At 38.7% G+C, this 137,156-nt stretch overlaps 6 protein-coding genes across 9 annotated transcripts; 3 read left to right on the top strand and 3 right to left on the bottom strand.

Annotated features, from left to right (window-relative positions):
• Positions 1-4,783: 4,783 nt before the first annotated feature.
• Positions 4,784-12,922, top strand: znf207b (zinc finger protein 207, b). Of its 2 annotated transcripts, XM_036571422.1 has the most exons (11): positions 4,784-4,936; positions 7,003-7,129; positions 7,252-7,390; positions 7,482-7,658; positions 9,712-9,787; positions 9,926-9,996; positions 10,119-10,261; positions 10,992-11,207; positions 11,649-11,790; positions 12,246-12,414; positions 12,596-12,922. In XM_036571422.1, exons 1-10 carry the CDS (start codon positions 4,896-4,898, stop codon positions 12,383-12,385), a joined length of 1,272 nt encoding a protein of 423 aa, XP_036427315.1. In that variant the 5' UTR covers positions 4,784-4,895; the 3' UTR covers positions 12,386-12,414; positions 12,596-12,922. The 2 variants fall into 2 exon arrangements, with proteins under 2 accessions (XP_036427315.1, XP_036427313.1); XM_036571420.1 differs by having other exon boundaries at positions 12,246-12,922.
• Positions 12,923-57,423: 44,501 nt separating this feature from the next.
• cd7al (cd7 antigen-like) lies at positions 57,424-67,819 on the top strand. 2 transcript variants are annotated; one of them, XM_036571419.1, is made up of 4 exons: positions 57,424-57,612; positions 58,306-58,656; positions 64,899-65,005; positions 66,675-67,819. In XM_036571419.1, the coding sequence occupies exons 1-4, from the start codon at positions 57,561-57,563 to the stop codon at positions 66,876-66,878; spliced, it is 714 nt and encodes a 237-aa protein (XP_036427312.1). In that variant the 5' UTR covers positions 57,424-57,560; the 3' UTR covers positions 66,879-67,819. The 2 variants fall into 2 exon arrangements, with proteins under 2 accessions (XP_036427312.1, XP_036427311.1); XM_036571418.1 differs by having other exon boundaries at positions 66,672-67,819.
• A 2,079-nt stretch (positions 67,820-69,898) lies between these two features.
• On the bottom strand, positions 69,899-105,458 carry rhot1b (ras homolog family member T1). 2 transcript variants are annotated; one of them, XM_036571416.1, is made up of 20 exons: positions 105,172-105,458; positions 99,469-99,527; positions 98,565-98,646; positions 98,399-98,442; positions 98,224-98,277; positions 96,960-97,012; positions 96,581-96,689; positions 88,298-88,399; positions 87,848-87,946; positions 87,634-87,742; positions 85,888-86,008; positions 82,602-82,686; positions 81,804-81,949; positions 81,029-81,129; positions 80,162-80,292; positions 79,648-79,731; positions 78,616-78,738; positions 77,601-77,803; positions 73,861-73,983; positions 69,899-71,272 (listed from the first exon to the last, which is right to left on the bottom strand). In XM_036571416.1, exons 1-20 carry the CDS (start codon positions 105,206-105,208, stop codon positions 71,155-71,157), a joined length of 1,983 nt encoding a protein of 660 aa, XP_036427309.1. In that variant the 5' UTR covers positions 105,209-105,458; the 3' UTR covers positions 69,899-71,154. The 2 variants fall into 2 exon arrangements, with proteins under 2 accessions (XP_036427309.1, XP_036427310.1); XM_036571417.1 differs by lacking the exon at positions 73,861-73,983.
• A 2,348-nt stretch (positions 105,459-107,806) lies between these two features.
• On the bottom strand, positions 107,807-112,708 carry LOC118808608 (E3 ubiquitin-protein ligase RNF135). Its single transcript, XM_036571414.1, has 5 exons — positions 112,315-112,708; positions 110,804-110,884; positions 110,570-110,719; positions 109,192-109,339; positions 107,807-108,427 (listed from the first exon to the last, which is right to left on the bottom strand). The coding sequence occupies exons 1-5, from the start codon at positions 112,633-112,635 to the stop codon at positions 108,051-108,053; spliced, it is 1,077 nt and encodes a 358-aa protein (XP_036427307.1). The 5' UTR covers positions 112,636-112,708; the 3' UTR covers positions 107,807-108,050.
• A 15-nt stretch (positions 112,709-112,723) lies between these two features.
• On the top strand, positions 112,724-117,702 carry tefm (transcription elongation factor, mitochondrial). Its single transcript, XM_036571415.1, has 5 exons — positions 112,724-112,878; positions 113,765-114,210; positions 115,026-115,175; positions 116,128-116,568; positions 117,233-117,702. The coding sequence occupies exons 1-4, from the start codon at positions 112,833-112,835 to the stop codon at positions 116,551-116,553; spliced, it is 1,068 nt and encodes a 355-aa protein (XP_036427308.1). The 5' UTR covers positions 112,724-112,832; the 3' UTR covers positions 116,554-116,568; positions 117,233-117,702.
• Positions 117,703-117,759: 57 nt separating this feature from the next.
• On the bottom strand, positions 117,760-133,550 carry atad5b (ATPase family AAA domain containing 5b). Its single transcript, XM_036569692.1, has 15 exons — positions 133,090-133,550; positions 131,645-131,807; positions 129,769-130,132; positions 128,424-128,512; positions 128,074-128,219; positions 127,453-127,615; positions 126,848-127,018; positions 125,828-125,961; positions 125,057-125,150; positions 124,902-124,966; positions 123,088-123,273; positions 121,133-121,618; positions 120,235-120,530; positions 119,036-119,188; positions 117,760-117,838 (listed from the first exon to the last, which is right to left on the bottom strand). Exons 1-15 carry the CDS (start codon positions 133,150-133,152, stop codon positions 117,760-117,762), a joined length of 2,652 nt encoding a protein of 883 aa, XP_036425585.1. The 5' UTR covers positions 133,153-133,550.
• Between the last annotated feature and the right edge of the window lie 3,606 nt (positions 133,551-137,156).

Here is a 137,156-nt window from a genome sequence, read left to right as displayed (position 1 = left end):
AAGAAAAAAAAATGCCAAGTTCAACAAATAATAATCGCACAAAGAAAAAACCCAGCTATTCCGAACTTTTTCCAGTATTAGGAAAGAGTCGAAGCCTTGTTCTAACCAAGATGTGAGAATTTAAGTTGCATCTTTGATTGAAAAAGAGATCTGGTCCAGCAATCAGCTATACTGATGCCACTTAAAGGGGCACTCCGGCCAAAATGAAAAATGTAACTAGCGCAAAATTTTCCAGTTTAAAAACTAGTAAAACACACTTCTGATGCATTTTGAAGGTGGGAGCATTTTTGAAATACATCAAGCGATTTTGGGGCAGATATTTGCAGGCTGTTTGACATTTTTACCCCTGCTAGCTAGCTAATGCAGAAGCCATATAGCTAACATGACTGCCAGGAAGCCAAACATCACGTATATTAATTTACATCGGTATAACATATTTGCTCAGTGCATGAAGGAAAGAATATTGATGGACAAAAATGCAAAAAAGGACACAAAAACATGATTTCTGTTCCACCAACAAGGCTGAGGGATGCAAGACCCTGATAGTGAGCATAAATCGGTCCGCTGGCATGATAAGGTCGGCACCCCACTGACTGTTTGCCACTGCTGGTCCACCCTCGGACCACCCAGATTACTGTCATGCATACAAGTTTTAACTAGTTTTTAATCTCCCCAAACAGATTTTAAATGTACACAGACTTTTATTTTGGAAAATAAACTTTTCAAGTATTACAAACAAATGAGAGAGAAAAAAAATCATGACTAGCCCTGATACAAAATGATTTTATAGAAAATGTTATTGCTGACACTGTGGTAGATTAAAATGATTTACTAAACTAATTTACAAAGTATAACTAAAGAAAGGAAGGAAAGAAAAATCAGTAAATTGGACTGAGAGTGGAAAATGAGCAATGATTAGTGGAATTTTGTCTAATACTCTGCTTAACCACCAGTGGACCACCCAGAAAACACTGAGCAAAATGCCATTGGACCACCAGATTTGCCATCAGTGGGCCGACAGTGGTTCACTATCCTCTTGCTATCAGGGAAATGCTACTTAGCACAACAAACATCATATTAAATTTTTAGTTTTAGGCCGGAATGCCCCTTTAACAACAGTGAATGTAACCCACTGGCTTTCATGCACAATTATACCACACTGCTCAGCAGATACATACAGCAAAAGCCAGTATAAATGTAAAATGGCATGTGATATATATCTGTTTATAGCTGTAGTCGTCAGGCAGACCGTGACTGTGTCAGAGGTAACTCGAATAATCAGTGATGTGTGAAGTCCCTTGCTAATGAAGTGTGTGTATGTGTATGTATACGTGTGTCTGTGTTCTATATAGATGGTGCTAGTGTAAAGTCGGACCGGTTGTTGAGTCTCCATGCCTTTTAGTGACTGATTTAAGATCAGCTCCTTTTAGGTCTATGCACAACCATTTTAGCACAGCAGAGAAACAAAAACATGGTAACGCTGTCTTTTACAGTCCGCTAAGTTGCAAGTATTAACCTGGTAACGATGAGGCACAAACTCCAAAGTACTTGATAATTATTTGGAGCAATATAATTGTAAGTTCCAAGACAGTTTAACTAAATTACAATGAAGTGCCCAACAGGTTCTAGGTAATAACTAGGTGTGGTGCAAGCTCTCAAGTGCAGTGTAATTATTTTGAGTGAAGTGATGGCACGTACCAAGACTGACTAACTAAATTACAATTGACTGCAAAATCCAAAGAAAGTCCTGCCTACCGTACTGTTACTACATCCGTCAAAATTCCAGCTCAGGCTGCCTGGTAGCATCCTAACACTTTTGCTAGCGGAGAACATCTGAAACTTATATATTCAGTAGTAAATTAACTTTACAAGATGTTCAGTGCTAACACACATGTTTAAGAACTGACAATATGTGAATGTAGGCCAGTTTAAGGCAAACAAAAGAGGAGGTTTTAGCAAAGCAAGCTGCCACTTCAGATGAGCTAATGCTAAAGCTAACCCTGGAGCTAGTCAGAGCAGTGTTAGACGCTGAGGAAGAAACATCAAGATCTTTCAGACAACTTCAAGGAAACAATACAAAGAATGGTTTTAATATTAGTCTGTACACAAATTGCATTAATCACTAACATGAATGTTGTGCAGTCTGGTTTAATCTGACAGAACTGTCAGCAGCTAAGCTAAGAAAAGCTAACTAGCTAGCTAACTGATCTTATCATTTTTCATATTTTAGAATGATTTTAGTCCATACTGTAAACCAGATAATTGAAGCCAAAACTTTTCCAGCTTCGGGAATGAAATAAAAAACAGCTCCATCCTCCAGATGTTCAGGATAGTGTGACTTTTAGCCATTGTACCTTACGGTCAGCTTTCTGTCATTTCTTATGCTGCTTTCAAGTAAACATTATGAGATGAGTGCGCATGAACGGCACCACGATGTTGTATAGTACTAGTGGGAAACTCTGATTTTTTGATGAGCCTCAATTCTGTTGTACATTGAACGATGTATGTACAGTAGGGAGTTAAGTTGAGTATTTTGGTGTAATTTAGCTGAACTGCCTTGAAACGTAATATCATGTTACCCCAAATAATTACCTAGTGCCACTTATCTGGTTAATACTTAGAACTCAAGCAACTGTAAAAGGAAACGTTACCAAAAACGGATTACAGAGAAAGGCCTGACACATACAGCCTCATCAAACTATAGCATATGACCACAGTTTTTCTGCTAGCTACAAGCTAACAGTGAACAAAGACTGCGAAACCCCAGATAACCTCAACCATTAAACGCTCAAGTATCGAGTGCTTTTTCGACCTCATGTTACATTGCTGTCTGTGCTCAAAAGAGACGTGGAATATTTTAACCTTAAGTGTTTAAGCTACTTTTAAAATGCCAACCTACTGCGTTAGCGTGCAGCGCTGTGTTAACCTGGCTACTGTACCCAGTGACGATCCAAGGCTATGCACTAAGGGCTGTTACAGCGCTGACTGAAAGGATGCTCACTGAATATATTTTAACATGTGCATATTTTGTAGATTTGATATGTAAATATGAAGTACATTAAACAGTTTTATGATGGAAAAAGAAAATGCTTCCTCTGTCTTTCATTGCAGACCTTATCAGCAATAATTTTGTGTAGGTTTTTCTCCTTTGGGATCTCTGACACGACAAAAATATAGGTTTAGGTTTCTGTTGGTTTATTTTTAGAAGTGAATTTATGCAAAAAATGAAAAATGAGAAGTACGCACAAATGGCACTTCTGCCTAGGCCTCTGTACATCTACGCTGCACTATATAAACTGACCTTAAAGAAACCGTTTGGTGCATTTATTTATATATTTCGTTATTTTAGAAGAAGAAGAATGCTCATTTTGAAAACAGCTACTTTTTAAAGAACATTTAGGAAAAGACTTAAGTTTAATTATGAAACTTATTAAACCAACAAGTCTAAGAGAAGTCACTGGGTGTGATCATTTATGATGTGGATAATAACATGCTGTAATGTGAAGGTATATCAGGTTACTGCCAAAAGAGCCAGTACGAAGTGCCTATGAACAATGATGTAGGACTATTTCTGTGTAATATTGGCTGCTGTTTCTAAGTGCAACCTTTTCACCTTGCATTAATTAAAGCAAGAGCGCCCTCTGCTGTTACAGAACCAGCATGAGTGCAGCCTACTTAGTGCACTTCGAAGGGAGCATGCTCACCCTAACAATTTTGTAGGCTACTGATAGGCTACTCATTTTCCATAATAAACTATAAAAAATAACAGATCAATAAATAATAAAAAGAAAAACCTTTTGTGTCCTCGTTTTTACATAATTTGAAAAACACTGTCATTCCTATATACTTTGTCCAAATTTCATGACAAATGGGCCAAAAGAAACGTTCCAATAGTCTTACAATACTTACAATAGTCTTATTTCATTAATTTGCATTTAAAGTTAAGAATGTTTTTTTCTTCTCCTGTAAAGTGCATTTTTGGGGGAGATACAAAGTTTTGTACAACGATTTGTAGTGTCCACAAATATTTTGTGTACTTTATTGTGCCTTAGTGTACGGAGTACATTTTGAGATTAAACGATGCATTTGCATCAGTGGCATGATTATGAAGTTCTAGCTGATGATTAATTGTCTGGTAAATAAAAAACGTTATAGTTTTGTGGTCTTATCTGAACTGGTTTATGGTTAACGTTAGAGACCAGTTGTTTCCTGTAGGACACCTTTAGATCCCATTAGGAAACCATCACATCTGGAATCAGTCCAAGAACACTTGATAAAAAAATTGGATTTGCATAGTTTTTACTTCTTTTTTCCATGATACTGATTATTTTCATTTGTTTTCTTGCGATCTTGTGACATTTATGCCATTATCACAGCAAATGAATATTGTTTTCTCGAGATCTCAAGTTTTTTTATATCCTTGTGGTGACATAACAGAAATTGTTTTGTCGTGGTAACGTCCGTTATATCATCATAATGGCATAAATATCTCGAGATCCCGAGAAAACAGCATTCGTTGTAAGTGATAATGATATAAGTACTCATGGAAAAACGGTGTTTAAAAAACCATGTAAATCCATGGCCTTTTAGGGCGTCTGTATACATATGTACATCTATGGGAATCACGCTTTTTTCTGCTCAAAACCTTCCCTTAGCCTCCCTACGTAGGGAATAAGGCACCCTACGTAGACCCTTGAGACGCACCCTTTAAGACAGCACTAACAAGAGGGCGAGCAGCGGCCTCCGTATTGAGACGCACCCATTACCGGCTGCACGGCGGGGCATTGTGGGTAAGAGACGGAGGTTAGCCCGCGCCATTTTTGTCGGAGTGGAGATCTCGGCGGTGAGTTTGGAGTGAATTTACCCGCTCAGAGGGCTTTATTATCACAGACAGAATGGGGAGGAAGAAGAAGAAGCAGCTGAAGCCCTGGTGCTGGTATCCTTTCTGCGGTTTGTTGGCTTTAAAGAAGCTGTTTAGAAAGACGGAAGTTGGATTTGCGCGCACGGCGGCTGAACAACAACATGCCCGGGACTTATTAGCGTTAGCTACATTTATCCACTTAATGTTGATGTAAACTGACTGAAGTGGACCAGGAACCCCTGGTCAGGAATTTAGGGGTCAGTTTTCAACACTAAAAACTGTTAGAAACATCCAGAGGTGTATTTAGACACCGCCTAATGCTGATCTGTTCATTAAGCTAAAGCTAAAAAGCTAGCTAGCGGTCTTACATCATTGGTCACGTTTTAAGTCGTCTGTGTCTGAATGCTGCAGTTATATTGTTAATGTTAAAAGTCTTAAAAATAGTGTTTTAATTATGTTTCTGGAATTGTCTACTCAAACCACAAAATACAGAGTTTTGGTCGGCCAATAATACCGTCTGGTAGTTAATATATTTTATAGTTCTTTTTCATTTTGGGGAGGGAAGCTAGTGTTAGTGGCGAAATTAACTTTAGCCATTAACATTCATGCAACTTACAGTCCTACATATAAATAAAACCAGTGTACACGTTTAGAGATGCTTCTTTATTGGTACTTTAATAAAGGAAATAGTTCTGTGTAGAACCATGAATTCTATATATCATCTTTTTGAAAACGGTTCTAGCACCAGAAAGGGTTATTCTGTTGTTACCTTTAAAAAATGTTGGTTCTTCGAGGGTGCTTTAGTATATAGTACTATGAACACCCAAATAACCATTTGCATGATTAAAGGGTTCTTTGCATCATGAAAGAGTTCTTCAGGGTGATGGAGAAAATGCTGTAGATGTTTTTATATCGAACTTTTTTTTTAAGAAAGTTCTATGTAGTACCAAAAAAGGATCTTTTAATAATAGAAGAACCCTTTTTGCTGCTTTGTGCTTTATGTTCAATGTAGTACCATCTAAAGCACATTCTCCATCAATCTGAAGAACTCTTTCACAGTGCATAGAACACTTTAATCATGCAAAGGGTTCTTTGAGTTTTAAGTGCTCTATATAGAATCATTTTCTTTACTATAAATCCTCGAAGAACTATTATTTTTAAATGTGTACAAGCGTGACATCGTCATAATAGCAGAACCCTTTTTGGTGCTCTATAGAACCATTTTCAAAAGCACACTGTCCATCAGTCTGAAGAACTATTTCACCGGGCAGAGAACCATTTAAGCATTAAATGGGCCCATCTAGAGCTTGTGATTCGAAATAGTTCTATTCCTTTTATGTCAACCATTGGAGAACCATCGTTTTTTACGTGCGTAGTTAAACACTTTTTGCTTCTTCTCTTCAGTAAAAGGAATCCGCACGTCTCTCTGGTGGGACACGATAGAGACCCCATTGTGCAGAAGAAACAGATCTGTTATTTAGAATTGAAACTGAATATTTTCAGGAAAGTGCTGGAAAACGGATACAGCTTTTCTATCCACTCAGTGCCGATGTGACTGTAAGCCTAAATAATATTAATCATCCCTACCTACCCCACCCAACTAATGTTCCATGATCAGTATTGATTGTGGTTGGATTGCAGAGGGATGATGTTTCAGCCTGTTTTTATTGATGAATCAGTACACAGTGATGTACAACAGAGCTTAAAGGGGAATGCCACCCATTTTTCAGTGTTTCTGAACAGAGAACCGATCATTTCACATCAAGTCGCTCTTATAATGACTGTTTGCACCTTCAGAATTTAATGATGGAAAAGTATTGAAAAATGGGTGGTGTTCCCCTTTAAGCTCTGTTGTACATTACTGTGTGCTGACTCATAAAGGACAACCTGTAACATCACCCCACTGATGCGATTTGACCAGAATCTTAGTTCAGTCTATGACTAGTAAGCCAGTCTTGTTAGTATTGAGTTTTAACATAGGTTATAAATACTGTGGTTATAAGTTGGTTATAAGGACTATAAATACTGGATAGATAACTTTAGTTCTTGTTCAAACAGTTAATTTTGTCAACGTGAAATTAAAAGTAAAGTTTCACTTTCTATGAATGTGTGATTACATGCCTTAATCAGTTTTATCCGAGGTACTGCAACAGAGACTTCGATGACGAGAAGATCCTGATTCAGCATCAGAAAGCAAAACACTTCAAATGTCACATATGTCACAAAAAACTGTACACAGGACCTGGACTAGCAATACACTGTATGCAGGTATGTTATGTATTTTTAAAAAAAACATTATTATTAATTAATTCATTTATTTAATAGACTTGTTACTGATTATTTTGTTGGGGGAAAAATTGAGGTGTAAAAGTAAATAAACATCCTTGCAGGTGCACAAAGAAACAATAGACGGGGTTCCAAATGCAATACCAGGCAGAACAGACATAGAGCTGGAAATCTATGGCATGGAAGGCATTCCAGAGAAAGATATGCAAGAACGAAGACGGGTACTTGAACAAAAATCTCAAGGTATGAAAAACTTTGTTTATGATGAGTGTTTTGTTGTAATACTGTCAGCAGTCTGTTTACTATGAATTTATTTTTATTTTTACTTGAGCAGAAAGCCAGAAGAGAAAACAGAACCAAGATGATTCAGATGAGGATGAGGACGAAGACGAAGCTGGGCCTTCATCGTTTCAGCAGGCGGCTGCTCAGCCGCAGGCAGCCTACATGCCCCCGATGGCACAGCCTGGCGTGCCTCCTGTAGCGCCTGGCATGCCCCCCACTAACTACTCAGGTGAGTTTAAAATGAAAGTGATAAAAGGTAAAGACCAGAAATCTTTTAGCATATGAATTAGGGCTGAAAGAGGAGTCAGGTTGAAGGAGTGCGATTTTCAAATCACAAGAGCTGCAGTTCTACATGCAATGTGTCAAACACAAGCCCCCTGTGGGCCAAATCAGGCTCATGACACAGTCCTATTCGGCCCATCAAATTTTTTAATTTTCTGTTCTTATTAACCCGTCTCGCCCGGAGATGCACTACAGTTCCCAGCATGCGCTGCAACGTAGTGTGCGTTCTGACCCCCTTCCTACAACAATCTGTGGGCCAGAGGTTACACGAAAAGATGCCTGGTATCTAGTATAAGCAAACAGTAGTTTTAAAAAAAAAAATACCTAAAACAATTAATTTTTATTTATAAATATTTTTGAATAAGTATTCAGTGCCTATTTTGCTGTTGCAGTTTTGGCATATTTTGAATAAACAATGGCCCATTCAGGTCATGTAGAAGTCGAGGTCATGGTTGAGTAGAAATGAAATAAAAACACAGCTGGCCCACGGATTTGCTGCAGATTTTTTTTAACATGGCCCTCTTAGTGGTTGAGTTTGACACCCTTGGTCTACAATATGAAGAAGCTTTAAGTGGGGAGGTTTAACCTCATAACACATAGCTTGTGAACTGCTTGTAGACTTCAGAAGCAACCAAATGCCCATGTGCTGTGACATCACAGCCATAACAAGCCAAAAGAAGTGGACTTGGTGGTCTTGGTTTGGAGCATAGACATCAGTTCATAGAAAACAGTCACAATTTAAATTGCAAACCTGGTCAGGAGCATTGAAATTAGATATTTTACGCAAAGCGTGCAGCCATACAGTGTGTCCCAATTCAGGGGCTGGATCCTTTGAAGGACACGGTCTACGAAGGCGTGTCCTTCGAAGGCTGCTTAAATCCACCAAGGCTGAACAGAAATGAGACGGTCTGCCCTACGGCAGATTTTCTGTTTGCGTCACAGCACCACTGTTCCCGCCATTACCATTGCACCACAAAACACTGTTCTTGTCAAGTTATTTCAAAGTTCTTTAAAGATAGAACCAGAATTTTTTGCGCTGCTGTGACGCAGTCAGCCTTCAAATGCAGCCTCAGAAGGACGCAGCCCCTGAAATGAGACAAACGGCTAGTTTAATTACAGCACTGTTTTCCAATTAAGGTGTCGGTGGGAATTGTATGAGCAGAGAGTGCAGATCTGCAGGTTGCTTTCTAAACATGTCGAATTGCTGTTCATTTTGTCATTACAAAACCTTTAATAATAGATGAAGTCATTTAAAGCTGGAACTTTTATACAAGGCATTATGTGACAATACAAATACAGCAGCTATGAGTGCAGTATAATATGAAATAGGGATGTAATGGTACTAAATATCTCATTGTATTGAATTGTCAATTGTATTGTTGTGGCTGGTATGTTAGCTTGTGTTTAGAGCATTAGATCAGGACACTATAAAGCACTTTTATTTCAAATATACTCAAACTGTTAACATGCTAACATGAGGCATGTTTGCAGCCACACTAACTGTATTGAACAATGCATTGAATCAAGACGCCACTGTATCGAATCAAATAATACATTTGTTGAATTGTTAGATATTTAATATCAGGATATTTTTCCGATTCCTGTAACTGCAGATTAAACAACAAAACCCACGACCACACTACAGACTTGGTAAACTGTTTTGTATTTTACTGTTAAAGGGGACTCACACCAGTTTACATCTCAAACAGTGAATTATGCAGAAATTCTGAAAAATTGGTGGAATTTCCCTTTAATCATTTGAAACATGGACGCAGTGTCAAATATGACTGAATATGGGGTGACAGTGCATGTTGTAATGCGCATCTCCTGAGTATCAGCCTATGTTTCGAAGGCAGCCAGTAAGGGGCGCTGTGGTTTTAGTTTTTGCTGTACAGTTGTGATTTTATTTGAACTAAAATGTTAATTACAGGTTTTGTGTTTCAACTTAACTAAAGTGTCATACTAAATTAGTGGCTGTGTGTGTGTCTGTGTGAGAGCAGGTATGCCCCCTATGATGCCCGGTGTGCCACCAATGATGCCTGGAATGCCCCCAGCTATGCCAGGCTTGCCACCAGGGTAGGTTTCTTGTTGTAAGACTATTTTTGTATTTTAACTGTTGATGGTAAAGGTTTAAAATTTTGCATATTCCTGTTTTGTTTTGGAATCTTAATGTCTTTTGACTTTATTGGGTATGTGGTGTCTTCATTTTTCCAGAATGATGCCAATTGCAGGAATGATGCCCCCAGGGCCTGGAATGCCCCCCATGATGCCAGGCATGCCTCCTGGTAAAATACCTGGGCTTTGACATCGCTGTTTTTCTGAGCTGTGAAATCTGAGATAAATGGAGAGCCATTGGTAGGTCTGTTGGTGTGGTATTACAGTCAGACGTATGTTTTATCTTCTGCAGGTATGCCCCCTCAAGTAGCCCGGCCTGGGATGCCCCTGATGGCACCGGCAGCCCCCGTCGTGGCTCCAGGAGTACCAGCCAGACCCGCAGGACCTGTAGCCCAGTCCGCTGCTGCCAAACCTCTCTTTCCTAGCGCTGTTCAGGTAAACACCAGCGATCTGTCTAACTTTAAGCCTAGTTCTGTCTAATCCTTTTCTTTCTCACAGTGTCGAATCACTTTTTACCGGGATAAATTGCCATGGCAACTCATGCTGCATGCCTAACTTGTTTAGGATCCTGGTTTATAAAGAGCTCTCAGACCAGTCAGGGACTAACAGTGGTGGACCCCAACCCAACCCCCTCACTTTTGTGACATTTGTGGCGTCAATCGCATGAAGAATATTGCTTTGTAGCAGAGGAAACAGATCAATATAAACCAGTTATTACTTCAATAAGCACTAACAAAAAGCAGCAGCGTTTGTGTTGATGTACATGCTTTACATCTTACGTATAAACATAGATTTCTTTCTTTGAAAAATAAGCCGCTGGACTCCATGTCTTCAATTAATTTTATTTTATTTATTTATTTATTTTTTGATATTTTAAGCTTCATAGTTCACTGAGAGTGTGTGAATTTTTCTTGTTTATTTGCATCCTCAATAATGACTGCAGTGCGCTGTTCTAAATGAGTCAATTAGTTCAGTGTTCCCTCCTTATTTTTTTTTAAACAAATAAGCTGCTAAACAACTACTCATGATTGCAAAGACTTGGAGGCAAATTTAGTCATTTTCTGCAATAGAGAAATATTATTTAATTATTATACTTAACCTAATGCTCTACTCAGCACGCCATTATCTTTTTATCCTATTTGACTGTGTCTCTTGTCCCCCCCAGGCTCAGCAGACGGTATCTGGCCCCCCCTCCACCAGTGCTGAGCCCCCTAAACCGACATTCCCGGCCTACACCCAGCCCTCTGCTACCTCCTCACCCGCTGGCCCTGCCAGCAGCACTGTGGCCAAGCCCCCCGCCACAGTGTCCAGCAAACCCGCCACGCTGTCCACCGGCAGTGCTACCAGTAAGTTGATGCACCCTGATGAGGATATCTCGCTGGTAAGTGCTCAAGTGGCTTTTGTGATTATCCCCTTTTTTGACAGTAAGTAATAAGTACTAAGTCGTGTTTTCTGGAGGTTAAATTAAAGAAATATGAGGTTTTAGTGTTTAGGAATACTAAAAGAATACTTCTTTAAATTTCACAACAGCATGTGAGTCAAGTTTTTAATAAAATGCTCACAATATACAAGTGAAACTGAAGAAAGTGGATAAAAAGTATTTAGACAGGCTTTATGTTCTCAGCACACTAATTTTCATAAAACTTGAAGTATAGCTGCAATCTTATTTTAGCCAAAAGAGACATTTATTGAATGCTATTATCACTTATAACTGTCCATATTCAGTGCATTTGAATCAATGTACTTTGACACCCCTGTTTGAGTAGAAGGGCATGCTCCTGTCTGCGGTTGGCTGATTGCTGTATATGTTTTGCTCCTGTAGGAAGAGAGGCGAGCACAGCTGCCTAGGTATCAGAGATTAATCCCTAGGCCTGGACCACCTGCTGCTGCTGCAGCGGTCAACTCTAACAAAGCGGGTGGTCCGATGCCCCCTCAGCAGCCTCCTGTTAGGCACCCCATGCATGGTGAGTTACACTGCATCAGAATGGAGGGGTTTTGTTCTTAGGTTATAAGTCTTTGCAAGCCTCAGTTTACATTGTTGAGACATCTTTCTCAATTAATCTGACTTTGCTGCCTTCTTTGGTTCCTCTCTCGTTTTCAAATTATTCTTTTAATTTTTACGTGCAATAAAAAAGTAGAAGACGTATCCTAGCCTTCATATGGCCCCAATAATTAGTGCACATATTTATTTAGGTTTGTATTCAGAAGCTTCAAGTTTTGTTTTTTTTTGTCCCCGAATTAAAATAAAAGTACTCTTTTGGAATTACCAATGAGAATTTGAAGCCTGTAAGTGCTGTCAGGGACAGCCCTAGACATTTTTCGTGAGTCATTCCTTAAATCAGTGATACCTAATTGATACCTAAGTTTAAAGAATTACGGGAAAACTAACAGTGTTAACCATTTTCTCATCATTGTCTAGGTCAGTATGGGGCACCTCCTCAGGGCATGCCGGGTTATATGGCAGGTGGGATGCCTCCATATGGCCAAGTGCCGCCATACCAGGGCGGCCCCCCCATGGGCATGAGACCTCCCGTCATGTCTCCAGGCAGCCGATACTGATGCAGCTCTGCAGGCTGATCGGTTTGGAGGTGACCCACCTTTTCTCATGTAGAGTGCTGTTTATATAGCCAAACAAACCAAAATATCCATCCACAGACGAAGACAACACCACATGGGACATTTTGACACACTAAGAATTAAAAGGAATGGTACGGTATCGATGTTGCGGTTGATACATGTGGCTTTTTTTTCTTATTGTGTTTTATTCAGGTTGTACAAGTACAGTGTTTTAAACAGTGCTTCATAATGTTTTGAGGCCGCTGCCGTAACCGTATCGACATTACTTCAAGGCAAGTCCCCTGTAATAACGATACTTACTTTGCTTTGGTTCTTATTCTATGAAGCCTTCACAGCACTTTAGCGTGCTGTTGGACTTCATGTCCCCATCGTTTGATCGGTGAGGGCTTCAGAATGTCCTGTGTTTGTGTATCATTCCTTAATTCAGGGTTTAAAACTTCAGTAAAGGTAAAAATGGGTGTATGTTTGGAAAATATTTGTTTTTTGGAACACAGACTGTAATAAAACTTCTTAATTTCATTTCTCTTCTTGATTTTTGTTTGTGTGGGTGTGTGTTTGTGTCCCCTGAGCGGTGGATTCATCAGGCAGGTTGGTCCTTTGTTAAAACCATAACAGTATTCTAAAATTAAGATACAATATTTAATAGAAATAATTCAGTTGCCAGTTTGTTGCAGTGTGCCTGTGCTCATGTGAGCGTACTCTCAGTGCTCAAAGGCAAAGCAAGTAAGTCGTATTACTGTCTTTAAAGGTGAATAAGATCATCTGCATGAAACCCCTATCAGATATGCCGGTAAGGCTGGGTGGCATCAAAAGCATGTTTGGGCTTTTGGGGCTGAACAACATTGTCTGTTAATCATGATTGTGATATTGGCTTTTGAAATACTAATATCACAGAAGGCTGCAAGCCTTTTCTCAGTTTCCCTGAGCTTAGAAAAGAGCAGAACCAGCAAAAGCTAACTGCTAACTCACTTCCCAAAGCTAACACACCACTGGACCGTCTCAGAACATGCTTGATATCGGCTGTTACTCCAGCACCAGTCCCTTAACGCTCTTTGAGGCGTCGTTAACCACTAAACGTGTCTAATTTGAACATTGGTAAGCAAAAACTGAGCATGTGCTGTGGTCTGTGGCACTTTTGGTCTGCTAACTGAGTTAGCCTCAGCTTGCAGCCTACAGCTCCAAACACCGCAGAGCACTTTTTGTCTTCTACACACTTTAAAAAAAGATGGTTCTACAAGGATTCTTTAGTAAAGGAAATAGTTCCATACAGGCCCCTGAACTCGGAGAACACTTTGCATGATTTAAGGGTTCTTTGCATCAAGAAAAGTTCTTCAGATTGATGGTAGATGGTTCTATATAGAACTTATAACTTCTCAGTAATGTTAGCTTAGCGAGCAGGCTACAGATCCAAAATTAAAAAAGTTAAATTTCAGCATTTTGCCCATTTTGATGTTTTGGGTCATCTACTCTTGTCCTGATCTGTGGTCAGCAGAGCTGTTGGCTAAGTTAACGCTAACCAGCTGCTCTCTCCTGTTTAATGTTTAGCAAGTTACTGATGCAGCGCTGCAGGCTGATCGATTTGGAGGTAAGTTGGGGGTGTTAAAATTTTAGGGCATTTAATGTGATTCTTTTTTTTTTTTTTTTTGGGCTAATTTACATGTAGCTGTGTATGTCATACAGTGTGTAATATAAAAACATATGCAGTGAGATTTAACAAACACACTGAGTGGAAGAGTAACTGTTGATAAAAGCTTTATTACGTTACATAACTTCTTAACATTTTAAGAACAACATTAGGCCGTCTTTGGGTTCCAAACTGGCCTCCATCTCTGCCATCTTTTTCATTTCATAGCTAAGCTCAGTGTGTGTTTCAGCAACGTCATTAAACCACACCCCCCCCTTGCCCCTGCCCCAAAAGGGGCCAGCGGGCTCACTGTAATGAAAAAAAATTGGTCAGCAGACTTTGAAAATATAAAAATACAAACTCCGCTATAAAACAAGCACACGTGGCTCTATGCTAAACTCAGATAATAAAGTTGTGTTTTATTAATATTATAATTTAACAGTTGCAGTTGTTCCTGCATCTCCGGCTGTTTATATAGCCAAAAAACGACTGAAAAAGCATCTGCACAATCAAATCCATGCAAGTGTGAGGATGCTTTTTCACATGTAGTGTGTTTTTTCTTTTTCTTTTTTTTTTTGGGGTTCCAGCTACAGCACCTTCAGCAATGGCTTGACATTTATGCACTGAATTGATTTGCTAAGTGACTTGAGCATATTTGTTTTGATTTTGAAATAACACACTTGTTGCCTTAAGTGCCCTCCTTCTGTCCCTGTTGTGCAGTCCTGCATTATGATGTGGAGTGCATGTTTGCATAGCTACGACTCATTGTTTCTTAAATGTCTTTGTGAGGCCCAAAAACTGTGACTTATGCATGGAATCTTTCCCAGTCCTGTGTGCCTAATATTAACCTGTCTCAGTGAGTGAGTTTAAAATGGCACAGTGTATGAGACACTTCCAGCAGTCATCAGGTAAGATGCTCTGTGTGTGTCTGAGTGAAGTGAAGATGCTACAGTAAGTTGAATTTCATTCTTCTGCCATCTTATGTTAATGCATTAGGAAACAGCAGACAGTCACACCAAATAAAAAAAATACTTAATTTACCAAATCTTCAGAGGTCTACAGAATATACAAAACACTCTCAAAGAATGTTTCACAACCATTGTATGTTTATTATATATAGTGTGTGTGTGTGTGTGTGTATATATAATTTTTTCTTTTTTTTTTTCAGTCATAGGAAGTTCTCAATATTTCCTTTATCATCACTGTGTAATACAAATATTGAATAAACAGATTTTGAAGGAGTATGCTGTGTGGATTGCAGGAGAGTTGATCATTCTCCCAAACATAATTTTACATAATTGTTTTAGAGGTTGCACTGTCTACAACACAAATATAGACATTTTATATAAGTTTGTATAGGTGCATACATTTTCTTTAGGGTTCATTTGCGTCACAGCACTCTGTGTACCTCTCTGCCTTGAATGGATTTTTAAATATATGTTTTAGGCCACACTCTTCTCAGAACTGTTGTAAAACAATGTCTCAGTGATCAGGCAGTGTATTCATAACCATTTCATAACTTTCTGTGAGGGAGCTTTTAGAGGTGGACGTCTGGTTCCTATCACCACCACTGTGAACAATTCTGAGTCGGTAAGTTTCTCTAGAACGGGGCGTTTTACACCAAACCACTCTGAATGACGCTGTTTACATCTTAACCATTTAATCAGACAAATTATATAAAAGTTGGGTGGAATTCTCCTTTAAAACTCCTGACATTTTGAGAATCAACTTGTAATAATTCTACACAGTTCTCATGGTGGGTAATGTTTGTTGGTTATTTGTCATTGTATGCATTTTGTGCTCCCATTTTTTCCCACACTTACGGATTGAGTGGGTCGACGTTTGGTTTATTATAGTTATTACATTTTAATTAGTTTTTTTTATTTTTTTAATTTTGGTTTCAGTAAGGCTTCAGGGTGCGTTAATAGTTTTTGTTTTCTGAAGAATGAGTTTTAGTTTAGTTTTTATTTAGTGTCAGTTTAACTTTTCAGTATCATAATGAACGCTGTGACGGCAAGTATTTAAGAAGAGTATAGTCAAATTAACACAGCAGTAGACTGAGCCCAGCTCGGCTTCAGCTTTACTTAAAGACCAAACACAGAAGAGTCTTTTCACTGCTACTTTTTGTTATAGAGTTAGCATAGTTAAATATAATAACCCTGACAGTCCTCACTGCATATTGTGAAGTCTTTAAAATAGATAAATAATCTAATTGGGACTTTTTAGTTTCTTTATTTGTTTATTAATTGTTGACCCCATACGCTGCGCAGTCTTTATTTGCCCAGTCCTAATGCAGGTGAATTCAGTTCAAATCAACCTATGATTATTTAAAATCTGGAAAAACAAAAATAAGTTGGTCAGCAGGCTGCTTTAGGAAAGTTGAAGCTAACTCTTAGATGGTGCTGTAACACTCTTAACATTACCTGTGTCTGCACCCCAGTGTCCTATAGGGGGCACTATATAAAACCTAATGCTGCTGAGCACTGACTGGTTTTCACGTTTGCTGAAGTAAGACTGAGTAGAGCGTGGTCATCCAGTTTTCATTTATGAGAAAGTGATTCAGAGTCTTTACTGTGGTGGTGATAGGAACCAGACGTCCACCTCTAAAAGCTCCCATACACAGATACATGACATGGTTATGAATATGCTGCCTGATGTCTGAGGCAATTTTTTTTTACAAGGTTTTGGACTAAAAAATACTTTTACATCCATTCATGGTGGAGGGATGCAGGATGCTGTGAGGCAAAATAGTCCCCCAAAAAAACTTTTTTTTCAGGTTTTCCACAATTTTACCATCATCATTATTCCATATAAACCTCAGAAGACGCGTAGGTTCACTGGTGGTTTTGGATAGTAAATAAATATTTTTTGTTGTAGTCATGGCGACACCTGGTTTCTGTCACCGCCACTGTAAAGATTCTGAACCATTTCACACCAAACCCCCCCTGCATCACTCTGTTTACCTCAATCGAGACACAGAAATGTTATAAAAATTGGCTGATTTCCCTTTTAGTAATCTCAGGTACACTTGCATATGTGGTTTCCGACACTATATGACACTTATCCATAAACATCGACTAAAGTACAGATAAAGATGAGGCTTCCGGATGGCTGTTGCTGTTTTTGGCAAATGTGCCTTATGCCGGCCTTACACCAAACGACTTTTCAAGCGATTTCACTGACGCAGACAAATATCCATGTCGGAATAAAATCACGAGAGTCTTGTTAGAGTCGCGTCGCGCTCGCGTCATCTCGATCGTTTGGTATAAGGTGGTGAAGATGGCGGTCTTAAGTCAGTCTTTCTCTCGTCTTGACGCTGCGACAAAATCAACCGTGTTTACTATTATCGCAAGTTTTACGTCTTGGCTCATGCAAATAGTGACGTGCCGAGAGAGAGAGAGACTGCCTGAAATCTGTTAAAAAAAACGGCAATTCAATACAATAATCATAATAATTAAAAATGTAAACTGTTTTAATATTTCAGGTCCACTGAGCCTGTAACACGTAAGGAAATGTGCAGAGGACTTTAAGAACGCCATTATTGAAGAATCATCAATGTTTTTCTATTTTTTTCTGTTTTCTGTTACACTGGTTTCTTATTTTGTTTGTTTGTTTCTTATGGTTTAGTTCATGACACCCAGTCGACAATGCTGAATCGCTGCATGCTGTGTTGATGTGTAAATCTTTATATCAAATTTAAAAAAGTAACATTTTTCAGGCCCAGCCAACGTATCTTCCCATCTGTACCACTATAGAGTGGAAGGAAAAGTGTTTATCTGCTTGTAAATTTTCCCCTGGTGCATGATGGGGAATAATCTCAAAAATCTAGTTGCAGTCTTGTAAATAGTGACACTGCAAGATTCCTAGTCTTTGCAAAATCATAGTCTGTGACTAAAAAACATGACACTGTCTTTAGATGTGAGAAGGTGTCAGACTTTAGTCTTTCAAAAGTCTTTTCAAAGTCTTCTAGGGTATGGTTAGTATTAGTCTATGTTTATAGATAACAGTGAGTCATACACACGTACATCATCTAAACCGCTTATCCTTCCACTTATTCTCCGCGGTGGGGTGCTGGAGCCTATCCCAGCTGTCATTGGGCGGAAGGCACAGTGAGTCATAAAGGATCATAAACCACAATCAAGTCTGTTAGAGATACTGAACAACTTCATATAGCTAACAAGTAATGGAAGCTTATTAGTCTTGTAGCTAAAACTAAAGCAAACATCAGACACCAAACATGACTGAGTGAAGTACAGTTTTAAACTCAGGACTAGGGGATTAGGACTCTTCTGCTTCATTTGGGGTTTGAGGTTGAACGAGCAAAGCCAGTTCTCACTCGGACTGCACTGCCTGACTCTAAAATTACTCACAGTGGCCCAGGTTTGGAGTGAAACAGAATAACAGCTCGGTCTTGTGATAGGGTTATCAACTTACAAACAACAGATGAAGCCACTGACTTCTGTCAGTCTTAAAAAGAATGTCTCTCATTCATCAGTATCATCCTAAGGTTGTTCTTAAATGTGTTCTTGAGAAAAGTCCTAAAAAAAAGTCTGTCAGATTCATGTGTTCTTAAAGTGCAGAACTTTTGCGCTCTTGAGTGTGTACATTCTGTTCTGACTTAAGAACAAACTTTCAAATAAGAAAACATTGGTGAATGTCAGAGTCTTCATCAAAACTGCATAAGTGGGTTTTAATAACAGTTGGGGAATGAAGCCAATTGTCTGTCCACACTATCACCCAATGTCTTGTAGAATATCTGTTAACACTGTAAATAAACTTTAAAACCGAATAATTTCAGCCAGCAAAACAAGGACAAGCCGCCATCAGGTCCCTCGACATCCATCCAGTGATGGGTAAGGTGTGTTAATCTGGAGCATTCTTAATCTAGCGCATTGCTGCCTTACATTTGTTAGAATTTTTTTAGAATACATTTACCGTATAAGCACAGGACGTACAGGATACACCAATTTGCCTTTCCTTGCTGAAAAAAAATGGTACCTGATGGAAAACACTAAATAGTTAGGGAACATCCCATGCACCATCTTTACCACCTTCTGCATACGCGCTATAAAGAGCATCCAGCTGTAATACTGTCTGGTTTGGGAATTGCACTGCCTCCGACTGCAAGACCCTTGAACAAACAGTGAGGACAACTGAAAAGATCATCAGGGTCTCCTTCTCCATTAAGGACATTTACACCACACGCTGCATCCGAAAAGCCGCTATCATTGTGACTGACCCCACACACCCCTCACATGAACTGTTCTCTCTTCTGCCATCTGGAAGAAGGTAGTGCAGCATTCGGGCCCTCAGAGCCAGACTATCTGCTAATCCACTAATACGTCATAGTATGTTACATCCTCCTTTGCACAACTCCACATGTTCTCAGTACCATGTACTGCCTGTGTTCTGTTTGTATTATCTGCACTGTGTATATTCTGTTGTTTTGCACTTGTTGTGTTGTTTCGTTTCACTGGGCATTTGTTTATAGCTGAAATGACAATAAAGCCTCATGAACCTTGAACCATGATGGGTTGATATCAGAGTGTAAAGGATTTTTATGGTTTAACAGGTGTTCTGGGACTGATCCCAGATTCATAATCAGCTTTAGAAGTTAAATTATTGTGCTCTGTAAAGAACCCAACTCGCTAAATGTTAGGCAAATTTTAAAAATACAGTTGGCCCAGCTTTCTCATGATGGTTTAGCTGAACTGACTCAACAACCTGTACAGAGTTCATGACTGTCTCAAAGAACACGTGCTGCATCAACTGACAATTTCACGTTGATGTAACATTTTTTCCTTGAGTTCTAGTAACTGGGCGGGTCGCTGTTCAGCAAACTGAACCAGTAGTGTCCAACTGATTCTCTATAAACACAGAGCAACATAATAGAGTATGTTAAACCCAGTGTACAAACTACACATAGAAGTATTTTTACTGTAAAAGGTAACAAAACTACGGAGCCCGGTAGGGGTCACTAACAAGAAAAACCTGTGAAGAGGAAAATCTGTCCCCGCAGTTTAGTAATCCGTACTCTCAGGTTATAAACTCTACTCTCGATTAGCAAATCTCGATTTGTAAACTGTACTCTCAATTAGCAAATAAAGCTAATCGAGAGAGGTTTACAAATCCATGGGCATAGTTTATAACTGAGAGTACGGAATACTGAACTGCGGGGACAGATTTTCCTCCTTGCAATTTTTTTGTCGTTAGTGACCCCTACCGGGCTCCATACAAAACAGCCATTAGCAGACTGTAGTTGGTTTATATTGTTCATCTTGGACTAAGTATATCCAGAGAATTTGTAATTACTACTCTGCAATGTCTTCTGGTTTTCTCAAACGCTAGAGGGCGTCCCGAGTGAGTCCAAAATGAATGGGTTGATATGGAGCATTTCGGCAAAATCATAGTTAATAAATGCTTAAACATTTTTAATGTAAAAGAATGCAATCATTTCATGAACACTGAATATCATAAAACATTTAACACTGCTGTTATATTTTTAAGAGCTTTTAAACTCGAGTTATAGGAGTTTAAAACGGCGCCTCATGTATGTTCATGATGTCTGTGAGCGCAAACAGCCAATGAGCTGCTCCGCTCGCCAATCAGTCATCACGCTCTAGCATTAATGCCCGCCTTCTGTTGCCCAAAACCCATTTGCTGTAGAAAAAAGGAAATATATGTAAGATTTCTTTGTTCTATTTTTTAGTGAAATGCATCTTTCTACTTTCTAAAATTAAAGAAAAGTTCTGGGCAAGTCATTAGAAACTATTTTAACTTTTAGTTTTTAGCCGTTGAGCGCCATTTACTCCCATTCATTGAGGACCCGCTCGTGGGCGCCCTCTGCTGTTTAGAAGTCCTGTTTTTGGCATAACGGGGGAAAAGGAAGTGGCCAGGCTCCTCATAAACCGGCTCTGGTATATCTTCCCATAGTAGGCTGTCCGTCAGCTAGATGCTGGCCAACATGCTAACGGGCTAATAACCTAGCTAACATGAAGAGTAGGCCCGAGCTCGGCTGCTGTGCGGCGGTCTCGGCTAAGAGTTTTGGCACACCGGAATCGGGACAGGTACGGGTAAGGCTCGGCAACTGATGTTTCTACAAAAAATATAAGGGCAGATTCCACTCGTTCTGAGGCAGATTCCCACCCGTACTGAGGAAAAGTCTACCCGTATTGAGGTCCGAGCCGTCACCAACGCTCCACCGCAGAGGCGGGAAGCGCGCGCTTAAAGCTGCTTCTGGAAACTTCGGAAGGCTTCAAAACGCGTCTGGTAAGTAGGTATTTGGTATATTTGACTTATCAACAGTTTTTCAGTCAGATGTGTACTTAAACCGATTCATATGATTTGTTAGTATTGAACTTTTTATCCCTGCGATGGACTGGCGACCTGTCCAGGGTGTATCCTGCCTTCCGCCCAATGACAGCTGGGATAGGCTCCAGCACCCCACCGCGACCCAGAAGGATAAGCGGTTTAGATGATATATGTATGTATGTATGAACTTTTTATGTTAAAATGAAAATGAGCATCATTTGGCTAACAGTCAGTTAACTAACTAGTTAGCTTGCTATTATCTGCTGTGGTAGCTAGCTAGACTAGCCAGTCACCTGTTTGTTCTCTCTTCTGTCCGTTTCACTGCTTTAAGGCTTAACCAAATGTGTAACGTTACCCTTCTTGTAATGACCTTCATGTTTCCTACATCTACCACCAGCATTTCACAGGTCTGGAAGCAGCTTTCTTTACATTTCTTTCTCTAGCTTGGTTGCTAGTTCATTTTTGTCAATTTTTTTCTACCTGTGTAATTGTAATAGTCCAAAATAAATATGTCTGTCTTTGACTTTAACAAAACGTCACCACGAGTATGCCTTTGTTTCCCTCTTTCATGATTGATTATAGACTGACTGTAATAACCATTGAGAGAGAACGGTGTTGAAACTTTTTACAATGTTTTGTCAAATGGTGTGTGCCTATAGCATACATGAAAACTTGTCGACGTTAGGCGAAATTAACCGTTCTGAACGATAAAATAGGCCATTCACATGAATTGTGTGATTTCAGTGAGTTTGTGTGTGTGTGTGTGTGTGTGTGTGTGTGTGTGTGGTGGGGTGGGGGGGTTACTCAGTAGAGGGCAGAGGGCATTTGGAATCTTTAGCACAGAACGTATTTCTGTTTCTTACTATTTAAAATAAATATATTTCGTTGTTCATGAAGCTGAAGTTTGCTTTTATGCATATTTTATTGACACTTCAAATTGTGCAATGAAAACATTGAGATTTAAGATGATTTAACAGAAAAATAGAAGAATAAGAAAACTGTGGCCTCCTGCTTCATTCAGAATTACTAACTAACATTCTTCAGTATAATGTGGACCAGAGTCTGCCCACTTTTAAGAATAGAGACAACGTTGTGAGATGGTGGGCTTCTGTCTTTGAAACTGGAAAATACTCTAAGGTGGGGAGGTGCCCATAAAGATTGTGCCCATGCTTTGTTAACTGTAGTTTAATCTAATGTGCACCAAAATTTTTGTTTTTCATTTTAAAATCTCTAAAATTTGAACTCACCTACAGCAGATTGTGTTTTCTCAACTCACCTTTTTCACTCCTCTCGAGTTTTCATGGCTAATAGATCTACTTCCATGGTGGATGCCCTTCTTACACAACCAAAGTTTAAAACATTAATTTTACTAAAGTTCTGTTTCAGTGTCTCTTTTTCCTCACTTCTAGGCCCCTCCCACCACTAGATTGCAGCTACAGGAGCTTCTCGTCAGGAGTGAACAAAGTACCACTCTACTGAACTTGGGTAGTAGAAAAGTAGAAATTCCTTTTATAAAATATGGCTTAGAGTTGAATTTTACCTATAAAAGTTCTTGGTTTTAAAGTCAGTGTTAATCAGATATCATACTGAGTTGAAACCATTGTTGGTTATTTTTTATTTTATTTATATATTCATTTGGAAACGTCATTGCAGTTGAAGATGAAATATAATGGTAAAACAAGAATTTGGTGTTTCATGTGTAATGAATTTAATGTGTTCAATACGATCATGGACGTTGTAGTTACGGTTATATTATTTTGATGAATACTTTCTATTACAGAGGCCTGTGTGGCTGCAGACATCAGAGTTAACTGTTCATGTCTGTAGCAAAGTCTCCTTAACAGAAAGTATTCATCAAAAATGAACATATTTTCTTTAATAACTTCTACTTCTGATAGTTCATCAAGTACCCCAGCACAAATGTTGACTGAATACCTCTACACAAGTAGTAAATAAAATTCCTTTTACTCAAGACAACACTTGTCTTACACAACAGTTAAGTTGTGTATTTTGTCCACCCTGTTCCTCACTGACCATCTAAACCCAGAAGAGGTCAGGAACAAAAAAGTATCTGTATTTTTCAGGTATGCAAGCAACGTCTTTACTGAATTAGAGAGGCTTGAATGCTTGTACAAGTTTAGTTAGTCAACACAAATATGCCAGTATCTGTTTCAGTTGTTGAAATGAGCATTTTAAACCTTTACCTAATGTTCTGTCTTTCTATAGATATCCATCTAGTTCTCGACTAATCAGGACTTAAAGCTTGTTCCAGGTGCTTTCACTTATAGTATTGTTTATAGTTTTGCTCTTTGTAGTATTAGTACATATTTCACTGTATGTTTTATATTTTAAGATGTATTTAAAACTATGGCTCACATGCTTTGCTTTTTTCTTTACTTTGCAAAACTGTTGCATGAAAGCAAGAGCTATGTGATCCAGTGATGCTGGAGTTTTTAAACACTCACTGTCCACTCTATTAGACAATTCTACCTTGTTGCCCCATCTTGTAGATGTAAAGTTAAAGATGATAGTTCATCTGTTGCTGCACAGTTTGTGTTGGTTGTCTTCTAGTCCCTTATCAGTGGTCACAGGACACTGGCCACAGGACGTTGTTGGCTTTTTTTTTCTTTTTTTTCTTTTTTGATATTCCAGTAGTGACACTGAAGTGTTTAAAGCATTGCTGTATCTGATACACTAGTACCAGAACCACACATACTACCATGCCAGTGTCACTGCAGTGCTGAGAACAAAATGATGATAATACCTGCTCTCTGGTGGTCCTGGTTGGGGTCCTGATCATTGATGAACAAGCTGAAAAGGTTAATGAATTATGTAGAGAAACAGATCAACTACAATCTGCAATTGCAGAGCTACAAAGTGCACTTACACATTTAATGGATCTGATTAAATAAAAAATGACCACAAATACAAGGTAGCTAAGGTAAACAAAGAAATAAAAGTTAGTACACCTCACAGAGCTTTGCTCAAGGCTAGATGTACTTCTAAATATCACAATAGCTCTCATGTTAGCTCAATTAAATACAGGGACAGTGCGGCTGAGAGCTTCACAGTAGTCAATCACAGCATCAGAGGTCATGTGGACATCAGGTTTGCCCAGATCAGTTGTCCCTGGAAGTGGCATTGGTCATCCAGTAATTACCTTGAAAGGCTAGTTTTCTTGTGAGTAGCACAAATGCTACATAGGGCTTCAGGCCATGGAATGCCTTCCAGATCCTTCTTCGACAGGTGTTCCTTGATGGCCCTGTTCATCTGTTCCGTTTGGCCTGTGACTTGAGGACAGTATGGATAATGGAGCACCCAACAAATGTTCAGCATTCTGCTTACTTTATTGCACACTGCACCCGTGAAGTGTGTTCCTTGATCGGAGTCAATTTGTTCCGGCAGATCCCATCTTGGAATGATGCCTTTCACCAGCACATTTGCTGTGTGTTCTGCGTCCCATCTAGAAACATTCAGTGTATCTTGAAATATTGGCAGCAATTGCATTAATCTTGTAATCTCCCACATTTTAAGAGTGATGTTGTCAATTTGATTTGTCTGAATGGACCAGGTGGGGCAGAGTTTTTACACATGTGCCTGGATTGTTCTTCTCACAAGTCATCCAATTCTGAAAGACATAACATGCTTGCGCTCGGAACGTGGAGTTCCACCAGACTTATTTGAAACGTTGAGTCTTTTTGTCAACGCCCTCATGTCCTAACGAGTGGATTTAAGTTGCTAGGTAGAGGGGCAGACATTCAGTAGCAGCTAGACTTGTTCTGTGTTGCCGAATGACATCTTTGTGAAACTTTGCGCCATTTTCCATCCAACTCCACTTTCCATTTGCTCTTGCTATTAGCAGTTTTTAGCATCTATACTTGTGATAGCAGAGCAGTTAGTCAAATTGAATGTGCACCGTGGTGTTTGAATCTCTTTAGCTAAGTCAGCTAGGATAGAAGAGCCGGCTAGCGTTAGCTTAGCTAGGAGCCTCCAGCTTCAGACACCAGAGAAGAGGTTAATTTCAGCTTTTTGTCCCTCTAACATCAGCCACTCAACTTCGCTTCCTCAGAGTTGAGTCATTATCATCTAAATTTGTGTCAGTAAAGCTTTTGTTAGTCAGAATCGAATCTGTCCTGTGGTGAGCAGCACTGGCAGCATGCTAGCAAAGCTAACACTAACCAGCTACTCTATTCTAGCCGGTTAGGCTGCGCCGTTTAACATTTAGAAATTGGTTTTAGATTAAAGCTCTGATATTTATTGAATGATGGATTTAAAATTGTGCACTGCTTTCGTTTATTTGAGCAAACTGTATTTGTTTTAATGCTTTCGGGTTTGAAATAGCACAGCAGGATGCTGTGTCACAACTGGAAACATAGAAACAGTCAGTGAACAGCTACGTCGTTACATCATCCCACCGAATGGTTATGTGGCCCCGAGTACAGTTAGCTCACCGTGCCAAAAAAAAAAGAAAAAAACAGACTGAGCCTAGTTTTTAAGCATTCTATGATGAAACATCCATGTGGAAACGCCACTGGAACAGTTACCCTCTGTGCTCAGAACCGTGCAAAAGAGTCCAAAGTGGAAGAGTTGGACACACTGGCTCTTTCAATGATAATATGAGGTGCTTCCGGGACCACTAACCAATTTCTCCATCTGCTTACTGTTACTCTGCTCATTGTCAACGGTGCGTGGACTGCATGAGGACATTTCACTGTTAGCTTTTGCTCAAGAACAATTGCAGCCACCATTTTCTCTGCCAAATAAACTGATGCAGTGATTGGTTAATGGCAGGTTGAGTTGTTTGCAAGTTCTCAATTGATTGTTGGTAATTCAGCTCCAGTGTCTAGAAGGAACTTAATGTCATGATTATTGATGGTTGCACACACATGAAAACCTTCTGCATTTTGTTCGCTTGTTCCATCCTGTGTGTTTTGCTGTGACTTCATCCAGAGAATCTGACTTATTGTTTATACCAGCATGCTCAAGCCATACTTGCTTAAATCTTTCTTCACGTCTCTCACCATTTTATTGACATTCTGTGTACACTCTGCAATTTTGTTCCAGTCAATATCTTCCGGTTTCAGGGCAGGAAGGGTTTGTTGATTTCCCATACTTCTTCATAAATTTCCTCAGTGATCCCTACAACATGATTGACTTGATCTGACAGCTCAGTTCACTTTTTGTCTTTAAGGAGGACAGACAAGATCATTACACCATCATAAGGATGTAGCTGATAAATATGCTTCAGACATTTTTAGTCTTTTTTTAGGCTTTTGTAAATGTTTGGCAGTGACTTAGACCTCTTGTCAATCAGATCAGGAGTGGGCAGTTCATGAAAACTGCAGGAAAACATCTCCCTCCTGTGACAGTGATGACTCCCTGCCAGATGCACTGAATGACTTCTACGCATGGTTTGAAGCGCAGAATAACGTGGCAGCAAGAAAGACCACCCCTCCACCCGCACCGTTGTTCCAGCGTGCTTCAAGGCCACCACCATTGTGCCCGTGCCGAAGAAATCTGCAGTGTCTTGCCTCAAGTTTGCATATCGCTCCAACTGCTCTACAGATAACGCCATAGTCACCACTCTTCATCTGGCCCCTTACTCATCTTGAGAAAAAGGACACTTATGTTAGAATGCTGTTCATATGAAAAGCATTCTAACATTCTATCAGCATTCTAACATTCTATCTAACAGTCGATGAACAGCATTCTAACATAAGTGTCCTTTTTCTCAAGATGAGTGAGGGCCAGATGAAGAGTGGTGACTATGGCGTTATCTGTAGAGCAGTTGGAGCGATATGCGAACTTCAGTTCGGCATTCAACACCATCATCCCTCAGCATCTCGTTGGAAAGCTGAGTCTACTGGGCCTGAAAACTTTCTTCTGCAATTGGATCCTGGACTTTCTTACAGAGAGACCCCAGTCCGGATCGGGAGCAGCATCTCTAACACCATCACACTGAGCACTGGAGCCCCCAGGGCAGTGTGCTCAGTCCACTGCTGTTCACTTCGCTGATTCACGACTGTGTGGCAGCTCTCAGTTCCAACCACATCATAAAGTTTGCTGATGACACTACTGTGGTTGGTCTCATCAGCAAGAACAATGAGTCAGCATACAGAGAGGAGGTGCAGTGACTGACAGACTAGTGTAAAGTCAACAACCTACATCTGAATGTAGACAAAACAAAGGAGATGGTTGTTGACTTCAGGAGAGCACAGAGTGACCGCTCTCAGCTCACCATCAACAACTCTCCTGTGAAGTTCCTTGGTGTTCACCTAGCGGAGAACCTCACCTGGACCCTGAACACCAGCTTCATCACCAAGAAAGCCCAGCAGCGTCTCTATTTCCTGCAGAAGTTAAAGAAAGCTCATCTCCCACCCACCATCCTTACCACCTTCTGCAGAGGCACTATAAAGAGCATCCTGAGCAGCTGCATCACTGCCTGGTTTGGGAATTGCATCGCCTCCGACTGCAAGGCCCTCCAGCAAATAGTGAGGACAGCTGAAAAGATCTTCGGGGTCTTTCCCCTCCATCACGGACATTTACACCACACGCTGCATCCGAAAAGCCACTAGCATTGTGACTGACCCCACACACCTCTCACACAAACTGTTCTCAGCCATCATCACTTTGAACTGTCACTCTTTCACGCTCCATCTTAATTTGAGCTAAGCAGTTAGTCTTAGCATCACATGTGGCAGGTTTCACTTTAACTGGAACAGTGTGAACGTGAGCATCGAACTATCATTGTCAGATAATTCTGCATCACCTTGAGCTGATTCATGTGAGTTGTCTGCATCACTTTCAACATCAGCACCATAAGCCATTTCAGCTGCTAATCTCTGATGCTCAGAAATTGCTGCTACTGATTGTTTGAGCTCTTCAGTTAGATAAGGGGATATCTGACATGTCTTTTTGTCTCCGCCTTTTGAAGGTTGTTCTCTTGCAGCTGAATTGTCAGGCATTTTCGAGGTGGCAGTCACCAGGTTAGCTTTTCCCAGCTTCCTATTTAACCAAGTAATTTCTGACTTCACCTTGTTAACCTCAGACACAAGCTCATTCTTTTCAGCTGTTTCTGAACAAAACTGTTCAGCCAAAGTAGAGACCTTTGCCTGTTCTGTCTTGATTTTATTTCTCTGCTGCTCATCTTGACACCAACTCATGTAAAGGCAGATTTTGGCAGTAAGCAGAACATGCAAAGCATCTTTAGCAGCACCATTAGACTTCCCAAACACCCGTTTGATATCTTCTTACTCCCGACTTCCATCTTCTTTCTGATTGATCGTATACTTCACACTGCTCTTTCAAGCCAAACCTTGCATTGAAATGTTTGGTTAAACTTTGAAGCATCAATTTAAACATTTGGAGGTGCATGTTTTTCAGTTGTCTTATTTGACAATCTCAGAAACTTTCTTTGCAGCACTGTATCATTCAATAGTCAACACGGAAGACAGACATGCACACACACACACACACACTGAGAGCAGTGTGTCTGTGGAGGGGTAGCAGGTCCCTTCAGCACACACATTACAGCACAAATTTGAGCCCCCCGCTCTGTGTCCCTTAGAAAAACACAAATAATTTTACAAAAGATAACGACAAACATAAAGATAGGCCTGAATATGTGCAAAGAAATGTAATTTCAATTATACCCGAGTCGTTCCCAGCATCCTAAATAAGGAAGAGTACCAGATGGTACTGCTTTTACCCTTCGAATAGCAACCATAATTTTATGGAATTATAATTCTAATAATAATGCCAACCTCTGTTGTTGTTGTTAATCAATCTTTGGGATACCTGTGCTAGCTAACGTTTAAAATCTCCAAAGTGTTGATAAAGCTTAGGAAAACATTTAGATGTTTACATTTACAGGGTTGGGATAGCTGCTGAAAAATTAGTAGTTAGCTTGTCTGTAGCTACTTTCCCAAAATTTGTAGCTGCTACAATTTAGCTACTTTTCCACAAAAAGTAGTGGCTACTTTTTAGCTACTTTTTGAAAAGTAGTGCACTACCTTTTAGCTACTTTCAAAGCGCGATTGTCAGAACGTTTGTGAATCTCCACCTGACACACCAAACAAGCCCAACTGAAAGAGTGAACAGGACACTGCATTTAATCATGTGCCAGAAAGAAACATACAATTGAAAAGCTGCAAATAGTAGGTTTAAGTGTAACCAACAATCAAACTTGCACAACCAAAGGCATGATATCCAACAAAAATTTAGACTAAGTAACAACAAAGTAAAATAAAGCACGGTTGATCGTTATAACACACAGTTAACGTAGTAAAACATGGTTTTAACAATAAATAGTCTAAAACGCTGGAGTTAATGTATAACTGCTAATTCACCCTTTAACTCTGAAGATTAGCGCACAGACTGCTGATCACACAGCGATGCAGACAGTGTCGTCTAGCCCGCAGCTAATGAAATTGCAAAGAGAAAGATTTAAGATGAACATCGATAATTCGGAGACGAATGGACTTATTTGCATTTATAATCACTCCAGCTGGTTTCCTGATATGTTTAATCTGCAATGAGAAACTGTCAAACACTAAGTCGTGAAGTCCACCTTAAATGGTGCAACAGTACATTCTGGCACCTCAGACACTATCTAAGGTGGAACGGGACAATTTGAACAAGCTGGTGAATGAGAAACGACTTTAGCCTCGCCAAAAGTTGAATGATGAGAGACATTTTACAAGAAACTATTTTCACGGAAAAGTTTCCTGACTGAGGTGCGAGAAGAGCTGCTATATCTGAGCTGAAGCTTAAAGCAGAGCAAAGTAAGTCTGTGTTTGCATATTTTTAGCCTTTGCTAGCACATTAGCACATACTGAGACTTCATTACAGCCATGATGGTAAAACGAACATAAAATGTTGTGGCTCCCAATATGGTTTCATTTTTGTGGAAAGGACAAAATGGCTCTCCTTAACATTTGGTTTGCCGACCCCTGTGCTAAGCCTACTAGAAAGGGGTGATCAGCGCGTGACCATTTACTTGAACTGTCTGTGGCTCAGTCAGGATTGCAGTATCGCCACCAGTCCAGTCAACGACCGCGTTCTGTGGTTCAGATTTTGCACGAATCACCTGAAGTCTGTAGCAAAATTGTAGCGAAAATTATCATTATGGCTACACAAAAAATTGTAGGCGCTACAGCTATTAGCTGCATTCCATAAAACTGTAGTGGCTACAGCTATTAGCTACAAAAATTTGTAGTTAGCTACAAAAAGTAGCATGCTATTTAGCTACTCCCTCATCCCTGTACATTTATTACTCAGATAACTTCAAGTATTCGAAATTAATTTAGCATCAATTAGTTTCTATAATTGACCAATTTATTAATTTGTTTCCTTCAGCGAGTATAATACCATTCACCTCACCTCTGTGTGGTTTCGACAGATGTTGAAGATTTGGGTCCTTCATCTCACACCACAAAGCAGGTTGAGTTCAACGTAGTTTGCGGCTCAAACTTGGCTTGACTTCTTCAGAAAATTAATCTTGATGCGTTGTAATATCTCTTCTAGGCTGGCTGGCCGGCCAGTTCTTGACTTGTAGAAGTTATTGAGAATAAAGTAGACGGAGTCGTGCACTTTTGAGGAGAAGGTTAGGTTTATTTCAAGACGTCTTCATACAGAGAAGTTAACAGATCACCATTTTGGTTCATTCTCCCAATAGAGAGCAGGAGCAAACAACAGTTATAGAGAGAGTTTGGGCCAGTTGAGGGTGACAGCGCTCTTCCCCCACTAAGTCACAAGGTTGTGTACCCATGATGGATAGGCATACAAAAGTACAGAACATTCTAAGATGACCTGGGAGGATCAGGCCCTTAAAGACAGAATGACTATTCTGATAAACAGAATAAGCATGTATGAGTTATATAATTAACCACTTTCCAACACTGCCAAAACTGTGCCATAAACAAAATGTCAAATGGTTTTGCAATGTTTTGCATGACCCAGTGAAAGAAACCTACTAGGATTTCCTGTTTCTGTTGGTGTAGGGCCCCACCTCAAACACCCCAAAGTAGGAATCGCTCTTCATATCCTCTTTTCTCTCTCTCACCACATCCAGCCACCTCTCATTTGCATCATCCTCCTGTGCTGGGTATCGCTCGGACACTGAAAAGAACTTTAATGAAAAACCAGTCATGAGGAATCTGCTGCTTACTGTGTGGCTTGTCATCATGTTTTCAGCAGTTGGTAAGTTCATTTTTGCTCATTTTTGTTCGCTGGTTGGAAGGCTTATAGTAACTGTCTGTGCATCATTGAGATTATATGGTATATTAGTTATATTCAAATGAGTTTCTCTACACACGTCAAGGCAGATCTAGCATTATAAAATCTATGCAGCTGAACTGCTGACTTCATTTTGTTGCTTTTTTAGATAGACTATATTGCCAAAAGTATTCACATCCATTCCCATCCAAATCATTGAATTCACGTATTCCAATCACTTCCATGGACTCAGGTGTATAAAACTAAGCACCTAGGCATGCAGACTGTTTCTACAAACATTTGTGAAAGAATGGGTCGCTCTCAGGAGCTCAGTGAATTCCAACGTGGTACCGAGATAGGATGCCACCTGTGGAACAAGTCCAGTCGTGAAATTTTCTTGCTACTAAATATTCCACAGTCAACTTTCAGTGGTACTATAACAAAGTGGAAGTGATTGGGAACGACAGCAACTCAGCCACGAAGTGGTAGACCACGTAAAATGACAGAGTGGGGTCAGCGGATGCTGAGGCGCATAGTGTGCAGAGTTCGCCAACTTTCTGCAGAGTCAATCACTACAGACCTCCAAACTTCATGTGGTCTTCAGATTAGCTCAAGAACAGCGTAGAGAGCTTCATGGAATGGGTTTCCATGGCCGAGCAGCTGCATCCAAGCCTTACATCACGAAGCGCAATGCAAAGCATTGAATGCAGTGGTGTAAAGCGCCGCCACTGGACTCTAGAGGAGTGGATACGTGTTCTATGGAGTGACAAATCACACTTCACCGTCTGGCAATCCGATGGAGTCTGGGTTTGGCAGTTGCCAGGAGAACGGTACTTGTCTGACTGCATTGTGCAGTCAGACAAGTCAGACAAGCAGTGTAAAGTTTGGTGGAGGGGGATTATGGTGTGGGGTAGTTTTTCAGGAGTTGGGCTCAGCCCCTTAATGCTTCAGCAGAACAAGAGATTTTGGACAATTTCATGCTCCCAACTTTGTGGGAACAGTTTGGGGATGGCCCCTTCCTGTTCCAACATGACTGCACACCAGTGCACAAAGCAAGGTCCATAAAGACATGGATGAGCGAGTTTGGTGTGGAAGAACTTGACTGGCCTGCACAGAGTTCTGACCTCAACCTGGTAGAACACCTTTGGGATGAATTAGAGCAGAGACTGCGAGCCAGGCCTTCTTGTCCAACATCAGTGTCTGACCTTACAAATGCGCTTCTGGAAGAATGGTCAAAAATTCCCATAAACACACTCCTAAACCTTGTGAAAGGCCTTCCCAGAAGAGTTGAAGCTTTTATAGCTTCAGAGGGTGGGTCGACATCATATTAAACTCTATGGATTAAGAATGGGATGTCACTCAGGTTCATATGCGTGTGAAGGCAGACGAGCGAATACTTTTGGCAATATAGTGTACTTTTAGATGCTTTTGTGATTTCAGTCACTAAGAGAGCTTATAGTAATGTATAAAAACACTCATTCTGGCCCTTTTTTCTTCAGGGCTTGGTGATGTTGTGTATCTCAGCAGGCAGAGGAATTCCTCTGTGGAGTTTTCCTGCATGTCAACGAATATGAACACAACCCCGTTTGCATTTTCTCTGATGCGTGACTTGGTGAAACCTGAAAATGTCCTGTATGTGCACTTTGGGAACAGCCTTTCCATTTTTAATGAGAAAGACAAGAACCAGATTGTTGTGCAGGTTAATGCAAGCCGTCACCAAGTCACCGTGAACATCTCGCACCTGCTGGGGCGCCACACTGACCTGTACCGCTGTGTCTTCCACTATGATTTTGAGAAGTTTGAGGATTATCCTGGCAAGACAGAGTTTTTTCTCTACGTTGAAGACTTCAGTAAGTAATCCTGACTCTTTCTCTTGACAGTGGCAAGTGTTATTTTATGGAGAGCATGATTCACTTCAGAAAGTGAGTGTTAACATAGTCTAAGGTTATTGATTTTGGACAAAAAATAAAATCTTTGAAATTCTTGTGAAAAAAGCAAAGCAGTAGGTTTAAGGAGGATTCTATACCAGGAATTAGAAATGAGTTGGGGATTTTAATGCTTAATCAGCGTATTTAAACTGGTAGTTAGCCTCACATACATGGCCGCTCGCATAAATGATCAAAAAAGTATTTACATTTTTAAATAATAAATATTAAGCTGTAAATTTACATTTTACAAATGTACATTTTTCTCAAAAATAGTATAAGTACTAAACTTAAACATAGAATCTAAAACTCAGTTTACAATTGTCTTTTTTCTCTTTCTCTCTTTCTTTTAAATGGATCTTTATCAGTCTGTTACTATTTGAATTACCGTTCAGAAGTTTGGAATCAGTGTGTTCAATAATATGAAATCAATTTGGTTGCAGATAAAAATGATGCTGATATGCCGGTTCAGGACAATTCCACAGGTATGTAAATACGTATTACGGTATATTGTTTATACCTTGTTTTTTTTTTCCACAAAATTATTTAATAGTAAAAAAACATCTGAAATACCTTTTGGTTAATAGCTTGTAATATTTCAATCCATACTTAACTCCTGTGAATTATTGTAATGTTATTATTATTATTGTATAACCATAACATAAAATAACAAAAATGGTTAATGTGACAAGTGATGCCAAATGACACTGTACATCATCTGGATTATAGCAGCTGGGCAGTGAGGGTCGGATGCATGCTGTTCTGTCTACTACTAACTACTAATAACCATATAGTTTCCTAAATAAAAAAATGTAAATATATTCTTTTTTTCTAACAATAATTCTGTTACCAGTGTTTAATGGTCAAGCTTTACCTGTGCAGCCAAATCAGTGTATTGTGTGTAAATTGAGAAAATAGAGTGAAAATACTGACTCATGGTTATTCTGCAGAAAACAAGATCATGCAAATTGCTGTATATGAGTAGTAATGTAGCCTTATGCTAGTTTTCATGCATGAGAGAGCAAAAAGTATTGATGTCAATTAGTCTGGAGAGTAACATACTATATTTGTTAATGAGTGTTTGCTTACGCTGCCAAATCCATCACCAAAATTTATAAAACATCAAGGTCACATTTCTTCTAGAGCTCAGTTTAAATAAAGCTGAGATTAACAAACCCAAGGCAGTACAATGTGTTTTATAATAATCCACAAAAATAAATACATACACATACAGTGCCGTTCTGTGGGTATAGCGTATTAAGAATGTGGTCTGTCGGTCAGTTACTTTTAGTAAACAAATAAAGGCCTGGATGAGAGGAAAAGCAAAAATTGGTTTGATGAGTTCCGCAGGAGAGACTGCAGACAGCTGCGGCTTTGGGTTTTTCTTGGTATATTTTCAGGGGTGTTTTCTGAACTGTGGTGAGACTGAAACACTCACTATAGATTTGCTTTCTGGGAAATATGTAAACCACTCTCCAGGTAGCGAAATATCACATACTAGTTGGAAGTGACACAAACTAACAGACTTTCAGAGATGGATAAGTGGAAGGTGCCACCTAGGATGAACGTTGATTTATTTAGATGTATTAGATGTATTTTATATACAGGGTGCCACAGCCATCCGTCACGGGCATTCAAAGAGAGCTGACATAACAGATTTAACAGTTAGCAGTCTCCTCCACGCGTGTTGAGTTGTCCAGTGGTGTTGCATTAGTGGCAGTTTAAAATGCTGTGATGGAGCTTCACTTGTCTCCTCACTTTGGAGAAAGTACATGGTAGCCCTCTAACTTTGTAGCATCATGTCATAGTGTGAGAAACTAGTACGTCAAATTGGACACAAATCAGGGAGAAAGAATTTAAAAAAATTACATAAAGATATTTATATGCATTACAAACCATCGTCTACCAAAAGTGGTTGGATATGTGTAACTGAGTTTAATCACTGTCAGAGCCTCAACACCAGTTTCTGATGAAATATCATGGTAATGTATATCAAATAATGACCATATTATGTGTTCATGTAACCACATTTAATAATTGTAATATATTCAGTTGCAATGTTTTATATAAAATAGTAACGCTGTTCTAATGAGTAACTTTTTCTCTGTTGCAGTTCCTGAGGAGTGCAGTTGCCACAGTAATGAGCCATTGCTCTACGCTCTATCAGCTGTAGCAGTGTTATTGTTCCTGTGTGTGCTGATCTTCGCTGTAGTCCACTGCGTGAGTATCACTGTAGTGTGTTTGTCTGTCCTGCGTATCACTATAGTGTGTCTGTAGTGCATGAGTATCACTGTAGTCTCTCTGTAGTGTGTATCACTGCATTCTATCTGTATCCAAAATTGTATACCTACATTCCACTGCAGTCAGAACAAAACCTCATTTTGGATATATATATATATATATATATATATATATATATATATGTTTAAAGTACATGCCTGATCCTTATGATATGTGCATATATGGCTGTTTATCAGATTTCAGATTTCTCTCTACTAAAACGCAAGAGGAGACTCACAGCAGATTAATTGCGGACTACATTTTAAGCCAGTATGAATCTGCAGCATGTGTAGTTTTACAGTCTGACTGTAATAATTTTGGAGTGATTTTAATCCAGTATGAATCTGCAGTGTGTGTAGTTTTTACAGTCTGACTCCACCTAAAATAAATAAAAATAAAAACTGGTAACAGATACAATGTGTGAACCCCACCCTAACATCATCTTCCTCTCTCTCGCTGTCAGAAGAGGCCGTCCAGCCAGCCGAAACCACTGTCGGTTGTCATCTATGAGGAGATGAACGGGGTGAGAACAACGAAGGAAAAAGAAAGCAGCTGTGAATTTGGCATGTATCTGAAGGAGCAGGAGGAAACCGAGATGCCTGTATACACCCTGCCGCTCAAAAAAAAACCCTATGACCCCTCGCCTGGTTCTGACCCAGATAGCCTATAATATCATTGATTTTTTTTAACAGTGTATTACAACTGTGGTATCCAAAACATGGTACCCAGAACATCTCTGAAGTCCTTCTGGAGCTGGATTTTTGTTTTACCTGGGGTGGTTCTGTAAGAGATTACCGCCAAGATCAGTGATTTTATCTAGTATGAATCTGCAGTGTGTGTAGTTTGTACAGTCTGACAGTAATAATTGTGGAGTGATTTTAATCCAATATGAATCTACAGTGTGTGTAGTTTTACAGTCTGATGGTAATAATTGTGGAGCGATTTTAATCTAGTATGAATCTGCATGGTGTGTATTTTTACAGTCTGACAGTAATAATTGTGATTTTAATCCAGTATGAATCTGCAGTGTATGTATTTGTACAATCTGGCAGTAATAATTATGGAGTGATTTTAATCCAGTATGAATCTGCATGGTGTGTATTTGTACAGTCTGACAGTAATAATTGTGATTTTAATCCAGTATGAATCTGCAGTGTGTATATTTTTACAGTCTGACAGTAATAACTGTGGAGTGATTTTAATCCAGTATGAATCTGCAGTGTGTGTGAGTTTTTACAGTCTGACAGTAATAATTGTGATTTTAATCCAGTATGAATCTGCAGTGTGTATATTTTTACAGTCTGACAGTAATAATTGTGATTTTAATCCAGTATGAATCTGCAGTGTGTATATTTTTATAGTCTGACAGTAATAATTGTGATTTTAATCTAGTATGAATCTGCAGTGTGTGTATTTGTACAATGTGGCAGTAATAATTGTGGAGTGATTTTAATCCAGTATGAATCTGCAGTGTGTGTAGTTTGTACAGTCTGACAGTAATAATTGTGGAGTGATTTTAATCCAGTATGAATCTACAGTGTGTGTAGTTTTACAGTCTGATGGTAATAATTGTGGAGCGATTTTAATCTAGTATGAATCTGCATGGTGTGTATTTTTACAGTCTGACAGTAATAATTGTGATTTTAATCCAGTAAGAATCTGCAGTGTATGTATTTGTACAATCTGGCAGTAATAATTGTGGAGTGATTTTAATCTAGTATGAATCTGCAGTGTGTGTATTTGTACAATCTGGCAGTAATAATTATGGAGTGATTTTAATCCAGTATGAATCTGCATGGTGTGTATTTGTACAGTCTGACAGTAATAATTGTGATTTTAATCCAGTATGAATCTGCAGTGTATGTACTTTTTACAGTCTGACAGTAATAATTGTGGAGTGATTTTAATCCAGTATGAATCTGCAGTGTGTATATTTTTACAGTCTGACAGTAATAACTGTGGAGTGATTTTAATCCAGTATGAATCTGCAGTGTGTGTGAGTTTTTACAGTCTGACAGTAATAATTGTGATTTTAATCCAGTATGAATCTGCAGTGTGTATATTTTTATAGTCTGACAGTAATAATTGTGATTTTAATCTAGTATGAATCTGCAGTGTGTGTATTTGTACAATCTGGCAGTAATAATTGTGGAGTGATTTTAATCCAGTATGAATCTGCAGTGTGTGTAGTTTGTACAGTCTGACAGTAATAATTGTGATTTTAATCTAGTATGAATCTGCAGTGTGTGTAGTTTTACATGGTAATAATTATGGAGTGATTTTAATCCAGTATGAATCTGCAGTGTATGTACTTTTTACAGTCTGACAGTAATAACTGTGGAGTGATTTTAATCCAGTATGAATCTGCAGTGTGTATATTTTTACAGTCTGACAGTAATAATTGTGATTTTAATCCAGTATGAATCTGCAGTGTGTATATTTTTATAGTCTGACAGTAATAATTGTGATTTTAATCTAGTATGAATCTGCAGTGTGTGTAGTTTTACATGGTAATAATTGTGGAGTGATTTTAATCCAGTATGAATCTGCAGTGTGTATATTTTTATAGTCTGACAGTAATAATCGTGGAGTGATTTTAATCCAGTATGAATCTGCAGTGTGTGTGAGCTGAGATGTAATGTTAGCTGGGTTAGTAATAGTAGTCCTGTTGTAATCCATGTCACACTAATAAATTAACAGAAACTGATAACAGACATGGCCGTGCAGGGTGTTACTGATGTTGATGCATGTGCACTGTGGCATGTAAAGTGCCCCACATTACATTATACATAGTACTTTATGCTTTTCATGTTACAGTTCTGAAGTGGACCAAATCAGAACCTTTGCCTATATATGAAACGTTGTTTTTACAGTGCTGTGTAAACACAAAAATATTCTTATATCAGATTGGAGACACTTTCACATGCTTCTGGATTATTTGCATATCTGAGATGTGTCTTTGCAACTGTAATAAGAAGAGTCAGATGAGATTTTTTTTTATCTTTTCTCTTATCTGTGCATGCTTATATCACTCTGCTCATCATCCAATGTGGTCAGCAGGTCATGAGCATTTTTAACTTGCCTTTCAGGTGCATGTATGACAGATTTGGGTCACTTTCACATGCACTTAAAGCAGAAAGTTCTCTGAATCTGAGTAATTGAGCAATACAGCTTGTGATGTAAAAGCAGCCTTGGCAACCACAGAACAGCACCAACTGTACACAGGAACTGTAATAATGCATTATTATGAATATATGCAGTAACTTGTAAGTGTAAGTCAGGGCAGATTTCTGGATCCTTAATGGGAAATGGCAAGTAAACTCACCGTAGCCTTGATGCCAAAATAGAAAGAGGGAGAGATTTTCTTTCAAATATTTGATTTTCTGATGTCTATATAAGAAAAATATTATGTAGTTTTTTTATATATCTTAACTTTTTAAATGCATCTAAACTTTCTGGAAAAGCAGCTCTCTTGGGTTTTGTAGTCAGTCATATTGTCTCTCAGGATATTCTAGTTTCTTATATTTGCTATAATCTACTTTACACTTAAAGAATAATAAAATAGAATAATATCAGTCATTGTCTACCTGTAGTACATTTTGAGTTATGAAAAATGCAATGCAAATAAAGTTATTTTTTAACGTGTTCATGTCTTCTGCACAAAATTAAACATACTAATACTGGCTCTTTTACAGGCACCTAATTACTACTAACATTAAAATGGGAAAATTTACCATGCAGCAATTCAGTCTATTGATTGGGTGTTATGAACCAAACTATAAAAAAACAAACAGAAGAAGAAACGGCTGTAACAAAAAAAAGTAAAAAAAATAGAAAAAATTTTGCTTCTTCAGTAAAGCCATTCTTAAAGTCCTGCACATTTCCTTATATCACTGTTACACTCAGTGAACTAGAAATACTAAAACAACCAATTTACATTTTACAGTTAATATGAATGTTGTTTTAAAGTGGAGCAGATTTTTTACAGAGATTTCAGGCTCTCACACATGCATTTTCTCACTTGCACTCTCTCTCTCATCTCTATTTCTATCTATCTCTCTTATCTCTATCTGTATCTCTCTCTCTCATCTCTATCTCTCTGTCGCTCTAGCTCTCACGCGCGCCCCTGGCACGTCAGTTTTTGCATGAGTCAAGACTGAAAACTTATGATAATATGAAATTCCAGCCTCACACCAAACAACTTTTCAAGCGATTTCATGAGAGTCTTGCTAGAGCTGCATAATATTATGTTTTAAGTCTTGGCTTGTGCAAACAGTGATGTGCCAGGGGTGCAGGAGAGAAATCAAATCTGCTCCACTTCAACACAATAATCATATTAATCTAAAATGTAAACTGGTTGTTTTAATATTTCAAGTTCACTGAGTGTAACAGTGATGTAAGGAAATGTGCAGGTTTTTTTTTAACATTTCTAAATAAAGAGGCAGGACTACAGTCACTGAGAAGTGTAGTAATCCTGTGTTCAGTTGTGTCATGTTATTTTCTACACTGTTAGAAATGAAGGTTCTGTGCAGGTACATTTTTCTTTCATCAAGGTACAAACAATGTTCCCTCAAAGGTACAACAGTAGACTTAAGGTCCAATTGTGCACCTTACATATGTTTTTTGCCAGTGGAAAAGTAATATATATTAGTATACTATACGTACCTGTACCTTTTTCATAACTTAATGTTTTAAAACAGAACAATAAAATAAAAAGCCTGGAGACGAGACGGGGTGTGTGGAGTCAATACAACTCAGAAAATATAATTTTGGTACAGTTATGTTGCCTGACAAAAGGTGCTGAGATATACGCTTGAGGGTTCCACTCTAGTGACAAGAGGGGCAAGTGATAGTTTAGTACCTTTATTTCTGAGAGTGTGAAGTATATAGTGCAAGCACAGCTCCTCGTGTATTGTATTATGCCATGCTTAAAAAACATTTAGGAAAAAAAAATTATTAAATTTCTCATAATTTCACATTTTGAGACCTATAATGATTGGAAGGCCATAGAAAATAAGCACAAATTCACATTTTACATGTGTCATTTTACTGTGTCAGTGTTAGATTATAAAATATAATAAATATAGACATTCTGAAATAGATTCTGCAATAAAATGCAGCCCCTGTGCATTCAGAGCATTGATAAAGTATTCTGTGTAGATAATCCATTCTCGCTGTGTTAGAATGCACCATCTACTGTTACTATGTAACTGCACTGTCATTTAGGGTGGCACAGAAAACTGGAATAAGAGGCCAACTTCAGCCTCATGCTCTGGATGAACTCAGGAACCAAACCATGTTCTCAAGTGAAAGGAACCCAAACATCTCTCTGGTGGGACATGAGAAAGACCCCCTTGTGCAGAAAAAAACAGATTTATAAAAAATGGTGAACGTTTTTAGAAAACTGAGAGCCTGAGCTTATTACTTAGTAGTAAAAACATCAACATAAGCTTAAAGTTTAGGCTCAATCTGTTTAGAATTCTAATGGAATGTTTTTGGAAAAGTAGTGGATAATATTACTGCGAGCTGTAAATAACATTATGTCATTGCCCTTGTTTTACCCCACTCAGTGCTGATATCACCGTAAGCCTAATAATACTGATCTTTAAGATGAACATGCATCCCTGCGTACCCCACCCAACTAATGTTCCATCATCAGTATTGACTGTGGTCAGATCACAGTGGGATAATGTTTCAGACTGTTCTTTATTGATGAGACAGCGCAGAGTAATGTAGTTTAAAGGGGAATTCCACCCATGTTTCCAAAAGAATCTACATAATTAAATGGTTAAGATGCAAACAAATTCATTCTGAGTGGTCTGATGTAAAATGCTCCGTTCTAGAGAAACTTGCTGAGTCAAAGCTGTTCACAACTGTGGTGATAGGAACCAAACATCTGAAGCATTTAATGCCTCTAAAAGCGACCTCTTTGAAGACATTGTTTTGGCTATATTTGTGTTGTAGTCATGGTGACCCCTGGTTCCTATCACCACCACTGTAAAGAAATCCATACCATTTCACACCAAACCACTCTGAATCACTCTGTTTACATCTCAAACACTCAATTTTGGGGGGATTTTTAAATAAACAGTGGAATTCCTGTTTAAAGGGACACTCTGAATAAGATGTACAGCAAATCAGACAAAAGGTGCTGAGGACTGATGTTATAACATGATTAAAGCAAGCATTTTGAATAAAGAGCTTCCAGGCATATATTAAACTAAGTCTTGCAATGCCAGTGGTAGTTCACCACTGAAAATCTTCGTTCAGTCTATGGCTAGTAAGCCAGGCTTATCAGTATTGAGAGATTTAATATTAGCTGAAATATAAATACTGTGTAGATACTTTTAGTTCTTGTTCAAACAGTTACTTTTGTCAACGCAAACTTAAAACTATAGTTTCACTTTCTATGAATGTGTGATTACATGCCTTAATCAGTTTTACCTGAGGTACTGCAACAGAGAAGATCCTGATTCAGCATCAGAAAGCAAAACACTTCAAATGTCACATATGTCACAAAAAAACTGTACACAGGACCTGGACTAGCAATACACTGTATGCAGGTATGTTATGTACCATTTAAAAAAAAAAACATTTATAATTCATTGTTTTTTATCATTTATGATATTATATTTATTTATGTAATAGACCTGTTTCTGAGAAAATTTAAGGTTTAAAAGTGAATTTACATCATTGCATGTGCCTAAAAAAACAATAGACAGGGTTCTAAACACAATACTGGGCAGAACGGACATAGAGCTGGAAATCTATAGAATTGAAAGCATTCCAGAGAAAGACATGCAAGAACAAAGATTTCAATGTTTGAAAAGGTTTGTTTTGTTGTGATCATGTGAGCATTCTGTAATTTTGATTTAAATGTATATTTATTTATATATTTACTTGAGCAGAAATCCAGAAAAGAACAGGACCAAGAAGATGAGGATGACCTCAAAAAAGGACAAAAGCTGGATATATATGTTTTAACTGTATTGAAAAATGTATTGAATTGAGACACTGCTATATCAAATCAAATCATTGATTTTGTCAATCGTTAGACCCCTAATATCAGGATATTTTGCTGGATCACTTCACTGTAAAGATACAGTTAAAATTACAAACCCATGACTGGCTGTAGGGCTGCTTCGTGGAATGTGTGATAGCAATGTCATCCGCACTACAGACTTTGTGGTCTATTTTGTCTTTTCTCTTCCACTGAATTGAATGTATTGAAGTACATGCAGAACAAAACTCAGAAGACACGTGTAGGTTTACTGGTGGTTTTGGATAGTAAATAAAATGGCTATATTTGTGTTGTAGTCATGGTGACCCCTGGTTCCTGTCACCACCACTGTAAAGAGATCTGAGTCAGTAAGTTTCTCTATGACAGAGCATTTTACATCAAACCACTCTGAAACATCTTAGCAATTCAATTATACAGAAATTTTACTGAAAACTTCCAATTATACTCAAAAATCAGTGGAATTCCCCTTTAATCATCTAGAATACTGACACAGTGTCAGATATTACTAAATACGGGGTGACGGTGCATGTTGTTGTAAAGTGCAGTACCTCAAGTTTATCAACTCTAAGGGCAGCTTGTCGTTTGAGTGCAGCCAGTAGGGGGCACACTGGTTTTAGTTTTTGCTGTACAGTTTTAATTTTATTTGAACGAAAATGTTAACTACAGGGTTTGTGTTTCAACTTAACTGAAGTACTGAAGTGTTATACTGAATTGTTGGATATGTATGTGTGTGTTAGAGAGCAGGTATGCTCCCTATGATGCCCGGTGTGCCACCAGTGATGCCTGAAATTATTATTATTTTTTTATTATTATTATTATTTTTTTTTAAATATTTCAACTTATCTTAATTATTTTATATTTAACTTAACTTTTAAGTTTTAAATTTTTTAATTTCTGTACTTTGTTTTGTAATTTTTGGCTATTTTGTGTCTTCCAGAATGATGCCAATTGCAGGAGTGATGCTACAGCCATCCATGGCTGGGAGTCCAAGAGAGCACAGTTGTCCTCACTCTCTCTGGGTGGGTACAATGGCCTCCCGTCTCCCCATCACTCAGTGGGATGGTGGAGTGCATTTCTGCATAGCTGCTGCCATTTGTTTCTTAAATGTCATTATAAGTCCCAAATAATGTAACTTGTGCATTGAATTTTTATCAAAACTTTTTTTTTGAAAACTTTTCTTACAGTTTATGAGTACATTTTTCACAGCTACCTTTAATTATAGTTAGCATAGTTAAATATAATAACCCTGACATTCCTCACTGCATATTTTAAAGTTTTTAAAATAGATAAATCATCTAATTCAGACTTTTTATTTCTTTATTTCTTTATTAATTGTTGACCCCTTTCACTGGACAGTGTTCTGTTTTCTCTGTCCTAAAGCAGTTGAATTCATTTAAAATCAAGTAACCAAGACCCTATGGTTACTTGATTAGTTAAAATCTGGAAAAAACACAAAAATAAGTTGGTCAGCAGGCTGCTTTAGGAAAGTTGAAGCTAACTCTTAGATGGTGCTGTTACGCTCTAACATTACATGTGTCTGCACCCCAGTGTCCTATAGGGGGCGCTATGTAAATCCTATGTTGCTTAGCGCTGACTGGTTTTCATGTTTGCTTGTAAGACTGAGTAGACGTCAAGACGTCATCTGTTTTGAAAGACCTGTGCTGGTTATCTTAAATCAGTTGTTTACAGGATATTACAGAAGGCCTGTCTATGTTCCAACACGTGATCTTAGATCTGCAGATACTGACCTTCTGCCTTCCCCTCTGTAAATTACAGAAACAGTGAAGAGTCCTCTAAACTGTTGAGCTCAGTTCAACTTTTAATAGACAGTGTACACACATTTGAGCAACATTTAAAATCATATCTCTATAATTTATCAAAGACCAGCCTTTTAAACCACTGTATATAAGGTGCTCTATAAATTAGATGTGAAGCAAGAGCGTGATGACCAGGCTAACTGATGGGGTATACGCTTCCATTACTTATTAGCTACATTCACCTTGTAGCTCCAGTACTAAAATACAAGAGACTAAAGACGCACACTTCAGACACCAAAGACGATTGGCTGAACACTTGATTTGATTTTTGCTAAACTATCACTTTAAACTCAGGAATAAAGGATAAAGACCCCTTACAGTTTCAGGCCATTCTGCTTAGGTTGGAGATTAAGGCTGAGTATACCAATTGGAATTGCGTGGCCATTCTAATGTTTGCAGTTGTTCTTAGAATGTCCAGAAAAAGTACTGTAAATCCAAATGCACCAGAACAAATGAGAAGACTTCTCCAGTGTTTTAAAAGTCAGAAACTGGTTTGGCCAGACATCCAACCAAACATCCATTTTTGTTTAGGCTTGTCTGGTTGGTGCACTCCAGCCCTCAGTGTACAACCCCATTTCCCAAAATGCTGGGATGCTGTGCAGAATGTAAATAAAAATAGAATGCAATGAAATGCAAATCATGTAAACCATATTTTTTTATTCTTTTTACAAAAATATTTACCCATTTTAAATTTGATGCCAACAACACGTTCCAAAAAAAGTTGGGACGGGGGCATGTTTACCACTGTGTTTCATCTCCTCTTCTTTTAACAACACACAGTAAGCGTTTGGGAACTGAAGAGACCAATTGCTGTAGTTTTAAAGGTGAAATATTTTCCCATTCTTGTTTGATTTCGGATTTCAGCTGCTCAACAGTTCAGGGTCTCCTTTGTTGTATTTTTCATTTCATAATGCGGCAAATGTTTTCAGTGGGTAACAGGTCTGGACTGCAGGCAGGCCATGCTGTTGTAGTATGCAGAATGTACATGCAGAATGTGGTTTGGCTTGACATCACCTTGCTGAAATAATCAAGGCCTTCCCTGAAAAGGACGTCGTCTGGATGGCAGCATATGTTGCCAAAACATGTATATATCATTCCGCATTAATGGTGCCTTCACAGATGTGTCAGTCAGCCATGCCATGTGGACTAATGCACCCTTATACCATCATGAATACTGGCTTTTGAATTCATTTAAAATCAAGTAACCAAGACCCTATGGTTACTTGATTAGTTAAAATCTGGAAAAAACACAAAAATAAGTTGGTCAGCAGGCTGCTTTAGGAAAGTTGAAGCTAACTCTTAGATGGTGCTGTTACGCTCTAACATTACATGTGTCTGCACCCCACTGTCCTATAGGGGGCGCTATGTAAATCCTAATGCTGCGTAGCACTGACTGGTTTTCATGTTTGCTTGTAAGACTGAGTAGACGTCAAGACGTCATCTGTTTTGAAAGACCTGTGTTGGTTATCTTAAATCAGATGTTTACAGGATATTACAGAAGGCCTGTCTATGTTCCAACACGTGATCTTAGATCTGCAGATACTGACCTTCTGCCTTCCCCTCTGTAAATTACAGAAACAGTGAAGGTTCCTCTAAACTGTTGAGCTCAGTTCAACTTTTAATAGACAGTGTACACACATTTGAGCAACTTTCAAAACCATATCTCTATAATTTATTAAAGACCAGCCTTTTAAACCACTGTATATAAGGTGCTCTATAAATTAGATGTGAAGCAAGAGCGTGATGACCAGGATAACTGATGGGGTATACGCTTCCATTACTTATTAGCTACATTCACCTTGTAGCTCCAGTACTAAAATACTAGAGACTAAAGACGCACACTTCAGACACCAAAGATGATTGGCTGAAAACTTGATTTGATTTTTGCTAAACTATCACTTTAAACTCAGGAATAAAGGATAAAGACCCCTTACAGTTTCAGGCCATTCTGCTTAGGTTGGAGATTAAGGCTGAGTATACCAATTGGAATTGCGTGGCCATTCTAATGTTTGCAGTTGTTCTTAGAATGTCCAGAAAAAGTACCGTAAATCCAAATGCACCAGAACAAATGAGAAGACTTCTCCAGTGTTTTAAAAGTCAGAAACTGGTTTGGCCAGACATCCAACCAAACATCCATTTTTGTTTAGGCTTGTCTGGTTGGTGTACTCCAGCCCTCAGTGTACAACCCACATTTCCCAAAATGTTGGGATAAAAATAGAATGCGATGAAATGCAAATCATGTAAACCATATTTTTTATTCTTTTTACAAAAATATTTACCCATTTTAAATTTGATGCCAACAACACGTTCCAAAAAAAGTTGGGACGGGGGCATGTTTTCCACTGTGTTTCATCTCCTCTTCTTTTAACAACACACAGTAAGCTTTTGGGAACTGAAGAGATCAATTGCTGTAGTTTTAAAGGTGAAATATTTTCCCATTCTTGTTTGATTTCGGATTTCAGCTGCTCAACAGTTCAGGGTCTCCTTTGTTGTATTTTTCATTTCATAATGCGGCAAATGTTCTCAGTGGGTAACAGGTCTGGACTGCAGGCAGGCCATGCTGTTGTAGTATGCAGAATGTACATGCAGAATGTGGTTTGGCTTGACATCACCTTGCTGAAATAATCAAGGCCTTCCCTGAAAAGGACGTCGCCTGGATGGCAGCATATGTTGCCAAAACATGTATATATCATTCCGCATTAATGGTGCCTTCACAGATGTATCAGTCAACCATGACGTGTGCACTAACGCACCCCTATACCATCATGAATACTGGCTTTTCAACTGTGCACTGATAACAAGCTGAGTGGTCTTTAGCCTGGAGGTCCATGATTTTCAAAAAGAATTTAAAATTTTGATTTATCAGACCACATGACACTTTTCCACTTCCCTTCAGTCCATTTTAAATGAGCTCAGGCCCAGAGAAGATGGCATCGCTCCTGGATCCTGTTTATATACGGTTTCTTCTTTGTGTTTTAGAGTTTTAATTAGCATTTGTGGATGTAGCGATGAACTGTTTTCACAGACAGTGGTTTTCAGAAGTTTTCCTGAGCCCATGCAGTGATTTCCACTACAGAATCAGGTCTGTTTTTAATGCAGTGCCGCCTGAGGGACTAAAGATCACGGCCAGCAAATACTGGTTTTTGACCTTGTCCCTTGCATACAGAGATTTCTCCAGATTCTCTGAGTCTTTTAATGATATTGTATACTACAGATGATGAAAAGCAAAAGTTCTTTGCTATTTTATGTTGAGAAATGTTATTCTTGAATTGTTGCACTATTTGCTCGCACAGTCTTTTCGCACAGAGTGGTGAACCCCTACCCATCTTTACTTCTGAAAGACTCAGCTTCTCTAGGATGCTTTTTTATACCCAGTCATGTTACTGTCCTGTTGCCAATTAACCCCCAGGTGTTTTTTTTAGCATTACACAACTTTACCAGCCTTTTGTTTCCCCCGTCCCAACTTTTTTGGAACGTGTTGTTGGCACTTGTGTGGGCAAATATTTTAAAAAGAACAATAACATTTCTCAGTTTCAACATTTAGTATGTTGTCTTTGTACTATTTTCAAGAAAAATGTGGGGTTTGAATGATTTGCACATCATTGCATTTTGTTTTTATTTACATTTTGCACAGCGTCCCAACTTTTTTTGCAAATGGGGTTGCATATATTTTAGTATGTTAAGAGTGTGTGCTGCAGAGTGGTGAGTCTTGTAGTCTTGTATTTTGTAAAATTGCATGGAAATGGGTTTTCTGTAATACTGAAATGTGATCTTTCCACTGCTCGTTTAGCATAAGCCTGCATCTTCAGTCCCTGTCAGATACCAACAGGACTTCTGTCTAAAACCAGCATCAACTTATTGGGTCATATTGGTGCCTCAAGGTTGACGTCCAACTCTAAAGATACACAGATACATAACATGGTAATGATTATGCTGCCTGATGTCTGAGACAGTTTTTTTTAAAAGGTTTTGGACTAAAACATACTTTTACATCTATTCATGGTGGAGGGATACATGCAGGGCGATGTGAGGCAAAATAGTCCCCAAAGAAAACTTATTATTTCAGATTTTCCACTATTCTACCATCATCAACATTCTATATAAAACTCAGAAGACACGTTTAGGTTCACTGGTGGTTTTGGATAGTAAATAAAATGTCTATATTTGTGTTGTAGTCATGGCGACCCCTGGTTCCTATCACCAGCACTGTAAGGAAATGAGTTACACCAAACCACTCTGAATGACTGTATTTACCTCAGTTGAGACACAGAAATGTTTAAAAATTGGTGGAATTCCCCTTTTAGTAATCTCAAGTAGAGTCGCTTATGTGGTTTCTGACACTGAATGACACTGTTATCTATCATCAACTCAGTACAGACAAAGATGAGGCTTCCAGATGGCTGCTTTTAGCTGTTTTTGGCTAATGAGCTTTATTCTACGTTTATAGATAACAGTGAGTCATACAGTATCAGAAACCACAATCAAGTCTGTTAGAGATACTGAACAACTTCATATAGCTAACAAGTAATGGAAGCTTATTAGTCTTGTAGCTAAAACTAAAGCAAACATCAGACACCAAACATGACTGGCTGAAGTCTGGCTTTAAACTCAGGACTAGGGGATTAGGACTCTTCTGCTTAATTTGGGGTTTGAGGTTGAACAGGCAAAGTTTCTCACTCTCTTCTCACTCTGACTGCACTGCCTGACTCGAAACATGTTCCATTCTCTGTATTACTCACAGTGGCCCTGGTTCAGGTGTGAAACAAATAACAGCTCTGTCTTGTGGTGGGATGAAGTTAAAAACAACAGATGAAGCCACAGACAGACTTTTCATAGTCTTAAAAACATTGTATTACCACAGTATCACCCAACGTCTTGAAGAATATCTGCTCACACTGTAAATAAACTTTAAAACTGAACGGCTTTATCCAGCAAGACAGGGACTAGCTGCCTTCAAGTCCCTCTATATTCACCCAGTGATGGTTAAGGTGCATTAATCTAGAGAAATCTTAATCTAGCACATTGCTGCCTTTCGTTTGTTAGAGTTTATTAGAGTACATTTACAGTATAAGCATAGGACGTACAGGAAACACCAGTTTGCCAATTTTCGATTCAAACTTTCTGGTGGTATCCAAGAGTCACTAATGGTATTTAGGCCCAATCCCATTTCACCCTTCGCCCCTACCACTTAGCCCTACCCCTTCGTTTTGCTTGTTCACGTCTAGGGGTAGGGTGTCCCGATTTTTGTTGAGATAGAGGCCCTCCAAATGGAGAGTGACTTAGTGTTTTCTTGATGGGTTCATATCACAGTGGTTTCTAAAAGTTTAACGGTTGTTCTCATTCCAGATGCATTTGACAATTTCCTAATGGGATCCCAGCTAGAAAAAACACCAAAGACCAGCATATGTTGTGTTTTGATGCTGGTATGCTGGTCAACCAGCATGATTATGCTGGGGTGACCAGCTAAACCAGCAATAGACCAGCATGAAATGCTTGATGGTCTGTGCTTTTTTTTTTTCAGCAGGGACCTAAAGGTGTTCTACAGAATGCAAAACCAGAAGGGTTTTATCTTAATGGTTCTAATGATCTTTTTTAACAGGGAAATGGTGGAAGATACAACCCAGCTGAAAAATTTAAGAAATGAACCAAGTTGTGAGCTAGCAGTTAATTTAACATTACCTTTACCTAACAGTTAGCGTGGTAGCGTTATCTTATGTCCGTTGTTGTGGAGTAACACAACAGGTCTACACTGTATCTCCAGGATGTATAAATGAGTTCTGATTGCATCTTTTAAATGTATGAAAATACCTTAATATAAAGCATTGTGGAAAATGGTAAGTGCCTGCTGCTAATCTCCTCAATCTGCCATTATAAATAGCCTAAGCTGACCAGATTTCTGAAATGAAACCTGTGGACATTTGCAGTTTGGCGGTCAATCTATCATTAAAATATCCAATGTTTTTATCTATGAAATAAAAAAGGGGGACAGTTCGAGTTTCCTGTATTTTGACCATGGTAACTGTTCTACTGTAGTAAACTATAATGAAGACTGACTGATAAAACTGGGTACTAAAAAAATAACTAAGTAACTTTGTAAATTGTGTCAGTCCATGGTGAGTGAAGCTGGTACAATATGGGAAAAAAACACCAACGGCTACAGAAGGAAAAGCTGTGGCTATAGCCCAACAGCCAGACCCTAAACACACCCCCCAGTTCAGGAGAGACAGAGACGCTGTTATCAGCATACAGCAAGTGTCATTTATGGCGACTGAAAAAGTGACGCGGTTTAAAAAATGATGCACTATTTGTAGATCAAACGGTAGCTACATTCAAGTTGACTGTATGCATGTACAAATCAGAGCCCACCGATCACCTGGTAGTGCGTTCTGCCCGTCTGCTCTGCTGCACGTCTTTATTAGGACTTTCCGCTGTGATTTTAATTCACAGGTAGAAATGGGGACTTTTCCGGAGACAGCTCCACAGGGACAGACAACCAAAAATGGGGACTGCCCCCAGAAAACATGGACGTTGGATCACCCTAACTAAGTAACTATAAGTTACCCTCTCCCCTCTGTGATATAGACTGATACAATCATATCATACAGCAGGTTACTTTGTCAAGCCAAAAAGTCTTTATTAAAGAGTCCGTGTGTTAAGGTCTAAGCAGGTGCTTCTGCAGAAATGAACACTTTGAATTGGAAAAAAGGTCTGATGACTGTACACAAGGTTTGTTCAGTATAAGTGCTGTCTAATAACAGTATAAGACAAGATATATTTGAAAAGCCCAGTTTTTACCGCACCAAAAAAGCAAGTGTAGAGCTTATAAACGGGCTGCTTTGGTGATTCTAGGAACCTAGGATGCCAGGAATGCCCCCCAGTGCTCATATTCAAATTTATGGGCTCCATAGCCGACCATCTACACAGTAAAAATATCTTGGTGACATTGAGTTAAATCTAGTCGATATATATAACCTTTCTCGTTTTGAGGTTGTTTTAAAGATATTATAAGATAACTTGTGTCTAGATGGTTTTTAATTAAGTAATTGCCAATATAGTAAGATAATTCAGTACAGAGTAATGCAGGAGTAATGAGATTACTTTCTCCATAAAGAAAGTAATAATTAATGTAATCTCATCACAGTTTGGGAGAAGTAATTAGTAACTTGTAATGGATTATGTTTTTTTATACCTTTTTTATACATCCTCTTCGTAATGCAGATTAGTGCCTCGCTGCCTTGTTTATGTAGATCATGTAACAATTTGGAATAGTTGGGGTGGGGCTACATTGGAATTACTGAAAATAATCATTATGATCACAAATCAAAAAAGTTGAGACGCTGTGCAAAATGTAAATAAAAACAAAATGCACTGATGTGCAGATCACTTATACCCTATATTTCATTGGAAATAGTACAAAGACAACATATCAAATTGCTTTTTGAAAAATATTTTGCCCATTTTGAATTTGATGCCAACAACACTTTCCAGAAAAGTTGGGACGGGGAAAACAAAACACTGATAAAGTTGTGTAATGCTAAAAAAACACCTGGTGGTTAATTGGCAACAGGTCAGTAACATGACTGGGTATAAAAGAGCATTTCAGAGAGGCTGAGTCTTTCAGAAGTAAAGATTAGGAGGAGTTCAGAAAGACTGCACAATCAAATAGTGCAACAATTCAAGAATAACGTTTCTAAGCATAAAATAGTAAAGAACTATTGCTTTTCATCATCTATAGTACATAATAGCATTAAAAGACTCAGAGAATCTGGAGGAATCTCTGTATGCAAGGGACAAGGCCCAAAACCAGTATTTTCTGTCTGTGATCTTTGGGCATTGCATTAAAAACAGACCTGATTCTGTAGTGGAAATCACTGCATAGGCTCAGGAAAACTTCTGAAAACCACTGTCTGTGAAAACAGTCACTGCATCCACAAATGCAAGTTAAAACTCTAAAACACAAAGATGAAACCGTATATAAACAGGAGGATCCAGAAACGCTGCCATCTTCTCTGGGCCTGAGCTCATTTAAAATGGACTGTGGGGAAGTGGAAAAGTGTACTTTGATCTGACGAATCGACATTTGAAATTATTTTTGGAAATCATGGACGCTGTGTGATTTGCATATCATTGCACCCTGTTTTTATTTACATTTTGCACAGCGTCTCAACTTTTTTGGAAATGGGGTTGTATATAAATAGGAATAGAATTTTAACATCAACACGTACAATATGTATAATTTGTAATTTCATGACGGTCCTCCGCTGCTGCCTGTCTTTGCTCATTGCAAAGACCACCCTGCCTATCAGCATCAGTGGCAGTCTTGAAAATGCTAATTGTGGAAGTGCACAGATTCAAGTATCAGACACGGTTTGTAAAGTTGTTCAGAAATCCTCCAATCTAGTTCTACATTTCTAGTTCTACTTTTTTGTTTTAACCACTTCTGCATTGACTCACTAAAGCAAAGTGTCTCTTTTTTCTCACCCATATGGAAAATTTCTGTACAACTAGTACACTGCAGTCAGTGCTAAAATACATTCCAAGCACTAAAATGTAATTCAGAATATTTTGTCATATTAACCAAATATTTTATAATTGATTTATTTTAAAATGTTTGGGGAAATATTACACATAGAAATGTACCATACAAAAATAAATTTATATTAATGTGTTTTTCAAATCCATTTGAAAATGTATGGAAACAGCCAAAAATCCTGTTTAATGCACTTCACTGTTTGATACCTTTTGAAATGAATTTGTATTTCAGTATCTTAATTTCAAATATGATCTAATGAACCTTTAACATGACAAAAGCGAGTGTTGTAGGTATTGATACTCTGTAAAAAAGCAGTTATGATTTGGTATCTTGTTTATTTGAACTACAAGTGAGTGTCTTAAGGCATACGTACATGGTTAATGTAAGGTACAATGCAGAACAAAGAAGTCAGTACTGTTTAGTTCCATCTGTAACCTTTATTGCAACTACACACAACTGAACACATATAATAACACAAACAAATAAATGCATTTTATAAATATATTTTTAATACATATATTTTGGCCACTTTCATACATAGCAAAATTTATTTGATAAATACATTTGCAACATATTTTTTTCCATATGGGCAGATTCAGACATACTGCACACATACTTATACACTTATATGCTAATGTGCAGTAGCTGGCAGTGTGTGGTCCAGAACAATGTATCAGTGGTGGTTTTACTAATATTAACTATGGATGGACCAACATAGGAATTACAGTCAGATGCAGATATCTGATATTTTTCAAGTACATATTTGCTGATGTTGATGAATTAGGACTAAATCTTCCTGAATTATTGTTGTTAATATTTATTTGAACACTTCATACAATTTCTATACATCTCTATACATACTGTTTGATGAAGTAAGCAGACTTTACCAACTTAACTGTTTTATTCACTAAACTGCTTTATGACACAGTGAATTTATTGTTTTGTTAGGAGTTAATCAGTCAGTAGATGTAAGAATACTGCAATATCAGCGTGTTTGCGTGAGTGTCTGTGTTTCTGTGGTCTTTTTACGTGTTTCAGTAAAGAGGATGAGAGTGGTCTGCGTGAGAAGAATCAACCTCAAACTTATGTAGCTGAACTGAAGAGTAGCACGCACACTTAGCCACACTGTTTACGTCATTTAAAGGTTAAATAAGTTTACAGCTATGTGGATTTTTTTCCTTTTCACTAATCGTTGAGGGTTAAGTAGCTAACAAGTAATAAAAGCTTAAACCTCACCAATTAGCGTCTTGCAGACTGTGTGCCTGTTACGACCCGGTCTAGGGTCAGGCCGTAACAATGAAAGTGGGCCCTCTCTCCAGACCTGCTGCCAGACCAGAAACCAGACACCATGGGAGTCAGAAAATGGCAGGTTTATTTACTTCAAGGGCTCAAACATAGGTTGGGTTGATGGCTTTATGGGTGAGCATATGTCAAAATAACAAACAGAACAACTAATGATTACAAACCTAACTAACTAACCTGAAAACAAAATGAAACAGAAGTACAATAGGCTACCCCAGCTCCCTGCTTCAAAACAAGGAGGAACAGTAGCACTCGTCCCCTACTTTCCAAATCTTTACAAAGAGCTTTACAGTATCTAATAATGTTTTCACAAATTTTACAAGCAAAGCAAAGCGAAGTGTTGTAAAGAGTGTCGGGCTGGTCTGGGCAGGTGATCTTCCAGGAAAGAAAGCCCTGAACATCTCACAAGATGGTGGCTTGGCCACCTCTCATACATCAGTGCACAACTGTGTGGCCAATCATGTGCCTGCACATAAGGGGACACACAACAGGGAAAACACACAGAATGCCAGCACAAGGCACACAAAAGGTATATTATGACCAGAAGTCATAACAGTGTCTAATACTAACCAGCAGACCAGAATACCAGACAAACACAAACCTCCTAAAGCAGTCGTTTTTAACCTGTGGGCCACAGTGGTACTGCTAGGGGACCACAGCTGTTATTCTTTTCAAGTTGCGATTTTTATGTTATTTACGATATGTAAACATTTAACCAAATGTTATTTTAAACATGACTAATTATTTGCAAAAATAGAACAATATAGGTCAGCCACAGTCATTTGTCTGCCAAAATGTCTGCTTAGTTTACATTTTCAGTGCAGGTCAAAGTAAAACGTTGCTCTTTTCGTTCGTGTGGAATTCATCCATCATGGACAAATGGTTACAAACAGGGATTTTCAAAAGGAAAGACCCCGAAGCTGGACCACTAACCAAGTGAGAAAGCCACTGTATCTCAGGCTTAAGACAAAATACAGCAGCGAGCACCGAGACTTATCACTGAAACAAAAACAAACAAATGCTCAGAGTGTCTTCAGGTGACCAAGATCTCCTTTGCTTCTCATAAAAAGAGCAAACTGACATTGAGGGGCTTCTTTCCATTTTGGAGAAGTGAAAGGAGCAGGCAGAGCTTCACCACCTCATTCAGGAGCTGAAGCTTTACAAGAGTTTCCAGTCAGATGTTTGTAACTCAGTTTGAGCTCATTTTGGAGATGCTAACAGCATCTGTGAGAAAGCAGAGGACAAACAAAAGCTGTTACTGGAGAAAGTTCACAAATACCAAACAACGTGAATAAAATAATGTCACATTTTCACCATTTGAAAAATCATATTACAGCACTTTTGTCATGTTAAAGGATCATTTGCTAATATTTAAAATTAACATACTGGAATACAATTTTATTTCAAAAGGTATCAGACAGTAAAGTGCATTAGACAGGATTTTGACTATTTTCATACATTTCTAAAAAATACATTTACAATACATTTACATACGTTAATTTTTTTATGGTACATTCTATGTGTGATATTTCCCCATACATTTTAAAATAAATGCAGTTTGAAATATATTTGGTTAATATGGCAAAATATTCTGAAATACATTTTAGTGTTTGCAATGTATTTCAAATATATAAAAGCATGTATTAGATTTGTTTGCACATTAAATGATCTGGCTCGTTAAATCCATTGGGCCGAGAAAGCTTTTGTGGTCAGTTGTGTGAGCCACCAGTCAGAAAAGGTTGGGAACTTCTGTTCTAAAGGACAGAGGGCATCGACTGGACAAACATAAACAAAAACATTGTAACATTTTTGTTCCAGAGAATGACCAGAACACAAACTGACAAATCTAATGAACTAGACTGAATTGGAGAGATTATAGAGTACGTCAGCAGTCAAACACAATATACACCCCAACCAAATATCTGCGCTGAGTGCACAGCTGTGTGGCTTACATTTCATTTTCTACCAAACGGTGTCTTTCTCAGTAGTGTTAGAACTTACTCAGCGTAGTCTTACTCTGCTCTGAGCCACTAGTCAGGTCTCAAGGTTGATAAGACACAAGACACCAGATTAACACTTAAACATAGTGGTTTTACAGGCTGTTTGTAAGATACTGGATGTGGTTCAGTATTTGTGAAGTCAGTGCTTTTAATGTAGTTTAGGTTTTATTAATTTTTTAAACATCAGAAGAATAAATAGAAGTGATCCTGTTTATTTTGCAGCTAGAAGTTTTGTAATTCAATCTAGACTTCAATGCTTTGTGCACTGAACTGTAGACGAAACTGTAAAAAGCTGTTTTTTTTTGTTTTTTTTTTTTTTTTTTTGGAGTATGAACCCACAGGAGATAACCAGCAGCACATCCGCCACCACCTCACATCACCTGTGTCTGCTGATACAGGAGCGGTTCTAGCTAACAGCTAAGCCCAGTTTTAATGCACGGAGATGAGAGACTCTCATACTGATCCCAGATCTGTTTTAAAAAAGCACTTTATCACTGAGTAAATTGTATAAGCTGCGCAATATGTAAGATTTTGAAATTGGGAAGTGAAATTGTATATTTGTTGTAATCTCCAGTGATGCAAACCACTTGTACTGAACAAAAGAACAATTAGTGTTGGGAAATATGAATTTTTAAAAGCTGCACTTTCGCTCCTCTTTCTTAGATTCACTGTTGGTAAACTTATTAACATTTTAGTAGTGCTTTCTTGGCTTTTTGCATTCAAAAACACAAACTGCCTGAAATGACACTTTATTTTTTTTAGTGAAACTGCAGTTTGCAGTGTAACGGAGGCCGTCTCAGGCGCTGCTTTGGTTTTGTGACTGTCCTTAAAACACTGTAGTATCACGTTCAACTTGTTGTTCTCTACTGAAACGGTGTCGTCAACAAAATTGTCAAACGGTTTTCGCAACGTTTTGCATGACCCAGTGAAAGAAACCTACTAGGATTTCCTGTTTCTGTTGGTGTAGGGCCCCACCTCGAACACCCCGAAGCAGGAGTCACTCTTCATATCCTCTTTTCTATCTTACCACATCCAGCAGCCTCACATTTGCATCATCCTCCTGCGCTGGGCATCGCTCGGACACATTCGGCCACCTGTAGTTGAAAAGGACTTCAATGAAAAACCAGTCATGAGGAATCCGCTGCTTACTGTGTGGCTCGTCATCACATTTTCAACAGCTGGTGAGTTTGTTTTAGCTCATTTCTGTTTAGAACTGTCTGTGCATCATTGAGATTATATGGTGTATCATTTATATTACATATAATGAGCTACTCTACACACATCAAGGCAGTTCTACACTCTTAAAAACGTGGTTCTTCAAGGGTTCTTTAGTAAAGTCAATGGTTTCCATAGAGCCATGAACATTCAAAAAAACATGATTATAGGTTCTTTGCATCATGAAACGTTCTTCGGATTGATGGAGAATGTGCTGTAGATGGTTCTATATAGAACACTTTTGAAAGGGGTCCCATATGACACCAAAAAAGGGTTCTTCTACTGTTACGATATCAAGCTTGACACTATAGAAGAACTACCATTCCTGTAACAGAAGAATAATAGAATAGAAGAACCCTTTTTGGTACTATGTGGAGCCCTTTTCAAAAAGGTTCTATTTAGAACCATCTATAGCATATCTTCCATCAATCTAAAGAACCCTTTCATGATGCAAAGAAACATTCTCTTTACCACAGAACCCTTGAAGAACCATCTTTTTAAGTGTGTAGCATTTCAAAATCAGTGCAGCTGAATTGCTGCCTTCATATTGTTGCTTTTTCAGATACTTTTTAAATACTTTTAGATACTTTTGTGACCTTAATCACTGAGAGAGCTTGTAGTAACCTATAAAACAGTGATTCTGGCCCTTTTTCCTCCAGGGCTTGGTGATGTTGTGTATCTCAGCAAGCAGAGGAATTCCTCTGTGGAGTTTTCCTGTGTGTCTACAAATGTGAACGCAAAGCCGTTTGCGTTTTCTCTGATGCGTGACTTGGTGAAACCTGAAAAAGTGCTGTATGTGCACTTTGGGAACAGCCCTTCCATTTTTAATGAGAAAGACAAGAACCGGATTGTTGTGCAGGATAATGCAAGCCGTCACCAAGTCACCGTGAACATCTCGCACCTGCTGGGGCGCCACACTGACCTGTACCGCTGTGTCTTCCACTATGATTTTGAGAAGTTTGAGGATTATCCTGGCAAGACAGAGTTTTTTCTCTACGTTGAAGACTTCAGTAAGTAATCCTGACTCTTTCTCTTGACAGTGGCACATTTGCGTTTATGGAGAGCATGATTCACTTCAGAAAGTGAGTGTTAACATAGTCTAAGGTTATTGATTTTGGACGAATAATCCACAAAAAAAAATCTTTAAAAATGCTGTGAAAAAGCGAGGTAGTAGCTTAAAAGAGAATTTTTATACCATGAACTAGAAATGTGTAATCAGAAATGTGTGTACTCTTAATCAGAGTATTTAAACTGTTAGTGTTCAAGTTTGGTCAAAGAAAAACAACAAAGGTTTTGTTCCAGCATCGATGACGTTATCGGTTATAATGTGAATTCAACAGTCCAGAACATTTCAAAAGATTTCCAACTATATCCTGTATATCTTTAAAACCAGAATTGAGTCACTAATCAGTTTAAACTCTGCTTAAAGTCAACAAAAGTAATGTTGCCATGATGTGATGTTATGTGAATGTGAATGTAATGTGACCTTCAATCATATGATGTAATGTGAATGTGAATATAATGTGACCTTCCTTGAGTGTTGACTGTAAACTGTAAAGGTAAAAAACAAAGGTATAAAGGTATCAAATTTAAGCTGTAAATTAAATTTTTTCAATGGTCAGAAATTTAAGTACTAAACTAAAACTTTGTGTCTAAACCCAATTTTTCACTTTCCGCTTAACTGAACATTTTCTGGAAGAGATTTTGAAGCTCACTGAAGGGTAAAGCAGAAAAAGGCCTTAATCCACTTCAGAGGTTTTAAACAAGCGACCACAGGCCTGTTATTTTGGTCAGCATGACCAGCACTATTTTTCCTACTTTGCTTGGTTGGTGGGTTAGTTGTGGTTGTGTTAGGTACACAGCACATGGATGTTTGTTTGCTTTTGACGGGTCTAACTTATCTACAGGCATTATGAAAACTTGCTAAGACAACATAGTTGATAATATAGGCTACAATTAATATTGCTGCTCAGATTTCAAAGTGCCATTTTGATATAAAAACGATCCATTTTTCAGTCCTAATCAACACTGTTTAGTGTTTCTGTTTATTACTTTTGGCAATAACTCTGTAGATGTAATATCACTTATTCTTTTGGAAATGATGTACATGTTTGAATCAAGTGAACTCAATGCAGCTCTTTCTTCAGTGCAGTATTACGTCGGCTCTCTGATTATTATATTTGTCCTCACATTAAGCTTCTTTATGGTCAGTCCACAGAGCATGATTCCTTCCTCTTTCTACAATGTGATGAGATATACATGAATAACTTTCTTTATTACTACAGACAGTAGTGTGGCTTGACTTCCTCCCAGATGGACGCTCTTACTGTTAGTGACAGACACTGTACAACTTTAAAGTGACCACTGTAAAAGCGCAAAAGGATTCACCAGCAGTTTTGGTTTCAGGAGTGCGAGAAGAAGTTAAATTTAAATTTCTTCTTTTTCTGACAGTTTTGCATGTTTTAAACATATTTCATGCCCTTTTACAATAACGTTTAGCCACAAATGGTGCTCGCCTTCTTATTCCTCCTAACATAACTAAAGAAATGGTCCATCAGTGTTCGTAGTGTTATTTCAAAAGGATTTTTATTAGGATAATTATTAGTTACTTACGCTCAGTTTGGTTGCAGATAAATGTGTAAAAATGATTCTGATATGCTGGTCTGGTACAATTTCACAGGTTTCTAATTTTAGTATAATAGAATAAACTTTATTATCCAAGGACTATACCTTAGATACACCTTACCTCAGATACAGCCATTTAAAACATGCAGTTTGCTAATGAGCTGTAACAAAAATTTGTTACATTCACATTAGTGAGATGCCAAAGAGTAAGAAAGCTGTGTGGCATTAATAATTCAGTTACAATAAAATTAATATCCAGAATTCATTTGGATATTACAGACTGAATCTTAAGATATGAGGTATAAGTTAACCATGAAATGAATGCAAGTAGATTATTACAGCATATTGTTTATAATTTGATAACTTTGTGTTCACTGAATTCTTCAAATAGTGAATAAAACATCTAAAAATACCTTTTGGGTTAATAGTTTGTACAACCCAGTTTCCAAAAAAGCTGGGACACCAATGTAAATAAAAACAGAATGCAATGATGCGCAAATCATTTAAACCCTATATTTCACTGGAAATAGTACAAAGACAACATATCACATGCCGCAACCGAGAAATTTTATTGTTTTTTGAAAAATTAATGCCCATTTTGAATTTGATGTCAGCAACACATTCCATAAAAGTTGGGACGGGGGCAACAAAACACTGATAAAGTTGTGTAAGGCTAAAAAAACACCTGAAGCTTAATTGGCAACAGGTCAGTAACATGATTGGGTATAAAAAGAGCATCTCAGAGAGGCTGAGTCTTTCAGAAGATGAGGAGGGGTTCACCACTCTGTGAAAGACTGCACAATCAAATAGAACAACAATTCAAGCATAACTAAATCTCTGTTCACCAGGCACAATGCCTAAAACCAATACTGGCTAGTGCTGACCTTCAGGCCCTCGGGCAGCACTGTGTTAAAAACAGACATGCTCTTTAATAAAGAAATGGAAGAGATGAAAGAAGCTTCATACACCACAAATACTTACATTAGGTGTTCCCAAAGTCAGTCCTGGGGACTCCACACTTCATCATCTTCTGAGTTAAACAACTAACTAATTAACAAACTACTCATCTGCAGGGTTTTAGGTGAGGAAAAATGTGTAGAGCAAAGGGTCCCTAAAACTGATTATGGGAACCATTAGTCAAACAAGTTCTGTGAGGCCAACAGCAACTATTATTACAATTATCTTTAACAATTATTAGACAGCAGACCTTCCTTCCTGTCGCCTTGCAGGGGGGAATAGAGCTGTCCTATATAAACACCAAGTTGTACATTTGGCACAAAGTTAACACAGGCAATATCTTAGTCTGCTGAAGCATGGTGGTGGCAGCATCACCTTTAATTCTGCTGAAACTCAAGTACAGAAGGACAAAGCAAAATACAGGCAAATATTTCAGTCTGCTTAAGACTTGGAGAAATTTGGAGAAAATTGGTTCCCAGCACTACAGCACAAGGCCAAAACTAGCCCGAGGTGGAGGCAGAAAAAGAAAGTAAAAGTTCCTGTGGCACACTGGCACAGTACCCCCACTACATAAACGGGAAGCAACACATTCCACTGTAGTTCTGTTGGAAACTCCTGAGGAGTTTTTGGACTTGCTTTTATTTTACAGCATTTTTGGTAGTCACAGAAGCAGCAACACTTACTTCACTGTGCTGTAAGTATCCTAGGTCTATTTGGGGGACCTTTAGTGACATCATACTATAAATTAGATAAATAAAACAATTATGATTGACACAAATGAACATAAATAGTATAAGGGTAGCCTTATTTTAAAGTGGTACCAAATTCCTAAAATATCAAGGATTCAGCAGATTTTTAAATCCATGTTTAAAAATAAATGGTGCAACAGAGCTCAGTTTAAATAAATCCTAGATGAACAAATCCTTGATTACCTCTACACTCAACTTAATGTGATCCTTGTTGGTGGAGCTCAGCCTGAAAGTTGTGTAGTGTTCGCTGGGCTACAGACTTTTCAATTTAGACTAATTACACTCAAAGCCAGTAAAACAGTGTTTTGTAATAATCCATAAATTAAATGCTTACACATACAGTGCCGTTCTGTGGGTATAGCGTATTCAGAATGTGGACTGTCAGTCAGTTACTTTTACATTGTGACCACTTTGTGTAGTTGTACCATTACATAAGTGAATGTACTTCTAATAAACAAATAAACAGGCCTAGATGAGAGAAAAGCAGAAGTTGGTTTGTTGAGACTGCAGACAGCTGTGGCTTTGGGTTTTTCTCTGTATCTTTTCAGGGGTGATTCTGAACTGTGGTGGACAGTTTGCCTGTATCAGTTTCTCTCTCTGTCCTTTCTCATTTATCTCCATCTCTTTATCTCTCTCAGTTCGAATGCACGGGTGCGCTGAACATTAGCTGGCATGCAACGTTATACTTTAGTATGTTGTTATAGGGAGATTTTTATGTATTTTCACTGTCCTAAGAAGGTTTTAATGAATGTTAACAGAAAAAGATTTTATTTTAAATCTTTTCTTTTTCTCTTCATGAAATCTTCACACAGTTTAAAGGGCTGCTGGCTTTTTCAGGTGGTGCTGCCGTGGTGGTGTAACAGGAAGGACAGATGGCATACACTGTTACTAAATCATTGCCCCATCATGAATTCTGAAAATTCTGAATATCAGGCAGTTGATCATACTCCACTTCGCACGTTGTGGTTATTTCTGTTCAAAACACCCACAAGCTCCATATTTCCCCAAGTATGTGTGAGAGGTATTAAGTACGTAAACTGCCCACACAGTACTGAGAATACTAACTGCACATTAAAGAACCTTTCTGGGAAATATGCAAATTAATCTCCCCATTTAAGAAGGCAGTAAGGCAAAATATGATAACAGCAGTGGAAAATGACACACTTTCAGTAACGGATAAGTGGAAGGTGTCACCTAGGATGAACATCAGTATTGACAAATACCAAGATCAGGGCCTTGCCACAGTGGAAGATGTAAAGAGTGGACTGGCCAGAGAGTCTTTCTGAATGAGGACAGCATGCTCTGAGACATTTATGCTTGACCTAGGAATGGAATAAAATATTTTATATACAGGATGCGACAGCCATCCGTCACAGGCGCTCCAAGAGAGTTAGCTGACATAACAGATTTAACAGTTAAGAGTTCTCCTCCTCCAAGCGTGTTGAGCTGTCCAATGGTGTTGTGTTATTGGCACTTTGCAAATACGTGATGGAGCTTCACGTGTTTCCTCACTTCAGAGGAAGCTAATTCTAGGCTTCACCCTCTCAGCTTGGTAGCATCATGTGATAGTGTGAGACCTAACAAGCAGGTGGAACTGGACACGACTAAATTGGGGGAAAACTGGGAAAAATAAAGCCTAAATATATTTATCTCTGCTGTTGGAATGAAACCTCATATCTCCAAAATAGTAACTTTACAGGGGGAGGAAAAAACATACTTTACCTTTAATGTAAGTCAGTGGAACCAGACTTATTTCCAAGTCATTTTGGGTCATTTCTGTCAGTCCATTCATCGTGAAATTTTATGTCACAAACTGAAAAACACCAAAAATGGAGATACAACGATTTGTTCTGACAGCAGTAATATATATGCATTACAGACTATGGCAGGGGTCATATCTCAAATTTTAAGAGCCATTTTGTCTTTCAACAAAAATCTACCACCTTAGGAGCCTCAACATTTTATGTACATTTTACCATCTTGGCTGTAAATATGTCTCAGTCTGTGCTAATGTACTACTATAGAGTAAAAAATTGAATATAAACAAAAGAGCAGACTTTGCTCTGCTTTAAGCTTTAGCTCAGCTATAGCTGCTTTTCTCGTATCTCTGGCAGGAAAATGTTCTGCAAAAGTAGAACAATTTCTTATTAAATGTCTTTCAACGTTCGTCTTTTTACAAGGCTGAAGTCGCTTCTTATTCACCAGCTTCTTGTTCGCATTTTCCCGTTCCACCTTAAATGGTGCAGCAGTTACATTTTGGCGCCTCAAGCACTATTTAAAGTGACCGGGAAAATTCATGCAAGAAGCTGCCGAACGAGAAACGAACTTCAGCCTCATGACGTTTAAGTGTTTGACAGTTTCTCGTTGCAGATTAAACATATCAGGAAACCAGCCGGAGTGCTTATAAACGCAAACAAGTCCATTCATCTCTAAATTATCAATGTTTGTCTTAAATCTTTCTCTTTGCTGTTTCATCAGCTACTAGCTAGGCAAGATTATCTTGTCTGCGTTGCTATGGTGACCAGTCTGCACGCCAGCCTTCAGGGTTAAAGGGTGAATTAGCAGTTCTACATTAACTCCAGTGTTTAAGACCATTTATTGTTAAAACTATGGTAGAACAATTAGCAGAGCTTCATTTTGCTGCAAAACAGGATTATTTTATTTTTACCTAAAAATCTAACTCTGCTGTGGAGCTGCGACAGGGCAGTAAAAGGGCCACATGTTGCCGACCCCTGGCGAATTTAATATCCTTTAATATCCTGTATGTCATCCTGTATGTCCACTCCTGGCCTGAATAGCTGAGTTAAGCCATTGTCAAAGGCTCTACACAAATATCTGATGAAATATGGTCAAATGAAATAGTGAGCATATTAACTGCATGTAAACACCTTTAGTTATTGTAACCTTTTCCTTCGTTGCAGTTCCTGAGGAGTGCACTTGCTACAGTTACGAGCCGTTGCTCTACGCTCTATCAGCTGCAGCAGTGCTGTTGTTCCTGTGTTTGCTGATCCTCGCTGGAGTCTACTGCGTGAGTATCATTGCAGTCTGTCTTAAGTGCGTATCACTGCAGTCTGTAGTGCGTATCATTGTTGTCTGTAGAGCGTATCACTGCAGTCCGTCTTTACTGCATGCAAATCACTGCAGTCTGTCTGTAGTATGTATCACTGTAGTCTGTCTGTAGTGCATATTACTGTGGTCTGTCTACTGCATGAGTATCACTCAAGTCTGTCTGTAGTATGTGAGTATTACTTCAGTCTGTCTGTAGTATGTGAGTATCACTTCAGTCTGTCTGTAGTGTGAGTATCACTTTAGTCTGTCTGTAGTGCGTGAGTATCACTTCAGTCTGTCTGTAGTGTATCACTTCAGTCTGTCTGTAGTGTATGAGTATCACTTCAGTCTGTCTGTAGTGCGTGAGTATCACTTCAGTCTGTCTGTAGTGCGTGAGTATCACTTCAGTCTGTCTGTAGTGCGTGAGTTCTGGTAAGTGGGTTACAGTGGGTAGAAAACCCAACAGTGTGAGGAACTTCACCTAAACTTCTTCAAAATGGTTTGTTTTTACTTCTGTTTGTCCACAGCTGGTCAGTATGACTACTTCACACTTAAAAAGATGGTCCTTCAAGGTTTCTTCAGTAAAGAAATTGGTTGTACATAGAACCATGAACACTCAAAGAACCCTTTGCTTGATTAAATGATTCTTTGTATTGTGAAAGGGTTCTTCAGATTGATGTGTATATAGCACCAAAAAGGGGTCTTCTATTGTAACAAGCCTGACATCATAACAATAGAAGAACCCTTTTCAAAAAGGTTCTATATAAAACCATCTACAGCACATTCTTCAACAATCTGAAGAACCACTTCATTAATAGGCATTTAGGCATGGAAAAGGTTCTTTGAATGGTAATGCTTCTATATAGAACCATTTTATTTACTAAAGAACCCTTGACAAACCATCATTTTTATGTGTTGGTTAAATGGGGCCATTTGAAAGCCTAAAAGTAAAAATCAGTGCTTTTATAGCTTACGTTTCTCAAATTGTGTGTGTCCAGTTAGATATTTTTCCCTGCACTCTGCTTTGCAATAAAATCATTTAAACATGCAGTAAATGAAAATATTGTTTCCTGACACTTTTTAATAATTCAATATTTTTAAAGCAAGCAGACAACATGATTGTACTGGGATGTATGCAACCATGTTTACCATGTATATGTATAAGACATATATATGTCTGAGCACAGTGTGTGACTTTATTGAGCTCTCTACTAAAACGAGCTACTTATTGGGGTCTTTTTCTCAGAAGAAACATCTGAGCAGCAGGAGAGACTCCAGGGTCTTTTGTCTTTCCGTCTGATCTCATTGTTGTCCAGGAAAAACTACAGAGATATTAAGGAGATCTTTTGTGCTCTTTTCTAAAAGACTGGGAGGGAAGCAGACAGTCATATTTTGGTAGAATGACCCGTTTTCAGTTCTTATTTCAGTCTGAATCTGTTGTTAATGCTCAGTTAGATACTGAGACAGCAGGACAGGCTGAATGAGTGAAATCTCACCACAGGAAATCATGTTTATGTGATTTAGCTACATGCAGGGTGTGTTCACACATCTGGTTAGATTTGAAGAGGCTGCTGGTTTATTTACACCTTCTGAGACATGATGTGTGAACCCCACCCTAACGTTGTCTTCTTCTCTCTTGCTGTCAGAAGAGGCCACCCAGCCAGCCGAAACCACAGGCAGTTCCCATCTACGAGGAGATGACTGGGGTGAGAACAGCGAACGGAAAAGCAGGCAGCTGTCATTTCAGCACATATCTGAACGAGCAGGAGGAAACCGAGACATCTGAATACATCAGGCCCCGCAAAGAAAACCCCTACGACCCCTTGCCTGGGTTTGACCCCTACAGCCTATAATATCATTGTTTTTTAATAACAGTGTATTACAACTGTGGTATCTAAAAACATGGTGCACAGAACATCTCTGAAGTCCTTCTGGAGCTGGATTAGTTTTACCTGGGGAGGTTCTGTAAGAGATTACCAGTATGAATCTGCAGTGTGTGCCATTTGTAGAGTTTTACAGTAACAACTGTGGAGCGTATGGTTTTCTGTAATTAGATCAGTAATAGTAGTCATGTTCCAATCCACCTCACGCTAATGGACTAACAAAAACTGATCACAGATGTGGCCTCGCAGCATATTATTGTTATTGGGTATGTAACAGCGTCATCTTTGGGAATCTGGAGGAACACAGAGACTTTATCCAAACCAAATGACCAGTTAAGTGCCACACATTACATTATACAGCCTCCACTGGGAAATCTAACCCTGTTCCAGTAGTGCTTTAGGCTTTTCATGTTACAGGGTTGAAGTGGCCCAGATCTGAATTTTTGCCTAAATATGAAACAGATCCTTTTAGTGTTGTGTGAACACAAAATCTGAATATTTTAAAATCAGATTGGAGACATTTTCATATTTGCTCCTTGATCAGATGCGTATCTACATGGCTTTGCAACTGTAATGAGAAGAGTCGGACTGGAAGAGTCAGATCAAATTCTTTTCTCATCTGTGCATGCTTAGGTCACTGTGGTCATCAGTAAAGCAGAACGTTCTCGGGATCTGAGAAATTGAGCAATACAGCCTGTAATGTAAATGCAGCCTTAGCAGCCACAAAACAGCATGTACTGTATACAGGAACTGTAGTAATGCATTAATATGAATATATGCTGTGAAGTGTAAGTCAGGTCAAATTTCTGGGTCCTTTATGGGAAACAGGTAAACTCACTGTAGCACTGATATAATAAAAAGAAAGATTCTTTCGAATATTACAGAAAAAAACCTTTTGGAAAAAATGGAAACAAAAAAAAAAATCAATTTTTTTCTGTTGCATTAAAACAGATTTATATTCTGTAATGTATATAGAAAAAAGTAAATCATTTTTTAAAAATTGTCTTTTTAAATGCATGTAAACTGTAGAAAAGCAGCTCTCTTGGATTTTGTAGTTAGTCATATTGTCTCAAGGCCATTCTGGTTTCTTATGATTGCTATAATCTACTTTAAACTTCTTGTTACTTGTAACAGTTTAGAATATTATGTATTGTCTGCCTGTAGCACATTTTGACGTGAAAAATGAAAAATGCAATGCAAATAAAGTTATTTTTAACGTGTTCATGTCTTGTGCACGGAATGAAACATACTAATACTGGCTCTTTTACAGGCACCTAATTACTACTAAGATCAAAATGGGAAATTTAAGTGCAACACCAGCTACCTTAACTAAACAGGGCAGAACACAGGACACAGGTCTGTCCATCTCACACAGGACAGACCTACACAGTCGAGACAAATTAATGAAAGACAGTAAACTGATGTCACCATTTGCAGGACCCGTTTATTTAAAACTTTGGAAAAGATGGAACAATCAAACTTTGTGACGAGTGTTGCGGTGCTGTGGAGCTGCACACAATAAACCTTCACACAATCCTCTGCTGGTTTCTGCTAACAGCTCTTTAACTAGTAGTACGCTGGGAGGCAACTGAAACATGCAGGTGGTCTTGGATACACCCAAGACAGCTAAGACTTCTGGGAACTGTAGTCTTTTTCAGCTCATAGTTGTACCACTTCTAAGGAAAATCATTTAAAGGCTGCAAAAAAATCTGATTTTCACATTTTCCGCTCTTACCTTAAACGTAGTCGACCAGCCAAGACATGTTTGGTGTCCGAAGTTCTTTAGTTCTACCACTGAAGCTACGAGGCTAATGTAGCTAACAAGGAATGTTACGCTAATACTTCACAGTTAGCACTGAACAAACTTTTAAAATATGCTTTTTAATGTTGTACAAAGAACAGTAAATCAAAGTGTCAGAAACCACATAAGCAACACTGAGATTTTTAACAACTTGATGCAGTCTGAGGGACATGAGTGCTAATCCATGCTAATTGATTTGGCATAAGATCCCATTACTTGTTAGCGAAATCAGACTCGTAGCTCCAGGGCTAAAACTAAAGAAGCAAACTTCAGACACCCAGCATGTCTTGGCTAATTGACTACATTTGGGGTAAAAGAGGGAAATTGGGAAATTTTCTTTCCTGTCAAGCTTTATCTTGAAATAGAGAAGTTAACTGCTGTCACTGCAGATCTACAGATTATTTAAAAAGCAACACCAGGTCATGTAATGCTTTATAGATCAGTGAATCTATGACATGATTTCCTTTAACTTTTCTCCTTCAGTTTGGTCATTAATGCTTTAACTATAGACAGGATGAGATGAAATAACCCCAAAAAAATAGTGCTATTTGCTGCATCTCTGGCCTGTCGCTTAGCTTATCCAGGAAACAAGTTTGTTCCCTTTTTTCTGTAGATTTACAGATACAAATAAATAGCCTTTTATACACATGATCATATTTACAATTTGTTCATTTTCGTCATAGTTTTGCAACACTTCCTCTCAACACACATCCTCATGCTTCTCACCCAAAACAGGATGTTATGTAATGTTGTCATAGAGGTGTAACATATGTGAACATCATCAATTTTTCAAAACCTCTGGTTAGATAAATGGCTAAGATGTAAACAGTCATTCAGAGTGGTTTGGTGTGAAATGCTCCGTTCTAGAGAAATTTACTGAGTCAGATGCTAAATAGATAAAAATACACTGCCTGATGTCTGAGACATTGTTTAGGGCCTAAAAAGTATTTTACACTCCACTGATGGTGGAGGGATGCATGCAGGGTGTTGTGTGGCAAAAACAGTCCCCAAAGAAAATGTTTGTTTTCAGATTTATCACCGTTTCCCCATATAAAACTCAGAAGACACATGAAGGTTCACTGGTGATTTTGGATAGTAAATAAAATGTCTGTATCTGTGTTGTAGTCATGGTGACCCCTGGTTCCTATCACCACCACTGTAAAGAAATCTGAACCATTTAACACCAAACCACTCTAAATCTCTCTGTTTACACCTCAGTGAATAAATTATGCATACATTTTTAAAAATTGGTGGAGTTCCCTTTTAATACTTGGATAGAAACTGGGCATCAGTTAACTTTTAAAATAGAATGCAAATCACAATTTTCTGTTCTCAGTTAAGTGAGAGAGGGACTGAGTGGGTGAATGAGAGATGGAGTGTGTTTGTGTTGGCAGGCAGGAATGACTTGAGCACATAAACTGGTGCAGTGAGGGTTAAAGCGATAGTTCAGCCAAAACTTCAACTAAGACAGAATCAAATTCCCCTCTTACCCCAACCCAACACGTTTGGTGTCTAAAGTTTTATTCTTTATAAAGTTCTGCACTGGAGCTGTGAAGGTAGCTAACAAGCACTGAAAGCATGTGTCCCACCAATTAGCACTGTGCTAACAGCATGTCAAATATCATTATTTGCCTCAAAGCATGTGGAGATGTTCAGAATCTCTAATAGACTTGATTATGTGGTTTCTGACACTGTATGACTCACTGCTATCTATAAACACGGACTATATTGAGGCTGCAGGATACAACACTTTAGTGAGGTTTTGCGGGTACAACACTTTCTCGATACGTTGTTTTATTGCTTTCTTAATTAAAATGATAGAAGAATAGCAACGGTTTGAAGTGCTTTGTAAAGGATCTGTTTTAATAAATCTGCCATTTCTGTAATTGCAGTACTATTGTAATTTGTGGTCTGTATTGTTGTTGTCGGCTCTTGAAAGACTCATATCAGTCGACCACTACTGGAATCACTAATTGTGGCATAATTGGACTATTTCAGAAACATTTTAAGACAGATTTTAATCTGATTAGACTAAAATCCACTAAAAAGTCCTGGACTTAAACCAAAGTTTTCTCCTGATCATCAGAAACAGATAGAAACGGTGAATCTGCATTGTTCTCGGAGTAATCTTCAGTATCTCTAATAGATTTGATTGTGTGGTTTCTGACACTGTATGACTCCATGTTATCTAAAAAAACACTGTGTGTGTGTGTGTGTGTGTGTGTGGCAGCAGCTGCTTTAAAAGCATGATTTTTGTCTGTATTAGCGTGTATTGTGTCTAAACAGTATGTAAAGTAGCTCCAGTGCTAAAACTAAAGAAGCAAATTTCAGACACCAAAACTGTGCTGGCTGAGGAAAGTGAGGGGATTTATTTAAATGTGAGTTTTGGCTATTTATTTGGCTGAAATAGTTTGGTAAAACTATCGCTTTAATGACGCTGGGTGATCACCGGGGCTTGAGCAGCAGGCGGTACATAGTGAAACCCAACACAGCAAAGACAGCTGCCCCCAGACTGACTCTCAACCACACTGAGGAACTCTTCAGATCCACCTGAGACATGTGCCTAAGAGGAGAGAGAGAGAGAGAGAGAGAGAGAGAGAGAGAGAGAGAGAGAGAGAGAGAGAGAGAGAGGGAGGGAGTTTCAGTTTGGCAGATTTATGTGTGATATTATTAGGTAAACACAAATTTTATACATAAATAAACAAAGATAATAATAAACGGGGATGCAAAGCATGCAAATAAATTATAATGTTAACGTAAATTCACTTATTTCCTGTCAGAATGTTTTAAATACGTCGGAAACTCAACTTCAATACCAGCAATCAGACGTTCAGTATCAAAACTCAAAATATGCTAAACGAATACAAGAAGTAGCTCTTTGGACTCTATCATGCCAAAACATTGCAGCTCTGACACAGTAAAACATCATAAAATGAAGCTGAAATTAAAAAGGCACTTACGCAAACAGGAACACAAGGAGAACAAAAGGCATTAATATGAACACATGCACTGATAATAATGAACAAGAAAATAACATTGTAGAAAAATGGAGAAGATTAAGGAAAATGAAGATGTGGTCGAGTTGTGACGTTACGAAGTGATATGGGATGACATAATGCTCAGATGATTAATGATAAGCCACAAATAAGGAAAAGAAAGATGAAATTCCAGAAGACAGAGCAGGGGAAGACCGTTTTGCATGACCACACAGAAAATGCATGCGGAAAAATGTCCGCTTCTGATCATGGGAGAATTATTATTATTGTCTGAGCGGCTGAAGGATCACATGTTGCAGGCTGTGGCCGAGTAATCATGAGGAAGAATGGAGAAGTTTAGACTGGATGCTAAAAAACAGAAGCCAAACAGAGATAAATAAGCCTGAGGAAACTGAGAAAACACTGAGAAACCACTGAAATGGTTTACGTTAGGCTTCTTGCAGTAGGAGTGCTGCTCGGAACAGATTTTTCCGGACAAATCCTACTCCTGCTCACCTTGGTCTTCCAAAATCTTTGGAAATACGACCTTTGATTACTTCCGGAGTTAATGTCTAAAACTCCTCCAGAATTACATCTTAATAAAGTTTGTAATGATATCTAGAGTTTCAACTTAATGCAATAGTTTCTTCGCTGTTAACAAGTGATTAACGCTTACACCTCAAAAATGGACAGAAGTACAGACACAATTCTGCTACGGCAAATAATGAAGAGTTTTAAAGAGAGGTGATGTTTGAAGAACCTCTTAGTCATGTATTTTGCATAGTTAACTGTTAGTTCATAAGCTCCCTTGATTTGTTCACTGCATTAACCTTTGATTTTTCATCCAACTCTTTCTTATTTAGTTTTAAACTGCACAACACCGACTTCACGATTCACATTACTGTCTGTAACAGCATCTAAGCCCACTAACCTAATCTGCAAACTCTGGAACTGAATGGAACTCGATGTCATGACCAACACTGAAACAAGCCAGTCATGCAGTATGACAAGCAAAATAAGGCAAGTCAAAGCTGTCAGGAACCAGATAAACTCAACACGCTTCCACCATGATGCTCAGGAAAGACTGAAGCCCAGAAAACAAAGGCTGGTCCAAACTCCTGAACTACAATCAGCTCTACTGTACTAAACTTTACACATATAAGCAGACATAAACAGCTATAAATATAAATAAGCATCAACAAGCATTAACAAGCTTGCAATGTCTTATTTAGTCAGTCATACTGCATGACTGAGTTGTTTCAAGGGACCCAGAGTCCGTCATCTTGACATTCAGTTCCAGTCTAAAGCAGATGTTATGCTGAAATATTGCGATTGTTGTTCATCTTTAACAGCTGGTGGTTTATGTAAAACTGTTAATGGGCTTAGTGTAGAAATCACAGATACCATTACAAACAGTAATATGAATGGTTTCTTTCAAGATAAATAAAAACAAAGAAGAAGGGTACCATCAGTTCTGGAGTTCCCCAGGGCTCCATTTTAGGGCCTATACTGTTTTAACATATATATGCTCCTATTGGGATACATCTTGTTTAACCTGAAGTTTAGGTTATTAGGTTGTTTTAGGCTGTTTTATTTGGTCCACACAAATGAATTAAAAACAGCTTTTCCAGCTAAAAGCAATCGCATGAAGTGCAATCAAAGAAAAATGTAAAAAGGGGTCACACTTTACCAGACTTGAAAAAGTCATGCTTCATGCTTTATTTTGTCTCATGTCTTCACTGGCTTCCTGTCCAGTTTAGGATATAATACAAAGTTTTATTATTTGTTTTTAAAGCTATGAATGGCAAACCAGCCCCCTCTAATACAGCAGATATGCCTAATACTGCTCCAAGATCCTCTCAGTCACTCAGTCACAGTAATCAGTGGATGGAAAATCTGTTGCAGGACTTTGTACAACACTTGTTTTTTAATGTGCAATGTAAATAAACTGAAATTGAAACTAAATGAACAAAGAAGAACTTGTGAACCGAGATGAAAAAGCGACTAAAGCTGAGTAAAAGGAAGGCTAATGCATGAATAATGATGAACCCAGTTATTAACAGATGAAGTACAAGCCATTCAAAGAAGAACCAGAAAGGTGAAGGCCATGCTGGGATGAGGGATGGACGGATGGATATGGATAAAGTGATGAAACTCAGACAGATAGAGGAGAAACCTGCTGGAGATGGCCGTGTAGAGTTTGGCTTTGACCGTGTGAAGAAGTTCTGAGTTGAGGAAGTTCTGACAGAGGCAGAAGGTGCACCTGTTACAGGTACACATACAGCGCAGACGAGCATGACTGGCGAAAGAGAAACAAAACACACACAGACACATACACTGTCAGACCATAGCTTCTCGCTGAAGAGGCTTCCACAGGAACTCTACAGTGAACATCTACAAGTATCAGAGACTGAATCTACAGATCTGCAGATACGATTAGCCAGTTTGAGAGACAACAGCCACAAAATGTCAAGCCCACAGTGAAGCACTGTTCTCTGTAGACGAGCACAAGTCTTTATGTATTTCTAATCGTAGGCATTATGGCCAGGGGTTGAAATCTGTCTTAGACAAAGAGCAGTGAGCTGTCCCGTACTGCCAACTGATTGGGTGAGGCTATAAATAGTTGTAGAATTACAGCAAGGTGGACATAATACCAAGCACAAGCATTGAATCTAACAGCCCCACATCACTCACCACAGCATGACCTACATTACATTTCTAAAGTTCATAGAAGTACAACACAGAGCTGAGCAACATGACGTATTTATCGCTACTGTGATCAATTACGTCTCAATATGTCAATTCTGAGCACACTTTGAAATCAGTACTTCAAAAACTGGAATTAGTGCTGCACAGTGTGTAAAACGTTGAGTAACAATCTTTTTTTTTTTTAACAGTGCTTTGTTTTTCCAAGTGGCACTGGTTCTTTTTTTGTCCATTCTAACTGATCAGATGTCAGAAAAAAAGAAATATCATGATGCATATCATGTATCGTGAACATTTCTTGAAGTATGATGATATATTTTTGTCATATTGCGCACCCCAAAACAACATGTCTCATGGTTACATATTTACTCACACACCTAAAACCCCAAAGAACAAAGCCAGTGCGACAGAGACAAGGAAAAACCTTGCAGTAGACTGACAGATACGACTGACCAATGAAGAGATGCCAGGCTCACAGTTCAGCACTATCCTCTGTTAATGGTTTGAAATCATACACTGCACGATGTAGGCAATGAGACTGTTTAGGCTGGCTTTACATTGGGAAACTTTCATTCAACTTTAGTTGCTCGAAACATGCAAGAAACTAAATTGCACTTGAGCTGCATAGTGTCCTGCAGCTCACTTGAAACTTAGCCACAACAGTCACAAGCGTCTCTTCACAAACTTCATAAAACAAGTTTGACGAAACAGCCAATCACGTGATGACATCAAACAACATAGTTTCACTTGATTTTCACCAGACGGTTTCTTGGATGTAGAAGACTTGGAAAAGAAGACTCCCCCCAGACGACTGACTTGAGGTTGGTAGTTTTTCAGTTTTCTGATCCTTGACAACAAACACAAGCTCCTCACAGCTAACGCTACTGTAACCAGATGTGTTCAGAGTTCACAGCTGTTTAAATGATTGCTGGTGCCAGAGTTCATGCTTCTTTATTAGCTTGCTGTTATTGTGACTTACATAGATAATTAATTTGTCTCTCGCTATTTCCACAAAGCTCAGATTCATTTGGAAGCCAAAGGTTAAAAATGATTTTTAATATAAAATTATGAAAGAAAAATAATATAGATATAGAAAAGAATAACTAGTGAAGAACTGGAATGAACAACAAAGAAATGAACAACAAAGAAACCTTCACCCCAGTGAAGCCAGCCTAAGATAAACAGCTATGGAGTGTTCCACCCTGCCGAATGGTGTTTTGGGCTGTCAGTAGTTTCAGAATTACTACAGGCCAGACAACCTGAGTCTAAACTACATCAGTGCAAACACAGAATCACACTGAAACAGTCCTACATTCTGTATTGCTGATGAGGGAGACGTTACTCATTTAAACAGTATAAACCACAGCACATTGACGGTAAGTAGGGCTGAAAGATCTTTTTTATATCGAAATCGCAATTTAAGTGTGCAATTTTCAAATCACAAGAGCTGCATTTTTTTTTTCAATTATAGCCTACAGTATCAAAACTGTCTTAACTTAAGTAGGGAAATTTAACCTTATAACACAGAGCTTTTGAACTGCCTGTAGATGAGTTAGATTAATCAGAGGCAAAAAAAACTCCATGTGTTGTGACATCACAACCACAATTTACTGGCTGTCCAGTAGTTCAGGGGTGAATCCTTAATCTCGAAAAAGTGGATATTCTGGTTTTCTTGGCAATAAAAAAGCCTGAATCTTAATTTATAGAACATAAGAAAAATTGCAATTAGATATTTTCCCCAAATCGTTCAGCTCTAGATATAGAAAGGGGTGACAAATTAGAGGAAAAACCAGCACTTTAAGTGTCTTAAACTATATTAGGTGTTGGGCCACCATGAGCCACCAAATCAGTTTCAATGTGTACTGGAAGGATGAAATTTGCTGTAGGGGTCAAGGATTCATGTTGTCTGTGCAGCTACACATGCACTCGCCCACTTGTGGGGAATATGATGAATGATAACTCATCTGACCAGATCACTCGTTACAATGATCTTGAGTCTCAGTGGGTGATTCGTCTTTTGTAATGAGGAGTTTACACACTGCAGCCCTATCATAATACTCCTCTCTATGTAGCTGTAGACGGACTATTTATGCTGGTCTGATTACGTTCTACATCGACATTCTCATACATATTGCACTATTGCACACACTGAATGTGCACTTTCAACTTTAATTTCAAACTTATGTCTTTCCCATAGATCTAAACACAGAGATCACTTTAGTTTTTTCCAGTTTTTTTTCCTACTGAAACAATAGCCAGTGGTCTTTGCGACTGAAGCTCCTCATTAATAATAAACCCTCTTTCAAAGTCACACATTCTCCTGGCTGGCTTACCACATCATTAGACCACAGTTAGTTGCTGAAAAAGTTTCCTTGGAAACTTTGCAGTAAACATCTCTCATGTTGATGTTGATGATGTGAAAGTCAAGCTATGTTGGGCATTATGGTTATGGTGTGAAAGCAAGCCCTTCACCTCTGTCTAAGGTGTGAGTTGTCTGTTGATATTGATCTGGCTCAGATAAGGAGCTGTACATTTTTTTACTCTGTCAAGTGGGTGGGTGAGGCTATCGGTCGTTGAAGAATTACAGTTCGGCAGGGTCTAATTAACAATAGAGAAAATACGGAGTCTGAAGGCTGAATACTTCTACATCTCCATTCAGTGGTATATTTATAAACAGTGCGGATGTTCTGCTCTTTAGGCCTCGATAATAAAGGCTGTAAAGAAATAAAGCTGACCTTGGATCAATGAGCTTAATCAGGATGCATCTGGAAACAGTTTTAGCTTTCTAGTTATTAAGAAAGCGACACTATCACACAGCAAACGGAAACCCACAAAACCCTGACCAACCTGACCAGCTGCCCGCAGAGGAACTGAATCCAGACAGGTCGTAGAGGTGAAACATGAGTGAGTGAATCTGTCTGTGTGCGTCATGGTTATTTTTCAATGATGTAAGGAAAAAAACCTGCTAAAGTTTAGGTTTTCGGATATATTTATCTTTAACAACACTCTCAAGCTAACATGGTCACTAACATTGGTAGAATTATTTACATGTGATATTTTTTCCTCTAACAAACCTGACTATGCTTTAATTATGGTTAGTTTTTGTAAATCGACAGAGAAAACATGATCATTTTGATTAAACGTATTAAAAAGCTAAGTGTCACCAAACCACTGATGGACTGCATACGTATAAATGTGTGTGTCACTCACGGGTATGTGGCCATGGTGGCGAGTTTGATGAAGACGTCCTTGCTAGGGGTGCCGGCGGTGTTGCAGGTGAAGCTCTGTGGAGGGGGCAGCCTGTACGTCCTGCAGAAGTCCAGTGGACTTGGGCTGAACTGCTGTCGAACCTCTGGCAGGTCTGCTTTCGCGGCAACCAGCATGCACGGAACCCTGCTGTCCACAAAGTACTGCTGCAGAACCGAGAACAACACAAACCAGGAGTAAATTATCTAACTTTTTAGGGACAGTTGCTGACAGTAATATGTGGTCTCATATCTTGTGATTCAATTAAATAAATATCCTTTTTTTTCATTTTTTTTAAATAGAGATAAAAAAAAATCAGTGCATTTACTTAAAATATGTATGAATAATAATAATAATAATAATAATAATAATAATAATGTCTATTATATCTATAATAATTATACTTCTCTTAATATACCAAAATTTAAGAGCATATTCTTATATTTATGTTTAAACAATACGTAAATTGTTCTGATTCACTTTCAAAAAAGGATGAAAAATCGGTATGTCTAAACTATGTAACAAGTAAATAAATAATACTTATTTATAATAACTATATAAGTGTTGTATACTCATTTTAAATATAATATAGTATGTTCTTTATAATAAAACTTAAATATAATAAATAATAACAAATAATCAGGTTTTCCACATCAGAAGGTCAAAAAAACCAAACATTTACTATGGCTATAATGCACCAAAATCAAATTGCATACACAAATAAAACATAAATAATACTTACTTATAATAAATATGTAAGTGTTTTATATATAATATAGTATCTTAAATATAATAAAATAAATATAAAAAATTTTTATATATATATATATATATATATATATATATATATATATATATATATATATATATATATATATACACACTATGAAAATGATGCAACAAAAAAAAACTTTCATTCACAAATTATAGAACTGACAGAACTCAAGTGAATGCTGTATCTAGCGAATGTTCAACACACCTTAAATATCTGAGCGCAGTACTCAAATGAGCAGGGGTTACTGACATCATAAATCAGGCACACAACGTCACAAGACAGATCTGACTCAGACAGGAAGTCAAAATCTGGGAAGACTTCATGGAGCTGTGCGGAAATACATAAAACACAATAAACATTTCATTACAGTCTTTAACCCTTTAAGCTCTAAGGCCTTGTTCAGACTGACAGTCCAAATCTGATTTTTGGCGTCTCCAGACTGTGTTGATTTTTGATGGTCTGGACCAAATTTAAATCAGATTTTTGCAAAAATAGACCCAAACCCTATTTGGAGGTGATCTGAAATGCGACTCCACACTGAGCCACTCTGGACTCTCAAATCAATTTCAAAGTGTCTTTTGTGTCACTCGCAACATGACAAACAACAATGTTCAATCCAGTGTGACTAAAGTGCTGGGATTCAAGAACAGCAGCAAAGATTCATGTTTATGCCAGAGAGAGTTTGGAGAGTGAGATGATGCATCTCTATCTCTCTTGCATCTGCATCACCAGCATAGCTATGTAGTTATTGACGCCTACTTCGTTACCACGGCAGATAGACTGGTGATGTCTGGACACACAAATCCAATCCGATCACTTGCAAATAACACTGGGGACATCTCAAAAAGAACCGATTTGAGAAACAAACCCGATTTGCCTGCAGTCTGAACACAGCCCAAGTGCCCGGGTCCACACTTCAGTTCATCACCCTCATAACTACAGAACTGATATGAGTTTCATAGTAGATCCAGAACAGTTCACGGTACTTAAATATGCCTTAAGATCAATAAATGAAGAATACATCAAGAGCTTCAGGGGTTAAAGGCCATTACTTTAATTAATAAGAATTACTACAATAATTAGTACAGTACAGTGATGAATATGTGAGTAGTAGTTGATAAAATCAATGGTTTTTATTTTATTACATATAATTGAGAGAAGTAATTAGCAAATCACATTCCAGTCTGTAAGATTGTGCTCTTGGCTGCTCCACTGATATGAAAAGGAAAACCTCACCAAAAGGTATTTCTCTTGACCATAAACATGGGCAGTGCTGATAGCGTAATATGACTTGTGTTCTTCTCTGATCATCTTCTGAAGCTGTGGGAGACACAAACACTGAGAAAACAACAACTATAATAAAAACAACAGAGAAATCTGATGCAAAAAAAAAAAAAAAAAAGGTATCACTTAATGTGATGAGCAGCTCCAAATACTTGGAAAAATATCTTATCTTATATCAGCAGTAATATATATATATATATATATATATGACACAGCTGAGGCCCCCTTGCACTCCGGATTTTATCTTATTTCATGAATTTAATTCAATTAATACTGGGCTGCCAGAAGGAGAGGTCTGGAAATTGATAAACAAACTAATTATCATACATAAAATCACTACATACTGAATTAACAATGTTTGTAAAATTAGCAATTTTCTGAGCAAATAAATTCTTATTGACCACATAAACAGTGTTTAATTATAATTTTCTTGTGTGTGTGTGTGTGTGTGTTTGTGTGTTCTGACCATGAGGTTGCGTCCGAGGAAACCTTGCAGGAGCCCACTCTTCCCACTGCCGGGCCCCCCAAACACCTTACAGAGGAACACGCTGCGCTGAGTTTGTTTCTTCTGCAGATCCTGACTCTTTTCCCGAGTCACTGAGAGAAACAAACACAGCTGATTACACACATTCAAACGCTTGTTCACACACAGTATGATCACTCACACTTCAAAAACACCTACAAACCCAATTAAATGTGATATCTTGCTTTTTTTTGCCCTAATATAGTATCACAGTCCATTCCCACTGTAGGTCTCTTCCACTGATCCAACAGCACCACCAACTGGGTATAACTCACAGCAGCAATCTACCAGCCCAAACCCTTTACTCTAAACACAAACCGGTCACTCACTGTCCAATTAATGCTTGAAATGTACAGTACTGTACAAAACTCAGAGACCAACTTTCATTCATTGAATTTCCAGTCAAAACAGCCATTAAGTATGTTAAGCAAGCCATTAAGACCATTAAGTAAGTTATTCATTTTTCAATGTCAGGAAAAAGCAGAAAACATATTTTAACAGAAAATTACATCACGGAAATTGTCTGTATTTATTGTATCCACCTTTTGCGTTTATTACACTCTTTTCACTCTCAGTTTTTTGAAGAAATGTGCAGAGATATTTTTTTTTACATTTCTAAGGTTCAGTCTTAGAAGCTGGTTTTGCATTTTCTGTTTGTTGTGCTCCAAGTAATCCCAAACACATTCAGAGATAAGGTCTGGACTCTGGGGTGGCCAGTTCAAATAAGCCACATCAGCACTGCCTCAGTTAAATATTTCTCTCATACAAGCCTGCCAGGTGGGAGGTGGGTATCCATGGCAACAGGCTCACCTGTGATGGCAGAAGCCTGGGACTCCTGCTCTGCAATGATGGAGTAACCAAGGTAACCCAGATACTCCAGGCACCGCTGGACGTCCAGGTACGTAGTTAACCTGTGCGCGCGCACACACACACACACACACACACACACACACACACACACACAACACTCTTACACTGAGTCTGATAATACTATCACCACACTACAATCACCATCTACTTTAGACTTTAGATCTTGCAATTCCACTTTATTAGAAACACCTGACTTGTGCTTCCACTCACTGACCACTTTATTAGAAACACCTACCATATTTTTCCACTCACTGGCCACTTTATTAGAAACACCCACTGTGTGCTTCCACTCACTGGCCACTTTATTAAAAACACATACCTTGAGTTAATGAATTCATGAAGCAAGAGTCTTGTTACAAAAATGGTAATAGGACATTAGAGTCATAATTCATCTTTTAGTACCTTTACTTTCAATACTTAAGTACATTTGGCAAATACTTTTGTACTTTTACTCAAGTGGAGGTCTAAAGGGGGGAATTCTACTTTTACCTGAGTAATATTTTATCTCTACTTTAACTCAAGTACATGATTTGTGTACTTCGTTCACCACTGTACGTCTATAACTGCAACCGGTAGTGCATCTGCTGCTACACAATTTATTAACGCCTCTCTGAAAATCGACTTGGACATGCATAAAGCGAATGTCCTCCATCAATAAGTATTTGATATGTGAACGGCTCTTGCGCTGGACACACACTCCTAAAGGTAAACTCACGTCCACTGTGAGAGGAAGCCCTGGTAGGTGATCCAGCCATGCTCATTGGTACACACTGTGTTGTTGACGTCTGGGCCCCAGGGCATGTAGGGAAAAACATCAAACAGATCCTTAAGCTCCTCTGGGGACAGCGCGCAGTCTCGGTCCTAAACAAAAAATAAACAAACAAACAAACACAAAGAGGCATTAAACAAAAGCACACACCTCAGAGCTCAGGCCCAACTGCACTGAATCAAAACAGCCATTAAGTACATGTTTACTGTAAGTATATAATATCAGATATCTCAATATTTAGATACCTTTATTACAGCTTCCATTCTTTTCAAGAGACTCACTTTCAGTTTCTCAAAGAAATCTGCAGACACACCTCCAAAGTTCAGTCTTAGAAGGTGGTTGATCACTTTCTGAAGTAACCCAAACACATTCAGTGATGTTAAGATCTGGACTCTGGAGTGGTCAGTCCATTGTTCAGCTTTGTTGTTTGATTTGCAAATGTTTTTTTTTATATGTTATAATGACATTTTGGGAACTTCGTTTTTTTCACTTATGTTCACTTTGACTTTCTCCATGTTTATGCGAGTGGAGTACCTCATATCTAACTACCTCACAAATATCTCCTAAATTAATGAATAACTTGTACTTAAAGGCTGTTTTGAGTGCAAATTAATTTCACACAGTACTGTACATGGTTTCTCATAAACTGGCTCACTGTACATTTGTGTGTGGTTTCAGTGAAGCGGCGCGTGAAGCGTACATCACTTTAATGAGTGAGAGAGTTCAGAAGCCATCCACAGTTACCTTGTCGTGTTTATCGAAGACGCCCTGCAGGAAGAGCGAGGCATTGTGGTTGAGCTCTGTGCTGCAGTCGGGAGGTATTTTTAACCTGCAGGAACACAAACACAGGAGATTAGCAGATTAGATTAGAATAGCCGGATTAATAGCTGGATTATGGAAGGGTCCCTACGGAGAAGATGAAGATAGAGGAGCAGGTGGGGGGTGGGGCTTATTACCTTGTCTGTCTGTGTCATTGTCTTTTATCTTAGGATAAAAACTCTATTGATCTCCACAGAGAACATTATTTTGTTCCAGATTCATTTGTTAGCAGTGTTTACAATACATTATTAAACAGACAGAAGGTTTTTAAATCTGACTGTTTGAGCCACATTCAGATCCACTGTAAAATACTTGATTTACATACATGTGACTGCACACATCAGTTAAATTCTGTATGAATGCACCTAGTTATTAACAACCACTGTGCTTTATGTGTAATAAAGAATCTTTTACCGTTTTATTGCTTGGCTACAACAGCACTACTCTTAATCTACACTGTTTGGCGGTTGGAACAATTTATTACTATTACTAAGAAATTCATTTGGTGATGCCCTGAAATGAAAATCATCGCTGAAAAAAATAATCTCACTAAGATTATTACAGTATGTTGGCTACAGTATGTGGTACAAAATCACAACAAAGCCAACAGCTGGGCATTCAAGGTAATGGATTCTGCTATTTTTAGATATAATTTGCACTTTATTTGCCCTCTCCTGTAATGACACTTTTTTGTGTGTGTGTGTGTGTGTATATGTGTGTGTGTGTGTGTGTGTGTTCTTTGTTATGTAAAGCAAACTTGGGATTATGAAATGTAACTTCTTAATATTACAAAAATATCAGGACTACTTACATTTACATTTAAACAATATGATTAACAATAAATGAATAAATGTTCTGATTCACTTTTGAAATAGAATAAAAAATCGGTATGTCTAAAAACGATATTTCGACGTGGAAAAGTGTCTTGTGGTCCTCCGGGCTGAAGACCACTCCACTTGTTGTCAGTGCACAGTTCAAAAGCAGGCATTCATGATGGTATAGGGGTGCATTAGTGCACATGGCATGGTTGACTGATACATCTGTGAAGGCACCATTAATGCTGAATGATATATACATGTTCTGGCAACATATGCTGCCGTCCAGACGACGTCTTTTTTCTTTTGTTTGATTATTTCAGCAAGACAATGACAAACCACATTCTGCATGTATTACAATACCATTGCTCCGTATTAAAAGAGTCTGGGTGCTAACCTGGCCTGCCTGCAGTCCAGACCTGTCACCCACTGAAAACATTTGCCACATTATGAAAAAAGAAATATGACAAAAGAGACCCCGAACTGTTGAGCAGCTGAAATCCTGTATCAAACAAGAATGGGAAAACATTTCACTTTCAAAACTACAGCAGTGTCTCCTCAGTTCCCAAACGCTTACTGTGTGTTGTTAAAAGAAGAGGTGATGAAACACAGTGGTAAACATGCCCCCGTCCTAACTTCTTTGGAACATGTTGTTGGCATCAAAATCAAAATGGGCAAATATTTAAAAAGAAAAAAAAACAACAAGATTTTGCAGTTTCAACATTTGATATGTTGTCTTTCTACTATTTTCATTTAAAAATATGGTTTACATGATTTGCACATCATTGCATTCTGTTTTTATTTACATTCTGCACAGCGTCCCAACTTTTTTGGAAATGGGGTTGTAATTTCCTCTCTTTTAACATCCATTCTTTAATTTTTTTTAAATCATTTTTCAATTTCCTCTTTAATTTTATGTTACTTAAATCTTAATTTGAATTATCTTTGTATTTTCTCATTTGTAAAGCACTTTGAATGAGCGCAGCGTTTGAAAAGCACTTTACAAATAAACGCCTTTGGCTGTCGTTTGTCAGTTCTTTGACAGTCTACAGTTGGCGCTTCAGTCCTCTTAAACTTCACTTAATTTCACTCAACAAAATTTAATTTCATTATACTTTTGTACACACTGTGCATAGATATATCATGTTTATGCATGTTTATGTATGTATTATGAAAATAAATCTGCATAAACTTACATACGTCTAACATTCCACTTTACGCCCTATAAAAGAAAATGAGTGCTGGTGCTGCTTTTATTTAACCAAATACTGCACTTTGCATAGATTATACTGCATATTATGCCCTAAACAAATGAAACTAAATTCAACCCAACTCTGTAGCTCTACCATGCACTGTAGCAATGGACTGAGAGCTCATGTGTAAACTGTGAAAGTAAAATTTACACTATTTTGACCAGAGCTGGACTAGATAAAACTCAGACTGGATTACCAAATACACTTTGGTGTCAACCTCACATATGAAACTTTACATTTGCTCTGTGAAAATAATAGTAAAAGATATGTTACCAAAACAATAGAAGCAAAACAGAGGCACAAATAAACCACAAAAGCAATCAATAGGTTAAAGCACACTTACTCTAGAATATATGAACATGTTTATCTGCTCTCCACTCTTGATTTAAATGTACTACAGGGGCGGAATTATTTCTGTACATCCACTACAGAATGAAAGTAACAAACTACAGTGAATGATGCTATAGGGAGGTCAGCGGAGAGAGATTCATGAGTGAAAAGGCCAGTAAATATCATTCTGAATCATACGTCATATCATATCTGTCCAAAAGTCTGTAGATTCCAGTGTTTCTTCTGAAATGAAGGGTGTTAATAGTGAGTTTGTGCTGCAGTAACAGCCTCTGCTCTTCTGGAAAGGCTTCTAGATCGTGAAACATTGCTGTGAGGATTTGACTGAGCATTAGCGAGGTCAGGTACTGATTTTGGATAGTCAGTTCTGGATCACTCCAACTCATCCCAAAGGATGGATCTTCATCACTCTAGAGAACGCAGTTCCACTGCTCCACAGCCCAATGCTGAGGGGCTTTATACCCCTCTAGTCCACGCTTGGAACTGAGCATGGCTTAGGCTTCTTTAAAAAGGTTCTTCAAACTCTTACATCTCATTTACAAAACTGACTCTTTACAGCAGCCACACCACCAAATGGTACACATTTGTGCTCAATCCCAATTCTCAACACAATGTGGAGCATCAGGGGGTCCCTGTGGACCACTACTGCATTAAAGAAGCATTTACTAAAAGGTTTGTTAGTAAACCAAAAGTGATTCTTCTATAGCATCGGTCCAAAGAGCATGAGGAGTCTAACACATTTAACTGATTTCATTCTGCTGAAGGAGAGAAATGCTCAGAGGTGCTGGGTCTTACGGAGGGAAGAGGTAATCCTGATGCAGCTCCAGGTCATCATCGTAACCAAAGCGACGGAGGACTGCCCACGTGGTCTCATGCCGACCACGCTGGATAAAGAGCGTGTGAAGAAAGAGGAATCCTGGGAGGGAAAAAAAAAAACAATAATGAAAGTAAAAAGTAACAGATCAGTTAAACTTCCATTACATATAATTAGTATTACTGTTGCACAATACATGAGAGGCTTATGCTGTTTTCTTATTTGAGAAACTGTACACGGCATATAATCAAAGTGTTTACAGTGCACTTATTTTACACAGCAAATTCATTAACATTTATGTAAACATATTAGTTTAGTTTAGTACTTTGGGCTCCGTTTCTGAGCTGCTGAGCTAATGTTAAGCGTTTATGTAGGTTAAACTGCAGCTGAAATGCATTTTGGTGATATGACTGGTGTGGAATTGCACAGAGTTGTGTAGAATTGAGGTGTAACTGCTGTCCCATAGTCTGTTGTAGGGGTAGGAGAGTCAAAGCACATGACATTGCAGTGCATGCTGGGGACTGTAGTAATATTACTAGAAAATGAAAATACCTTTGCGGGCTGAAAAGGAACGTGTGGCGGGCCTGATCTGGCCCGTAGGCCTTGAGTTTGACACATGGGATCTAGAGAGTTTGAGTTTAATTTGCAAGTTCTGACGTTAGTTTTGGTTATATTGCAATTTGCTATGTAAAGTAAGCTGACAGAGTGTAATGGGCAATTTGTTGACTTGCTGAGCTGATATAAAACTTTATTATCATGATAATTACCTAACCGTTTATAGGTATATCAAAAAGAATCATATCATATAATATAATATTATTATGATATTGTATAAGAGTGAGAACAGTATTGGTATTGAGAAGTAAAAAATGTATAAGATAATATATCTACATCAGTGTAGTTAGGGGTGGGCAATATGACGATATTTTATCATCATGATGAAAAATTCAATCAAAATTTGTGCTTTCTGAGCACACCGCGGATCTCGCCAATGCTTAAAGATCACTGAACAACTGCGTGTTTGATTACAAAGAGAGCGCAATTAGTCCTCTTTAATTGGCTTTAGTGAAGTGCAGTGAAATGTTGAATAAAAACCACTGAATTAATCATTTTTAATAGCATTTGGCACAACTGTTCCAACTTATCAAACCCCAGAAAAACAAATATCATGATGAATATGTCTTTGAGCGTTGTGATACTGTACCCCACAATGTGTAATTCTGAATGTGTGTGAATTTAATAATAGCAGTAATGTGTTCATTTTGAGGCTGGCTGTTTGTATAAACATTGCGCTCAAACAGTCTCAGCAACCTGCTAAGAGTTGCCAGATTGGGCAGAAAACGTACAAGTTCTGGCAAATATGGCAATTACTAATATCTTGAGACACAGTCCTAAACAGTCAATTTCTGTCTTTTTTTCTCTTTTTTTCTCTTTATTATCATGTCCATTGGTAACGATGAGTATGTATGTCCAAAGGTAACTGTACCTGTGAACCTGATTTTGTGTGGAAATAAAATTTTAATTCTAGAAAAATAATCAGTAAGTATTTATTTAATCATTAGAGTGAAACATGTATCTTAGCCTCTGACTCTTAAAGAATATCTGAATATTTGAAATAATATCTGACAGAGTAAACTGAAAACAGTAGATGGCTGCAGCCCTAATCACATGTATTGAATATCGCTGTGAACCTTCTTATGTCTAAGTGTGTGTTTTCTGTCTCTCACCCTTCAACGTCAGGCCGTCCTCACAAACTCCGTCCGTTGTATTTTTTCTAACAACGTTCTTCACGTCCTCCAGAGCTTGAGGAGGCAGCGGCGTGTTGAAACATGTTCTCTGGTTAATCAAAGTAATTATTAAATATGGGAGAAATTGCCTCATCCTGAACACAACACAGCAGTTTTGGAATAAACAAAGATGCCAAACACCACAAACTCTCACCTGGAAGAAGTTGAGCTCGTTATCGTTGAGAATTCCATCATTATCCAAATCAGAAACCTTAAAGATGCGAGTGAGCGCTCGGACACACGCAGCCTTCATCTGCAGTGGAACAAACACTTTCCTTAACAATAAAACAGCATCTCTAGACTCTCAGAAATAAGTGGGGCAGTACCCTTCTTGTCAGTCGGGTGGGACCCTCAAGGGTACATCTCAGTACCTTTAGTGAGGGAACATAACTGTACCATAATCCACTGAAATTATATTTTCTAAGCTATATTGACTCCACACACCCCGTCTCGTCTCCAGCCTTTTTATTTTTATTGTTCGTCAGATTATGAAAAGGTACAAATACATACTTTTCACCTGAAAAAACTTATTTAAGGTACATAATTGGACTGGAATTTGGTGTCAGCGCTGTATTCAAAAGTAAATCGTCATTGTGGTCAGTACCTCTTTCTGGTCAGGGCAGTACAGTGGTCCGGTGGGGTGCAAGACCGCTTTCTGAGCGTAATAAAACAGCTCTGAAATGTTCTTTAGATTCTTTGCTGAGCACTGAAAACAAGAATCATGAACAATAATTAACAATAATGAAACACAAACAAAACAGGTTTAAAAACAAGATGTAAAATTCAGTCAAAATGATGGAGCAACTAAATACATTTTGGATTATATACATTTCCGAATATTTAGAAATTTAAATTTCACCCCACCTGAATTCAAAACGTGATATCTGCGTCATTTACTCCTTTTAAATGAGGTGTTATGTTTTAATTTGAACACACTACCATTAATTTCTATTTGAATTGACCTTAATTTCAAAAAGACATTCCAAATATGTCAGACAGATAAATGAAAAGTACTGTGTAAAAATCAGAGACCACTTTCACTTATTTTACTTCAAGTCAAAACAACTATTAATAAAAGTTATTCATAATTTAAAACACATTTGACCTAAAACTACACGGAAGCCTCAACAACTAAAGCTACTGTCAGCTGTTTGAGTGTTCAGTGTGTCACTATTTACCTTTATTACAGCTTCCATTCTTTTCAGGAGACTCACTTCCAGTTTCTCAGAGAAAGTTTTTAAGTGTACTTTATTTAGTTCTTGAAAATGTTTTGAAATTTACTCATATGTAACTATTAACTTCATATATATATACACACGGACACCTTTGTGCATACACACGGTACACACATATGCTTACACATTTGCATGTTTTTGTTTTATGTGTTATATTGATATTAAGTTTGTCATGTTTATTCTATTTCGTTTTGTATTTTCCATAACACTGTAAAAATAATATATTATTTCGGTGAAGGCTTTATATAAGCAGCTTAAGTTTTTTTGGTTTGTGCCCCTCCCTGCCCTATATATTATGTTATCTTTGTGTGAATTTTAATTTTAAATTTTAATTTGCAAAAATAATCTAAACTAAACTACGTACTCAGGCAGAAAACAATCAGATCAATGCCAGCACACAACTGGAAATGAGATGTTCAATTTCAAAAAGACGGCTCTGGTTAAACAAAGCTTATATACAATTTAAACAGAGCACAAAGGAAGATTAGACCGGATACAAAAGACTTACAGAAAGAACAACAGGGTTCCGCTTTATTGGAGAATATCTCCTGCAGACTCACCCTTACTCTCTCTAATCTGTAGAAGATTTTCCAGCCAGTTTAGTTTAAGCTCAGGTCTTTTCAGTGGATTTTAGTCTAAAACCACAGATTAATCTGTGATTAGACAAACTGCCATGAAATCTGCCCCAAAATGCAGCTGATGGTACAGAAACAGTTCACTCTGCAGCAGAAACAGTCTAATTATGTTATGTAAATATGCAAAAAGAGGGCATAGAAATAATTATATATATATATACACACACACATATATATATATATATCCAACCATCCATCCATCCGTCTATGTCTATCTATCCATCCATCGATCTGTCAACCCATCTATTCATCTATCAATCCATCTATCCGTCTATCTAACTATCCATGTGTCTATCCATCTATTCATCTATGTATCCATCCAACCATCCGTCTAACCATATGCCCACCCATCTATCCTGATTTGCTGAGTTCCTCTAGAATAGAGTTTCACATTAAACCACTCTGAATGACTCAGTTTCTCTCAACCACTAATTCATACTTAATTATTGTAAAAAATGGGTATAATTTCCCTAAGAAAAGTAATAAAAGTGTTGAAATGTGTTGAAAAAAAAAAACACAAAAATGTTCAAATTAAATAAACCTTATTTTGCTGTAATTTATTTGTAGAGAAAGCATGTTGCATAGCTAAAACAGTAGTTGCCATCTTGACGCATGTATTTTTCTGTACTTTAGTCCATGTTAATATATAACAGTGAGTCATACAGTGTAAGAAACCACACAATCACATCTATTAGACACCGATAACAGCTCAACATGGAAGGCCCGTATCCGGCACTGGTTAACTGAGGTACTGTAATAACAGCCCTCAGCGATGGAAAAAGCTTATTTACCTCCGGTTTAACATTTTTTTTAATTTGTAGATTTATTTCATGTAAATGGTTTGGGTGACTATTGACTTCCAGTGTTTGTTAGCACTGCTAGCCTCGCAGCTCCAGTTTTAAACTAAAGAAACAAAAGTGGGAAACCAACCATGTGTTTGCTCATCATCTACATTTGGAAACCATGGAAAGTCATTAAAATTCAGTTTTGTACCAAACCATTTCTTTAAGCTCCAACTCGCTATCTCTGCGTTTGCTCATGCGTCCACTTCAGAGAAAATTACCAGAATAAAATGTGTGTAAATGCACTGTGAAGCCCTTGTTTAACCATTAAATTTAAACATGTTTATACAAGTATAAAAGATCCTGTTACTGACACAGGCCTATGACACGGTTTAAGGTGAGTGTGATGATTTAGGCATGAAGTTACTGTGCTAACTGGGGTGGTACAAACTTCCATTACAGAGTGAGCCTCGTAGCTCCAGAGCTAAAACAAAAGAAGAAAACTTCAGACACCAAGCATGTCTGGGTTGATTACATTTTGGAATTTTTACTGGCCAAACTGTCACTTTAAAAGCAGAAACTAATCCTGCATTGACTCTTACTATGAGAGATCTATGTGTGAGTCTTTACTGCCCTGATGTAGATGAAGTAGCTGAACAGGAGACCCTAAAACGACCTCAGCGTAAGATTAAAGTCTCTAATCTCTGCCTCGTATCACTGTTACTTAACTGAATGGAGGCGGTTTTAGCAGAACTGCTGAATTAGAAAGATCAGCTTTACTCATTAGCCGGTCTGAGACACGGCCAAGTGACCAGGACGACAGGGGTCATCAGCACGCAACCGTGTTTACCAGCTTATCAGCAGCAGTGGGCAATTTTGAGAGTCAACTCTCAGCTCTTGCTGCTGGAGGAGTTTGCTTTAAAATTCCACTGAATTTTAACCGAGAGCCACCGATAAAGGGATACAGCCACAGTAGCACAATGCTAAGCTTCACTCTTAAAAAAAGGGTTCTTCAAGGGTTCTTTAGTATAGAAAAAGGTTCTATATAAAACCATGAACACTTACAGAACCCTTTGCATGATTATAGGGTTTTCTGCATTATGAAACTGTTCTTCAGATTGATGGAGAATGTGCTGCAGATGGTTCTATATAGAATCTTTCTAAAAAAGGGTTCTATATAGCACCCAAAAGGGTTCTTCTGTTGTCACAAGCCTAAAACTGTAACAACAGAAGAACCATCGACAGCACATTCTTAAGAACTCTTCCATGATGCAAAGAATCGTTTAATCACGAAAAGGGATCTTTGTGTGTTCATGGTTCTATATAGAACCTTTTTCTTTACTTAAGAACCTTTGAAAAATCATCTTTTTTGAGAGTGTAGGTTACAAGTGACTCTGTCAAAATGTTAAATTGAGGCTTAGGTGAAGTGTAGCCTTAAGCTAAAGCCTACAAATGTGCTTGTTAGCCATGGCAGCGTTGGCCCCATCAATCGAGAGGTTGGGATTTAGATTCCTAGTGATGCCACAGCCATCCGTAAAAGGGACTGGTAGGTAGAATAGTCCTCCCCCTCCTCCTTTACTCAGCACAATGCTAGCCAAGGCAGGTGTCTATTGGTTAATGAAATAGAATTAGCATAATCCTCCTGCAAGCGTGTTGAGCTCCAATGATGATGTAACATGGTGGACCTTCACATGTCAGCCTTCACCCTCCTTGTGCTGGCAGTATTGTGTGATTGGAGGAGACTGAACATGACAGAAAGGGAGAAAACTGGGGGGAAAATGCCCAAAGAAAAGAAAATAGCCCTGTTTAGGCCATATATGTTCATTAACCTGGGCTATAATGTGTTAAACGTAAAGTAGACTACAATCTGTTACATTCATCAGCGTTCTTTCATTAAATAAAGTCTTAAGTCTTGTTTAGATCAAATGCAGTGCTGTGTCTAAATGGTTGGGTATCAGCGAAAGAATTTGCCAAAATCATTTCCCTAAACTGAAGGCAGATACCACAGTTACAGTGTAGTAAGAAATCCGGTAGCAGTAACATTAGCTGTCTGCTTTCCTTCTCTGTTCACCAGCTAACATAAGGGGTTTTCTATGCTTTAAGCTCTGACTTTAGAGAATACTGCAGCACCACTGTAGGATGAGAGGAGGCATGATTACAACAGATGTAGCGATGGATTTTCATTTTTTGCTGGAGTGCCCCTTTACAATATGGCTGCACTGTTTTGCTGTCTGTTCCAACCCTCAGAAAAACTAACGATACATGCAGTGTACACTGAAAATGTCACTGGCATTGAGATGTATTTTTTGGCACCGCTGCTGCTCAGCGCAGAGACCGAAATCACACCCTGACCACAGTTACAGTCACAGCACGGCGCTTTACAGGAACTCGACCGCAGAATTTCATTCACTGTTCGCTTTGAGGTTATTCAGACAGAAAGTAGAGCTTACAGCAGAAATGTGAGCGAGAGCAATGTTCCTGTTCAGATAATGATGTAAACACACTGCCCGGCCTTTAACCTAGCAACCCAGCAGTGACACTGATGTCTGATGATTTAGCAGTTTGCTAATTGGTGGAATATAAACTTACAGTATGTGTTAGATACATTAGCTCTGTAGCTGCGAAATTTAAAGAAGCAAACTTCACACCACTTCACACACATCTTGGCTGATTGACTACATCTGGAGTAAGAGGTACACTGGGTATGTAAGAAGGGTTTGACTGCAGAGCCACAGAGCTGTAGATTTACACCCACAGTTTCACTCCAGCGGTTTCAGGCTAGTGGAATGCATGCGCAGTAGGACAGCACGACTGTGCCATGTAAACAAAGTCCTTATAGAAAAGTTGAGGGCTATGAGCATCGCATTCATATTTCAACCAGTGTCGGGTCTCTTTATTTATAACGTCTCTGAGGTCAACAGCAGCCGTTTGTGCTGGTTGTATGTGTCTCCATGCATATTACCATTTAGGAAGGGATACTGTCAATATACGAATCAACTGCTGGTAACCGGTTAAACCATGAGCCAAAACACACTACAAAACCACCAGAAACCATAAGAAACACTTAGTGGCTTCTAGGGATTTTTCAGCAGGGATACGTTCAAAAACTGAACTTTTTTTTTAGCCTAAAACTTAATATTATACTTAGTTTAAGCCTGTTCAAGGTAAAGTTTTATTCCTGCTCATGTAACGTAAGTGTACACACAAAGCCCCCGTATTAAGGGTAAGTTAACTGAGCTATATGTCTACATAACCCATTAGTTTACCCAGGCCACATCAGCTGTAGTTTATGTAACATTTACCCTGTGAATTTCTATATACGTTCAAACCAAAGTTTGTTTCAGCCTAAAGCCTAAAATATAACGTTAGCTTAATGCAAATTTATCATGTATTTATTGGAAACCCACATAAAACGACTGAAATATTGATTAGCCCAAAACTCGCTAAGAAAAAACAAAATAAGCGCGCTGAATGCCACTGGCTTGAATCTGCTGGAGTGAAACTGTCAGCGTGAAACTGTAGCTCTGCAGGCAGATATTATTGGGGTATTTTCTTTGGCTTTGTTAAACTATCACTTTAAGATAAGTCTTAGAGCAGAGATCCTCAAATCTGGAAATTTAATCCAGTTTCTGGTCCTGGATTTTGTAATCACTGGTAGTTAGAGATGGGCGATATGGCCAAAAATGTGATCACGATAAACAAAATTCATATTGTTCGATATCGATACATATCGCGATAAATGTCAAATCATTATTTCTTTCAAGTTTGAGGGCTGATTTTTGCTCCTGGGTGGTTAATTGTTGTTTAAAACTATCCTTTATGGTCGGAACACGACAAACACTCACCAAACAGTGGAACATTTCACAAATCTGTCATGGGAGAGTGGGAGAGAGTGTCTGGTGAGCTGTTTTTATCAGCTGGAAAAGCACAGCCGCAGTTCTTGTAGTAGTCATAATTTAAGAAAGAAAACAGATTTTTAGCTGTCTGGTGACAAGTGCTAGGCTATCCAGTTACAAACGCTTAACAAGTGGCCAACAACAGTGCTAAACTGTTTAGTTTGTCAACAACGTCAACTCAGTATGAACAGCAAACATTATCTGGCTGGGCACGTCAGTGATGGATCACACTGCCTTACTGCCGTCACTCCTACCACATCCATATCAGAGTATATCACACTATTCAGACACCAGCTAGCAGACGACTGGGTTTCTCTATTCTATCGTAGTGGTTTGAGGGGTGAACCACAATATATCTGAGACCAGACAAACTGAGTCCTTAAGTACGTTTAAACTGAAAGCGGTGCTGTTGTGTCTTGTCTGATCTACAGTAACATCAATTCACCGTGTTGTGCTGGAGCGCTGCTTGAAGTTTACCAGCTGCTAAAAACAGTTAGCCTGGAAAGATAGCGCTCTCCCGCTTTCCAATGCCTCACAGCTTCCTCAGTTTACTTTCGTTTAAATCAGGGCTGTAACTTGCATGAACCCACTTCTTTCTTTCACTTTCGTTGCTTGGGAATGCACAAATACTAAAATGAGTTTTTGAGCGCTGTAACAGTGCTTTAGTTATGAGGAGCAGATGTGATTTAACGCTACTAAAGCTTGTTAGGATGTTAGTAAAGAGGTGAGTTCGCTGTAGGACAGTATAGTTACGCCACTGATCTCGTCACTCACACTTGGTCACAGGAGAACAGATCATCGGTCGCTCCACTCAAAAAGGGAATGTATAACTCCGCGTTTCAGCCGTTGCTAAAGATTTTACTCGTTGCCCCTCCCTCTCTATTCATGTCAGAAACTCGGACGTGCGCCCTCTCCTGGCGACAGCCGAGTAGTGTCGCTTTCCTTGCAGTAGAAAACGCCACCAGGGCTTTCGCTGAACGTGGAAGTGTGAGAACGATGTATTATATTGAAAATTTATCAAACCTTTCTTATCGCTCTATTCGAGGAAAAGTTATATCGCGATAATTATCATCATCGTTTTATCGCCCAGCCCTACTGGTTGTTAACCGAACTGTTGACATAAATGATCAGTGCCACACCTACCAGTGACAATTAGAAACTCCAGCGGCCGTATTACAGAAACTTCCTATCTTTAGTCCTAAGTTAAGATCTGACAGGTTAAGATAAGATTTAAGATTTTCACAAACTCAGAAACGTATGTACAGAAACAAATCTACAAACAATATCTTATCTTACAGCATCTTATTTCCAGTTAGGAGATCCTAAACTACTCAATCGTGGTTCTGTGCACAGCTGAAACAAACATGTCTTCAAAATAACACTCAGAATGTAAGCTAGTCAGACAGCTACAGTCAGAGATGTGAAAAAGGTTCAAAACTAAAGTGTGATAAACTGCAAGTTGTAAATACTGTGAGAGTGCCCTCTGCTGTTATTCCTCCTAATAAACACACACGTTCAGCTCTGTCGCCTCATTATTCACCACCATCACTGTGATATTTTATCATCAACAATAACACACAAAGGTAATAGGGACGGTGCAGATCTGAGTCTGCAGTGTCTGAGATTTTTAAAACACAGAGTTAGAAAAGAAAAACATCTCACATTGAAAGCAGCGTTTTACAGTAAAATAAACGTAGCGTCATCATGATAGTAGTGAACTATGCTGCCTGACACAGCTGCCTAAAAACAATAGAAACAGACACTTAAACAGAAGTCAGGACACTGTTGGGGTTTATCCTAAAGTTAGGACAGTATTTAGGAGGTTTAGTCTAGTTAGGATGTTTGTGTAATACTGTTTTCTTATCTGGAGTTAATGATGAGATGATGAAGTTAGGGACGGTTATTCTGTCATAGCTACTGTCCTAAATTCAGTCCGTACTGAAGTCGTCATGGAGACTAAACAGATTTCAGAGCTAGGATGTTTCTGTAATGTGTCTCCAGAACCAGAAACTGGACAGGAGGCAGATTTGAGTTTTTTTTTTTACTTAAAAGGGTTTCCACTAGAGCAGGGGTGCCAGACTTATTCACAATGGACCGGTGTGGCTGAGGCTCACTTGATTTTAGTTGTTTAATCAGTGAGCCTCGCTCTGACTTAAAACAGTTTACTGGAACGAGAACCTGCAGCCACACCGGCCCTTCGTGGATAAGACTGGACCATCATGACACTGAAATCATTACTAGTGTAATTTAGTTCAAGACTAAGCTTAAACTCAGTGCGAGTGCCATTCCAATATCTCATAAAACCCGTCAGTCAGCAGAAAACACAGAGAGACTCGTACCTCCACACACGTCTCTATCTCCGTGTATTTATTCATTATGGGCAGGATGGTCTCCATGCTGCTGTGCTCCACCAGGTCTGATTTATTCCCCACCAGGATCAGAGGAACCCTACAGAGGAACCCAGAGGAACCCCCCTTATTAGTTTTTCTGTATTTAAAGTGTCTTTCTTTTGCATACTTGCTATTTAATATACAATAGTTGCTATTTTAAAATAATTAGTAGTTTAGAATTTATTATTTTAAACTAGAATCCAAAAGTATTACTGAGAACAATGAAACAATTTTTTAAACATCTATTTACAATACACAGAAAAAAAAAAGAGTATTGAATGGAGAAAGAAGTATTTTAGAGCATTTTGTCTGTCTGTCCATCACTGACCTACTATCTTTATCTGTTCTCTCATTAATGAGCGGGATCCAGTGGCTGGTTACCTGGAGGAGGAAAAAAAACACCATCAGTTTACGGCAACTTTCAGATTTTCTTGTCATCTACGAACAGCCAACGCTACTAAATATGTACAACTTTTATCATTTATTTTCTTGCACCTGGACACAGTTCTAAGAAAAATACCTAGACTCATTCACTCTAATGTAAAACGATAAAAGGGACCAACCAATGATTATAACATACAAAAGCTAAGAACATTAGCCACATTAGCACTGTTTGGCAAAGTGGTTCAGTCAACAAATACTAACAATTAATAAAAACAAATGCTGAGAATTAGCATCTTAGCCATATAAGCATAGATGGTTCCACCAAACAACCCTGTCAGAAAAAACAGCTTAAATTCTACGCTGTTCTGAAGCTGGTTTAGCTGGTTAGCTGATCCGAGCTGGATATGTAAGAGATGTTGGGAGACCAGCTTGGTCAGCTGGTTAGAGCTGGTAGACCAGCTTTGTTGGATGACCAGTTTTACCAACTGGTAGATGGACAAACTGGTCAACCAGGTCTTAAAACACAGCTTAAACTGGTAAGATATTTTCTAACTTAAGCTAGTCAAGCTGGATTTTCCATCAGGGAATGCTAACAATCAATAAAAGCTTAGGCTGCTTTTTAGCAAGATTGCACATTAGCATCTTAGCCATACTAGCACTGCTTTGCTGAGTTTAAAGGAAGGTTCAACCAACCAGTGTAACACTATATAATGAAAATTAGCAAAGTAGCACATTAGCATGCTAACCACATTCAAACTAACACTAAATCTGGATCCAACTCAAGTTTACACAAAGAGATTTATTAACATAAAAGCATTTAAACATTCATACATTCCCTGCTTAGATTCTAAACTGGTCAAGCAGGTTAAAAGCTGGTTGACCATTTTTATTAAGCTGTTCAGAGCCATATGACCAGCTTGGCGTTGTGTAAAATTTCAAGCTGGAAAACCAGCTTGGCCTGCTGGTTAGAGCTGCCAGACTAGCTTTGTTGAACTCCTCTGAGCTGGATGACCAGCTTGCCAAGTGGTAAATGGTTGAACCAGCCAACCAGGTCTCAAAACATAGCTTGAACTGGTAAGCTGGTAATCAGTATGAGCTGGTCAAGCTGGATATTCCAGCAGGGTTGGCTTATAATGCTTCAACATACTAATCTGAAACAGACAGAAACCCCTGTTAGCCCACACATGACTAGCATCATGCTAACTCACCTTTTCAATCGACTTCTTGTTATTGACGGAATACACAATGCATATGACATTAGCCTATAATGGAAAAACAAATAGATATAAACTACCAGCGGCAGGTCAACACAGACAGAGACAACTTTGGTAATGTTTTCATTCTCACTGTTGCTATAAACTAGTGTTCAAACAGTGGTGTTACCTTTGATATCTCCTGATACAGCTGTTCATCTGTCTGTTCTGCCTCTGTATGGATTTAAAAATAACAAACATCTCTTACAGTTGAGTACTGACCTACAGGGTTCTGCTTAAGACCTTTATGGTCTCATAATGCAGCAGTAAGTGTTATTGATCTGATTGTTTTCTACCTGAGTAATCGACTATGTGTGTAGGAACTCTCTCTGGAGTGACGTCGGCCGGGATAGTGATCTCTTCAGCCTTGTAGGGAACCTACAGACATTAAAAAAGGTTTCAAAATGCATTGTTTACTTTCCAATCCATACAGACTACATATGGAAACTAAGCTGTAAATAGCCTGTTTCCAATTAATTGAAACACTGTGTTCTTCAAACTAGCTCAAAATATTTCAATTGGAAGAAAATAATTAAACTCTACAAGAAACAAACTTAATGCACAGGTTCTGTTTACTTGCTGAGTTTAACATATTAGAAAAACATGTACCATAATACGTGCCAGGCCAAACTTTTTTCACATGACTCTATTCTGATGTAATACTGGATTTTAACAAACATAAACACATTCATTGCTCAGATAAAGGGTTTAAACAATGTGTTTAGGTGCCTAAGACATTTGGACAGTATTGAATATCCACCTATTTAGCCTACAGCAGTTTAGCTCCGCCCATTCATGCTGAAGTTATAATAAGTGTTGAAGGCAAATTCTAAGCCTTCATATCTAGTTTACATTAAGGAATATAAACAGTATCCAAAGCTCATAAGTTCCTCTGACTATTAAAAAGATGTTAAAACTATATACATTATTTCATCTGACTTATACTTCGTTTTTCATATTTATTTATTTCCTTTTCTTTGAGTATTGCATCCTAATACAGATGTACATTTTTTGTTTCCCCTAGCATTTTTCTTTCTTCTTTAATTTTTTCATACTCTGTACCCTTTTATGGTCAATGTTCAACGATTTGGCAATAAAATCAGGGATTATTTATATCTATTTTAAAGGCACAGTAACACAAAACAAAACAAAAAAAAAAAGGGAATAAAGATGAAAAAATTAAGTTAGTAGTTTTCCTACCACGTCTGGGAATTCCTCGCTGACCAGAGACATGATCAGAGACGTCTTCCCCACTTTGGCTGTACAAGCAAACACAGAGACACACAACAGAATTTGATCATTATATGATATATTCACATGACATGAGTCTTGCCACTTCCTATTTCCCCCGTTATGTCAAAAACAGAACTGCAAAACAGAGGGCGCCTGCGAGTGAGTCCTCAATGAATGGGAGTTAATGGAACTCACTGGCTAAAAACAAGAAGTTAAAACAGTTTCTAATCACTCTACCAGGGTGCATTTCATGAAAAAAGCAAAGAAAACCTATTTATTTCCTTTTTTCTACAGCAAACGGGTTTTGGGCAGCAGAACGCTAGCACTACTGCTACTGAGTGCTGATTGGTTGGAGAGCGGAGCAGCTCATTGGCTCTTTGCGCTCACAGAGGTCATGAATGTACATGAGGCACCGTTTTAAACTCCTATAACTCAAGTTTAAAAGCTCCTAAAATCTACCAGCATCGTTAAAATGTTTTATGCTGTTCAGTGTTCAGGAAATGATTATAATCTTTTACATTAAAAATGTTTAAGCACTTATTAACTATGATTTTGCTTAAATGCTGCATCTTAATCCATTCATTTTGGACTTGCTCAGCAGCGCCCTCTAGCGTTTGAGAAAGCCGGAGGACATTACAGAGTGGTAATTCTCCTCTCTACAAGTTCTCCTATAGCACTGTGTAAAAAGTCATCTCACCCCCCTTCATTAACTTTATTTCCAGTCAAACAAGCAATTAAGTACAAGTTTTTCAGTGTTAGATAAAAGAGACAGAAAAAAATATTTAACAAAAAGGCTCAACAACTAAATCTAATCTCAGCTGTTTGAGTGTTCAGTGTGTCACTCTTTACCTCTACTACAGTTTTCATTCCTTTCGGGAGACTCACTTTCAGTTTCTCAAAGAAATCTGCAGACACGCCTCCAAAGTTCAGTCTTAGAAGTTGGTTCATCATTTTCTGAAGTAATCAAACTCATTCAGTGATGTTGAGGTCTGGACTCTGAGGTGGTCAGTCCATTGTTCACCTTCTTTGTTTGATGTGTCCGTCTCCTTTTCTCAGTGAGGCTTCTTGAACAGCTATACATCCTTTCAGACCCATAGTGCTGAGTTGTCTTCTTACAGTGGAAAGGGTGGACAGAAACTCCTGTGGATATTTTCAGATCTGAAGCAGCTGGATTTTCTCCTCCCTCTCAGAGATGAAAGCTTTAAGTGCTGTTTATCTGATGGGGACAATTTTGGTCTCTACCATGTCTTCCAGGTGGTTGTTAGGAGGCCCATTTGCTCTGTAACTCGAGTATTAGATGTTTTTTTCCCCATTTTTTCTCTATTTTTTTTTCAAAGAAAAATTGTACTTAACAGCTGTTTTGACTGGAAAATAAATAAATTAAGGGTCTCTGATTTTCTAACCTGGTTGTCACCCAAAATCTCAGTGAATTAGATTTTCAGCCTTTAGTAACACAGTAACACTCTGTAGCTGACCTCACTCAACTGCATTCACAGTTAAACTTAGACTAACGCCCTTTTGATATTGAGGCTCATAACAGAGCGAACACCTGCACAAAACCTGCTTAATGTGTTTCACACTGAATGTTTAGCAGCACTGAATCTGTAGCAAACATGTTTCACTATGAATATATCTTACATATTCTTCATGTGAATTTAGCTTCCCACTCATCCTGCTGCATGAAAACAAACGTGCTTAGCTTATGAGAAATTATAGACCATAACTAGAGTTTAACATAATATTTGTCAGCGTAGGTGTCCTGTTATCAGTCAGCTCAAAACGAAAAATCTCACATTTATTTAACAACGTTTAATTTCACATTAAACACTGTTAATATTTTAACCAGGGAACTGTGCAGAAACTCTGAAAAATCTCTTAAAAAGATTGTTCTTTAAGTGTTCCTTAATAAAGACAATGGTTCTGTATAGAACCATAAACACTCACAGAAGCATCTGTATGCTTAAATCATTCTTGGCATGGTGAAATGGTTCTTCAGATCGATGGAGAATGAGTTGTAAATGGTTCTATACAGAAAAATATTTTTGAAAATGGTTCTATATAGCATCAAAAAATGGTTCTTCTATTGTTACAAGCTTGACACAGTACCGATAGCAGAACCTTTATTAGTGCTATTTAGAACCATATACAATACATTCTCCTTTAGTCTGAAGAATCTTTTCACCATACAAGTGGTTCTTTGAGTGTTCAAGGTTCTATATAGAACCATTATCTTTACAAAAGAACCCTTAAAGACCAATTTTAACTGTAAATAAATGAAATCACATTGCTCACCCAAATTAATGTTTGTGTGCAGATTAATGTCCAAGACTCATTTGATTTTCAAAGAAAACATTTTTTTCAATAATGACGTTTTTGTTTACTTGGATGCTAATACCGCTAGAATGATGGGTGTCCCCCCAATATTGGTCCCCTTACTGCAGCTGGGAGACAGTCTGGGTTTTCCGTAACTGATCTTTCTGTTTAAAAGAGCATATTGTGCTTACAGTGAGATTAAGTTTAACTGCTCTGGTCACCCTCACTCTGTATGTGTAACACTATTTACTGCTAAGACTTTCACTTAGAAAAAATCAACCACATGTCATTTGACCAGGGGCACCAAAACTTTTGCACATGACTGTATATCAGCAGAAGGGTGTTCTCCTAGCCTTTAAACCTGAATGTCTCACTCCAAAGATTACTGAAGCACAGCTGTAGGAGGGGAGTAAGCATGTTTACATCAGATGTTGCGATGGTTAAATTTTTCATTTTGGCTGGAGTGCCCCTTTAAGGCCTAACTGGCCTATTTGTTTATTTATGATTAACTGTTTTATTTCAGGGTTCAATTAAATGTAACCACACGGGACACTTTCTGCACACAGCAACTAATGATCACATTTGAGAATGAGGTACATGTTGACAAATTACCTCCCAAAAATAGAGGCCACAGTCCATTCTAGGTTTAAAGGACCAACAGCATGAAAAAACAAATGAGTTTTAATCTCAAAGTTTTATGAAGTATTTTAAAGTCTCAAAATGTACCATTCACTTTCCGGTCAATATAGTCTGTACATTAAAACGAAGCCAGTCTTCAATTCATTGTTTTTGTGATGTCATGAAAATCACTGGATTATATAGCTGCTTACAGTAGCCTACAGCCTACAGTAGTTTAGCTCTGCCCACAATTTACACTACAAGTTATGAGGAGTGTTTCAGCCTGACACAGTAACAAAACAGCTAGTTTATTTGTTAGGGATAAAGGGAGGTTGGACACTGGGCAAGTAAACATTAATTATTACTGTTCTTTGAAACGTAAACCATACAAACTTCTTAAATGGACCTCAAAATGCAAGAAAAAAGTACTATATGGGCCCTTTAACTTGGGGCCAGCCCTGCAGACAGAGCCAAGTTTGTTTGATTATAAGCCTGTGAAATCTGAAGCTTTGTTTAAGCACACAGTGAGATTATTATCTCTTTATCTGTGTATAACAACAGTGATGACTGTAAACAGCAGTATCATAGAGCATACAATTAGCTATTAATTTCACTAAATATTCAAACAGCCAGCGCTGCAATTGGAGTTGTTATTTAAAAAGAAACACTTTTCCCAGAGAGCCCTTCAACCTAGTTTCACCACAGCAGCCTCCCTGCTTTAACTAACAGTTACACACCACATCACAACCTGCAATGCAAATTTGTTATTTGCTATGCTTTTGATTTGCAATGCAAAACTAGCTGTTTTTAGGAGCAGCATGCACTGAGCGTCTACTTAGCACTTTGACTGAAGGCATGTATGCATTCACTCCTGACCTATTCCTCCAATTCTCAGCATCCAGCTAGGAACTGGACACTGGGTGCATGTGTTAGAGGGGAAGTCCACCAATTTTTCACAATTTCTGTAGAATTAAATAGGTAAGATGTAAACAGAGTCATTCAGAGTGGTTTGGTGTGAAATACTCTGTTCTAAAGAAACTTACTGAGTCAGAATTGTTCACAGTGGTGGTGACAGGAACCAGACATCCACCTCTAAAAGCTACACTTGTGTTGTAGTCATGGTGACCCCCGGTTCCTATCACCACCACTGTGAAGAAATTTGAACCATTTCACACCAAACCACTCTGAATCACTCTGTTTACATCTCAACTATCAATTATACAGAAATTTTGCAAAAAATCGGTCGTATTCCCCCTTAAAACATGCAAATGAAGCCTTTCCTGGACTTCATTGTGAATGTTGTGTTGTATGTGTGTTGTGAGCAGTAACTGACAGGCCAGAATGAATTGATCACATACACTTAGCTTTAGCCTTCTGGGCTAATGTTGGCTCATTTACAGTCCATACTGTTTATATAAACGCCTGACATATAAAGTAAATAAAACAAATCAGATAACAGCAGCAAAACAGAGATGCATGTAATGACAATTGGTCATGCCCATTGAGATCCAACCTTAAATCCAACATATCTAATCCAGATTACCAATCTAATTAATCAGACGTGAGTTGGAAGTGAAACATGTATGAAAGTGGTTTAGGGGTCAAGGCTGGTGAACCTTACTACTCCTTACAACAAGCTACATAAAACAAGGGCACAGTGGACATGTGTAGACTAGAGAATTATCCACAGCGGACTACTAAAAGTCAATGAATGATAGTGAGGCAACTGAAAAGTCTATAAGATTGCAAAAGCACCACATGAAACCTATTTTAAAAGACGAGTTTAAACTTGGAGACACTTTGTGATACTAACATTAAAGGGGAACTCCACTGATTTTTATAAAACTCTAGCTAACTAAATGGTTAAGATGTAAACAGAGTCATTCAAAGTGGTTTGGTGTGAAATGCTCCGTTCTTTAGAAACTTGCTGAGTCAGAATTGTTCACAGTGGTGGTGATAGGAACCAGATGTCCACCTCTAAAAGCTCCCTCACAGAAAGTTATTACATGGAATGATTATGAATTCACTGCCTGATGTCTGAGACACTGTTTCATAATAGTTGTGTGATACAGTTTTGTATTCTAATCAGTTTAACCCATACATGGTGACAGGATACATGCAGGGTGCTGTGAGGCAAAAACAGTCCCCCAAGAAAAATTATTATTATTTGAGATTTTCCACTATTTTCCCATCGTCAACAATCCATACAAAACTCAGAAGACGCGTGTAGGTTCACTGGTGGTTTTAGATAGTAAATAAAATGTCTATATTTGTGTTGCAGTCATGGTGACCCCTGGTTCCTATCACCACCACTGTAAAGACTTCTAAACCATTTCACACCAAACCACTTTGAATCACTCTGATTACATCTCAAAAAATGAATTATACAGAAATTTAGAAAAATTGGTGGAATTCCCCTTTAAAAAGTAAATACCACGCTAGAGATCAACAGTTGTGGCCAATACTAACGTCAGTGCAAGTGTAAATAACAGAGGATAATCCAGAAGAAATTGGCTTCTTATTGGAATTTTCCGTTCCACCTTAAATGGTGCAGTTATATTCTGGCGGTTCAGGCTCCACCATGTAACTGCTGCACCATTTAAGGTGGAACGTAAAATTCGAAAAAGATACGAACTCCAGCCTCACAATGCCTCGATATTATTACTCGAGGACTATAAAGTGAAAGGACAGAGATGCGCTGTGGCTGCAGAAGCCACACAAACACCTTATACGACTTACGTTCTCCCACCAGCAGAATCCTGACGTCCTTGCGCATCTTCCTCACACCTAATCTCGTCTTCGAGGGAACTGAGACCGAGTAGCATTTAAGCTATAAGCGCTGGATGTGGATAATGAATATAATAATGCAGAAGCTGCAGCTCCAGCACAGCGACACACACACAGTACAGCTACAGTGTGATATAGAGGCAGCCGCTGTGTAGCTGAAGCCCCTCCAGCCTGATGAGCCCGGTCAGCCTGGTCCTGCTGCTGGACTTCACTGCTCAAACATCCACTCTCCTCCTCCTACTGACCTCCAACGTGTCTACGGATCCCTCTCAGGGCCAATTCCAGCACGCGAAGTGGCTCTCAGAGACGTGCGCGTGCATTTACAATAGATTAATAAGAAGAGCTTATTAAAGGATGTTCTTTTGTGAAAATGATTTACATTTAGTGTAACGTACTTTAAGCATGTATTTATTAATACATATATTTGCTGTCAAAAATAAAACATGTCTCTCCGTGCACTTAACTTTAAAACGTAAATACCACACTAGGTATTAATATATACACTGTGCACTTAACTAAAGCTACACTCAACTAAAGCTATTAAAGCTACAAAGAGGGTTCTTGAAGGGTTCTTCAGTAAAGACCATGGTTCTAAATAGAACCATGAACAGTCGAAGAACCATTTGCATGCTTAAATGGTACTTTGCATGGAGAAATGGTTCTTCAGATTGGTGGAGTGTGAATGTTCTAATATAGTGTTCTACATAGCACCAAACAGGGTTCTTCTACTGTTACAATCTTTGGTGCTTTTTAGAAATCTTTTCAAAAGGTTCTGTGTAGAACCATATACAACACATTCTCCAATCTAAAAAAACATTTTGCCATGCAAAGAACACCTTAAGCATGCAAATGGTCATTGAGTGTTCATGGTTCTATATAGAATTGTCTTTACTATGGAACCCCTCTTTTTTAAGTGTGCAAAAAGTAGCTTAAACTACTTTGTGAAAAAATGATCAAATTGACCATGTGCATGTGATATGAAATTATAACAAAATATAATACAGTTACATGCCAGCAAGAAATTCCACACAGTTGAGTTTATTGCAAAAGTGCCCACTTGTTTACAGGTCAGACAAAATAAAATACCCCACTATTCATGGGAAAGTGCAAGGAATGTCAGCCTTTCGGAGCTCAAAATTGTTTGTAGTTTTAGTAGTTACACAAAAAATGGCAAAAAAGTAATTTAACTACTGAAATCACTACGCAAATATGAATGTAGTTGAACTACCAGCAAGATACTGCAAAATACAACCTACTGGTGCAGTTCACTACTCCCCAACACTGTTTACAACGGCATTGCATGGCAAGGCAAAAAGGGAAATTCCACTGCTTATTTAAAAATGTTTCCATAATTCAGTGCTTGAGATGTAAACAGAGAGATTCAGAGTGGTTTGGTGTGAAATGGTTCAGATTTTTCTACAGTGGTGGTGATAGGAACCAGAGGTTGCCATGACTACCACACAAATATTTGTATTTACTATCCAAAACCACAAGTGAACCTACACGTGTCTTCTGAATTTCACATGGAATGTTGATGATGGTGAAAATCTGAAATAATAAGTTTTCTTTGGGGACTATTTTGCTTCACAGCGTCCTGTATGTATCCCTCCACCGTGAATTGAATTAAGGTCAACATTTTCTCAAAACTATCATAAAACAATTCTGACATCAGGCAGTGAATTCATAACCATTTCATGTAACAACTTTCTGTGAGGGAGCTGTTAGAGGTGGACGTCTGGTTCCTATCACCACCGCTGTGAACAATTCTGTCTCGGTAAGTTTCTCTAGAACAGACCGTTTCACACCAAACCACTCTGAATGACTTTGTTCATATCTTTTACATCAGTGTAATTCATCTTTAAGCTAAAGTCCAGTAGGAGAAGAGCACTGGACAATTCTCCTTTTGGTTTTCAGTTAAAGTGCCTATATCCTACAGTTTTTCCATACTTTTTTGATGTAAGTGTTAGTTATGCACTAAAAGCAGCCATAATTGATTCCACATGACCTCTCTTTATCCCTTAGAACTAAACAGGATGTTCATTTTACTGTGGCTTTAACACTGATATATGTAAATGAGCTCTGTTCTGATAGGCTGCTCTGTATTGGGCCTTTAAAGAGCAGTCCAGGCTGAAACACCCCTCATAACTCCTCACCTCACAAGCTACTGTAGACTGGATAGGCAAATGTTTTGGAACTTGTGACATAAACAAAATGAAATGAAAATGAAAAATGCTGCTTAAAAACAAAACAAAGACAAAAGGAGAAAACAACACAATAAAGAGACTACAAGACAATATACTCTTAAAAAAGATGGCTCTTCAAGGGTTCTTCAGTAAAGAAAAAGATTCTATAAACAACACTAAAAGAACACTTTGCATTATTAAAGGGCTTTTTGCATCATGAAAGGGTTCTTAAGAATGTGCTGTAGATGGTTCCATATAGAACCTTTTTGAAAAGTGTTCTGTATAACACCCATAAGAGTTCTTCTATTTTTACGAAGTCAAGATTGTAACAATAGAATAACCTTTTTGGGTGCTATACAGAACCCTTGTCAAGAAGGTCCTATGTAGAACCATCTACAGCACATTCTCCATCAATCTGAAGAATCCTTTCATGATGCAAAGAACCATTTAATCATGTAAGGGTTCTTTGAGTGTTCATGGTGAACCATCAAGTTGATTATTCATCTGTAAGTCGCAGGAAAGATCAGAGCATTTCTCTGCTGCGTCCCAAAAAGCCAGAACATGGGTCTAACTGGGCCACAGAAGTCCACCTGGACGTTGTACAGCTCTTCCTGTCCATCCGTCAGGCTCCAGAAGGACAGCCGACCCCTAAACCATGTCCAGCAGGACCCTAATGCTCTCAGGGCAGCCCTGTTTGAGTGGAGTCTCTGCGTTGTTGTGCCAGGCGCTCAGTCGTGCGCTGCTCCGCTCGATGCACCAGGACGAGGAGCTCCTGCCGAGCTTTTGGTTCCGGCCCAGGTCTGGATACGCCACGCCGGCGGCCCAGCTGGAGCACAGCGACACGTCCACGTCCCAGTAATGCCTCCCTGCAGAAAACTCCTGATCCGCCATCCACTGACAGGCATCGAAGCGGCTGTTTTGGGTCATCGGCGAGCAAGATGACCTCACTTGCATCCTCCGTCTCTCCGGGACGAACGCCAAACGTCTGTGACCCAGAGTCGGTGAGAAGGAGAGCAGCACAAATTCTGTGGGGAAAAGAAGTCTAATTGGTTTTGCACTGGAGCTACAAGGCTAATGCTAACAAGCAGGGAAAAAAACAGCATGGTGCTAACTGCTTTCCTAAATCAACACTCGCCTCAAACTGTGTGGAGCTGTTCAGTATCACTAATAGACTTGATCATGTGGTTTCTGACACTGTATGACTCTCTGTTATCTATAAACATGGACTGAATACATAAGCATAGCTAAAAAAAAAAAGCCATAGCAGTCCTTTAAAACCAAAATTGTGTCTGTACATTTGTATATTGTGTTTTGTTTTTCATTGTACTTTTAAATCACTTATTATGGTCATATGGCTTTGTAAGAGACTGATATACAAAGAAACAAACCCATAATTGTTGCTTAAAAGACCCAATTTTTAAAACTTTCTGCATTGTTTGTTATGTGCTGCCCTGAAGGCTGTACAAGTGTGACCACCTAGTGGTAGCTTGTGGTAGCGTCACAGAATTATCACACTATGCAAATTGTGAATCTTAATCTTTGTCAAACATATCTTACACTAAAGGGTATTTCATTACAAATGGTAAAGTGAACTCCCTGACCACTTTATCAGAAACCGCTCTCTTGTAGCTCCACCTCGCTGGTGTACAATTTCTGAATGTGTTGTACTTATTTTTGCTTTTATGACTGTATTTGTAGATAGTTTTCTTTGATCTCACTGACTTTTTAAGATGCTTTCATTTGTCAGTATTTCACACAGTAATAAATCTTTATGTGAAGACAGATTTACCTGCAGGTTCACTGAACTTCAGCCGCACTGCAGCAGAATCGGACAGACCGCAGGCTCCAGTCAAACCAGCCAGAGCATCTCTATCCTCCAGCAGGACCTCACTGATCTCCCCTGCATCACTGACTGGATCAGGCAGCACAGCCTCAGACTGGAGAAAGAAACACATCTATCTATCAACTCATAAAACTCTCTGGGGCTCTGGTTCTGAAATCTGATAAGTCACATTAAAGCATGTGTCAGGCTCCAGTCCTCGCAAGCCAAAACACTGCAGACTTCAGCACGCTGCCTCATTAAACACACCTGATTCAACTCATCAGGTAATTAGCGAGGCCTTCGTGAACTGAACACAGAGCGTTGGATGAGGGTAAACGCTAATATCGGCTGCTCTTTGTCTTCAAGTCCCCCATTTGAGATGCCTGCTTTAAAGCCATAAAATACACTCCTAAAAAAAGTTGTTCTTCAAGGGTTCTTTAGTAAAGGCAATGGCTATATAGAACGGAGAAAGTGCTGTAGATGATTCTGTATAGAACCTTTCTGAAAAAAGATCTATGTAGCACCAAGCAGGGTTCTGCTAATGTTACTATGTCAAGCTTTTTGGTGCTATATAGAACACTTTTCAAGAATGTTCTAAACTGAACCATCTACAGCACATTCTCCATCTATGTGAAGAACAAACCATGCAAAGGGTTCTTTGAGCGTTCAAGATTCTATATAGAACCGTTTTCTTAACTAAAGAACCCTTGAAGAACCATCTTTTTTGAGTATGGAGTATGCAAACACTAGTTAAGTTTTTAAACATACTGTTCACTCCCCGGTCCTCAATTCCAATTTATTATTATTATGTTTTTTTACATCATTTGAACAAACAGCTGCCCTTTAAATGGTGAATTATATTGTAAATTATGATGAATGGACCAACAGAAATGGTCCAGAATGACATATAAGAATAAGTAAATACGGATAAAATCATGTTCCATTAACATAAAAATACTGTTACTGGAAGGTACTGGGATAAATGTTAAAGGTACTGGGACAAATGAGATTTTGTTCCCATAGTGGCAATGAATATGTGCCAATTCAGCCAGCTTAGCCCCACCCATTTACACTGACATTATATGTATGAGTGTTTCAACTTAGAAGGCTTTTTGAATAAGGGACAATACAGAACAGACAATCAGAAAAGATCTCATTTTCATATATCAGTTTGTAACAAAAACAGTTACAAAACCAGCCTGTTTAATTGTAAAGGATAAACAGATGTTGGAAAATGGTCAGTTATGAAACGAATTTGTGGTGCATAGAACCACATAAGCGTCGCACGAGGATCTTTAAAAGACATTTCACAGAATAAATCATGAGGCTTGTTAATATAAGGTACCTCTTCCATGTGTGAAAGGCTGTTCAGACTGTCCTCAGGTTCTGAAGGCAGGCTGGATAAACTGCTGCCAGCAGCTCCTAATCCACTGTCCAGTGACGAACTGAAAAGCTCCGCAGTCTGAGTGTCCTCTTCCATAATGATGGACTCATCCTATATGATACAGTAAGGTTAAAATATGTAGGTCACATGTACACTTTATATAAACAAAGAGTGCCTCTTCTATATTGTCCCTACCTGGCAGTTTAGTTCAGTTAGGAAGATTTCTATTTCTTTGATCTCCAGCTTCAAGGACTCCAGTCTTCTCACCAAAGCTTCCTGAGAAAAAATAAAACATAATATAAAAATATTTAAAAGGATGCATATGTATTGCAGTCAGCACTGCTTTTATTGCAGTCAACACTGCTTTAAAGTGATGGTTTTGTGGAAAATGAAATTTACATGATTTCCCTCCCTTGATCTCATTCTCTCTTATACACATATATAACTTTAGATTGGTATACAATGTTTGTGTAATTTCAGATGAAAAATCACAGTTTGAAATGCTTTTAAGTCAACACTTAAGCAGGGTCTGTAAAACTGGCAAAACTGGCCTACAGTGTAAAAACAGTGCAAAACCATCATAAAATACAGAAGTGGCATGAACGGAAGCCTATTTGGAGATACTATATTGAAATAATAAGTTACTACATTTCAAGAAAGTAAGCAATTATTTAGGGCAATAAGTCAAGTTACAAGGTACTATGTCATTATTTAAGCCCTTATTTTGACATTGTATGTCATTATTTTGAGAATAAGTCAATATTTAGACATGGTAAGTCATTATTTTGACATAATATATAAGGAACAGAATAGGGCACAGGGCACAGAACACAGGGCACACAGCACAGGGCACAGAACACAGGACACAGGACACAGAACACAGACACAGAACACAAAGCACAGGGCACAGAACACAGGGCACAGAACACAAAGCACAGGGCACAGAACACAGAACACAGAACACAGAACACAGGACACAAAGCACAGAGCACAGAACACAGAACACAGGACACAAAGCACAGGGCACAGAACACAGGACACAAAGCACAGGGCACAGAACACAGGGCACAGAACACAAAGCACAGGGCACAGAACACAGGGCACAGAACACAGGGCACAGGGCACAGAACACAGAACACAAAGCACAGGGCACAGGGTGCAGAACACAGAGCACAGGGCACAGGGTGCAGAACACAGAGCACAGGGCACAGGGCCCAGAACACAGAACACAGGGCACAGAACACAAAGCACAGGGCACAGAATAGGGCACAGGGCACACAGAACACAAAGCACAGGGCACAGGGTACAGAACACAGAGCACAGGGCACAGAACACAAAGCACAGGGCACAGAACACAAAGCACAGGGCACAGGGTACAGAACACAGAGCACAGGGCACAGAACACAGAGCACAGGGCACAGAACACAAAGCACAGGGCACAGGGTACAGAACACAGAACACAAACTACAGGGCACACAATAGGGCACAGGGCACACAGCACAGGAAACAAAACACAGAACACAAAGCACAGGGTGCAGAACACAGAACACAGGGCACAGAGAACAAAACACAGAACACAGGGCACAGGGTGCAGAACACAGAACACAGGGCACAGAGAACAAAACACAGAACACAGGGCACAGAACACAGAACACTGATCACAGAACCCAATACTAACAGGACTAAGAGGAGAAGGCGAAACTCACTCTTGTTAGCTTCTCTCTTTGGTAACTGAAGCAATGATCTGTTCTCGCCACCACTTCGTTCCATATTTCACGGCCTCCAGCCTCCTGCAGGTCCAGGATGTTGGACAGAGCGACATTTTTCCTCAGTTTGTGCTGCGCTGGGAGCGAAAACCTGCACTGAGGGCAGTTTCTCTTTCCGCGGACCAAATGGCTCTCTATGCATTTGTAGCAGTAGTTGTGACCGCAGGCCAGAGTGACCGGCTCCACAAAGAGCTCAAAACAAATGGAGCACTTCAGGCTGTTGACGACGACTTTCAGTATCTCCTCATGCGCTGCAGACATGGTGGAGAAACTTTAGGCGTTGTTCAGGAATCGAAAGTGAAACAGCAGCAGGAATAGTTTCACAGAGACGGAACTGTTCTCATCCGGAACTAAAAACATGCAGCCTGTGGATCCCGCCCGGACCATAATTGTCAAGCAGTTGAGGACAGGTTATGGAAGATTTCAGCTGTTTAAGCTTTATTTTAGTAAAATGATCGATGATGTTGGTTGCTACGCGGTTTCTGTCTTCTCTTCTCCTCAGAGGTAAAAACACATTTGATCGGGGTTTTTTGAAGAAGCGCATAAAGACAAAAAAGTGTTAAAACACGCCGCTGCTTTAGCCATTAGCCAGCTAGCTTGGCTAACCTAGCAAAGATACAGCAGCGTCAATGAAGAGAATTTGGATTTAACAAAGTTAATGTTTTGCGTTTAATTGGATTTTTTTGTAACTTGAAACTATTTGCTTTAAAATGAAAAGGTAATTTGCATTATAAAATGTAAAGTTACATGTATGCAAAACATGAGCTCAAAAATGACTTTTATTACTTAAGTAAAAATTAATTTAAATTAAATTCAATCTTTTGGTTACATGGGACTGCTAATTTGAACAAACACAAAAATGAGAATCAAAATGTAATTTTGAATAAAAGTATGAACATTAAATGGAGGGATTGGCGATATGGCAAAAACATATGACACTTAAAGACATTTTTATGAAACACAATACATCACGATTTTGTTTCTGTAAGATTTTAATAAGTTGGAACAGACAAAATAGAAGCTATATTGCCACACAAAAATACCACTACTATTACTACTACAACTAATGATGATAATAATAATCATAATCATAACAATAATAATACAATGTTTTTTATTAAATGTTTTAAAAACTGCACTGAATTAAATGTAAATAAATAGTAAACTATAATAATTGTCTGCATATACTGTAACACCTTCCTCTCGTATTAGCCCACTATAGATTTTTTTTCATAACTTATATGCATTAATTAAAATATGTGTGACTTCCGAATAATAATATTAGTTACAATAAAAGTTATTTCCTTTAGCTAAAAACATTTTGCGTTTATTAACCTTGTTTGTGTTCAATTCATATTAAATTGGCCTTAATTAACTCTGTGTTCTGTAGGTCACTCAGGTCTCCTCCCTCCCGTTAAGCTCCGCCCCCTGTACTGCACATGCTGTCGCAGGGCGGTCCGGATCCCAGCTGCAGGTCTGGAGCCGTTCAGCATCGAAGCTCTGGATCTCTGCGGGGAAAACAAACCGCTGGACTCCTTCTACACCTCTGAGCAGCGGGAGACTATCCTAAAGCTCCTCAACACGGGGTCAGAGACTGAACTGGCCGGGGTCAAGCTGCTCAGAGGGCGAAAACTGGTTAATATGCTGGAGTACAGGACAAGAAACGGACCCTTTAAAGATCTGGAAAGTGTTGTAAACGTGCCGCTGCTAAAACATAAGAGCGCCGTCATCGTGTTTAACTCCATCCTGCACCCGGATGTGCGGAGAGAGAAGAGGAAGGAGAAACTCCAGCTTGCAAAGTTCATCAGACCATTAGTGGACAAGGCACATTTACAGGTGAATAAACAGCAAGATAGTTTTCCTGATGAAGTCCTGGAATAGTAGAAGATCCTTAAAAAGATTTCAATCCTTTAGAGACTAACAACACATAACAAAATCTTGTATCTGGAATGGAAACTTACAGGAAAAATAGACATTTCAGTCTAAAAATAATAGTTTAATATGTTATTTGTTGTCTTTTGCAGTATTCTGTAGTTACGATATATCCCTCAGCCTCATCAGTTTGACAGAATTCACAGTTTATGTATTGTGATATTGAAATATATCTTTACATCTTTGGCCTTATTTATCTTTATGTTCTTTTTTAATTTATGCCCTTGCTTTCAATTGTAGAGCTGCTAAATGTTTCTAATTGTTTTTAAACAATGACAATTAAGATTTATCTATTTAACGGTCTTTCACTGCAATACCCAGCATGCATTACTGCATACAATCAACCCGCTCTCAAGTGGGGACCCAACATGCATTACGGCATACAATCAAAAGTTTTTCAAAAGGATCCCCACCTTCAAGACACATCATCAGAAGGGGGACGTTTTTAGGATTTGCAGTGCAGCTGTAGAAGGCGAGGGAGCATGTTAACATATGAAGCAACTTGTAATTTTTTTTTATTGCCCTTTAACATACATTAATGTAAGATTTACTTTCTTTCACCTTTCTATTTAACCAGGAGAAACTCACAGGGATTAGAAATCTCTTTTAGAATGCTTTTCTATCAAAAACTGGCAGCAGGACAAAAAAAATAGGTTCAGTTTGATGACGATAAGTATAATCTGACCTGTTTTGAATCCTCTCTTATGTTATATTTGCAGGCTGCCACATCTATCGTCTCCATTGTGTGCGGCACAAATAAAATAGCGTGGACGCATGTGGACCGGGCGATGACCATCTTAGACTGGCAGCAGGAGGAGTGCCGCAGTTTCATGAACGGGACATACATGGCATCCAGTTATTTGGAAGATGTAAGACTGTTGGTTCTGTGTATTTTTTCAAAAGAGATTATATTTTTACTGTTTTTTTAATGCTTGTTTTATAACGGACACAGATGTGTAGAATAACCTAAACCTGTACTGCAGTAAAAGTGTTTTTAATTCATAAAATTAAAATACCTTTGAGTAGCAGCTCAGAAAACTCTGACTACTGAGGAACTCGAACAGTGGAACTTCTTAGTCTATCCAGCATCTTTCAGCACAGGAACTGATGTCTGTTAGACTTTGTTTCCTTTTGGATCATTTGGGTGTAAAATAAAATGCTGATGGTCTTAAAATGAGAGGAGTGATGAACCGTAAAGCAGGACAGGAGCTGAACCAGCACAGCAGAATGGAAGTGAACCTCAAAAAAGAACATAAATAAATGTTATAGGATCCACATCCTACATTTTTCTAAGATTTTTTTTCCCATAAGGTCCACTTATAACTTTTGTCTCATTTTATGTACGAAGATCGGTGATAATTAATTTATGCATGACATTTTCCAACTTCTCTTTATCCCTTTTTAACAGGCTGTTTTTGTTAGCGTGCCTTTAAGACTAATATGTAAATGAGCTGTTCTGATTGGCTGTCCTGTATTTTGCCTCATTCATAAAGCAGTTCAAGCTAAAACATTCCTTATAACTTCAGTGTGAATGGGCAGGCCTAAACTACTGGGGGGATGTGCGTTGGTGGATATGTGTTGGTTTTTGTGACATCACAAAAGCTGTGAACTAAGAACAGCCTGTTTTTGTAGCTTAGTTTCCATATATGGACTTTGTGGAATAGGAAGTGAATATGTTTTGAAACTGTAACAGTGTTTATATCCTACGTCAACTCAGAAAACCATCAGTTTGAGTACATGTAACTAAGTGAATGTAACTAGTTACTACCTTCCTCTGGTACTGAACGCTGGATTACCCTCTTTTTACACTTTGTGCTCCAGATTTCAGCCGTGGTTTCAAACCTTCCCGCCGCTGATTTGTTTGTGGTGGAGAAGCCGGGCATATCTCTCCAGAACACAACGCTGTACCCGGTCATGGCTCACCTGCGGACGGTGGAGGCCATGCTCTTCGCTCTGCTAAGCCCGAGGAGAGAGCCAGGCTCCGCCCCGAAGGTTTTAAACATGATGCGCACCACAGTGGGCCGACATTTCAGCCTGATGGTGGGCGAGAGTCGGACGAGCGGCGCTCAGACGGTCAGGCAGATGATGACTGAGTCTGTGACGAAAAAGTATCCACGGGTGACGTTCCCCAGAGAGCTGCTGATGAGGTATCAGGGGGCGTTCCACATAAACAGCAGGAACAGAGGGGAGGAGCTGTGTGACGCACTGCTGCAGGCTGTGGCTTTCTACGAGCTGCTCACAGAGTGAAGGACAGATGGACATGTGAGTGGAGCAAAAAGGTTTTAGAACCTCAAACTGTGCTCAGCAAGGCTCTAACAATTAGGCACCAAAGGGGTCAACACTGTAAATTATTCAAAAAGTTTACACACTGTAGTTCAGTTGAAGTGATACACTATATGCAAAAGTATATGGACACCTGATCATCACACCTATAAAAGTTTATTGAACATCCTGCACCCCCCCACCCACCCCACTTTGCAGCTATAACAGAGCTAGTTTGGAACTTTGTAGTGAGTGGTGCAACAGAAGATGGGTGATTTTTACGTGCTTCAGAACTCGGAGGTCCCGCTCTGTGAATCTTTGTGGTCTACCGCTTCGTGGCATATTGTTGTTCTTACGTGCTTCCATTTTACAGTAATAGCACTTGCAGTTGTCTGGAGCAGATCTAGCAGGGCAGACTTTTCACAAACTGATTTGTTTTGAAGGGGGCATCTCATGACTGTGCCATATTCAAAATCACTAAGCTCATCAGTATGACCGATTCTACTGCCAGTGTTCATCTATGGAGACTGCAAGGCTTTGTGCTTAATTTTATACACCGGTTAGCAATGAGTGTGGCTGAAACACCTGAACTCAGGTAGAAGGGGTGTCCACACACTATTTATTTTAATCATACAAATTTACATTCTGTTCTGATGTTTTGTAGACTGACACATCCTACGTCTGCACTGTGTGCAGCACAAGTGAAATATGGTGGACGCACACGGCCTGAGTGATGACCATCTTAAGACTGGCAGCGAGAAGAGTGCATCACTTTCATGGTGTACAGGACATCCAGTTCTTTGGAAGCTGTAAGACTGTCGTTCCAGCATTGTTCTATAATAAAGATGGACTTTCCCCACAAACCTCTACTTTCCAGCTATGAACACCTCAGACTAATGATCTAGCACAGTTTTTCTCTGTTCTTGCTGCCTTAATTAGAGGAAGGCGTTTTTTAAATGCACAACTAGAGCCTGGTTGCTAAAAGGAAAGTGTATAAATTGCATATTTATTGTGTTAAATTAAATGTGAGGACAGTAACAGTTCATGAGGGTACTTTTCATTTAAAACCATGTCTAGAGCATAAGGCTATCAATAAATTAGAAAATTATATACATTATTAAAATTGACACTTTTCACATCTTCTTCCTCTTATTATTATGCTGTTATACAGATTATCCAGGAGGAGCTGTATCAGTGTAGATCCAAGGCTAGCAGTTTGAGAGTGCTTTTGGGGAGAGGCAGGCGAATGTCACTCAAATAATGTAAAAATCTGTAATTGAGAAAATGAGATGAAGATCAACACACATGAATCACTGTCTACACTCTGAACAAAGAAAGGTGCCAGAAAGCTTTCAGTGGAACCAGGTTTGAATTGGAGATGCGCAACTGTGAAGAACCTTTACATTTACATTTATGGCATTTGGAAGACTCTCTTATCCAGAGCGACTTACAATTTCAATTTCAAAGGCGGTGTTAGGAGTCTTGCCCAAGGACTCTTATTGGTATAGTGTAGGTTGCATGCCCAGGGGAGGGATCAAACCCCAGTTTAAAGGAGGATGTTAAAAGAAGTTAAAAGAACCTCCACATAGCATAAACTCAACCGGGTACAGAACCTTTACATTATGTGAAGGTTCTTTAAAGCTGCACTATGTGAGATTGTTTTGTTAAAAACAAAAAAAAAAAAATCAAAAGTTAAAACTGAGAGAAGTGCCACGTTCTGAGAACAATAAAAATAGGCTAAAAATGGTGAACGTGCTGCTGCGAGTCGCCCTGTAAAGCCTGAAATAGTCATTTAAAAGTCAGAGGCGTTGAGTTTTTCACGCCACATCGTACGTCTTTACATATTAACGACACGCACAGACTCAAAAAGAAGGTCTGGCTCGATGTTTTCATCTCAAATGATCTCAAAATCAACATTATGCTGATGATGGTATGTTGACAATAGCAAATAATTCACTCACATTTTTACATTCTCTTTCAATCATCAGATTCATGAGATTTGGAAGGGGTCCAAAGCATAACCCACACTACAAAACTCTAATAATATTAACCAAATGTTGTGTGCAATTATACATTTCCACCAGAGAGGTCCCCAAATCCTCCAAAACTTACACAGTGCAGCTTTAAGCCTTTAAAATGTTCTTCACAGTTGATATCTCTCAATCAAACATGGGTCTTCAGGGAACCAAAAGCGGTTACTCATAACTCAAAGGAATGTTTGTTTTTTTAATGATTTAGTGTTTTCTGCCTCAAGCCACATGAATCAACTCATCAGCTAAAAATCAAAGCCATTTTGAGTTCAATCAAGTTTGTTGCAACAAACTTTGAATACTGTGGTCTTTCTGAACTGAATTTGGGAAATGCTTAGTATTTTGGGATTGTTAATGATTGAAAATAACCAGAAAATGTTATAATAATGGATTTTATCTGATTGATTCAGTTAAATCAACTATACACCACACATCACCTGGGTCTGTTTTGCTGCTTCGCTCTTTCCATTCTGCATATACAGCGAAGGACGGGCAGGTAGTCCACGGCAACTGCGTTCTTGTTACTATGACAACGGAACGCCTTACTAGACAACACTTTGTTGATGACCTCTTTGCTCTTTTGGTCAGCACTGTAACAACAAGAAGATAAATAAGGCCATGTGTAGTAATCTAGTGTTATTTTAGTGTCAGGTTTCGTTCAAAACTTTAAACAGTCTTTACAAGTTTAGCACTTTTCACAAGTCATGAGCCGTGCATCAGAATATCACTGGACCAGCGCACTGACCTCCAGTCTCCTGACGTACTGAAGGGCTTTTGTTTGTAAATGTTTTTAGGCTAATTTACTCTATAAAGGATGCAGTACATGATTTAAAGGGGCAGCTCAGAGAAAAATCAAATATGCACATTTTCCCTTCTGACCACAGATCTAATCTGTTAGACAAGACATCCATAAAAATGGACAAAGGCATAGAGTCCCTACTTTAGTCCATGTTTATAGACAACCGTGTGTCATATAATGTCAGAAACAACATTATCAAGTCTGTTGGAGATTATTTAAAGGGCTCCTGTCATGGAAAAACAAAATTTCCACTTTTTTGGAAAAAAGAGTTTGATATAGTATCTAAACATTGTTAATTTTTCTGAACTGTCTGCTGACTCTCCATCTCGTCCATCTAAACAAACTAAGCTGCATAGACATAAATGAATCCATAGTTTTGTGATGTTACAGAAACAACACTTTTACCTATATCTGCCTATTCAGCCTGGAGTAGCTCAGTTCCAGCCTGGGCTGCTTTTTGAATACAGGCCAGCCCAACAGGACACAGCTCATTTACATATATCTTAAAGCCACGGTAACAAAATAAAACTGAATTACAACTTTTTTGGTGCATAAATCCACAAAAACGTCATAAGTGAGCCTCAGGAAAAAAAGTAAAATAGAAGAAAAATGTAGAATATGGGCCCTTTAACAATTCGATTTTTGGCATAAAGCTATAAGCTTCCATTACATGTTTACTCCAGTGCTTAAACTACAGAAGCAAACTTCAAACACCAGACATATCCTGGCTGATTAACTACATTAAGAGGAAAGTTGTGTAAATATAATCACCAAACTATCAGTTCAATTCATCAACAGCTCTGAAACAAATACAGCCCTCCACAAATTAGTGCTCACCCAGGTTTGCTCTTCTGAGAGGCAGAAGCATCAGCTGACTCAGAAAGGATGAGATGTTCCATCAGATGAGTAAATCTTTCTCCTCCCATCACCTCCTTCAGTTTTTCAGCTTTTCTCAGTGTCTCAGAAAGTTCTCCTCTGCACTGGTGGAAACCCAGAGACTCCAAAACAGCCAGGAGCTCATAAGAGCACTCCAAGTGTGGATTCACCTCCTCCTCTCTCAGTTCGTCCACTAAACTGTCCGTCAGTTTGGCACCCATCCAGCCCTGTGGACCAGACTGGCACTGTCCAGGAACCTGCAGTTAAGGGTGGGAGATACGGATAAAGTCAGAAAATCACGACAATCGACACTTTTACAGCACACAATATGTACAGTCGCATGCAAAGGTTTGAACATTCCTGTCAAATTACGTTTTATTGAGTGTAAATAAGTGAACACATTCTCAAAAAACATAGCTCTCCACAATTTAATGTACAATTAATATTAATTTGCTGAGCTTAACATATTGTAAAAAAAAAAAAACCTATTTTACCTAGTTTCTCATTAGGCTGAATGAATAACTGGCTCTAAATGTAGGTATTGTGATATAAACTGAGTCTGTTCTACAGTTTCTCATTAGGTTGAATGAATAACTGGCTCTAAATGTAGGTATTGTGATATAAACCGAGTCTGTTCTACAGTTTCTCATTAGGCTGAATGAATAACTGGCTCTAAATGTAGGTATTGTGATATAAACTGAGTCTGTTCTACAGTTTATGCTGAATGGGATTTGTATCTATATCCGTTTATCTTGTCTAATCTCACAACAGTATCTACAAAAGAATATACTGTTCAGCATTCTATTTGCACCAATTTACCATGATAACGATAACATATCATCATATTGCCCACTCCTACCTGCAGCTGCTGCTTGTAAATACAGGAGTCCAGGAAAGACATGGTGTCAAAAAACTGGGCCAGTGATTCCAGGCAGCAGGACACAAGCTTAGATGAACTTTCTTCAGCTGAGAAATGTTCTGATTGGCATTTTACAGGAGAAGTGGATTGGTTAAATATATCCAGGTGAAGACGGGCAAGCTTTGAGCAGGGAGAGTGTGTCATTTTCAGTTCATCTCCAGCAGCTTTATGTTTCTTCACTTTCAGTCTAGAAAGCTTTCCAGGCCTTGTCTCGTTCAAGCTGGGGGAATTTTCTTCTTTTTCCAATTTCTCCTTAAACTTAAGGCTGTCCACCTCAGAAGTGTTTTTATCTGTGTTTTGAGAGGTTCTGGAGAGCGGAGCAAAAAGTAGGTTGAGGTTTGAGTAGAAAAGGCTCCGTCCCGTCCTCCAAATCTCCATCAGGACATCCAAACACCCAGTGCTTTCCAGCTCAGCCCAGGAGCCACACTAATACAGCCAGGAGAAACAGACACAAATGTTACCAAATTACTTGCACTCTTAAAAATATGGTAAAGAAAATGGTTCCATATAGAACCATGAACACTCAAAGAACCTTTGCATGCATAAAAGGGCTTTTTGTGTTGAGTTGTAGATGGTTCTCTAAAGAACCCTTTTTGAAAAGGGTTCTATATAGTACCAAAAGGGCTCCACTATAAGCCAAAGAACCCTTTTTTGGTACTATGTAGAACATTTAAATGTACCCATTTTCCACTCTTACCCCAAATGAAGTTGATCAGCCGTGTTTAAGTGCCTAAAGTTTACTTCCTCAGTTTTAGCCCTGGAGCTAATAAAAGCTTATACCCCACCAATTAGCATGGTGCTAACTGCATGCCTAAATCATCACACACCTCTCTCAAACCATGTGGCAGTGTTCAGTATCTCTAATAGACTTATGTATGTGGTTTCTGACACTCTATGACTCACTGTTATCTATAAACATAGACTAAAGTACAGACTTTAAAAATAAATAAATAAATAAAATCAGTCTTCCAGGTGGTTGCTACTGCTTTAGCGATGCTTAAGTGCTTTAGTCCATGTTTATACATAACAGTGTGCCATACAACCACATCATCAAGGATATTAGATATACTGAACAACTTTGCATGAGACAAATTGGTGGGGTATAAGCTTTACATTACTTTTTAATCTACATTAGCATTGTAGCTGTGTCATTCAATCACTGTCCTACAACTCTGAAGCTGTGAAAATGAGCCCAAATAAAAATAAACCATGGAAAGTTGGTGTCTGAATATTCTTTGTTGTATTGTTTTTATGCTAAAATACAAAAAATGATGATAACTCTTCTTTTTATATTTATTTTTAGAGATGCTTAGGTATTATTTTTACATGAAACAACAATTATGATGCTTGTCTTGGGTCAAACTTACTTAAAACATATAAATATATTTTTATTTTGATACTAAATCCTATCATAAGATATTTTGTCAAAAGTGTTTTGAAAAATAATTACAAGAAGGTCTTGTATCTCCAAGGAAGAAAGACTCTGAGAAGTCAACAGTTACAAAATCTCTTGTTATATCTCTGCTAAATTTATTTAAATACCAACAGCTTCCCGTGTCACTAAAGGATTGTGCGAGTGGTGTTACTCGTGAAACATTAAAGGGCCCATATCGTACATTTTCCTCAAGGCCCACTTGTGAAATATATGGGGAACCAAAAATAATCAATTAATTTTTACATGTTCATTTTCCAGCCTCTGTTTATCCTTTAGAATTAAACAGGCTGTTTTTGTTGCTGTTCCTGTAAGACTAATACATGTAAATAAGCTCTGTTCTGACTGGCTGCCTCATTCAAAAAGAGCTGTTACAGCATGGAGTGAAGTATTTTATGTATTTATGTTCCTCAGCTGAATATTTGGAGGTGAAATGCTGCAGTGATGTTGAGATTCGACTCACGGTCAGTGCTGTGTTCTGAATGTGTCGGCGTGTCTTTCCTCCTCCACTGCGCGTCCACAGCTCCAGCTCCAACACGCTCCTCCTAACGTCCCCTTCACACTCTGCCAGCAGGACGCTGAGGTCATCTGGGTCCAGCCACACGCTCTCCACCAAACACAAACACTGCAGGTAGCTTCTGGTAGTCTCCTTTTAGAGAGGCACAATAACAGGACCACTGGGTTTATTAATGTTTTATTTATTGTTAGTCCGACCAAAATCCGACTGGTTGCAAAGTGTGTTTTTTCCTTTTTTTTACCATACCTGTATCATTCCACTCATCACAGACCGTCCCATAAATCAAAAATCATTTTTTTCCCTCACGTTTTTATAAAATAATCTTATCCACTACTCAAAATGTATCATTCACTCCCAAGCCCATATTAACAGTACTGTTTCCACATTTTTTAGTGTTTTAGTGTTTCTGATGTCATGAAAACCACTGCATCTACATATGTACACCTATTCAGTGTACCAAGTTAAGCTCCGCCCACTCACACTGAAGTTATAAGGAGTGTTTCTGCCAACACTGCTATTTTCAATAAGGCACAATACAGGGCAGTCAATCAGAAATCAGGTCATTTACATACAGAGGTCTGGGCTTGAGTCATACGACTTGGACTCGAGCTTGACTTGAGTCACGAATTTGATGACTTGAGACTTGACTTGAGAAAATCGAGAAAGACTTGTGATTTGACTTTGACTTCAACACCACTGACTAAGACTTTGACTCTTCAGCCTTACGACTCGGAAACACTCGAGACTGGTTGGGAGAAACGTGGAGAGTCTGACTGCAGACGGGACTCTACACAGCCGCTTAGTTTTCATTCTAATGGATTCGTTTTCTGCCGTAAATTAATTATACAGCAGGTTTATTTCGGAAGACAAGAGTTAGAGTTCAAGATCGCCTCCATAAGCTGGAAACAAGCGAAGCATCAACAGCATCTATAAGCCAAACTCTGCTCTTAAACTCCAGCTACGTGGTAGCAAATCAAAGAAACACAACTCTTACTATTTGAACGATTTTAACAGATTCTGCAGGTAAAACAAGTGCAGCTTTCACCACAAAGCTGAGGCCGACTTTTGTTTGCCAGTTTCCAGAATCTGCTGTTCCACCTTAAATGGTGCTGCAGTCAGGCGCCGGAATGTAAAATCCTCATAAGAAGCTGCTGACAAAAACAAGTCAACTTAGGCTTGCACTACTCTTTGTGTATACAATATGCTTGTCATGGTTATCTGTGTACTATGGATTTTATATTTTAGTTGGGAGGATAAAAAAAAATAAATAAATAAATAAATAATTAATTAATTATTAATTAATATACAGCCATACAATGCTAACAAGCTGTCATTAAAAAGCTATATGATTGTTACCATTATTCAGTGTTATGGCCTTAAATTAGCTGAAGAATGCAGACTGACTTGTTTAGGACTTGAAGATTAGGACTATTGATGTGGGACTCAACTTGAGACTCACCTTCTGGAGTGGAACTCCAGACTTGAATCGAGACTCGACTATCTTGACTGGGGACTAGAGTGTCAGGACTTGAGACTTGTCACTTGTAACTTAGTGACTTGTTCCCACTTCTGTTTACATATATCAGTCTTAAACATGAGAGGGAGGTAAACAAAATATAGCACAGCAGTGCAGGCTGCAACACTCCTTATAACTTCAGTGTGAGTGGGCAGGGCTAAACTGGTGGAGGTGGAATAGGTGGAGTATAGGTAAAGGCAGTGGTTTTGATGACAACCAATTGTGCGGATAGTTCAGCACTTACCACTGGAGGAGTTTTGAAACGGACCTCCTCAAAACGGCCATCAAAAGTTTTGCTAAACAGCGGATCTGTGAAAATTTAGTATTGCACAGTTACATTCTGAACACAAACACATCCGGATAGCTTTAAAATAGTTTTCTGAAGTAAACAGAACTCACCGTTAGTGGTCAGTATAATTGGTCTCTTAGTGGTGGTCATTAAGGTCTTAATGGCTGTGAGAAGCCCCACATCCTCACTAAAGATGATGTCGACCTGCAAACAGTATTAAACGTTGAGGAATTCAAAAACACTAGCATTTAATGATAATGATTAGGACAATGATGACAGAGAAAGCTATATAAAATGTAAGCTGATGTGCAAAAGGCATGCTGAAGCTGCTGAAGCTGGTTATTTTCATATGCTGATATCCAGACACTGTTTATGCCTAAACAAAGTAATCTCTAATGTAGTAACACAGATTATAAGCAAACTGTTTATTGACTTTGTTCATTGCAATTTGACATCCCCATACATGTCATGACAATAGGTAACAATGGGAGATAAATATGTCATATGGCCCAGTAGGGGCGGGCGATATGGGAAAAAAAAAAGAAGTATCTCATGATGCGGATCACAATATTCTGGCAAAATGTGTTGAACATTTAAAAATGAACAGCGCTGCACCAAATCCAATTTAACAGGGCTGATTAAACAGGGCTAATTCTGCTCTCTCAGTAATGAAACATGCAATCATCACTAGCCATTACCAGTCATTAGTCAGTGTTCTTTGAATACTGACTAATAAATACTATTACAATCTGCACAGAGGTGCATGTTGTGTATCACGATAATACAAATGATTACATTAACAATAAAATATCATACATCGTCCACCCTGGTCTGGTATTGCTCCTTAGTATCCTGTATTTTATGTGATATTTTCCCTTTACCTCCTCAAACAGTATGAGAGATATGGGAGGTGTCCTGTTTTTTCGGTCTTCAGCGTTTAGTACGTGTTCTTCACCGGAGTCTTTAGCATTTGAATCAGACTCAATAATCACATCAGGTTTGGTTTCATCAGAACCTGCAGGAGGGACAAAAATATCATAAATGAGTGATAAATGGTGCTTCAAGGGTTCTTTAGTAAAGAAAATGCTTCTATATAGAATCATGAACACTCCATGAACCATGAACACTTTGCACGATTAAAGGGTTCTTTGCATTGTGAAAGTTCTTCAGACTGATGGAAAATGTGCCATGGAAGGTTTGAAAAGGGTTCTATATAGCACGAAAAAGGGTTCTTCTATTGTTACAATGTCAAGCTTGTAACAACAAGAACACTTTTCAAAAAGGTTCTATATAGAACTGTCTTTAGCACATTCATGCAAATTTTCCATCAATCTGAAGAACCCTTTCATGATGCAAAGAAACCTTTAATCACGCAAAGTTTATTGGTTCTATGTAGAACCATTTTCTTTACTAAGGAACCGTGGAAGCACCATCTTTTTTAAGGTTGTGGTTAGAACTCTGGACACAGATTAAGCCTAGTGATAATCACACAGCCCAACTGGTATCTCTTCTGGCTGATAAAATCAACTGATATTACTGCTTCACAGATTCATCAGCTTTACTCAAAATCCAGTCAATAAAACTCTTAATAAAACTCTATAAATGTTACATAAGGAAACACATTCAGGGATGTTTTGAACATCAACCAAACCAACTATCAGGCATAAGGGAACTCAGTATTGTGAGAGTTCATGTTCTTCACCTGTTTTAAGGGCAAATGACCAAATGTTCCACAACATTCTGATGTTTGCACTTAAGAACAAGTCATATGGACTAGTTTTTAGACTAAAACAGGAGATTCCCACAAAATTAGTGTAATTTAGCCCAAGACAGCTGGTGACCTGAATATCACCCAGACGTTTATTTTAAGATCTGTGTAAGATCTATTTTCGTAGATGTACCATTTGGGTCTTGAGGACGATCAGTGCTTTTGTCCACAGGCCTGTTGGTTCTCTTGAAGAAGTTTTTGAGGGTTACAGCCGGTGGAGCAGCACTTTTCTTTCTGGGAGCATTACGGGAGCTCACTGAGGTTTTTGTGGTGGATGTGAGGAGTTTTCTGGAAGCATCTTTTCCTTAAACACAGTAACATACAGCAAAAAATATGCATTAGAAAAAAGGAGGAAAAACAACAACAACAACAACAACAACAACAACAACAACAACAACAACAACAGCAACAACAAAAAATACAATTGTAATAAAATTGTAAAAAAAAATACAATTGTAATAGAATAAGGCACCAAAAACAACAACAATAAAAAACAAATGATTTTCAATTGTGCCAAAAGGCTAAAAGTGTTGTTATTAACATGTGTCCAAGACTTTTACATGGTACTAAAATGCCAAAATAAAGATCATTATCACTGGGCCATGAATATTAAACATCCCTACTGTTCCATTTAGCCCTTTCTCCTGTTCTGCGCTAGGTTAGTGTAATTATTATTAATCGTTAATTAGATATGTTAACTCTTGTGTTAGATCATGGTTTAGACTTCAGTCAACTCACTAGATGCCACCGTAGAAGCTGCAGGAGGGTCTGTGCTGTGGCTGTTTTGGGGCTTTGTGGAGCCAGACTGCAGCACCCCCACCTGGTGAGACTGAGTAGCTTCTCTGAGCTGCGAGAGGACAATCTGACCACTACGCAGAGACGAGCTATTGACCTCAAAAACCTGTGGAGAGACAGCAAGACAGCACATAGAGTGAGGTTGAGTTTTAGTAATTAGCATTTACATATGACAGCAGTTTGGCCCCACCCATTAATCATACAGTAGTTTAGCCCCACCCATTCAGTTGACAGCAGTTTAGCCCCGCCCATTCCCAATGAAGCAATGTAAAGTGTTTTTCCTACACTGTACACTTTGAATGCATATGATTCCCTAAATGTAACTAAAGCCTAGCAGTGAGGTTGCTGAACTTTACCCTCCTCTGCTATCACTGCAGACTAGCAGGGTCGCCTACAGAGCAGCACTAGTACCCTGTTAATGAAGTAATGTTCTTTTTTATTTGAGGGTCTCATTTTGTAGGGAAGATTTCAACCACTACCCTTGTAACTCAAGAGGCAAGGTGACACTCAAAAACAAGGGGTAGGGGTAAAAATAAGAAATGGGTTTGGCCATTGTCTGCATACTTTATATCCCAGCTCCTGTGCGCAGGCGTACACTGCTGCAGTCTTGCCGGCACCTGCAGGTCCTTGAATCAGCACAGTATTACACAGCTCCGCCTCTGAGTCCACCATCACCATCTCGCCCTCGAAATCACCGCAGTCCCATGACTCTGCACACAGGAGGGACACAACAGCACTAAATGTGAGAACATGTGAGAATGGAGACAGTTTGGTGAAAAATCAAATCTTCTGTGTAATTAAAATTTTTCCCCAAAACTGAAAAATGAAAGTCTTGTACTTAATAGCTGTTTTGACTAGAAGGGAAGGGGGGGCGGTTCCTCACTTTTGCACAGTACTATGGGCGTGTACGTTACCTTTGCTCTCCTCCTGCATTCTGCGTCGTTCCTCTTGTCTTTTCCTTCTTTCCTCCACGTCCGCTCTCATCCTCCACTCCTTGAGCCAGCTGTTACCGCAACAGAGAGATTTGAAAACAGTAAAAGAGATTTTAACTAAGCACACCGATGAGCCTGTTTTTATGAAGTTGAGACGCTTGCAACTGTTACGGATGAATTGCAAATGAGTTGCAGGACACTTTAGTTAAAGTTGAATGTAAGTTTCACTGATTTTTAAGAGTTTAAACATTGCACTGTCATTGGATGCCACCTCTGCCAAAAGTCAGTTTGTGGAATTTCTTTCCCGCTAGATCTGCCCGTGTCAATTGTAAGTGCTATTATTGTGAAATGGAAGTGTCTAGGAGTAACAACAGCTCAGCCATGAAGCGGTAGACCACGCAAACTCCCAGAGTGGGCCTGCTGAGGAGCACAGTGCCCATCCTCTGTTGAATTACTCCTTAACAAGGTTCAAATTGTCTCTGGAAGCAACATCAGCAAAAAAACTGCACATTAGGAGCTTCACGAAATGGGTTTCCATGGCCGAGCAGCTTCACACAAGCCTAAGATCAAAATGCACAATGCCAAGCGTTGAATGGAGTGGTGTAAAACACGCTGCCACTGGACTCTGGAGCAGTTGAAACGCATTCTGTGGAGTAACAAATCACGCTTCTCTATCTGGCAGCCTGATGGAAGAGTCTGGGTTTGGAGAATGGCAAGAGAGCGTTACCTGCCTGACTGCATTGTGCCAACTGTAATGTTTGGTGGAGGAGGGATAATGCTATGGGGTTGTTTTTCAAGGGTTGGCCTAGACCCCTTAATGCATTTAGACATTTTGGACAATTGTGTGCTTCCAGCTACGTGGGAACAGTTTGGGGAAGAACCTTTTCTGTTCCAGCATGACTGAGCCCCAGTGCACAAAGCAAGGTCCATAAAGGCATGGCTGGGTGAGTCTGGTGTGGAAGAACTTGAATGGCTCACACAGAGCCCTGACCTCAACCCCATCAAACACCTTTGGGATGAACTAGAACAGAGATTGTCAGCCAGTCCTCTCCTCCAACATCCGTGTCAGACATCACAAATGCTCTTCTGGATGAATGGACAAAAATTCCCACAGACACACTCCAAAATCTTGTAGAAAGCTTCCCAGAAGAGTGGAAACTATTATAGCTGCAAAGCTGGACCAACTACATATTGATGCCCATGGATTTAGAATGAGATGTCATAAAATCTCCTGTAGGTATAAGGTGTAGGTGTCCCAATACTTTTGTCCATGCAGTGTATTTTGTGATGCTTTTAATTAAGTATTAATTTAGGCTACTCTACTCACCTGTGCAGCTTCCTCATTGCGGCTGAATTCCCGATGATCTCCTCTGAGCACTGAGGCTGATATTTCTCCGTCCACAGAACGTCATCTTCTCTCAGCACACACTCCGGTGGTGTGGTTTCTCCTGCAGAATACACACTCTGAGCAGGTGGAGGTGTGCTCTGCTGTTTCTTCCTCCGGCTCACGCTCAGTCTGCTCCTGCTGGCGGGTTTAATGTGAAGCTGGTCAGGATTCTGAGGGACGTTAACACTCACTGCGTCTCGGTTCCATCGCTGGCATTTCGGGGGATGGTCATCATGGAGAAACTCTGTGTCCTGTTTCCTCTTCTCAGAGACCGGTGTAGGTCGGGCAGCAGTCGCTTCTGACCCTGAAAGAGAGAAGCAAACACATAACAGACTCATGTTTCTCAGCCCACGAGGTTCTCACAAAGCACGATTCCTCAGTTTAACTGGATCACTGACTGTTTGAAGGTTTCTGACAAGTCCTGCCTGCCTTAGTTACGGCTGCTGCGTCCATCAGTTTTTCAGAAATTATAAAATTGGCTGACTCTCTGACTGAAGACACATCTCTTTTAAAGCACTTAAAGGAGCACTAATATAAGTACTTATTGAAATGTACTGTGTTGCAATATGTCTAAACCTGTTTCTTTTCTCTAGGTATCAAGATAGGCTTTTATTTCTAGCAATATCTGAGCTCAGGGGTAGATTTTACTCTAACCTGTTTGTACTAGCAAAGATACATTCTCTGGGTGGACAACAAAGCACTTTTCTAAGTTGCTCTGAATAAAGAGTGCCTGCTAAATGCTGTAAATGTAAATAAAATGTGACTATAGGCCAATTTAAAGTGAACAAAAATGGTTTATCACACCAGGGAACTCGATTTCGCTCTAGAATGTAACAGCTGCTCCATTTAAGGTGGAACGGAAAACTGGCATATCAAGCTGGCGAATAAGAAGTCGCTTAGGAAGTGAAGTTTATTAGACTCTGTTCTTCTCTTTTTTAGATCCCTTTGATCTGAGATAAAATGCCAAAGCTCTAGAGCCCAGGTATCAAACACGAGACCCATGGGCCTGAATTATATCTGGCCTGCAAAGTATTTTATTTTTCTATTAATATTAGCTTGTTTCACAGTGTGCTGCACTACAGTCCCCAGCATGCATTGCAATGTAACATGTGCTCTGACTCTCCTACCCCAACAACAGTCTATGGGACAGCAGTTACAGCACAATTCTACACAATTCCACGCCAGTCATATCACCAAAATGCATTTCAGCTGCAGTTCAACCAACATAAACACTTATCATCAGCTCAGCAGCTCTGAAACGGAGCCCAAGTTTAAATAAAAAAAAAACTTGCAGCAAAGAAAGGATACCAGGTGTCTAGTTCAAGGAAATAGGTAGGTTTAAAACACTGAGCTGTTGTCCTGGGGACATTTAAATTTTGAATATTTCAAGTGTCCATGTAATATTTCAAGGTCTATTATAAGTGTCTGTATTTTACTGCTGACAATGGCCAGTTCAGGTTATAGCACATTAATTAAAAATGATATACAAACTTTTTTTTCTCTGGCCCACAGATATGATGAGATTTTTTTAATATGGCCCTTTTAATGAGTCTGACACCCCTGATCTAGAGTGACTGTAAAGCAGAACAGGAGCTGAATCAACACAACAGAATGAAAGCCAAAAAAAGAGAGAATTAGGAACAAATGGAATTGAGGAGAAAATCTACTACTCTTTAATATAAATGAGAAGTAAAAATCCTTTGAAAATACAAATCTATCAACATTTTAGTGAAGTAAATCAAACAGAGTAAGTTAAGAAACACTGGCAGCACATGAGCAGTCTGACCCTGTCAGTCATAATAATGTAGTGTCTCACCGCGGCTGTTTAAACTCTTTTCAGACTGGCTCTGATGTTCCAGCAGCAGGGAGAAGAACCGGCGGACGGGGAAGAGCTGGTTCTGAGTCTGAATCCGCTGCAGCAGCTCCTCACGGGTTTCAGGAGAAAAACCTTCCCTCCATCCTGAACTCTGGAGAGAAAACTGGATACAAGAAGAGGAAAGAGAGTCATGACACAGCAGACTGTAAAGCACACCCAAAAACAGAACCTTTACACTGACCATCAAAAGTTTGATGGACTTGTACTTTTATTTGTTTCATTTTGTTTAATGCATCTCTAATGCACCACGCTTTTATTTTCTTACCAGAACAACAGCGTGTGTGTGTGTGGGGGGGGGGTTAGTGGTGAGTGTGTTAATTCATTCTACACTCCTAAAAAATGGCTCTTCAAGTGTTCTTTAGTAAAAGCAGTGGTTCTATTTAGAACAATAGCAGAACCCTTTTTGGCACTATATAGAACCATATATAACACATTCTCCATCAATCTTAAGTACCATTTCACCATGCAAAGAACCATTTAGGTATGAAATGGCTCTAAATAGAACTCATAGCACTAAATAGAACCATTCGAACACCTAATTGTTAACACATCTTCTACAGAGAACACACTCAAATACGACATTCTTCTGCAAATTTTAGTGCACAACTTACTTTGCTGACTAACATATTGGAAGGAAATAACGGGCCATTTTTTTTCACAGGCCATGTTTTGTGTTTTATCTCTTTTTTTTTACAATTAGTTAAATTCTGCAAATAAACAGTACTTTTACAGGAAAATGTGCAGAAGTGTGTTCTCTGTAGAGGATGTGTTTACTTATTCACACTTGAAATCAACAACAACATGGAATTTGACCAGGACACCTAAACTTTTGCATACAAAAATAGTAATCATTAAGGGGCAATTCCACTATTTTTTCTAGATTTCTGCCTAATTTAGTGGTTGAGATGTGAACAAAGTCATTCAGAATGGTTTGGTTTGAAATGCTTTGTTCTACAGAAACTTACAGAGTCAGAATTGTTCACAGTGGTGGTGATAGGAACCAGATGTCCACCTCTAAAAGCTCCCTCACAGAAAGTTACTACATGAAATGGGTATGAATACACTGTCTGATGACTGAGACACTGTTTTACAGTATTTTAAGGAGATTCTGGTCTTAAAATTCCATTTATGGTGGAGGGATACACAATATGCAGGGTGTTGTGAGGCAAAATGGAGTCTGTAGTCATGGCGACCCCTGGTTCCTATCACCATCACTGTAAAGAAATCTGAACCATTTCATACCAAACCCTTCTGAATCACTCTGTTTACATCTCAAACACATCTCTTAATTATGGAGAAATTTAGAAATAACGGTAGATTTCCCCTTCCCTGGCTTTCTAACTGCACTGTGTAATAGCAGAGACTGGACTTATTAACACACTCACAGTTTCTTTGTGGCTCTTTGCTGATTTGAATAAGGAGTCATGAGAACGAGATGCTTTCTGCATCTCAGTTATGGCTAAAAGTGGCTGGACATCACCATCATATCTCCTGATCCTGATGGTTTCTGTCACTGAAGCTTGCGCTGGGTCATTATAGCATCTCTGTTCTCTCACATGTCCTGCGGTTACCACGGAAACATGTTTATGGGCCTCATCATCTCCACAAAGGTCAATGATATCTGTCTCTGAGTCAGCAGTGCTGAAGCACTGGACACCATCTGTGTTGTCCTCATTTAGCTGCACACAGCTGGCTTTCACCTCCTTCAGGTTCAGCTTACTTTGTTTCAGAGACCTCTTTAAAGGTAGCAGGTCATGTTTTGGTGAAGAACATCGTCCACCTCCCTCCCTCCGAGGCCCCGCCTCGCTCTTGTTTATGTTCTTGGTGGACGCCTGAGCTGTTAACAAGCATTTTTTATTATAGGCTTCCAAACGGATTTCATTACAGTTGACTAACAGTACATCATATCCAGTCTTAATCGCAGCTGGACTTTCTTTCCCTGCCGTCTTCTTCTGTCGTTTCAGTCTGTTGAACTTTGGTTGGACCTCACTGCTCTTTTCCTGGATCTTCTGGAACGCGTCAGCACCACTGATGCACTGTGGGATGCAGGCAGACCCGGCTGAGAGTAACTTCTCCTCACACAGAGACATTAGAAAGAAGAATGTGACAGAGTCATTCCAGACAGACCCACCATCATCATCCTCACAGGCCCTACGGACGCCTGTGGATCAAATGTAAAGAAATACATCAGACTGTAAAGCCACTTCATTAAGTTTGTTGGAAAGATGTAAAATAAACCATAATCTACACTAATTTACACCAATCTCCCTGGCCACTTTATTAGAAACCACTCCCAATAAGTGCGGCCAAAAGTGTGATATTTGTGGTGGGTCAAAAAGACAAAATAATAAAGAAGACAAGCTAGTTAGGTTTTAAATTGAGTGTTTAAATATGTATTTTATAACATTACATTATATACAGTTATAGTCATTTAATATCTGTTAAATATGTACAATTTAAAAAAGGAAAATACGAATTTTATAAATTATACACAGGATAAAATGTGTTCTCTCATTAAGTGAGATGGTGGGATCAGGGTAACTTTCTGGTGGGCCACACATTGGGAGACTGTGGCTCCTCTGTTGATGCAGTTTGAGTTAGCCATCCTCCAGTCCTTCATCAGTGCTCAGAAAGAGCTGCTCTTGGTGGACATTTTGGCTGGTGGTCCACTTTCGATCTAGCAGTGATACTGATGTGTGTAAAAATTGTCAGCAACACTGCTGTGTCTGATACACTTGTACCAGCACCACACATACCACCATGTCAGTGTCACTGCTATGCTGAGAATGGACCACCACCTATAAAATAGCTCGATAACAGCGGTCCTGTGGTTAGAACCTGACCAATAAACTGTGCGGCAACAGATGGACTTCAGTCTGTAACTGTATAGTGGACTATAAGGTATAACGTAGGTGGAGCACCTAAAGTGACCAGTTAGTGGAAGCACAAAGTAGGTGTTTCGAATAAAGTGGCCAGTGAGTGGAAGTACTAGGTAGGTGTTACTAATAATATGGCCAGTTAATGGAGGTACAAGGTAGGTGTTACTAATAATATGGCCAGTTAATGGAAGTACAAGGTAGGTGTTACTAATAATATGGCCAGTTAATGGAGGTACAAGGTAGGTGTTTCGAATAAATAACACTACCATGTCAGTGTCACTGCTGTCCTGAGAATGAACCACCACCCAAATAATATCTGGACAACAGTGCTCAGCAACAGTGGTCAGAAAGTGACCAGTGATGAATGAAGTAGAGTCTGTAATGGTACACCTGTATCACATGTACTGCCACATTCTATATATATATATATATATATATATATATATATATATATATATATATATAGAGAGAGAGAGAGAGAGAGAGAGAGAGAGAGAGAGAGAGAGAGAGAGAGAGAGAGAATGTGGCAATAAGTGTGATTTGATTTCATTTTAGCAATAGCAGTGCATCATTCCTAGGTGGAAATTCTGGCATTCTGGTGCACGCTGAGACTACAATACTGCTTCAAAATTAAATCTCATCAAATCTAAACGACTCACATAAATGGCATATTCAGCATTCAAAGGGTGACTAATTTGCATTTACAGCACGGCCGTTTCTCAGTTTCCTTACCTGTTTCTTTTGTAGTATCCAACTCTGATTCACGATCGAGGCGTTAATACATACAAACCGTAAGTGTTAAGTACATTAATACTGTTTATCTGGCTGAAGCTCAGACTAATTTTACACAATCCGTACAAAAAATAACGATAAATACAATATTTCTGTGTACAGCATTTATACACCCTGTTTCTATTCCGCATTCGGCGCCACACTGAAGCGGCCAATCAGAACGCGGTATAAAAAATGACGCAACAGCGTCGCCGAAAGACCACGCCCACCTGACGCCTGCTCCAAATGAATTCGCCTCCAGTACTTCTACTGCAGTGAAAGGTATCTATAAATATTTAAAAGTATTATTTTTCAAGGCGTATTACTCGACACATTACTGTCTAACGACTAAATGTAATGTGAGCAAAAATGCCAGAGTTTACTGATTGGTTTAAAGCAGGCCTAATTTTTTGTCTTGCGGTCTGCCGAGATCCTAAACAACAGAAATAAAAATGGCTGGTATGTTTAGATAATTTTTTTAAATGTATCTTATGACATTTGACTATTTAGTGACTAAAATACTTCAACTTTATACAAATTCACTATTTTTTGTTCTCTTACTGGGTGAGGGGGTCGGGTTAGGATGACTTTTGGGGTCGAAATCAAACGTGCCAACGCTGGGCAGCTCTGAAGTGAAATCTTTATATTATACTCCATAAACATCTAACACTATTCTGATTACGAATAACTATCATACCTTTATTCACAACCAAATAAGAATTTTCTAATGGGAATTGTTTTGTTAAGCACTGTAAACTGCATACTGTGACTTTTACTGTTGGGTCTTTTATTTTGTCACTGCGATATTGTGTCTACTGTCTTACATACCAGAAAGTAGAATTACATGGCCACCTAGAAATGAACCTACCTGCATTCTTCCAGTGAGCATCCCTGCACAAGCAGATAAACAGTCAAGACTGTCTTAGCCAGTGTTGGGGAGTAATGACCTACAACCTGAAAAAAGGTGGTTCTTCAAGGGTTCTTTAGCAAAGAAAATGGTTCTACTTAGAACCATGAACACTCAAAGAACCCTTTACATGATTAAATGGATCATTCCGTGGTGAGATGGTTCTTCAGACTGATGGAGAATGTGCTGTAAATGGTTCCATATAGAACCTTTTTGAAAATGGTCCTATATAGCACCAAAAAGGGTTCTGCTATTGTAACGATGTCAAGCTTGTAACAATAGCAAAAATCTTTTTGGTGCTATGTAGAGAACCATAAACAACACATTCTCCACCAATCTGAAGAACTATTTCACCATGCAGAGAACCCTTTAATCATGCAAAGGGTTATTTGAGTGTTATTGGATCTATACAGAACCCCTTTCTTTACCGAAGAACCCTTGAAGAACCATCTTTTGTAACTATTAGTTTAACTACATTACGTGGTATCTTGCTGGTAGTTCAACTACATTCATATTTGCAGAGTGATTCAAATACGCTCTTACAAATGATGGTTCTTCAGGGGTTCCTTAGTAAAGAAAATGGCTCTATATAGAACCATGAACACTCAAAGAACCCTTTGTATAATTAAAGGGTTTTTTTGCCTCGTGAAACGTTCTTCAGATTGGTGGAGAATGTGCTGTAGACGGTTCTATACAGAACCTTTTTGAAAAGAGTTCTATATAGCAGCAAAATGGGCTTTTACACTGAGATGATGTCAAGCATCATCTAACAATAACAATAGCAGAACCCCTTTTGGTGCTATATAGAACATCCTCCACCAATCTGAAGAACCATTTCACCATGCAAAGACTAATTTAAGCATGAAATGGTTCTAAATAGAACCACTGCCTTTAC

Source organism: Colossoma macropomum, unplaced genomic scaffold (assembly GCF_904425465.1).
Source record: "Colossoma macropomum unplaced genomic scaffold, Colossoma_macropomum, whole genome shotgun sequence".
In the NCBI taxonomy this organism is placed as follows: domain Eukaryota; kingdom Metazoa; phylum Chordata; class Actinopteri; order Characiformes; family Serrasalmidae; genus Colossoma; species Colossoma macropomum.
This window is presented reverse-complemented; position numbering and strand designations above follow the sequence as displayed.

What these genes read in the sequence shown, in the direction of transcription:
- znf207b (XM_036571422.1), top strand. Translation starts at nt 4,896, where the DNA reads ATGGGGAGGAAGAAGAAGAAGCAGCTGAAGCCCTGGTGCTG. An exon ending in GCCCCCCACTAACTACTCAG is followed by an intron (nt 7,659 to 9,711) that starts GTGAGTTTAAAA and finishes GTGTGAGAGCAG; the next exon opens with GTATGCCCCCTATGATGCCC. An exon ending in TGTTAGGCACCCCATGCATG is followed by an intron (nt 11,791 to 12,245) that starts GTGAGTTACACT and finishes ATCATTGTCTAG; the next exon opens with GTCAGTATGGGGCACCTCCT.
- cd7al (XM_036571418.1), top strand. Translation starts at nt 57,561, where the DNA reads ATGAGGAATCCGCTGCTTACTGTGTGGCTCGTCATCACATTTTCAACA. An exon ending in TCTCTACGTTGAAGACTTCA is followed by an intron (nt 58,657 to 64,898) that starts GTAAGTAATCCT and finishes CCTTCGTTGCAG; the next exon opens with TTCCTGAGGAGTGCACTTGC. An exon ending in TCCTCGCTGGAGTCTACTGC is followed by an intron (nt 65,006 to 66,671) that starts GTGAGTATCATT and finishes TCTTGCTGTCAG; the next exon opens with AAGAGGCCACCCAGCCAGCC.
- rhot1b (XM_036571416.1), bottom strand. Translation starts at nt 105,208, where the DNA reads ATGCGCAAGGACGTCAGGATTCTGCTGGTGGGAGAAC. An exon ending in GATTCTGCTGGTGGGAGAAC is followed by an intron (nt 99,528 to 105,171) that starts GTAAGTCGTATA and finishes TTGCTTGTACAG; the next exon opens with CCAAAGTGGGGAAGACGTCT. An exon ending in ACGAGCTCAACTTCTTCCAG is followed by an intron (nt 87,743 to 87,847) that starts GTGAGAGTTTGT and finishes TTGATTAACCAG; the next exon opens with AGAACATGTTTCAACACGCC.
- LOC118808608 (XM_036571414.1), bottom strand. Translation starts at nt 112,635, where the DNA reads ATGTCTGCAGCGCATGAGGAGATACTGAAAGTCGTCGTCAACAGCCTG. An exon ending in GCCTTTCACACATGGAAGAG is followed by an intron (nt 109,340 to 110,569) that starts GTACCTTATATT and finishes TTCTTTCTCCAG; the next exon opens with TCTGAGGCTGTGCTGCCTGA. An exon ending in GAAGTTCAGTGAACCTGCAG is followed by an intron (nt 108,428 to 109,191) that starts GTAAATCTGTCT and finishes TTTTCCCCACAG; the next exon opens with AATTTGTGCTGCTCTCCTTC.
- tefm (XM_036571415.1), top strand. Translation starts at nt 112,833, where the DNA reads ATGATGTTGGTTGCTACGCGGTTTCTGTCTTCTCTTCTCCTCAGAG. An exon ending in TGGACAAGGCACATTTACAG is followed by an intron (nt 114,211 to 115,025) that starts GTGAATAAACAG and finishes TTATATTTGCAG; the next exon opens with GCTGCCACATCTATCGTCTC. An exon ending in CATCCAGTTATTTGGAAGAT is followed by an intron (nt 115,176 to 116,127) that starts GTAAGACTGTTG and finishes TTTGTGCTCCAG; the next exon opens with ATTTCAGCCGTGGTTTCAAA.
- atad5b (XM_036569692.1), bottom strand. Translation starts at nt 133,152, where the DNA reads ATGCAGAAAGCATCTCGTTCTCATGACTCCTTATTCAAATCAGCAAAG. An exon ending in CACAGGAGCTGGGATATAAA is followed by an intron (nt 127,616 to 128,073) that starts GTATGCAGACAA and finishes GTCTCTCCACAG; the next exon opens with GTTTTTGAGGTCAATAGCTC. An exon ending in TTCAGAACACAGCACTGACC is followed by an intron (nt 121,619 to 123,087) that starts GTGAGTCGAATC and finishes TGGCTGTATTAG; the next exon opens with TGTGGCTCCTGGGCTGAGCT.